Source organism: Cheilinus undulatus, linkage group 19 (assembly GCF_018320785.1).
Source record: "Cheilinus undulatus linkage group 19, ASM1832078v1, whole genome shotgun sequence".
NCBI lineage: Eukaryota > Metazoa > Chordata > Actinopteri > Labriformes > Labridae > Cheilinus > Cheilinus undulatus.
Window position 1 is genome coordinate 4,478,947 of NC_054883.1, and position 144,179 is coordinate 4,623,125.

The window sequence follows — 144,179 nt, forward strand, 5'->3', positions numbered from 1 at the left end:
ATGTGGATGGAACAAATTTACCTCAGAAGCTGTGATGTTAGTTAAAACTGATGTTGGTTAGTAAGTTATGTAAAGCAGCTCTACTCTACTTATTTCCAACTCCTGGAACTTTTTTTAGTTCCATGAGTGCTTTTGTGTTTTTAATGCTTCTTATGGATGAGCTTTGTAAAAGTTATTGAAGGTTTGGATTTTTTCACTAATATTGCACAGAAATGAAACATGGTAAATCTGAATTCTATAGCTGAGGTAATTGTGATATAATGTTTCCCTGAACCTGCTGCCTGTTAAAGGTGTTAGCCTCTGAGATATTTACCTGCCCTTGTGTTCTCCCCCACACATGCACCTGTGATCACATATCATGCTGATGAGCCGGTTGCTTTAGGGCTGACACTGCTGATCTTTTCTCTCCCCTTAATGACCTTCCAACCACCAGGACCAAATCCCTTCAAAGAGAAGTTTGTTCTGAGGAAACGGCACCTATATGCTGAAATGATTGCAGATGTTTACTAGAAGGTCATTGAGTACTGAATGCACAATTAGTACAGTTGGAATTGTCCTGTTAAAGCAACAAAGTAAAGCAATCCTGGTTAAAGCTCCTTTTATTCTTATCTAATTCACACATCAAAATAGTTTCTCTCCTTTCCCATTATCGGAGCACCATACTCCTAAAGCCAACTGGGAATCACTCTGCGAATTTCCGCTCTTTATTTCCGAGACCCAACTGCTTCCCGTGGTTCCTAAAAGGATACCAATTTAGCTGAATTCAGGCCGAGTTGAAAGGCGCTCTGTTACCTGTCCGCTGGGGTAGAACCTCTGCAGTGGCTGCCCTTTCCCATGCTTCCACCACGGGACCCCGACCACAGGCAGACAGAGGGGACACCTGTTCCCTCTGAGAGGTTGGCCAGCATCTGAAATCTTAGCGTCGGGTCTGCTGCCTATTGAAAGCGGGCAGCACAGTAAAGCTCCCGCGCTGTGACGGGGGAGGAGGAAACCTGAGGAGGGAGCAGGAAAGGGGATGCCTGCAGCCTGATGAATCTGATGCAATTTGCCAAAACACAGAGCCTCCCTCCACAAGACGATTACACACACTTACAATAGAAAAGCCATTGTCTGCTACCAGTCTCCACTTATCTGTGTATTCTTTATCGTAATGCAGGCACACAATGGGCTGCCTGTGCTGCAGCTAAGCACAGAGTAAGGGGGGAAATTAAATATTTCTGTAGCCATTGGTGTAAATCACCACAATTATAGCCTGGTAGGAAAAACATTGGCCTCTCCAGGAAATTCCTTTGACTCAAAATCATAAATTAGTGGCACAAAAACCCATCAAACTTTAAACTTTTTGCTCTATTTGTTTGTTTTTGGCCCCGCTATGCTACTATTCACCCCCTAAAGAAATAAAAGGGTTGATTTGAGGCCCAAGAAGGACTTCACGCCCCATTGGACATGATAACTTTTTAAATATGTGGTTACACAGCACGTGATTTTTGTCTGTTTTTTCCCCCTCATGCTTACAGTACAAACCGAAGCCTTGGCCAGAGCTACACTGTTGCTTTGGGGCATCTTTTGTGGGGAAAAATATTTCTCTTTTTTGACTGAGCTCAGGTCACGAAGTCACACACGGTACAGGGAGAGTTTGTCCAAGGAGTTTCCGCATAAACCCCTCCATGAGCCTCTAACCGTCTCCCTCCTCGTGCCATATATCAACCTTCCCTGCTGAGGGTGAGTCACCCTCTTCATACCATCTTTGATGTCCCAAAAACCTGAAGCACAATTTGTGATCATAGTTAGACCAAGCTAGGTCTCAGTGATCTGGAAGGCTGTCTTTCTCCTTCCATATTTTCCTCACTCCCGTTATTGTAACATCTCAGAGTTACACCCTTGCTGGGTTGGTTGAGTTGCATAAGTTAGGGCGTAAAAATGTCAAGCCCCTCTGTGCTCAACAATGCTGAAGATGGTCATCACAAGGCGGTATGGCCACCTAGGGGCCATTACTGAGGCCCAGGTCAATGTCTTAGTGCTGCATTCAGGAGTCATGGGAAAATAACCAAGCAGCTTTGGAGCAGGGAGCGAACGGAGCAGATGCACACTCCTGAAATCTTCAAAGATTACTTTCTTTGACTTTCACTATCGAACATATGTGCAGTAAGAATGCTTTATATGATGGTAAAGGAGGACTACGCTGAGGCAGGGTGATTTACACAGCGGCAGGGTTGACTGTAAAACAGCAGGATGCCTTTTTCTTGGAATAGCCATGACCAAGTGAGATATCTAAAGGAGGATGATTTCGATTACTTTAATTTTAATTACAGCATTATTTTAATAGCACTTCCAAGTATGCAGAAAAGTCAGCTTAACAATAAAAGGACTGGCTCTATAACAAAACAGAAAATTGAAATGAATTAAGGCTGTCTGCATCAATGATTTAGGGGGCTTTCACACTTAGGTCATTTGGTCCAGACTTTCGGACTTTTCTGTTTGGTCAAAAACATAATGATAAGTGTGAAACCTCCCCTGGAACGTGGTCCGGACCAAACAGCTGGACCTTGGTCCGTCCAAAAGAGGTGGCCTCGGTCCCGACCACGGTCTGGTTCATGCCCAGTGTGAAAGCACTATTTTGAAGGTTCCAACTTTCGTATCAATGAGAGGAAGTTACGACGTGACTACTGGCAAAGTAAATCCATCACCAAAACAAAATGAGCCACAGAAGAGCCCACAACAATCTCATGCTACTGAAATTAACCAGCAGCCTGGACAGGGTGGGCTAACGGTAGCTGCTTTACGTTACAGGAGGAGTAGAAGTGTCCGTTATTATGTTAAATGGAGATTGTCCAAGCACAGAAAATTTCATAAAATTGTAGATAAAGTTATACCTCACTGTTGACAGCTCATCTTTTCAAGAGTTTTACAGCACATACCTTCTCTCCCGAGTCGGTGTTGCAGTGGCTCGCTGCATACTTTCTTCTCCTTTCCTGTCGACGACGATAAAGTTGTTGTCAAATGATTAAACTCATAAGACGAAGTGGAACCAGCCTTATTTACAGCTCTTCAAGTTGTCACTTTTGGTAGAAGAAAATCAACAATGATGGTAGGAATGACCATTTCATTCATTGTTTACAACATTCAAGACTCGCGTTATTCAACGTGTTGATGTCAGACGCCCGCCAGCCAAATGACCAATCAATGTAAACTACAGAGACACGCAACCCACGTAGTTGATGACGATATCACATAGGTTCGTCATGTAAAGTCTGTTAGTCCGGTTGCAATTATGACCGTGTGAAACCCAAACAGACCGAACCAAATGTATACAATGTCACTAAAACATGGACCTTGGTCCAGACTTTCAGGTGTGAAAACACCCTAATAAAGGTCCAAAATTGATCCCCTTTAATTTCACGCTTTATTGCAGCTTTTAGCACACTTTGGTTTGACCACTCTTGCATCTTCCTGCAGCCACGGTGATGTAAGGAAAGTCCACAACTGTTCCCTTCTGTCTCATTTCTCTTAATAAGAACATATGCAAAAACTTCATGCCATTATCTTCCATCTACCTGAAGTTTATCTACTTCCAAAAGGAAAAGAAAGTCTGTATCCAAATAGGAAGTCAACTGTTAGTTTAGACAGCACAAAAATCCAAAATGAAACAAAAACTGTTATAAATGCAATGGTGTCAAAATGGGACAAAGAGGGGACAACAATTAATCATGCAAAAAAATATAATTGTCTGACAGCCCTAGAATAAATACTGTAAAAGGTTATACCTTAAATCTTTAAATAATCCACTTCATTGCACATGTCTCACATATCTGGGTAACTGCTCACGTCTCTCCCCATTCTCTTCCCTGTTTCTGAGTCTATCCACTGTGTTCCTCTGTCTAATAAAGGCACGAAAAGGCCCAAAAATAAAAAATAAAAAATCAGAGCACCAAAACTTAGCCACTATCAATGCTAACTATGGGTAGTTGGTGAAACAAATGCATGCCAAAGCTGTTCGGGAAAAGAATAAAAACATCTTTCATTGCAATTCTTTGCTCGTTTTCTGATAAAGAAATATTCTCCAGTTCTGATAAAACTGCTCGCAGTAGCTAAACCTGAGCTAATCGCTCCACTAGTCGCTATTGTACACTGGCTTTGAGTACAGCTAAACCCTACCCATAACCACAAACTCCTGCTGTAAGCGGAGCAAAAACATCTTTTTCTGCCTAGAAAATCTTTCAGTACAGATCTTGTCTCTTCTTGTAATGACCTTCACCACGCTATTAAAAAATAATCATGGAACATTACAAGACGGAGATGTTTTAAAGTTAAATGCAAAGCCAGAACTACACTCCAGACATGGCTGCTGCACTGTGTCACTCCGCCCAGTGGTTTACTCAAGAAATAGTTCAGAGTATTTGCTTCATGCATCGTAATGTTACATAATCATATATTATTATTTCATAGCGTGGTGAATGTGCAGGTCACAACTTGTCCACGAGAGCGTTTTTTGGATTAAGAGTTGTTGGATTGTGTATTTGATGAGTTTGATGAGGGAAAGCAAAAATTACCATCTGCTAACATGGTGTTAGCTGTGCAGCTGGTATATCGGTCCCCTCAGATTTAGAAACAGCTTGCACAGACAACTAATGGAAACGAACCTATTACTAAGACTATAGGGATTATGGCAATGGGCGAATTTGCCAAAATGTTCAAGTATCCCTTTAATTAATGCCACATCTTCAATATACCAGTCTTTATTTTCCATACAAATAAATCAAAACCATCTCAAGTTTCAAAAGTCACATAAAGGGAAATTTATCACAATTGACTGTTTTTTGTTTTTTAATCAAACCTTTATTTAACCAGATGAAGACACGTTGAGATCAAGATCTCTTCACAGGACTGACCTGGCCAAGAGGTCTGCAGCACACGTCATAATGAATAATACATATACAAGAGACAGAAAACAAACAATATGTTAAAACTATAGACTTCCTGAGATTTTTCATGACTGAAAATTTCATCATTTGATGGCTGTAGTTGTGAATGTTTCTTTAAACTGCACTAGTTGCTCAGTTGTGTGTCTAAAAAAAGCACAATCACGTGTGAAAAGCTGGTCTCTGTTGTTCAAAGTCCACAGTGACAGCTTAATGTGGCATCCTAATTTATCCCTGCTATCCATCCACCGACTCAGAGCCAAAGGAAAAAGCCTTTAAGAAAGCAATAGAAGAGGGCATGTTATTGGGAACAGTCCGTTAAGCTGTCCTCACCTTTCCACCTGACCTGTGCTTGCTTGAGATGTTTTCTAGCCGAGGCATCCTTCCTGTCGAGGAGCAGAGCAGTGATTTATGGCCCTGCATGTGTGTGGAGGGATATGTAAGGGCACCCGCCGAGATTATCGATCGTGGGAATCATCGGTTTGTAAGAAGAGGTGGAGAGGGATGGGAAAGAGAGAAGGTTAGAGAGAGACGGAGACGGCCAGACAGGAAACTCATACGGAGAGGAATAGGAGGGATGTACTTGGAGCTGCACTGGGATAGTAATTCTGACCAGGAATCAAACTCTAGCTAAACCCACACAGTCCCAGTAAAACAGTTTGTTGTTGGTTTTGTTATAATATTCCTGGGACAGAAATTATTCAGAAAGTAACATTCTATAGCAAGCTTCCTCTGACACCTCGCCAGTGGTCACAAAGTTTAGGCTTAAAAAAACAAAAAGATACAGTCAGTTTTAACGCTACAGGTCTTGTTTGCTTTTGTAGCTCATGCAGATGCATCACTATTCATTTTCAGTCTGTTAAAAAACTGGCTTAACAGTCTTTACAGGAGCTTAAATGCACTGTATATAACTTCCACCACTAGGGGGCTCTCAATCAAAACAACAACCAAAGAGGACACGTGGAGACATACTGCTCAGCTCTGCCCACCATCACTGTTTACTTGTTACTATGAACTGAGGACTCTGCACCTCATAAGTGTATTTGCATCACAGTAAACCACTGTTGTTGCTTTATGGATAAATGCCACATAATGATGTAGAAAAGCTGTTAAAAGTGGCCTTCCTGGTTGCACTGGGACATACAATGTCTAATGGGATTGTTCATCGCATAATAAAACAATGTTTATTGGCATTCCTCATTCATTAAGTTTAGATTCATGCATGAAACAAAAACAATTGTTCACTGTTTAGTAGGGGTATAATGGTTCACAGAGGTCACGGTGTCTAGGTTTTCACCGTATATTTATTTAAAGTGACAGTCATTCAGCTCACAGTTTGCTCAGTCTAGTGTTATTTAGAATTACCTGATGATAGTTTGTACAGTCTGAGGTGTACTAAAAATGAGACAAAGACAGGAAAACAACAAATAATACAAAAATAAAACGTATCACAGAAATTAATAGCCTATTATCCCTTGAAGTGATAAAATAAATACAACATAAGCAAAATAAAATGCATGCATTTTATAGCATTTTATTGTATTCAGCTGTTGGTTTAAAAAGCTGTGGTATGGGAGACCGGGGGTTCAAATCCCAGTCAGAGCACAATGGTCATGTGTGGGCCCTTGGGCAAGGTTCTTAACGCAAGGAGCACCTGTCCCAAATGTAAGTCGCTTTTGATGAAGGCGTCATTGTATTCATGATTCATGAAGTTTGCTGTGACATCACATAATTGTTAGGAAATAGCTGATGCAGTGGTTACTCATGCCAGTGAGGGACAACAAACAAGTTTATGTAAACATATGGGAAGTTGTAATGGAGCCTGAGCAGAGCACTTGAACACACACTTAAAGCTGGTGTCCTCTACTTCTACATATCCCTGTATATCCTTTTAAATGTATGACCATCAGTAATATCTTTCACATTCAGCTTTTGCATTTAGAGGCTTTTTGAAAACAGCACAGAGAAGTTGAGGAGAGGCTCCTAACTGCTCTGCTGCTGTTTTGTCCTCATCTTTGTTAGTTTGTTTAACAGCAGTTAGAAAACCATTAGGAGCATTCCTGGTGGGTCAATATATGTGATAACTTTTCTCCAGGGATGTTCTGATTTTTCATTCCCAATACGATAACGATACCAAGGTGCTGGGTTTCGGCTGGTACCGAGTGAACTTTCTGGACTGACTGTGGAGACTGTCAAATTATTCTAGACCTATATTTGACTCAGAACAAATGGAATCATAATGTACAGCATCTCTGTGACCAGGGCTTGACATTAACTTTTTTGCTCACTGGCCAACATGGCTACTTGTTTATGAAAAGTTACAAGCCACTGAGCATTTCCACTGGCCACAATTGTTTTGATTGGAAACTATGTGTGACATTGCAAATTGGGTATGTCTGGTATGAGATGAAACACATGCTCCATTTCCTTCTTTAATGGATACTAAGTTTAGACTAATATTAAAACACTGACTTTGAATCAACGTTATCAAAAAAAAAATCAGAAATGCAGCTGGTTTCATCTAAATCTCACTCGGACAAATATCCATCAGAGAATGCTGAGGCTTTGACACTGATAAATTCCACTGGCCAATGTGGCTAGTTGAAGTCAATCTGGTACCTGCCACAGCTGAAATCCACCTGCATTTGGCTAGTTGGCTGGTGTAAATGTCAAGCTCTGTCTGTGACCCTTAAGTTGTTTTCCTGCTGATTATTGAGTTTTCCTGCTTAATATTAAAATAACAATAACACAGGGGGCCGCATTACAGACCCTCACAAAGGGTAAACAATATGGTGGTTAGCATTTGAGCTAACAGTGATCGTAATTTGGTTAAAATGAATAAAAAATGCATTCAGTATCTGCTTTACTGGTGTGGATTTTATCATTAAAGTCCCCAGAAGTCCCAGGCTTGTTGAAAATGCTGCTGCAGGGGATATAAGGGCATCAATAGCATCAATGGGACGGCACAATGGCTAGCTTCAGGAGGAAAACAAGTAACGACACTTCTTGTCCTCTACAACAGCGCCGGTCTGGAAGGCATCTTAACGATCACATTCAGAGAAAAACTGTCACAGCCCTCATTCTCTGCTGCTGCAGTGGGTCCTTTGGCTCTTCTTCGCTGCTCTAAAAACAGGAGCTCGTGCATGCAGTGCTTTCCAGCAGCAAAGAAGAATTGGTTTCCGGTTATAGCGCTAACAGTTAGCATGGCTAAACGAAGCAAAATATAAAGCTAAACCAAACGGTATCGGATCAGTGCATAAACTCGCATACTCGCCGATAGCAATACCTGCATTTTAAGCTAACTAACTAAGTGGCCAGTGCAGATCAGCATGTCTCTACTGGGCTTGAAAATGTTTAGTGGGGCCACAATACTAAAGGGTAAGGGGGGGATGTTATTTAGAGATAGAGACAGTCAGCAGCAAAAAACATGAAGGGGATACAGCAACAGAACAGAGGCTGTTTCTGTTTCCTTATGTTTTAGTCCCTGGAAGTTACATCCGCTGCAATGATAAAAAAAAGTTTGTCTGAAACTGCGGCTGCATCATTGCATCCTCAAAGACTAGGCGTAGACTGATACGCAACTGAAACATATAACTAGGAATAATTACTTTTCTACTGAATGTAGCCACACAATCAAATGATATTGCATACAGAATAATTGTATAACGAAAGCACATCTCAAGCTTATTATGTAAGATTTTCCAGATCCTTTTAAATCTAATTTCATGCCACTAGCATTGTAAGCATTTGTAGTGCAGTTAACAGATTTTTTCCTTGCTGTTGTTATGCATGAAGTAGAATCAAATAGGAGGAAAAATCATGTAACTACAGGAACCGGCCTCCATGACATCAGGAGAAGAAATCATTCTAAACTCTGGTCTAAACAGCTGATCAGTCCAGCAGTCACTCTCCCGGTGGTCCTGATGGACAGTCCGGCTCTGGCTGTACTCCGTGCCCCAGAGGCCATTAGCCTCTCCCCCCATACAGGAGGGAGCAGACAATGATGGGTGCTCTCCAGCAGAAAGAGGAGGAAGGGAGCAGAGGAGGGGCTCTAATAGGATAACTCCCCCATTAACTCAAGGGAACTGCCTTTCAGAGATGCTATCAGTCTGAGCACACGCCTCCATCATGCCTTGTCCCCATAACAACTGCAGCACACAAACTCCAGGAAAGGAAGCATCTGTCTATCATCCGATCAAACAATCTTAGTCCAATCTTTATTGTTAAACCTAAGCACGAGAGGTGGTAATAGGCTGCAGACTTCATGCGTTTACATCATTCTAATATTCACTGTGTGTTTACATTGCAAACATCTGCACACAGCTGCTGCTGAGCACTTAAGGAGCTGTGCTTCTAAAAGGCAAAATGCACACTTGTTTCCTTCAAATAAACGTCATCTCCATGGCGAGTGTATTTAAAAGGTAACTGACAGTACCCATAAGACGTCATGTGATGCCATCTTAGACTCCTTGATTGAAAATATGATGTAATCAGTGTCTAATTTAGAGTGTTTACTCTACAGTACGACTTCTTTTTCTGCCATACAGTCAACTGTGAAAAAGGCTATGCAAAAAAAAAGTTACATCCAACTTTCTTGACATATAAAACTTCACACAATCAAAGGAAACACCAGAATATATGCAAAATAAGACTTAAAGATACTCATTTGACTTTTCCCTACCTTGATTTAATAATCCTGCTCTCTATTGTTTATTGGAAATGTATTAAGAACGAGTGTCTCAGGACACCTTGAGTGGATAACCATCTGCTGTCACAGTAGACCAGACGTGCCTCATATTGAGAGCTCTGTTGACCTGGGAATTGTGTAGGAGGAGGTGGAGAGCGGGGGTGGTGGGGCACGGGGGACTTGTGAGAGTTTTCAAGAGGTACAAATCAAGGATTTAACTACTCCAGGCCTCGCTCCTTTACTCTAAACGTACCAGTCAGTGTTTACATTCACAGTACAGGAGAACAAAACAGACAAGGAGTTCTGGGCTGATCATGGACAGAAAGATCCCTTTTTTGAGGTCAGTGTGAGAAAAAGAATGAGAAGTCAGACAGAAAGACAGATACTGCACCAGTGCTATTGGTCTTTATTGGGTCACACATTAAATCAAAGGCAGATGTTCCCTTTCGCTTCAACCAAACCACATCAGCTGTCGCTCCCCTTCCCTCCCCCTCAGCCTCCCCAATAATTCCTCAAAAGAACCAAAAACCAACTATCAGTAAACATGCAGGCCTCTCAAACTCTATTAACATCAGGCTTTGCAGACAACATGCTAGCCAACTCCTGTTTATACAACTGGGAAACCCCTTTGTGGTTCTGACACAGAGCTACAGCTAGCAAGGACCAGGGTTAGCTTTAGCAGTTCTTTATTATAAGACAAACCCAGTGAACTCAACACAGTCTGGCTGCAGAGAGAAGATCTCAGGCGCCCCCCCTTGCAGATCACTAAGGTGAGATGCTTCCTCTGTCAGAACAGAAATACACACAAAACTTCCAAAATAAATCAGATTTAACTTTTGGTCAGGGTTAGGTTAGGGTAAGAGCACGGCGAAGGGCTGTAAGTATAAAAATACTAAAATCTCTCCTCAAAAATCAAGATGGTTGCCCCATTAAAATTTGGTTACAGTTTGGTTAAAAATAGGGATTACCGGTCCACTGAACAGGAGAGGCAACGGGAGCTTTAATTTATTATCAAAATACTCCAGTCACCCAGGGTCACTGAAATAAATAGATAATGTTTAATAGATACAGTTTAATAAATCAAGATCTTCTCAATAGTGCATTGAATCGATGTGTAAAGCTAGAAATATATACAAAAATGATACCGATATTAATTAAAGAAAAGGTAAGTGCTAAAATAGTTGGAATAAATAAATGCTTGGAAATAAAAGGTGCTGAAAACAGTTATAAAAAATGTACAGGTCCAACTTAACAAACTCCTAAGTGTTTAATGATAAAAAATTAGAAAAATAAAAACAAGAGTTGAAATTAGGAACAGGAACATTTTTATTATATAAGCTAAAGCAAGGTAACCGGTTCAATAAAGGTTAGGGGTCGCAGGGATGCAGGAGCATGGTGGGAGGAGGTCGGAGTACCCTGAGAGAACCCACGCATGCACGGGGAGAACATGCAAACTCCACACAGAGAGGCCCTGACCAGAAAGTGAACCAGGGACCTTCTTGCTATGGGCAACAGCGCTAACCCCTGCGACATGGTGCAGCCCAAAGGTAAGACCTTCAACAAGTTAAATAAATAAGAAACAATCTATTTAGTAAGTGTTGTGAATCATCATAAAGCTCCCCTGTTAGGGTAAGGGTCGAGGTAGGGGTTGGGATACCCAAAGTTAAAAGTTAAAAACCAGACTGGAAAATTCTGATAACAAAACATTTAATAAGGCCGAGTAAGCAGTCTTTTTAAAAGACTCTGACACTGCCAAAGTAGCCAAGACTCAGGCCCTGTCCACGCAAGGATGAATTCAGGAGTATATGCACAAGTTTTTTGTCCTATCAGTGTTTCATCCACATGGAAACGACGTTCCAGGAGGCCGTAAACACTACTGTCCCAGAGTGAACAAATCCATAAAGTCCACCGTTTCGCCTACGTGTGGACAGCCAACCGCATCTTTCTTGAAACGATTACATCATAGCCCACTTAAGCCGCATGCGTGGGTCCAGTCAAAACAGCAATGGCGGGTTACAGGGTTGTGTTCGTGCTGCAGAAGCTATTGAGCTTATTATGGTTTTTACAGCCAAGTCTGATGCTCCTTTACCACCACCGCAAACAGTAAACGGTCATGGAGACCAGCATATATCAGAATTTCTAAGATCCACTCGTTCTTGTGTCTATGTACGGCGGATAAGCTTTATACTCATGCTCCATAACCGTCTTCTCTCTTTTCCATTGCAGCGTTACAGCGCCACTTACAGCTTGGCATATATACTACAGCGTTTCCAGTCTTTTCAAGTGGTTCTGTTTTAATGCGGACATTTCCTGAAATGATCCTGTGTTAATGGAAAAATATCATTTTCGTCTCCATGTGGACAAGGCTTTAAGCTTTGAAAGCTACATTAGCTATGTAAGCGAAGTAGATTACATGGCTAACAAAGCTACATCTAAAACTAAAGAAGCTATGTTAGCTACATAAGCTATGTAGGTGATGTAGCTACATACCTAACACAGCTGAAGCTAGAGCAAACAAGGCTGCGTTAGATAACACTACTTTTGATTAAGCTAGGCTTTTTGTGTAAGGTGTTATGTGAACAGTGTCTCACTTTCGCTTTGTTAGCTTTAGCTAAAGCTAACGTAAGTACATTGGCTTACATAGTAGTATTAACTATGTAGCTAACAAAGCTAAAATGAGCCATCATTCGCGTAACTACTCCTGAAACAGGTCTACACAAAATTCAATCCTTGGTTAGAAGCATATACTGTAGAAAGACTTGGACAAACCCTGTGTGACGTCGGCCGTCTGCTTACAATAGACAGACTCAAACAGTTGTTGAAGCCAATCCACGGCAGCTTCCATATTGAAATCCCAGTCTCTTGGATCAGCCCGTCGGCCCGCCCACTAAGCTGGACTTCCTTTCAGCTAGCTAGCTAGCATTCTTGTTGACAGAAACGTCGCCTCTGCCTGGCGAGCCAGCTGTCAATCAAATGAGCCAATCAGTGCGCAGCGAGGTTTTTCCTCAATATCAAAACCATTGTGGTACAAAAAATTCTCCCCCTGTACAGTTAGAGCACACGAAGACACAAGCTAATGAGACATGTTTGGTTTTTTGAACCAGGCTGTAAACCCGTTTATTTCTAGTGTAAAAACATTTGTTTAACAGGTGTTCAGGCTGGACTTCCTGTGTACCTGCAGCCAGTCTCAAGTGGACACTCGCTGTATTGCAATTTTTGCACTTCCACATCGGATTCATTTTTCAGGAACGGAAGTTGCCGCTTGGTTAGAAGTCAGACCTTTTTTCTTTTTTATTCATAAAATAATTGCTTAATCTGTAATGTTTGCAATGTGGTTGTTTTACAAATGTAACTGCCAGACTTTGTTTATATAAAAAGGTGAATTTAAAAAAATAGTTATAAAATGTTGTGGTAAATTATATTCCTTCTGTTCAGACAGATGTGGCATCCCACGATAGTGGTCTACTAGAGGAGGCCTTTGAGATCTGTGGTCTGGAGCCAGAATGTCAAACAATGACTGCTCTCTTAAGGAAACGCATTATTGTCGTCATTTAAGGGTCCTTACTGCAGTAAAGAGACAGTTTTGGATGTCACGATATAAGCAGAGAAAATGTGCATGCTAATTTGTGAAACAAAGCAAAGGGAGAGTTAGCGGCAGTTATAAATATGTCCTGACAGCGACAAAACTAGCTGTTAAGGAGCATTATCTGAAGAAAGGATGCAATTTCACGAGTGGACTGGTACATTTCAGTTTGCTTGTTAGCTTGATGCTAACACCAGGGATGATAGTCTACTTAAACTGCTGTGTTCACCCTCACCAGTCAGCAGTAGAATTTCTCCTCTTACCTTTATTTTGCCCTAAATGCCAGCTGCTACACGAGTCTGGCTGTATGTAGCTCCGGCTAATGGCCCGTCTGTCCTGATGTTAACAAGCACACTGAACCAGCATCATGTTGGAGGAGCATGTCTGGCTGTATTTTAGTCTAGAAAATTGAGATAAAAATTTCTAAGGACTGTGTTAGTCTAAAGTGGCATATGAATTTGAGCAACCGCATTCAGCACTGGTAAGGCAGTAACCTGCAAGGCTAACACTGCTAGCATTCGTCATGCTTAGCAAGCCAAGTAACATCAGTTACCTCAAATAAACTGTGCTCAGTGTAAGGTTGTAGTTACTATCAGAATAGAAGCTGCAGAAAAGGCATCCTTGAATAAAACATGGTTAAGTGTGACCCCAACATGTTAAGCTAACACAGTTAGCAGCAAACTTTAGCTGTCTGCCTAAAAATCATAGTGAAAAACCTTCACAAATCCATCACTACTTACATTTTCATGGGAGATAGAACCTGTTCCCTTCCATTACTTTGACTGGCTGTGTAAAAATGTAGCATTTTGAGTATGCTGCACATTTAGCTCTTACTCAGCCTTAATGGTGCCCAATCAGTTCCACCAGGTCCGTTCCAATGGGGTATAGGCGGCCTCTACCCTGATTACACTGAATTGTGGGTATTTCCTGCCTCTAAGCCTCGCATATGGATTGAGTAAGGCAGCGGTGGAGGGGACTACCGTTTCTCTCCACTACATCTTCATTTCTTTTTGCCTCTTTTTTTTTTTTTTTAAAGGAAAGGCAAAACAGTTTTGTTTTTTCTGGCTCTGCTGTCAGAATACTGAGCTGGGCTTTGGCTCAGTCTCTGCCTGCATGTAGCCAAAGAGTAAAGTCCCCTGAGACAAGTGTGGCTAAATGCAGTTTAATCCACATGATCACGATCCGTCTGCGGACTCAACCACACCTACAGCTGACCTATTGCTACGAGGCAAACACATTTTTACTCAATGTGTGTTTCCCCACTTCAGGATATAGATGTTTTCAATACATTCAAGCCCCAGTGAATGTATATTATTGAGTCAGCTCCACCATATGGACTGTGGCCTGCTTTTATGGCAGAGGTTACTTTGTCTTTATTAAAAACCAGCAGGGTGGATGCTTTACAAATCCAATAAGTCTTTACCCCTAAAAAGAAAATTATTACATCATCATGAAACTCTACCTCGAGGTAGACAGTACCATGATAAGACCTACGAGTGACAATGTGCACATAAGTGCTTTTAAGGCACAGACATAGTCTGCCAGCACTGTTTTTACACATATAATAATTTCATAAGAAGTACCATCTACCAGTTATTGTTTTATCACATAAACCACTGATGTGTAAGGAAACCTGGCAGAAAATGGCATCAGTGTGAAGGAGAGGAGTGAGATTTAAGAGGTTAGCTGCAGATGGCACATCAGTCAAATTACATTATACGCAAGAAGAGCCAATGAGGTTACCTCGCTTTGGCGTATCCTGTGATATTTTTAACTTTCACACATTCATTCTCGAAAAATAGAGTGTGCATTACAAGCCAAAAATTTTTTATGTCATTATTTAAAAATGTAACATATATTCTTAAAGTTGTGAGAGAAAAAAACAATAAGGATAAAAAATACTGGCAACTTTGACAAAGTTTAGATGTCTTTTTGAATAAGAAATGGCACCCCATTAACCATCCTGACTCCGTAAAAGGCAAAACAGAGGTCATACATTCACCGCCAGTTTTCTTCATGTCATTTTAAAGAAAGATCCACACATACTGAGTAATTGTACTGAGCAGTTTTTTGGAGTTCTTCTCTCAGCTACAGATTTCCCATACTTTATGTTATCCCACTGGACCGGGCCTTCGTTGGCTCTTTTGTGGGAGATTTTGGCTTTTGGTCCTCGTGCTTGTATGTTTGTATTAAACATTTTTTTGAGAGGACGGCTCATTATTTCGCGCTCCAGTCTCAAACATTGGCTGTACTTCCTCTCCAACATAACCGCTGATAGAGGACAGATTTGACCGCATTTTTCAGGGCTTTGCATACCTGCAAGGCTATTTGATTTGGCAATGAACAGCCTTCTCCTTGAGGGCGTTTACCACCAGAGTAATGAATCACAGTATTTCATTATATTTGTGTAGCTGGGCAGAGTGTCCAAACATAATGGCAATTAAAACATTAAGAAATATATTAAGAAGTTGTATCTTGAATTGTTTATATTTTGTAGTTTAATACAGTGTGAGTGGTCTTCCTCACTGTATGATACTGTGTATTCTGTATGTTTAAACATTGATTCTTTTATGTCATGGCTTACAAAAAATATTTTTTGGGTTACTTAATTTTCTAAAAACCTGGTCCTGCTGAAGAGATGGGAATACATGTCCCCTTAGCCAAAACAACGATCCAGGCATTTGGGGATGATGCCATTGAATATGGAGAGCAGTTCACCTCGGCAGTGTTATCCACTGAATTGTTGACTGTATGATTGAGATCAGCTGCAGACTTGGACTTGTGCATTCGGCGATGGGTTCACTGAGTAAGAGTCTGGCATTCCTAGTATCTGAGCATGCATCTAGAGTCTTTTGGTCCTTGGTCCTCCTGGTCTTACTATGAGGCCTGGGCGTTGACTGATGGCCAGAGGCAAAATCTCTTCAGCACATTTTTGGATATTGTTGGCAAAACTAAACTAAGGAAAACTAAGGAAACTTGTGTTTGGTAGATTATTTCTCTGTTTAACAGTGTTTCTTGGCAATAAATCTTATTCCATTGGAAAGTCTGTTTATTTCACTTTTAAATGGTGCCACATTTGTAAGGATCATGCATTTGTGGGATGAGCAGCAGAGCTGAGTATGTGGGTTGCGCCCATAAGAATTTGCCAGATCTTCTCTGCCAATGCTAAACAGCTTATTTTGTTGTTGCTATTGACTCTTGTTTTGTGTTTCTGGTACCCCCGGGTGCTGGCAGCACCTGTGAGCATGGGCCCTGCTACAGTGGTCAGTAGATGTCTGCTTCAAGAATTGGCATGCCACGTTTGACTGATCTGGATAAGGCCCGTGTGACAGGGCAACTTCAAGCCGGGGTTCAGCAAAACCAAGTTGCGGCATTGTTTGGAGTGAGTCCTAGTACCATCTCCAAACTGAAGGCCAAGTTCAATATAATGTCAGAGACAGGCCGTGAAGTGGGAGTCCCAAGAAGACACCCCAAGAATACCGTTTCCTCACCCTGTCAGCATGTAGGTACCATAGGCTGTCTTCTACAGATTTGCAGTCAAGGTTTGCAGGACGATATGGCCGACGCAGCCAATCTCCGGTCTCCTAGGGCTGCCAGGAGGCCTGCCATGACTGCCCTTCACCGTCAGGCCTGTTTGCGTTGGTGTTGGCAACACATGCACTGGAATCTGAACATGTGGAGGAACGTTATGTTCAGCGATGAATCCAGCCTGCCTACAGCAGTTGGATCGTAGGGTCAAAGTGTGGAGAAGACTTGCGACAAATGCTGGTTGAAGAATAGGATGCCATCCCACAGCAGTGTGTGACCAGACTGGTGACCAGCATGAGGAGGAGGAGCCAGGCTGTTGTGGCTGTGTATGGTTCTTCCACACGTTACTGAGGCTCCTGTTTGTTAAATGAATAAATTGTTAAATTGTCAATATGTCTTGTTTCTTCAGACTTCAATCATCCAAACCACCAAACACCAAACAAGAGTCAATGGCAGAATCAGCTGTTTAGCATTGGCAGAGAAGATTTGACACATTTTCATGGGCGCAACCCACATACTCAGCTCTGCTGCTCATCCCACAAATGCATGATCCTTACAAATGTGGCATCATTTAAAAGGGTAATAAACAGACTTTCCAATGGAATAAGATTTCTTTTTTTACCAAGAAGCAAAGAAATAATGTACCAAACACAAATTTCCTTACGCTTTTTTTTAAGTTTATAATGAAAGTATCAAATATTTCTCTGTAGTCTCAAGAGAAATCAATGCATCAAAATAATGTGTTTTTTAAAATTAATTGTATGTGTTAACAGTAGAGACTGCTTTTTTGGGAGGGCCCTGATATTGTTTTCTGTGTCCTCAGCTGCTCAAAAAGCATTTTGTTGTCTTGCTCATTCCCTGCCCTAACTCTGCCGTCCCTGTGGCTAACAAAAGAGATAGGATGACACCTACTAAATTACTGGAGTACAGAATGTGATTGATTGACTTGTTTTTGGCCTGCCATGACCACTGGAATGCAGCTTGTGTGAAAGGTGCCTATGACAAACAAACTGTGCATACCTTCTCAGGTTACACAGGTATTAGAAATCTCATTGTGTGATGAAAAGGAGGCAAAGAAAAAACTATTTTAAAAGCATTACCTCCTTTTTAGAACAAATGTGCATTTTTCTCCAGGTGTGGGTTATTTCGCTTTGCTTGTAATGTGATCGGAGGCTAATACAAAACACCTGACCTCAATGTGAAATGCAGCATATAATGTAATAAAGTGCATTGTCTGATTGGTTATGGTAATTCTTCATTTAGCCACAATAACCTACAGCTCAGCCGCTTCAAATCCAGTGAAATCACCTAAAACAGATGTTGCTCGTAGGCTCCAGATAGACCAGTGGAAAAAAGAGTCTCCCTGCAGAGATACCAACAAAAACCTGCTCTGTAAGAATGCACAAGTATCTTCATGCATAAAGCATCGGTGCATTGTTCTATTTTACTGTGTGGCATGAATCAAAAATTATAGAGGTGCTGAGAATATAAAGCATCTGACATTTTTAGCGTGACAGTTCCGCCGTTCCCGTGTTTAAGTGGCGTTGGGAGCTTTGTGGCGCTAGGCCGAGATCTCCTCCTGTTAAGCACACATCCTGTAGGCTTTGTCCCTTGGCAGTGACCTGATCCAGCAGGAGGAAGCAACCAATCAGGAAAATATTAGATCAGCTCTGGGAAAAATTAATAAAAAAATTCTCTCAAGTCTGCCTCACCTGCTGTAGTGAACCATGAGATTCATACACGAGAGTAAAGGCGTGTACTTTATACACTTTCATCAGAGCTACTCCATTAAACGCCCCCCCTCCCTCCTCCTCTGCAGGTTCAAATGATCTATGGACATCATGATACGCTTGTGGAAGGTGTTGTGTTCCTTACTGCCCATGTCCAGACAAGGGTGGTCTGTGCAACCGGATCCTTTGACATCAGAGAGAACATGAAAACATGAAACATAGTTATTGATCACAGCGTCCGCACTAATCAAATAGCACTCTGGTTTGTTTGAAGTTAAAAATGGTTACAGTGGGTGTTTACCATTGCACTCCAGGACCCTCCAGCCGCTCCCATCTCAAACATACACAGACAGAAGTGTTATTTGTATTGTTAAATTTACATTAAGTCCATTTTAATTGCATCAAGCCACTAAACAGATCTTACAATAATGGGCCTGACAGAGAAAATTGCAATCATCTGTGAAGAGCCTGCGGCAGTGTAATGGACAAACCTGATTAATTTAATCTTGTTGCACTCCATTATGGCTGCACTTTATCATTTCAACAGATGGAGCACCAAGAAATTAAAAAATGCTCTCAAGGATACGTGGCGCTTTGCATCCACTTGAACCCTCTTTATCTGAAGGTGTGTGGGCTGCTGTGTGGAAATGAAGGCCTCAACTGGAACCTTTGGATGAGTGCATTTTCCAACCCAAATGAGATTACAGGAAGAGTCAATTGATGCAACAAATCATCAGAATTGTCCTGTGATGTATTGCTGAAGGCTGTTAAGGGCTGTCTGTCCAATCATCCGGTGCAATGAGCTGATATTATCAAAGGAGTAGAATGACCATTTATTTTACTATACGGGTGCCATTCACACAGCTATGGATGTTAAATTCATTCAGCTGAAGTTTTGCATGTAATTTTTTTTTTTTACACTGATGGAACAATGAGTGCATGCACCAAAGTATGTTTGTGTACTGTTATTGTTTTAGAATAAAGAACTATTCTTATTTTTATATTCTAGGCCACAAGTGTTAAAAATGTTGGGCCAGCATAAATGAAAGGAAATAATAAAGTATTGGCCTACGCTAGACTATTTATTCATCAATTTCCTCTGCATAATTATACCTCTAAATGCACAAGTTATGAGTTAATGTTTTTGAAATTGTCTCCTTTACAGCTGCAGCGATTAGTCACCAAAACCGTTTGTGTCGACTATAAAAATTAGTCGACACAGAAATTCAAGCATCGACGCATCGTATTATTGTTTTTGATTTTGGTCAAATCAAATACCGGCTGATAAAAACTCACCTGTACTTGCAGTTCACTACTCAAAGAAGAGGGCCAGCCTCACACCAGAACATGGTGACATGTTGTTCCTGCACTGCAATTTAAAGAAATTATAATCTATTGTTCAGTCACTTGGGCTGGAAGTTTGATTGGTTTACATTAAGCTGTATTTGTACTTTTGGACTTTGGATGGGCTTTTTGCTTTATTTATTTTTATGGACATACCAGTCACTTAAAAGAAAGCCATCCTACTACTGTTTAAATTGTAACTATTTACGTAAAATGGGGATCCAAAATAGTATGCCAAATAACCGTGATTAATCGACTAATCGGGAAATTTATTGATAGATTAGTCAACATAAAAAATAATCATTGGTTGCAGCCTTAGTCTCCTTAATGGGAATAAACACAGTTCATATAAAAAGCTTGAAATCGTAAAATTTCCCCAAACACTGGAATTGTTTCTCCACTCACATTGCCAGATCTTTCTTTGGAAATTTTGAAACATAAGATAAGCTAAAATAAAGAATTAGGCATCAATATTTTAAGAGATTAATACCTAGAATATTTTCAAGAGCCCAAAATTCAAGCTGAAAATCTGAAAAAAGAAAGTAATTAGGAGAATAAATAGTTAAGTAGAATAACAAAGAAAATAGATCGCAATTATGATAATGATTATAATAAATAAATGAATACTATACATTATTATAATAATAGGCTACATATTATTTAGCCTATAATTAATTTAATCGTACGTCACATCTTTGACAGCCTGTCATGCAGAACAACAAACCCTACCATGGCAGGATGTTAACTTTCCCTCATACATTCGATACCGGTTGGCAGCGCGCGCACACGTGCATGCGCATCTATCTTGTCAATCCTCTGTAACCTTCCGACTCCGCAGCGCCCGAAACTCCTTGCTTACATGTCGAACATTAAAACGCCTGTCAGGTCCGTGTTTCTGCTAACATTTGTTTTTGTTCCAGGCACAGTTTTTCCTTCAGGCGTGGACGGACGAAGGAGCAGTAGATGACGGGGCGAAAGGTGTAGAATTCATGGACAGAGAGACTTGTTGCTTGTGGTGACCGCGGTGGAACAGCGAGGTAGGAACTAGTGACACTACTTTTTGCCGTTCGTCTACTTTTGTGACTAGATAGTTTGGGGACGTTGTGCATTTTACAGTTTGTTAATGTGAGTGCTGGTGTGAGTGGTGACACCGGGGTGTGGAGTCGTTTCCAAAATGGGCGGAGACAGCAGTTACTTTCACAGGGACTATATGAATCATAGCTGTAGCTGTCTCAGAGGAATCAATTATATAGAAATGTATCCATCCGCGGTAGTGCGTTGTAACGGTTGAAATTTAGGCATACCTTAAATAACGATAAAATTCAACTCAGTTAACATAACAAAGTATAGTATGTTTTTGTTTGCCAATTTTTATATGGAGGAATTTACCTGAGTTTATTTTATTTTAAGTTTATTGTCTAAAAACGAAGCGTTAATGACATGAGTCAAAACCCTAAACTGGGCTAGAGTTTCTGTAGCTAATCTTGTAGGAAGCTAGCTAGCTTGTTGACAGCAGTTTCAAATAATAAACATGAATCATTATTGTGAAATATTACACCTTATATTACACGTGTTATCTCAATTTTTCCCTCAGTAGCTGAATACAAAGAAAAATATGATTTCATCCCCAAAAATAGGTCTATGCAGGTAGTAGGAGTATAGCATACAGTACAGAACATTTATCAAAATATCATTGCCCTAAGTTAACATCAGTTGTACATGGTTTTTACTCTCATTCATTCTGCCTCAGGCTGCAGTCATTTTTCTGTCTAATTACTTCCTCTTTCACTGTGCACCACACTTGACAGTGATGGATAACAGGTTAAAAATGGACATTTTCTCCTCAGTCGGTGTATGTTGGATTGACTTAAGCACACATGGTGTTCTTCCCTCAGACCAAAGGACCTTGGAAAGATTGTGTTCCCCCTCTGCTTTTCCCATTCCAATATGATACAGTTTGTCTTCATTTTCTCCTGACTTGGACTCATTTTCATGATGTATAGCTGAAGCACATCATCAAGACAGAAGTGTAGGCTATGTCAAAGTTATGCCATCAGGATTACTGTGTAGTTTGCAGAAGTAGGCCATGCAGCATTAAGAAACAGGGAAGTATGAAAGCTGCATGTCTTCTGACTGGAATGTTTTTCTAACACAGAAGAAGTCTTTAAGTGTAGTGTAGTCTTTGAGCTGCAACATTTATGTTCCTGGTTTATCATTAGCAAGGTCACTGCTGAGTATTGGCAAAGAGGTGGGAGTGTGTGGGTCCATGGTTGCTCAACCCATCAGTGGCTGTAATCAAAACACTGGACCACTTACGCTTATATTTTCTTTGTCTGACCCTTCCAGTCTCAATATTTTTGATCCATTTTTCAGCTTGACCTGCCCTTGATGTTGAGAATCAGACTGATGCATAAGCCGAATAGTGCAGTCTGATATTTCAGTGGTAAGCCCGCAGAAAAGCATCATGCATGAGCAGCAGAAATATCTTCGGTTACTTCTAGGGCTGGGCAATTAATCGCAAATTAGATTAAATCACAGTATGACCTCATGCAGTTTTCAAATTGCAGAAGGTGCAGTATTTCTTTATCCTGAAGTTTTTGCCAAAGTACCGGTTTACACCTTTTTTTTTTTGCAGCAGAGATGTTTTTCATTACACATCATGCAACCATTCAAGTAAGTTTTTAATAGTCTAAAAAAATCCTATTTTCTTCCTTTTTGGTACATTTTTCTAACTGAATATGAGAAAATGATATAAAAACGACCACTCCCTTCAATGCAAGAATTCATGTCTGATTTACAATGTGTGTATTTTTTTCAAAATTGTTTAATCTTATTTTATGTTTATTATAGTATAGAATGATTTATTGCTTGTGTTTGTTGGAAGTTACATAAGATAATGAACTTCAGAAATAATTCGTATCAAATCGCAAGGGCAATATTAGGGGACAAAAACGCAATTAGATTATTTTCCCAAATCATTCAGCCCTAGTTACTTCAAAACAAAGATTAAATCTACAGGAAGTTCCCTAGATAGCATTAGCACGGTGCTTATTATAAATGACCAACATGTTTTGTTCTTTGTCACACAAGTCAATGAAAGCAGCAAGTTGTGTTGTGTTAGTCGATATCATTCGAGTTCTATCCAAGCCCATGTCTGTTCCATTTTCTGTTGGTTAAAAATGTCTTGAAACATTAAATTGTTCACCTTTACCAATTCAAAATAAATAAGCAATAACTCTGAGTGAATGTAAGCTGCATATACATTACAAGATTGCAGGTTTGAACATGAAGCTTGTGCTTGACTGTACTGTACTTCATAGATTTAGCACAAGACGGTGCAACCATGCTAATTTTGTGAACAAACATCTCAGCAGGAAGATTTCGTTGATGTTTTTTTGTGACTAAACTGAGCCAGTACCATACATGGTAAAATGTTGGCAATCAAAATCTTGTTTTCTAACTCCCAGATGAGTTTTGGCAGCAAATAGCAGTACCACTAATATCCCAGGGGCTGAGCCAATGGGAGCTAAGGCCAAACAAGGCCCCCTGAAATCTCCCAAAACCTGGAAGTGATTGTCTAGCATCAAGCATTTAGCGTTAGTTCAGGCAGGCCACAGAGTCCAGCTCTGCCCCAGTCAGCTGATCTAACACGCACCCTCATCAGCTGATGGCCAGCTGATTTGCTCTAAGCACGTTATTGGCCAGTAATTCTCATGCTGCCTTATTTGCTCCAGCCTGGCCACACACTGCTGCTCTCTCTGCAAGCTGCTCTTGCAACCCTCCTCCACCCCAGCTCCTCCTTTATTCTGCTTCTCACTTAGTCAATCTCATATAAACATTGTGGATTTTAAAGTAGCCCAAACATCCTCTGTATGTGGCCCACAGTGTAAAAAGTTTGGACACCCCTGCCCTATCTAATCAGTCATGTTAAGAATACGCCGCTCATTATCACCTAAGAGTTGAGCGCAAATCCTGTTTGATCCAAATTCATTGTACTAACTAGGCAGTATATTTTACAGTCTCTGAGCTATAAGGGATGTGAGTAACTTTTTGAAATGTTTGCAATATTGGTTTAGAACAGTGGTTCTCAACGTTGGGGTCGGGACCCCCTTGGGGGTCGCGAGACACTGGCAGGGGGTCTCCAGATGCCTTAAAAAAATAAGAATATTTTAAAATGACACTATTGCCACTTCATACCAATTTAGCTAAATTTTAACCCGTTTTCATACATTATTCCAATCAATTTTGTCAATTTCAACACATTTTTGCCACTTAAAACCCATCGTTGTCCATTTTAAACCCTTTCCACAACTTTTTTTCTGCCTGTTTTTGCCACTTCTAAACCAGTTCTTGCCGCTTTCTGCCCATTGTTGCATTTGTTGATCAGCATTGCCACTATTAACCACTTTTTACACCAATTTGTGCCCATTTTAACCTTATTTCATCATGATATGCCCATTTTTGCCAGTTGAACTAATTTATGCCAAACTCTGCAAATTTTTTTTACATTAGCTACCCCTTTTTGCCATTTCATATCAATTTTTCATCCCATTTCACAAAATTTCAAACAATTTTTTTATCACTTTAAAGCAATTGCAGCCACTTTTTAACCCCATTTCAACACTATTTATGTCAATGTTGCCACTCTTAACAATTTTTTGCCACTTCTAAACCATTCCTTCTACTTCTAGAATATAATTTCACCACCTTTTTCCACCAATTTTTGCCATTATTATTAACCTATTTTGGCAATTTTTAACCAATTTTAATTCTGTTTCTAACATTTTTAAGAAGGCGATTTACTACACAAATGAAAAAAAAAATATTTGTTTATTTAATTAGAGTGGCTATTATTCAGGTGAAATATTAAAAATAGATATCACAGCTTAACTTTGCAATGGGCAGTGATTTTGCTGACCTCCATGGTCCCCCAGTTTGACCTGGCCCCAGAATTCTTTCCCATTTATCCTCCCTTTATGGGCAGCCTTGTTTGCTCATGACTTTTCTTGATGGCTGTGTTCAACCACCTTCAGGTACAGGTGGGGTCCCCGGTCTCTGGCACCTTTATTTGGGGGTCACAGGCTGAAAAGGTTGAGGACCCCTAGTTTAGAATATTTCAACTAAAACTGATCAACTAAACCTTTGAGAGACTACTAGTATCCCAGTACTTCTCTCATTCTCTAATAAAAATTTTATCCAAGCTGCACTTTCCTTTCCTGCCCTCTGATTGGCCTGCAGAAATACCATACATTTTATGAAAGAGAGGGGGGCATAGTCCAGATCCATAGCCTTATAAATGACACATCTAATGTGACTTATAGCTGTTGCATTTTAAAGCTTTTTATTTTTCTCGGGCTGATGTCACATCCTCTGAGTGATATATTTTATAGATGTCTTTATTGGCATTTGGGAATGTCTTGTTTTGTTTAGATCTGCTTTTTCTTTATGCTGGATTTCATATTTTCAGTCACTGACCTGAGCTGCAACAGCTGTGACATAAAGATTCAAAGTCTGAATTCAGTCAGCTTTTTTAAAAGAGTGGTAGCACAGCAGGCATACTGCAGTGTATCATGTCTGCAGCAATGAACAGAGCAATTTTCATTCACACATGTACCAGATTCCCTACTGTACTGTACATGTGCTTCACGTTTTCTTTAAGACTTGACTTCAGAGGAAAGTTCTCCAGTCTGTTCTCCTCACTTTTGAAGTTACATGCTCCTCCAATTACTGGGGCCATGCAGTCTCCCCTATGGTGTCCTTGGACAGCTCTTTGAGTGCCTGAAAATGTTGCGGACCATTAATTCTGGATTGTCTTCATCTGTTTGCATAATTCTCCCTCTGTTACTGTTTTCATCTCCCATTTTCACAGTCTCTGCTCTAAGGTTTATTTTTTCTCTTTCATAAATGCCTGGGTCTTCAGCAGATTTCAGTTTTTACATATTTTTCTGTACCACTGACAGTAGTTAAACTTTAACATCAGTCTGTTTTATGGTGCATAGCCCATCAGCTGTGTATGGTACACACACCCTGTGTGTTTTACAGCCTTTCTCCTGATGTTGTCTATTGGAACTCTGCCTGCCAGCAGATACGTTGACACATGTATGCAGTTATATTTTTTATTCTCTTTATGCAATATCCAAAAAAAAAATATAAACCCAGCAGAGCAGGTAATAAACAGAAATTATTTTTCTGCTAAGAAATAAAACTGTGTTGTTTCCTTTCCCTTATGCATTTTAGGTTTTTCAGTTAGACTAATTTTCTGTCAGGCAGGAGGTTGTTTTTGCAACTCAGGCAGACTCCAGAAATTAATTTATCCAAATAACCAAGTCCTCCTGGGCCACAGAGGTTGGGACACTGAATGGCCCTGGTAGGCAAAGCCGCCTTTTGAAGTCTGGAATGTTTTGGCTGACTTAGAGCAGGCGACTGGAGTGGAGGGATCATTTTCACTGACCCATGGGATTTTTAACCATTTTCATATACTGAGAACAAAACAGAGTGAGGAGAAATGCCTGAGCTGATTTGCATTGACTTTGCTATCAAAAACAATGTGGGGGAAATGAAGGGGAACTGATTCTGGGGATCTTAAGAACATCAAATGTTACCTGTGTTTCTTGCATGCTGAAAATTATTCTTCAGAGCAGTGTTGCTCAACCCATCTCAACCAGTGAGCCAATTGTTGAAAATAACATTTGCAAGAGCCACAATCTAAGCGGTGAAAAGTGACAAAAATGGGTCGAAGTTGCATTCAAAATAGGTTCAAGGTGGCAAAAGTGGTAAAAATGGGTGAAAAGGGACAAAAATGAGTTACAGGTGGCAAAAACGGTCAAAGAGCAGCAAAAATGTGGCAAAAAATAAGGAAAAATAATGGGGAAAAATAATATGTTATGGGCAAAACTCAGTAAAAAGGTGGGAAAATGAGCAGAGAGTGACAAAAAAGGCATTTAATGGCAAAAGGCAGCTTAAATGGGTGGAAAAGGGGCACAAAAGGGGGCAAAAATTGCAAAAGCAGGTTAAAAGTGGGAAAAATTAGTTGAGTGGCAAAAAAAGTGACCCAAAAGAAGTGGCAAAATGGGCTAAAAGCAGTATAAATTGATTAAAAATGGGCAAAAAGTTGAAAAAAGGGGCAAAAAATTACAATTAATGGCAATTGAAATATACAGAAAAATACAGGTTGAAAATCAAGTTTGACAAAAACAGCCTACTAAATAAGTTTGGGAAACAAACTAATTAAAGAAGTGACTTGCAATGAGTAATTTTTTAAATGTCAAAGTTTCCCTTTTTTAAGGTTTTCTGGGGGAATAATATTTCAAATTAAGACACAAAAGAGCCACGTGTTGAGTATCCCTGCTTCAGAGTTACTAAAGTGTTGCACTGAGCTTAAACATGTTAAAATGCAACCATGTAACAGATGTATGACTGTAGTCTGTGTGCTAATTGGCTGGTCATTTGGATTGCCGACAAAGTCAATACAGGCCCATCTTAATAATACAAACACTTTAATTGTACACTTCCATTGTATATAACCTCTCATTAGTATCTAACACTGTTAGGGGATGATTTGTTCTATCCATTAAAAAATCACCACTGCAGTAACATTAATGAAATCAATTCCTATTTATATATTTTATCCTCTCAAGGACTTTAATTACAACACAAATGCTTTTATTAAACAAGCCCGAGGAAAGGGAAGTGCAGGAAACCAGCCGCTCTTGAGTAACGGCCCACTTGAGTTTCCAGCGTAATAAATAATTCACAGCTCTGTGTGATGAGCTGCTGAGGACAGAAATCCCTAATGACAGCTTTTTATAACCTATGACTCAGCTGGCCATTATGCTTCTGACATCCCAACACAGAGAGCACATTCCCTCTGCATGCTCAGTGCTCACTCTGCTCGCTCTGCCCTCACTGCTTCACATCGACTAAAGGGAGTTATGTTACACAGAGCTATATACAGTCACTGAATGAAGAAAACTGAATGGAAAACATTTTAAATTGGATTATTGCTCGTTAAATGTGGTCTTGTGATACATTAACACTGATGTGAAAGTGTTGAAGTTGTTTCTTTACGAAATCTCCAAACTGACATGTACAGTATGCTTTATTTTATGTACGTTCAGTGCATGTTTACCTGCGGTGTGTTTGAAGTTCCTGTGTCAATGCACAGTGGAGCTTCTTATGTTTGAGGAGTTTTAAGTGCATTTTTAGAAATAAAATAATATTAAACATGATCCAGTTAAAAGTCTGAAGTGAAGATTCTGTTCATTGTTTTACATGTATGGAGGTGTAATGTTTTCTTTTAAGCAGCAGAAAATTAAATGCTGTTGTGTGCTTACACTGATTAAAGTGTTTACAAAGCATTTATTTTAAAAGTCTTAATTTATTGCAATAAGCAACAAAGATAGCAAATAATTTTTCCTACTAAGCAAGTGTGTGTTGTACCTACTGGATACAGGCCTGATTTTAATGACCATGCTTTCTCAAACATTTAATAGAGTCAGATGAAGTTTGAGCTGTCTGCTATCCTGAGATTCATTGGTGCCAGAGTAACAGTAAAAACTGCTTTAGTTTTTATTTTAGGTTCAGGAGCAACATGTAAAATGAGGTATGGTGTAAAAAAAAGAAAAGAAGTTAGATATGAAAACCACAAGTTATGGCTATATTGACTTTTAAATTGTCTTAATTTTACCTAATATAATTAATAGCAACATTTTGCTTTTATCAATTAACAAATTAAAAACTCAAAATCAAACTGATCACAGTTGCACAGGAACAGGGGATTGCTCTTGTGTGCTGGGCATCTTTTTTTGCATAGTGTGTTGAAGAACTATGACGTGCACTCTGACTATTTCAGGAACTCTCACCTTTTATCCAACAAAAAAACCCCCTAAACTCTTGTTATATATATCTGCTAATTGTTAAGATTTAGGTTACACACAGTTTCTACCCATTTCAGGTCTTTTTAACAAATATAGGGATGCATGATATTGGATTTTTGCCGATATCCAATATGACGATATTTACAGATTTATTTTAGCCCACACGGTAATGATACTGATATTTAAATATGTTTTACATAACTAAAAATTCAATCCTTTGAAAACATTTTAAGGTTTGAGGATGAAAAAAAAGCAGGAGCAAAAGAAGCAAACTTTTTTCTTCAAACATACTTTAAAGTTTACAGAATGAGGATAAATAAGGAAAAAGATCTCAGTATATATGCTGATATTCATGGCCAAAATATTAGATGTAAATATCAGTAGAATTTTTTTTTTCTTCTTTTTTTAAGATTTTTTTTTTTGGTCTTTTCGTGCCTTTAATTGAGAGAGGAAGGACAGTGGATAGACTTGGAAACAGGGAAGAGAGTGGGGAGAGACATGTGATAAAGGGCCTCAGGCCGGAGGCCGCCAACGTACATGGGTAGCGCCATAAACCACTTGACCATCTGCGCACCCATCAGCAGAAATTGTGATATCTGCCCATATGATATTTGCCTTTTTAGCTAATATCTGCCAATACCGATATCAGGCCGATAAATTCCTGCTTCCTTCTGACTGTTTAGGCACTTTAAATAAGGTTATGACTGAATAAAACTCTGTATTTACCTGAGGATTGTTGCAGGTATTTACTGTTTTATGCACTTTGCAGTGGATGCCTCCTATCTCTTAAGTTATGGGGCATCTGCATTTTCTATTTTTGTCTATTTGCACTTTGTACATGTCCGTCTTTAATGTGAGGACTACAGATTTAAATTAGCTTTATGCTAAATCTGATGCAGCCATATTTTTATTTTTGTAAATAATTAATGACACTGCACACTGTCCTGTTAGATAAATTAAACCTAGATTAAACCAAAGCCCTACTTATCAATCAATCCCTCTTTGATTTATCTGAAAAATAAAGCAATTTCACTGCAATGAAAACACTGTTTATGCTGAATGGATACGATGATTTCTTTCCCAGAATGACTTTAATAATGCCACTGCCATACTAACTGTGGTTATTAATTTCTTTCTCTTTCTTCTTCTTCATTAGTTACATGCAGGAGAAACCGGGCTCACCTTAATACCTGCTGCTTCTTCTGCTGTGTACATGTGAGGTAAGAGTCTGAATAATTGACTTCCTCTGCTCTGCTATAGGCCTGTGTCTGATCAAATGTTTGTGTTTGATTGGCATAATGGCACCGTACCCCCCACAGGTAAGGTCAGTCCGAGTAACATCTGGGTATTTTACACATTATGCAGCTCCCAGAATGAAAGGTACAGCCTCATATGGTATTGGTTGATATTATTATTATTTCCAAATTTTGACTCTCACTAAGAAGAGTTGGTTAATTTTAGATGCAAAATACGATCCAATTACTCAGGCCTCTGCTTGAGGTTGTCCCCAGAGTTGGTACAAGGGAATAAATCTAGTGGCCTTGATTAAGTACCTGACAATAGAGTTAGCACAGCTCTTGTGGTTTATAGTAATACAGTGGACATGCACAGTTAGGCCCACCAAGTAATTTACAGTACTGCTTGCAGGTGGTGACCCTGTAAGGGCTTGGGACCACCTCAGTTACAAATTAAATCATGTAAGCAAGAGTTCTGTAGGACTTCCAAATAAAGCAGAGCAATCAAAGATTATAAAAAGCCTGATGTATATTTCACATTTGTTATATTTGGTTTTTGTGAAAGGAGTAACACATGGCACCAGGTTTTTCATATGTTATTTTCTGGAGAATGAATAATCACTTTTATATATTGTTGATCTTTTTACGTCAGCGTGGACCATTCTCCCCTCACTGCTACCTATTAATTATAAAATACTGTAGGTCCTGGCCGTTTCTTTTTACTACCTCTTCCTGCTGAACTTGGTGTGAAAGGCTGCTGTTCTTAAAAAGGAGTGTAAAAGTAAGAGTGGGGAAAGTTCCCCACCAGCAGACCCCACTCTCTAAAGCATTATGTCATCCGAGTCAAAAAGGCACGGCAGAAGAAAAATAGCTTGTTTCACACATGATAGACACCTTAACACATGGAGCAAATGGAGCGCGGTATGTGGCTACTTCTCTTTCCTATAACGGGACAGACTTGACTGGCCTCTGTGTACAGGAATTGAAAGACTCATTCAGTAGTTGAATCCATTATTTTACAACTTAATACTTCAATTATAGAAAGATCCTTGTTATCTTTACATAAACGTTGCATTTTTCTGACAATTAGATGATCAGAGATCACATTTTTAATGTTTAAGATACATCAACCACTTTTTTGCAATAAAGGGTGCTGATGTGTTATTTCCTGGTTATTTTTAAACCCATTTTAAGGATTAAGGCCATAATTTTCCCTTATTGATCATTTTAAGTACACAAGAAGAAGAAAAAAAGAACAATAAATAGATGTAAAAATGAACACAGTCCAAAGTAATCAAATGTTGTTATTTAAAATGCCTTTGGCTGAAGGACAAACACATTTTCAAAGCTTTCAGCCCTGTGTCTTGTTTTTATTATGTAATACTTCAATCATTGTACTGTACAGTGTGTAACAGAAGAAAAACAGTGCCCTCTCCTGCCCACCTCCCTCTCTGTCTCTGTCTCGCCCGTAGATTGAAACATTACTTCAAGTTTTGTTTTAGTTTACAGGATTTGAACCTCCGCTCTGCCTGTGGCTTATCAGTCACTTGTGCGGGTCAGGCTCAGGGCTGAGCGGCAGAACCCCTGGAATAACTCTGACCACCCTGATCCCCACTGTCAGCACACTGGCTTTAGTGTGAGCGGATTTCAACGAGGACGCCACAGTACGGTGGTCTCCCTGATGGTCTACTGCTTGGCTGGCTACCTCTGTGAGCTTATGCTCGTGTTGGTGTGGTTTCTTTCTGTGGAGCTGCTGAGGTGTGATTGAATCAGCAGACACAAAAACTCAAGATATTTAAATTGAAAGTTGTAAACTTTACTCTCTATTAACATGATTATCTTTTATCAGTCACATCTTTTGACTGAATATAAATCAGTGGTTCTCAGTGTTGGGGTTGGGACCCCATTGGGGGTCTCAAGATGACTTAAAAATACTTTTCAAATGACACTGTTGTGTCTTTACACCACTTGTGCCAAATTTTAACCTGTTTTTGTCAAATTTTCCTGCCAATTTTAGCACATTTTAGCCACCCAAAATGCAAAAGCCACTTTCCACATGTTGTTGGCTCTGTTGACCCATTATTACCGCTATTCCCCACTCTTTACTCTTTTTATGCCCATTTTAACCACATTTCCTTTTTTGATATGCCCGTTTTGCTAGTTGAACCCATCAGTCAATTTCTGCCTCAGTTAACCCTTTTTTTGCCAGTTTATGTCAGTTTTTCATCTTTTTTCACCAGATTTCCACCTATTTTTTGCCACTTCAAAGCCATTTCAGACACTTTATTATCCCCTTTTACCACTTTATATGTCTGTTATTGCCACTTTAACCCATTTTTTCCATTTCTTGGTGAGATTTTTGCCACTTTTGTAATTTTTTTTTTTACACTTCTAACCCATTTCTGCTACTTTTAAAATACAATTTCACCACCTTATCCACCTTTTTTTTTGCTATAACTAACACATTATATCTGTTATTAAGAAAAGGTTTTTATATTTTTTAGAGGACTCCTTACTACACAAATGAATAAAAAGATATTTGTTTCTTTGATAAGAGTGATTATTATTCAGGTTAAACATACCATATGAATGCCACAGAGTAACTTTACAATAGACCAAGATTTTGTTAGCCCCCATTTAGGCTGGGCCCCACAGAGCTCTTCCATTTTCCCCCCTTGTAGGCAGCCTTGTCTGCACATGACTATTTTTGAATGTGCATTGCTGTGTTCAACCATCTTCAGGTATGGTGGGGGTCCCCGCTCTCTGGCACCTTTGCTTTTGGGGTCGCGGGCTGAAAAGGTTGAGAACCTCTGATATAAATTGTTAGCACCTTTATGGCCAGTCTGAACAAGCCCTCAGCTTCACGGCCTTCTCATTTCATATGCATCAGTGATTCATGACGAATGCCTTCAAATAGGGAGAAAAGCTAATTGGCATACACTCTAATGATGTAAGCAGCACCTCACCGCTAACAGCTGTGTGTGGCCTGCATATGCTTGCACAGCTATTTTAAAGCTCCTCCAATCCAAGAGAAATATACTGTACTGCTACACCTGCAATGCAAGACAGCGTTAGCAGCAGCACATTTAGTGTTTTCCCCTGACAGAGAGAGGATTAGTTCTGTTGAGCTCAGCTATTATATTTGTGACCTTCTGTCAAAACTAATACACCAGCCATTATTAATACATGAAGCCTGTCTTTCCTGAGATGATTGCCTTTTCTATTTTTGGTAGATATTGTATGAGAGTATTGGTTAGAACAATTATTGCATGAGCCATTCATGTTTTTTTAATCTGTAGAGAAGAAAGAGAAAGCTCAGAATTATGAACGCCATTTCCACTCCCCCAGTAAGGAAGTGTTTCTTGGGTTATTATCACAGATACAGGACTACTGGAACAATATTTAGCATTTCTGCTACTGATTTTTAATCTCTCATTAGCCTTAAGGTGACATGAAACAGCATCAACCCTTAATCTTGCGTTTGCCCATCAGAGACGGGTTGAGTGACAGGCACAGAGCAGCACATCCCTTATGTAAACCCTTCCTCTGCCGCCACGAAATTAGAGTGGCTGTTGCTACACGCCGCCGCCTCCTGCTTCTACACAAATGAGAAAGTAAGCACTCCGGTTCAGAAGTTCACATTTTGGATGCGTGCCGGAACTACTTAAGGCCCAGTGACGTTTTTCAGAGCAACAGGTGGTCAGAGTGACATAATTCTGGCTCAGTGCTTAGATCCTTAGAAATTAGGCCCTGCTGCACTGCCAAAAGGGTCATTACTCTGTCAATATGCATGAAGGCAAGTTTATCTGACTTACCACTAATGTAAACTGATAAAAGACAAAATTAAGATAGTGACAGGAGCGCTTCTTTACACCGGCTTATCTATACGGTTTGGTTTTCTACAAACAGACAAATAAATAACACAGATATGCATCCATCTTTGACAGGTCTCAAGGCTTGGCTGAGAAAGCTATTTATTCTCATACACTGTTAACTCCTGGCACGTATGCGTTAGAGAGGAATGCCATTCAGAATGCAGAAAATATATTTAGTTCTCGCCAACAGACAGCAAAAGGCACCAGAGGGTCTAGCCCCTGTGTGAGAACAGCTATTTCTGTCGCAGTATGGACTTTCAATTACTGTAATCCGCTGCTTCACTCCTTCAAGAACATCAGGAGCGATTAAATTTTTACATGCATCAAATCTGACAGCTACAGCATGTATCATAAATGGAACGAGCTTTATTATTATTAATAGCATGCAAAGGATTTATTTTCTGCAAAAAAGCACATATCTAAATTGCTAACAGTGGGTATTTGTTTGAGAAATTATTACAGGTAAAGATTTCCCTGTGACTTCTTATATCTGTAGCTGAGTGTTTAACTACTTGTACTGTTTGTGCAAGCAAGCAAATGCTCAGAAAGACATTCTCATGTCTTTGTCCAAAAAGATGCTGTATCTAAGTGTTAATAAATGTGCAGTAACAGTTTGACAAGTTTCTTTAAGCCCATTAATAGTTAGGTGCTTATAGACAGTGGAAATACCCCACAGCTGCAGTCTGCCTGTTGCTCCATATGTGATCCCCTGTCAGACCTCACTACTACGCAGAACAAGTCTCAATTGCAGCCATACAGACATGTGTCCAACAAACAATTACGGTGCACAATGAAGGTACAGATGTTCTGCTTTTACTCTCAGTGAAATCAACGTTGAAGATTGGTGGCTCCATTTGTGCATTTCATTTAAATGCATGGTTTAAATGTCCTTAAACTCCTCCTTATTATTGACATTTAAGGTCTTCAGACTTTCTGCAGGGTTTTATTTTGGAAACCCTGTGAGGTCTGTGCTTATATTTGGTGGAGGTTTTAACCTAAAGCTGGGCAAATCTCATAGCAAAGCCCAGTGATTCAAACAGGGATGAGCAGAGAACAATGCCCAGATAAGTGAATTACCTACCTGGTAGGAACACACAGAGCCTGTGTCCTGAAGCTAGGCAACTGGCAGGGCTGTGTTTGTGTTAGGAAACAGTCGAGCTGCTCCTGCAAACACAACTTATCCTGTTTAATTGGTGCGTAATTCCTGAAAAGTTGTCATACATGTCTGTTTTTCTTGACCTGAATAAACAATAGAGGGCAGAGAGAATGGCCTTTTAGTTGAGGATATCTAGTGGAGCAAACTCAGGGTCAGGCTGATAGATTTCTTTGTGGTTTATCTTGTATAAAATGACTTATACAACTCCACTTCAAAATTATTCCTCTTCTATACCATACCTTACTAATTTGATGGTAAATTTGACCATTGAACAGCAGTGAATCTGCTGTTAAACACTTACCTAAACAAGTAAAATCATCTGGTTAGTTGTTATTTGATGAGATATTGCTTAAAGTTTACTATAATCAAGATAAATGTGTAAAATAAATGCATTTGTGGGATCAATTAACTCAGCTTGACTTGTTAAAACATTTAGGAAATACTGAGTTAACTTTATCATCATAAGTAACTGCTGCAGCCTGGTATTGCAGCTGCTTAAGCTGCTCCAAGTGGGGGTAGGGTTGTTCCGATTCTGATTCCGATACCGATACCAGTATCAGAAATATGTCCGATACTGCTTAAAATGCAGGTATTGGTATCGGCGAGTACATGAGTTTATACAACAATCCGATACGTTTGGGTTAGCTTTATATTTTGCTTCGTTTAGCCATGCTAAATGTTAGCACTATCAACCGGAAATCAGTTCTTCTTCACAGCATGCACAGGCTAACATTTTCAGAGCAGCGAAGAAGAACCAAAGGACCCACTGCTGCAGCAAAGAATGGTGGCTGTGTGACAGTTTTTTAAAAAATGTGATCGTTAAAATGCCTTCCAGACCGGCGCTGTCGTACGAGACGAGGTGAACTGAACGTGACTTTAACGTTTTTTTTAAATTCTGTTTTTATTGAATTACAATCATTTATTACCACTAGCTCGAATGCTAACTGGAATTCTAAACCCCATATTGTTTTCCCTTTGTGAGGGCCTGTCAGCCAATGGCTGTTCTGTAATCCATGATGCTGCCTGATTAGAGCATAATGGAGAGAGATAGAGCCTGAGATGCAGCCCCCCTGTATTATTGTTATTTTAATATTTAGCAGTAAAGCTCAATAATCAGCAGAAAAACAACTTTAGAGTCACAGAGATGCTGTACATTATGATTCTGTTTGTTGAGCCACGTTCTGAGTCAAATATAGGTCTAAAATAATTTGCTAGTCTGCACAGTCAGCCCAGAAAGTTCACACCAGTGTCGGATCAGTCCTCTGTATCGGCCGATACCCAACACCCTGGTATCAGAATCATATCGGGAAGGAAAAAATGATACTGGAACATCCCTAGGAAAGAGAAAAAAAACAATATGGTGGGCAGTCGACATTGAGATTAAGTAGAGAGAAGGAACGCACAGCAAGTTACAACAAAGCAGAGATGCAGAACATTAAGATGTTATTTTTTTGATTGTTTCACAGTGGTAAGACCCAGTTTACCAGTTAGGGGTATCCTAAAGGCTCAGTTATGCTTTCTGCGCGGACCTCTGCACGGACAAAAACTGATGTGGACTCATGATGCGGAAACGTCTGGTGCATTTTTACCTAGCACCGGCTCTTCGCTGCAAACTGATATTCTCCCAAAAGCCAGGTGGCGGTGTCTTCAAGCATTATGTCTGTAGCATTTTTAATGCCATTTTGACGTCTGCCGCATCCGCGTCTGTAAAAATTTCAGGCATGTGCACGGCCAGACGAAAATGATTTGCATAGGGCCCCCACGAAGGGGTGTGTCTTAATATTTGACGTCATGTTGGACGCGCAGATGCTTGTGACCTCACAGATGCATCAGGCATAAAACAGGCTTAAGAGGTCAGTTTTGTTGCAGCGTTATGGAATCTGGTCACTACTGTTTGATGTTTTTCACTAGTGTCTTATTGAATTTCAAAGTCCTGGTATTGTGACAACTCTCCTATTAAATGACCTACAGACAGTAAGCTGGTGCATGAGGAGGTAGATTTATGAGCTCATTGAAAAAGTTATAAGTGCATATGCTTATCTAAAAGAAATTGGATGCTGACTTTATTGATCCCCAGAGGAGACATTCTGGACAGAGGGCATTTTTTTCTTTTTATTCACTACAACTGCTTTTTTAAAATAAAATCCAAATTAGAGTGATCCAGACATCATGTATTCTTTCCAACACTGTTCAGATAGTAAGATTTTGTTATTAGCTCACAGCTACTGTCATGTGTTATAAGGGACATGCTGCTGGCTTTGACTAACCATAGCCCCTCTGCAAACAGTGCACTGTTTTTGATTTTTACCATACCATAATAAATAACCTGAAAACGTATTTGACTGTCACTGCAAACAGTATTTGCTTGTAGCAGTAATGTGATGCCATCTGTGTTAAAGCAGATGAAACAAGTTTAATCAAGGAGAGGCTAACTGGTGCATTCATTCCATTACAATACTTGATCCAGGATTTACATCAGTACAACTGTGCATGGGTTAAAACAGCATAGTTTTACACACAGCATTGTTCCCCCCTGTAGCAGTGGTCCATGCCCTCAGCTGAGGAACAAAATCTACCTGGTTAAGTTATGAAAACTAGATCTGTTAGTCATATCTCTGTTATGTTATCTTGAATGAGTAATACCTGTACCTTCCATCAGTGCTAGAACTTTTTAAATGTCCTGGAGGAGTTCCTGTTTGAGTCCCAAACCTACAGAGATCTCTAATGAAGGCTTTACCTTCCAGGCAAGCATATTTCTCCAAATGACAGTAATTTACATATGATGTATTTAGAGAAGAGGAGGGCAGGCTAATTCTATTAGAGATTTTCCTTTGTTTTAGGAGTCATTAGCAGCTAGCTCAAATCTAATTTTTACAATTTCATCAGGCCATCTTGGAAAGCCTCTGTGAGCTCATCAGAGAGGAGCATTTATTGCTAAGTGTTCTCTATTGCATTAGCACACAATAAAGCGGCCAGGGACTGCTACAGACGTTTATGTGGAATCCAGTTAACACTCCGCCAATTCGTTTTTTATTGGGACGCAATCAATTTTTATTCATTTTAAAGCCAGAATGCTTTCTTTCATTGTGTGCCTCCTCCAGCTTATTATGCCCTAAACTAATTACTCAGTTGTTTTCACCAAATGCTAATGTTTATGTTAAAGATTTCCTCTTTGAAAGGCAGGCCTGTGATGCATATACATGATGTGAAATTCTCTGTCACATATGTTTTTTATTATCACACACTTCCCATTGAGTTGTTTAAGCCTAATAATTGCATTCATTTAATTTGAAGAATGGCAATAGCAATAAAGTCTGAGTAATAACAAATGCTATGGGGCACTGATTTAGACGTACTGACACATAATAAATAAACAACTAAATTTGTGCCTCACAGAATTGCAACATGAATTTGCCATTTTAAAAATCCTGTTAGGAGAACAAATAAATGCCAATCTAAGGCCTTCAGGCCTAATTTAAAACTGCCACTAAGCTGGAACAGTTCAAGCATGAATACACAGTATGAGTGATATCTGACCCAAACAGACACACATGCCTTACATAAATGTTTATATAAAAAAGAAAGTTAAAAAAGGCCTCATGCATATCCATGTCTGTCTCATGACAGTTGAAGGCCTCTCAGTGTGAGCTGCATCCTCACTGATGTGTGGTAATTTGTGATGAAATGCTTTGTCAACATATTTGACAAAATTAGTTGCCAACCAATTTAATTGTTAATTTGCATTTTACCTGCTGTGTGTGGAGATATTTTGTTTCAGGAGAGGAGATTTTTGCGTATGGAATTCAGCGACCATGACAACAAATGGAAAAACTGCATGATGCTGAAGTCCTGTCCTAAAAACTTCTGAACTCTGGGAGCATTATCCTCAACACTGACCATAGTCAGAGAGCTGTGTTTGTCTAATACAGTTGTTGGGCTAACCTGTCACTTCAACTCACTAGCAGGCAGACCCATAGCCCAGCTTGAGTCTCTGGGAGAAGGCACACTTACTGTTGCAGTCACAGCTTCATCAGAACAGAAGTTCTGACATTACAAGTACTAGTCACTTTTCTCCATGTTTCAGCCATGAAAACATTACACATACACTCTTAGGCCAACGATCTGTCTCCTCACTCTCTCTGTCACCTACAATGCAGTACTTAACTGTTCATAATAAGAACTTCGCTGCTCATATAGTAAAAGGATTGCTTGTGTGATTTTTAGAGTGGACCTTATTTATTATGGGAGCATGCTAGTAATGTGGGACAATTTAAAGAGAAGGCATTTTTAATAGGAATGCACAATAATTATCGGTACTGCTAAATTATTGGCGGATATTGCTTATATTTTACATAAATAATAAAAAATAATAAAATATTAACTGATAAAATCCACCAATAATGAAGGCGTTTGTTCTCTTTCTCACAAGACTACACATTCCAAAACAGAAGGTGGTGCTGTGGTAGGTGACCCACTGTTAAGCACCAGAGAAGAAGAGGAAGCAGCCTATGTGCTAAGAGGCTAATAACAAGGAGGTACTGGTGGAGTTATTCAGTATTTACAGGGAGGATAGCACAACAGCCTTTGTAAAACTTGCCCCACAAAGATCCCAAAGAGTGGAAAAAGGTCTTTGAGTTTTAGCTAGGCCTGGGCGATTATGGCAAAAATCAAAATTATGATTAATTGAACTTCTTACCTTGAATATGATAATTGGACGATTATTCCACCCCCAACCTGCTACTCTTTGTTCTGAAAATACTTGTATAATTTAAAACAAATAACGGAAGGAATATTTACAGATTAATAATTTATGGTTATTTATTGAAACCAATCAAAACTCACATCAGCTGAAATTAAAATCTTTTTGTCAAAAGTCAAATTTTCCAAGAAAAGAAGAAAATTAACAACTTACACTTCTTGCTTACAAAACAAATTATTTTTATACTGTTGTATAAAAAGTAGAAAATAACTTTGCTGCTCAAGTTGCAGTCAGCTCCGTGTTTGAGTTTTAGTGGACTGGATGGGATGGTGTCACATGACTAGTATGTCTTCTTCTCCTGGGTTTAAAAACTGAAATAATTGACATAGCAGGTTTGTGTTGGTTAGAGGCTTTAAATGTCGGTTTCAATTAATTTTTTTATTAATTTCCCAGCCCTATTTTTAACACAATGGGTCTTATAAGTCACTTAAAAGTCATCATCATAACGACATTGAAACAAAGCGGCAGTAGCCACTAGCCTTAGCCGGGGGCATTAGGACCAAGCCAAAGGCTAATACCAGGCAGAGTGCTGATTCAGCAGGCTTTGGAAACTGCAGAAAGTTTGCCAGAGCCAAAAGGCAAAGCTAATAATAACAAAATCAGTCTGACAGTCTCCTGATCCAACGCTACTTTCATAGCGATGTTGTTTCATTCAGTCTGATTCACATTAGGAACAGAAGTTTAGCCACAGACCAAGGTGTAGTTAAAGGGATACTTCAACATTTTGGCGAATTCGTCCATTGCCATAATCCCTATAGTCTTAGTAATAGGTTCGTTACCTTCAGTGGTCAGTGCAAGCTGTTTTTAGATCGGCCGCTGCCGAGTTCGGACCTGCTGTGCCAACTCAATGTAAGCAGATGGTATTCCAGCTTTCCGTCATCAAACTCATCAAATACACAATCCAACAACTCCAAAACGCTCTTGTGGACAAGTTGTGACCTGTACATTCATCACACTATGAAATAATAACGTATGATTATGTAACATTACGATGCATGAAGCAAATACTCTGAAATATTTCTTGAGTAAACCACTGGGCAGAGTGACACAGTGCAGCAGCCATGCCTGGAGTGTAGTTCCGGCTTTGCATTTAACTTTAAAACATCTCCGTCTCGTAATGTTCTATGATTATTTCATAGCGTGGTGAATGTACAGGTCATGACTTCTCCATGAGAGCGTTTTGGAGTTGTTGGATTGTGTATTTGATGAGTTTGATGAGGGAAAGCCGGAATACCGTCTGCTTACATTGAGTTGGCACACCAGGTCCAAACTCGGCAGCGCCGATCTAAAAACAGCTTGCACCGACCACTGAAGGTAACGAACCTATTACTAAGACTATAGGAATTATGGCAATGGACGAATTTGCCAAAATGTTGAAGTATCCCTTTAACATTTTTAACCTATTTCTGATATGACTTATGTCAGTGCATATTTTTCATCTTTAAAACGTCAGCTCTCTTTTTTTCTGACTTCTGCAGCAAAAAACAAACAAAAAAACCCAGACCCCCAACATCTCCATTTGTTAAGCATGACAGCCTGTTATCATTTGGTTTATGCCTGATTAAATCAGCTGAATTCTTGTTCAGTTGATTAAAATGTCATATTTGACCACTTGTCAAGATACTTAAATTCATTATAAGGGAAAATGTATGTCAGCTGAATGCTGTACTTTGTTTGGTACACAAATATTTAACTAAAAAAAATAGCAGAGTAGTTTTTTTGTTTTTTTGATGTAAACAAGAGTGTTAGAATGAGTTATAAATATCTTTGCTCACTACATATTAACCCCTTCTTATCATGCATCATTAAGTTTTGACATCTTTATTATTTAAATAATTTCTGATGTGACAGTTCAAAGTTACAGCCCAGCTTTCTTTTTTCATTTTCTCTTTTTTCTCTCATTTCACCTAAAAAAATTTGACATTTTTCATCCCTTTAAATCTTTTTTCTACCTCCAATCCTGCTGATAAACAGTGTACCAAGCTTTTCTTATATTAATGAAGTTATCAGGCTGCAGATAAAGAACATCATCAAACCTGTATCAACCTTTGTAATGTTAAAATTCAATACAAAATATTGATCAAGAATTTTCAAGTCATGCTAGTTAAATAAGATTCATCAAGTCATCGCAGAAAACATTTTTGATTAGTCGATAAATTGTTCCATTAATCTAGACTAATCGATGCTTAAATAGTTGTTAGTTGCAGCCTGAGTGAGTGCTTAAGTGCTCCTTAAGACAAGACAAACCCAGATACTCTCGTCCTCTTCAGCCCCTCCTCTCATTCACCAGGACGGTCTTTAATGGCTCCCATTCGGCTCTGATATCATTTATTGTTAAGTATCAGATGAACACCTTGTGCCCTCCACCATTTTCACATCTGACCTGAACTGTAATGTAGGCAACAGATGTCAAGTCCTGCTCTTTTATCTCCAGTGCTTTCCCATCAGTAAAATGCTCAAGCATCCTCGGTTGGATATTATATTTCAGTATTCACGAAGAATATTCATAGCTATATCCTCAGATGATGGTGACAGTGCTCTTTGGTACTGGTGATATTTTTCTCTCCCAGTTTTGGGATTTATCCTGCTGTGTGCTCTGGATTGCTTTCAACACATTGACAAGATGACAAGTTATCATTGATCCGCCCTTACTTAGCAGGATCCATTAAATAATGTATGGGCTCCTGTGCATTACCGATGCACTCTCCTGTCCTCGACCCATTAGAGGAGCAGGGCATGGGGCCCCTAGCGGCTCCAGGCCCTCAGAGGTCCCTGGGCTTTCATTTAATTAAATTATCCCATAATGAAAACTCCAGTAATGAGATTAATTTTAATTATTCATTAGTGGCCGATTTGAGGGAGAGGCTGCATTAATAATGCATGAACGAGCTAAACATTTTTCAATTCATCACCTTTTCCTTTTGTTAAAGGTGCAATTTATTAAGTGCTCTGCAGCTGTTAGAGGTGATGGTGGTGGAGATATGGGCGGCCAGACCCAGAGGTCAGTGAGAGGGGCTTGACTGTCATCAGATAAACAGCACTGTGTCACAAAATCATTCAGTTTATTTAGAGATGGAATGCACACAACTTTCATTCTGTTTTACTTTACTTGTAAAACTCATTTCACAGTTTCAGCAATCCTCAGGTGTATGTTTCTTAAAGCTTTGTGGATTTTATATTAATACCTAAAGGCAGAGAAGTAATCTAAGTTATGTCTGTAATTCTCTGCTGTTGTTTTTATACTTCCATCGGGTTAGCATGTTGATTCCCCCTGTGTGAGCAATTTAGAAGAGTTTGGTGTCCAGCCAACAGAAATGGGGGAGATTGTCGACTGTCACACAGTGTGAAACTGTAATTAGCTGGCATCAAAGTCTGTTTATTTGAGTTCTCGGGCTAGAGAGAGATAGCAGCATCTCTGCAAGCTCTGTAAGCTGATACTTTGTTGAAAACAATTACCTTTTGTGATTTAAATGAGCACATTTCACATCTTCATAACTTTATAAGCAAGCAGAGGAGTCGAAGTGGCCCAGGGCAGGAGACACGAATGTCATTGGGATGGTGAGCCGAGTGCATTTATCAGGCCCTCATCAATAGTTGATTAATAATTCAGGCTGAGTCTGGGGCTTCTTTAGGGCAGGGTTTCAGCTAGCTTGTAATTTTGTAAATTGCATAGTCATCATGCAATGGACGAGCCGGGGTTCTCAAAGAGCCAGAGCTGTGAATTCAGATTATTCAGTTGCAGATACAGGAAGAGTTTTAACCAGATGTGGCAGAATTGTAGTCCTATTTGTGGCGGTGTCATCTAAAAGGTAAATTAAAATGAGTTTGAATGTATGATAATGAATGTATGACAGGTTTTCTGTGTACAGTTAAAATGAAATATTCCCTATTCGTATGGTATGTGGGTTCTTGCTGTCATTATTATTTATTGATATGTGGTTAAAATTATAAAAAATAAGATGAGATAATATAAGGAGGATGTGTCATGGGGGGAAGAGGCGGAGAAGCAGAGGACCAGGAAAAGGACAATAGAGCAGGCAGACCTAGGAAACTGGGGCCTGAAAGTAGAGTAGAAGTAACAAGCTGTACACAGGCTGTTGACTAAGCAAAAAAGACGTAAAATGAAATAAGTAAGCAGCAGTTATGACTGAAGATATTAAGCAGTATCCCGGCTGGGCTTCTGTACGTGGACGCTGTGTGTGTCGGGGAGCAGGAAAAGGAGCTTTTCTTATTGATTTACTTTCTCTTGGATCTGGGTGAGATCGCCTCTTTTTTGTACATTTCCTGGTATACCAGTAGTTAAGCGATCTATGCCCTGTAGATTATAGACTGTATTGCGTTTGCGTGCATCAAAGACTTAAAATGAATTAAAAGCTGCTTAAAAGGGCTTGGATGTGGACAGTTTTGCATGTTTCGTTAGACTGGGACTTGCAGGTTATTTTGAATTTATAAAGATGAAATCATTGTTTTTGTTGTCATCTACTTTTCATCTAACTTTATGCACCATGTGCGCTTGTGTTCTCGGGGAGGGATTGATTTAATGTGAAACGCATTGAATTGATGTCGTTCTCTGAAGATCTTTGTTGATTGTATTCATTCAAAGTTGTTGTTTATTTCCTTGTTAAATATTCTTTACATTTAAAGGTTTTCTATTTTTCCTTAAAAGACACCCTTGTGTTTGTTTGATGCCAACTTAAAAAAGGTTAAGTGTTACACTATTTTTACAGATTGTTACAAGGAAACAGAAATTCACAAAGAGGTCTACAGGGAAGGGTTGTCACAGTATCAGATTTTTTAAAATGCAAAGATATTGATACCCCCCAAACACACCTCCCAAATGACCTCAAACAGACACACACACATTCACCCCCCCCCACCACCATAAATAACACAAACAAGTGTAAAATATATGCCAATGTGTTGGAAACAAGTTTACTAAAAAGAAGGAAAAAAAAAAGGTAACCATTTCATACCTCACGCTTTCTAAGCAGTCAAACAAGACTGGGTCAATTTGACCTGGGAGGGTTAAAGATGTATAGTAAAGGGGACGACAATATGAGGGTTAGTCACCCAAATATGCAGGCAATGTCCACATACGTTTGTGCAGTTTAGACACTTAGCCTTGCACTTACTGAAGCTTTTGGTTTAAGATTGGCTCAAGATATGTAGCTTTTTCTAATGCTTTGGTACTTTCCAAGTCCATCAGTCAAGAGAAAGTGTCATTTTTAATCTCATGGTATCAAAAAGGATCTAAATGATTCAACAACTTCACAAAATAATAGAGCGACATCTGCAGTCTAAAGAGAGAAAGAGGAATGAGCATAAGATGAACTTTTTTGCAAAAGCAGTAAAGGCAACCGAGCTCAGAACTCTGGACACAACCATAGTCAGAACAGATCTTTTGCTTGGCTAAAAAATGAACAATATTACCCGAGTCAAACTGTCAATCAACATTCAGATAGTGGCTTTTTGTCCACATTTCCACCAGATACTTCCCCTGGCTTTCAGGAAACAAACAGGCATTTCTTTCCATTGTGAGTTGTTCAGGGTGCTTTGGTCCAGGTGCAGCATTCACCACACAGTCCGAGTTCAGTGAATGAGCAAACCCCTCAATTATTCCCGGCCAGCTCTCTGATAACTCCCATTCAACAAAAACGGGCCCTCTAATTGCCTTGACCAGTATTACCTGTTTCGCTTCCAAAAGTGCGCTATTCTTCCACATTGTTTCCAAGGCAACTGGAAGTTTTGGTGACCTATAAAAAGTTGCTAGTCCTGTAACTGATCCCATGCTTGGTGGTTGTTTGTTTCCATGGCTGGCTGCTGAGCTATATATAGGTCTTTTTAGCTGGTACAAGCCAGCACAGAAAGCATTGCAAACAATTTAATTCATTCATCTGGGAGAGAGACATTCTCCTGTGTTTAAGCGGCTCTGCAAACAACCCAGAGAACTGACTGAATGTTTTGAGAACCAAAAAAAACACCTGGGGCTTCAGAAATTGAGTCACAAAGTCAAGAGGAAGAGGGTTTCACACTTTTCTCTTCAACTGTCTGCTTTTTCTCCCCTCAAGTAGCGGATCCTTGTAACAAAACGTAATGTTTATTTTGGAGTCAGAGGCAATGCTCCGGATGGCCGGAATTTCTTTGTTGTGGTTTGGTGTGTGTTTTCAGCTAAGACGTGCAGAGCTGCTGGTATTGGTTATTCATCCGTTCATCATCAGAGGTCTGAGGCAGTTCATCACGTCTGTGTTCACCTTGAGAAAAAAAGTTAATCAGGGAACCCTCCATATTAAAGTGATAATTTATCTGTGATTCACAGGGTTGAAAAGGTAGATTCATTATCAAAGGTGTCAGGTACAAAGTTCAGGAAGGGATCTCCCTCAAGGCATTTGGCAGCTGCTGCAAACTTCACTCAGATTTCAAATCTGTCTCAAACTTTTATGCTGTATTTTATCTACAGTTGTCTTCTAAACATGTTCCTGGAATTGTTTCATTTTGTTTCTTCAACATTTTCAGTTGTCAGTTAAAATGTTTTAAATGAAATCAATATTGCTTCTTGAAAACCAAACGTAGATACAGGAAGAACCTTTCAAGTCCACAGATAATATTTAAAGAGCTTTCACAATAGATGGAATAGATGAGATGGACTTCTAAAAGAGGTGAGATATCAATAGGAATCCGTTTAGTTTATGGACGAGATACATTAACTTAACTAACAATCAATCATTCCCATCTTTAAAGCTTTTTAATGCACGCAGATCTGACGTGTCAATACATTCAAAGCTTTGCTCACTCTTCAGTCCATCGCTGTGGTTATTCTCCCACCATAGTGTGTTTGTTTCTTTCCTTCTGCACTGCACCTCTTACTGCACCGTGCAGTGATTTCCTGTAACAGTGCTCTGCAACAAATACAATTCTGCAGAGGAGGAGGATGAAAGTTGACAGGAATAACTTCTGGTAGTGGATTAATTTACAGGAAAATAAAACTTAAGCAGGAAGTAACACCATTTTTTGCACTCAAGCTGTTCGTAATGGATTTAAAATGACTTTTAAAAGTGTTTTACCCAAAACTTATAAGGTGAGCTGCATGTGTGAAAGCAAACAGCCACATTTTTCACCCCTGTTTTTACCTGAACTCGTCTGCCAGTCCTCAGATGTTTTTAGACAGACACGGTTCTGGCTCTGGCTCTGGTTCCATTCTGGAGTCTCAGAACCCTGGTGCTTTCTGGCGAAACAGCCCACGTTCACACCAGTTTAAGCAGAACCAAAGCGGGAGGACATGATGGATGTGTATCACCACGTCCAGCTCCACTTTTGCAAAGTCTTTCTTGCTCTCCCGGTCCTTCTTCAGTCTCTTGAGTTTATTAGTTATTTGGTCTGGAGTTCAGGTGAACCCAGCCTTTACTATCTTTTCCACAAGTTCGGCATATAACTTGCCCATCCTTGTATTACTCCCCCAGCAAACCACGTTTTCTCCATTTTCTGCTCTTCTTCACAACCTAGAAAGTGACACGCCCACTGATGATGTCACATTTCCCAAGAAACACCCAACTATTTTTGGTTCCAGCTGAGAACTAACTTTTCAGGTTTAGAACCCATTTTTTCTCGGTTTGAACACACTGGCTGGTTCAGAGTTAGGCCCAGGAACCAGAACCAGCACAGAGCCATGTCAGTCTGAAGGGCCTAACAGTAAAATATTACCTCATGGGGTGGGGATGAGTTTATGTGTGAACATAACTCTGCAGAGCTGATTGGCTGGTCAGATTCCATCTATGTCATCAGGCAGATCCTTCAAAGCTCCGATTGGAAACTTTTGTTTCTAATCTGAAAAATTACTGGATCAGTAAATGTTGTATGAGAAGAATTAGGCAGCAGCTACAGGCATGGATTAGTTCTACTGCAAGCCATTAAACAGTTGCTGCCACTGGTGTTACGTTTAGCTCAGATAAGTTTAACCAGAACTGGGCAGCATTTCTGCTCTAAAGAAGAGCAAAGACCTACACGGTTTTAGCTCTTTCCTGACTGGGTTTGGTTTAAATCACAGATATATCAACAATACAGCGAACCTGCCAAACTCAAACTAATGCAGTTTACTTACAGAGCTGTAAATGCACATTACTTCATATGTTTCGTTGTTCTAATGGAATCAAGAATGTGACAGACTGTTTATCTAATCAACCTCAAAGCAGTGTTAATTTGGCAGCTATTTTTAATTTTAGTCTTATTTTTAGTCTTTAAATGAAATGCATTGTATTTTCAGTCCAATTTTAGTCATTTCTATCCCTTTTAGTTTTAGTTGACGAAAACTCCAAACATTTTAGTCTAGTTTTAGTCCATAAAAAGTCCTCACATTTTAGTCTTTACTTTTAGTCCAAGCATTTATTCTCTTGCCTAAATCTGGTACCAAATTGTGGGAGTGTGTTCTCTGCACTTTGCCAAACCTGGGGTCCCTGCTTTCTACAGCTGAGAGGTGGAATAGCTACAGCTGCATTGTTTTTTGATGGATTTAACCACAGAAATACCACAGATTTTGAATGCCAGATGAAAACTACATTACCATTTAGTCTAGTTTTAGTCATCTTGATGAAAACTAAAAGCAGTTTTTGTCAGTTGTAGTCATCACAGATCTATTTTTGTTAGTCAAGGTCTAGTTTTTATCATGGAGTAAAAGGCTGTTGTCGAACATTTTTAGTCATAGCTTTAGTCAACAAAATTAACACTGCCTCAGAGAATTGTTTGAAAGGTCCTGCCCTTGTGAAACACTTTATATGAGCGGATGGATGTGAAATAAATCCGTTGCAATGGATATATGACACAGTCTACCTAGCTTGTTGGGTTAGTGTGAACACAGCAGGAATGCACAGACATTCAGGAATATTCACTGTAGGTTAGTGACAGAGGTAATGATGTTGATATCACACAACCAGTGGAAGAAACCCTGGGAGATTTTGGGCGCAGCATCTTCTAAAATTTGTGCATGTGTGAAAACAGAGCTTAAGTGTTCTGATTTGGATAGGCAAGTTTAATGTTTTTTTTCCCTTAAAATTTAGATTTTGTGTGGAGAATCTGTTTTTTACAGCAGCAAAAAACACCAGGCATTAGCCTGTGACTTAAAAGTATTCTTCTCATCTCTGGCAGAAGTTGAAACTTGAAATCTTAAACAGCCATCCTACGCCAAGTCCACATGTAGGCGGGTATTTTTGAATATGGAGGTTTTTCTCATCCGTCTTCAAAAATAATCACATCCACACATGCAGTGTTCTACAAAACATCTTTGACCACATGAAAATGCAAAAAGGCACTGCTGTAAAGAGCATGCTATTTCAACAGTAGTCTGTCTTTCACTAAGTTGGTACAGCAGCTCACTCACAGACAGCAACAGTGCCATTAACGTGCGAGAATCCCCTCGCTGTTCTTCTGTACTGACCATTTCATTTCCAAAGCTGTCATCAACCTGATCCAGGCTTGTCCAAGCTGTTGACGTTGGTAGTGGGCTTTGTGTCTTTGGAGTGTTGCATGAAGCAGCAGTGAGCTCCGTAGTCCATTCAGGTGTTTATTTACATCAGCATAGAGGGAAAGCAACTTTGTGTATGTGCAAGCACACTGAAATTCCAGTCAGCACAAGTTTAGAAATGTTGCTGTTTCTGTAAATGAGAGTGAAAACCTCCCCCACCACTGATGTCAAACAAAGAAGAAACAAGCAGATGGTGAGATGTTCCAAGCCAAATCTCAATTTTCTTTATCTCCATGTAAAAGAGGAGTTTCTAAAAATCTTCATGCTAAAGGGAATTTTGAAAAAGGGTTGTTTTTCAGTGGCTAGAAACGCTGTTTTCCTGTGTACAGAGTGTCAAAATGCACTGAAATACCTTCATTTTCTAAATTTACCCGCCTACATGTGGACGAAGCCTTAGAATACAACATTTTAAGCCTGCATTTCCTCAAATCACTTGTAAGAAGCTCTGGCCAGATGAGTTGCTACATCTTTTCACACAAGTACAAAGAGAGTGTGTGCTCTGAGCAATGCATTGCAAATTCCATTTCCTCATGGAGGAAGTCACCTTTTATCAGTCCCACTGCTGCTCCAAACACATCAAGAGGAAACAAACATGGAAAGTTGGCATATCATTAAGTCAAGTCGGTTCTATTGATGTGTTTCACAAAGATTTGTTTGTCCAGATAAACTGCAAAGCCAAAGATCTTACAATATGCAATACAACTATAGTCATTTGGATAGAAAGGAGTGTTTTTTTCTTGCTTTTGCTAATCTTTTGTGGATGAGGCTTTCTTTGTTTTTCACCCATAAAGTCACTTAGACAGCTCTTCCTGTTCCTTGGATATCGATAGTGCAGCAGTAGTACTCTAGTAAAAACAATAAATGAAAGGCTGTTTCCATTACTCCCGATGACGGCAAGGACAAGAACCAGACACATACACAGAAGTCACCAAGACATAGTTCAGTTCAAGGTATTAGCATAAGTGTCAGCGCCCTGCTTTCAGAGTTAAACTGTGGTTACTGCATTGGTTATTTCCGAACTTCTTGTCATGCTTCAAGTCTGACTGTGGTATGATTGGAGGGTGCATGTAGTTCAGCAACCCGCTAATAGTTCACACTGTGTGAGAAATTGTGCAGCTCAGCATGTTTCCTGCTGTTCTATAAAACGAGTGACATTTGGTGCCTGGATAATCTGAGCTTCGTCTTTTTTAAGTGCCCGATAAGCCCAGCTGTTAAGTCCTTCAAGGAGTTAAAAATGACTGAAAACTGGTGTCTAATAGGAATGCCCATTAGTCACTGCTGTGTTCGCTTGCATTTGCTTCCTTAAAAACATATGTGTATGAGGGTTAAATATAAACTATTTTCCGGTCTGGCTTTATTCCGTTATATTTATGCAGGATACTAAGCTGATTGGTAACACCCCAGGCTTAAATAGCCTTGTCAGAGCTCCTGTGTTGGCCCCTTGGCACACACTGGACCAGAACTTGAATGTGGTAGCATATTCTGTCAGTGGGACAAACCGCTGGCCCCTGCTGCTCTGCCTCTTTTGTAACTGTATTTAGTTGCTAAGCAGAATGGCACAGACCCAATCTAAGTGGCTTTCATCTGGCCAATTCAAACAGACGTTTGACCCCAGACATTTGCCTAATGTGTTTTTGTTATGTGGACTCCTGGCTTCACAAATGTCACAGTGGCTGCACTAGTGGGGGTTTGGTGAGTGACTCGGGGGGGTTCGGCAGGAACAGTGAGGCAGCCTGAGGGGGTGGGGTTGCAAAGCAGAAGTATAACCTCTGCATTTTGTACTCTAACCCATTGGGAGTTGGTGGTGTGCTGAACATAAGTTCCCAGTGATATGAGCCGCCCCTCCTTCCTCTCGGGCCATGCTCCACTAAAGCCTGGCTGATGAGCAGCCTGGCCCCCAGCACTCTGCTGACCTGGGCCCAACTGCGCAGGCAGCTGTGGAGGAGACGGGGAGTGCCACATTTCTGGCCGCCTGGGTCGCACAAGGCAGAAGCCGTCCCAGACAGTTGGGGCGGCCCTGACAAATGCTGCCATTAGAGGGGTGCTGAAAATTTATTACCAAACATATTGGTATTTTAGGGTGCAGCTGACTTAGATTTAGTGGCACTGCTGATGAGGCTGAGTCTTTAAACTGTACACCAGATTACTAACAAAGTTTCACTTCTCACAGCACCCAATTAATTAAATATAACTGACTGTTTAACCTCAAAAGATCTTAAAGTGGGACATGGATGCAGAAAATGGCATGTTTTGCTTCAGAACATATAGTGCAAACTTATTTGTGCTTCTTAGATGGTGTCCATGAGTTTGTCTTCAATATTTGATGACTAAAAAGAAGCAAAGACCCAATTTTGGATGCCTGTTACTTTCTTTTGGTATTGAAACAAGTAGAGATGCATGAATTTTGAAAATTAGGGCTGATTCTGATACTGACATAACAATTTAGCTGATGTTGATGCCGATACCAACGTTTTCTTGACGAATTATTTTGGTGTAAAACTCCCAGTATGCCAACATTTTTTTGCACAATTGACAATGAATCAGATCAGAGTTCATCCAACAGGTTTTTTCTGCCCTGTAAAAATCTCTTATTTGAGCTGGATATACCAGATGCCGGCAAAGAATTAATTGGAGGCAACAGATAAACACTGGTGACTGATATTTGGTCATACTGAATAATTTGGCAGTGGCAGATATTTGTAAACAGGGCCAGTATCAGCTGCTACTGATGTTGGACAGATGCATCTGTGTTTCCCTACAGCAGGTGTTGATATCTCATAAAAATATAATGGTCATATCAAAGTTTTAAAAGCTGATCAACCCTAAGTGATCAAAGTGATCTTAAAATGGTAATTATCCCACTTTTACTTTCATTGTATTCAAAAAATGCAGTTTAATGTAGGGCTGGATGATTTGCAAAAAAATCTAATTGCGACCCCCCCCCCCCAATATTGCCATATAGCCACACAGCATGCTTTGTCTTTCCAGGGAATGAATGGCTAGAAACCCCCATATGGACAGACACATTTATGACAATGTGCATTTAAAAGGATTAAATTATTTTAGAAGCAATTAATCCATAGTAGCATGAATCTGCATATGGGGGTGCAACAAGCTTTAAGCTATAAAGGAGGCGGCTGGGGTGGAGGAGGTGCATCAGCATTGATGCAAGCAGGGATTAGTGAGAAATGGACTGCTGTGTTGACACTTTAATGTTTTCATAATGTGCATAAATCTGCTGCTGCAAAAAATGAATATATTAAACTGGTATTTTGACGCGTTTCAAGTTAAAGAAATATTGTATCTTCTGCGATACGTGAATTACAGCAGGCCATGTTGCAATTTAATCTAATTTACGATTAATTGCCCAGCCCTACTCTAAAGTCATAGATGTTAATGTGCCACTTAAGTCATAAAAAACTTATTTGTTTAACTCCGAACTGTACTAGTGAATTGAAGCTTTATCCTACATAGGAAAAAAGAGACCATCTGTCCTCTTCATATGAACCAACAGATAAGGCACACAGTATGACAGCTTGTTTTTGTGAATTAGGATTAAGGCAGTAAGATATCCTACAATACCCTGAGTAGACTCTTTGGATTCCAGAAATAATGAAAGAAATTCAAACATAACTTTTCCACTGTGTCCAGATAAAGAAAAGTATCAATGAGCATCACAGGAAACAGTCATTTTAAGATAATGTAGTTGTCTCCACCTAAGGGAAATGTAAATGGCTTTCCTAAATCACACAATGATGATCTGTTTTAAAAGACCTTATTTCAGTGACATATTAAACAAAATTTACTCTTATTGTTCTCCTTATCTTTTAACAGACTATATATCCTGAGTTTATCGCCCTCTGTGATACTTCCAGCGCCGGTGATGTCTCACTCTGAGTAATAGGTCTCTAATGTGTGCTTGTTTGGCTTTTTTGGGGCCATCGGAGAGCCGTAAAGTTTCTGTCTGAGGATTTTTCAGGGTCCTTGTAGACTTTCCCCAGGTGTGCCTGTCTGGTCATAAAGTATAGCTTGTCTCTCATGGTGTATGTGTGGATAAATGTGGCTGCTGATCCTTCTTTAGCAGAAAATTAGTTATAAGGCTTTAGGATTTTTAAAGCAATAAATACGGTCCTATGAAGAATATCTGACTTCATTTAGAGCATGTGTTTTATTTGGATTAGGATGGCTACGACAATAATGTCCCGCTGTTCACTGAAGTCCATGACGTCTGCTGAGGTTCACCATTTCCTTTGTTCGTCTTTTTGTGGAGGAAAGCTCCGATGTATTTTCATGTTGAGGTATGCTGTGTTTACTTTCATCACTGCTCCTCAGCGAGGCGGGTCGTCCCGATGTTTGTTTATAAGAGATCCAGGCTTCACTTGTAACTTTCATTCACCACTTGAAAGCACTTGACTTGCTACTAATTAACCTTGAGGGACTTCAAAATTACCTGTCTGCAGTTTTTAAATCTCTTTTGTGGTGAAAACTTGTCATCATCAAAGTTTTTCTTTAGTTTGATGAAAGCCTGGCAGATAGAGGGGTTGATTCTGTTGAGCTGTATGCACAAAGTCAAGGCAACATGTTGGTTTGTCATGATAACACATTTTTACTTTGACATCAATATTCACTTTGATACCAGGGCAGTATTTGGGAATATTTCAGTAATGAAACTTTGTCAGTGTCTTAGTTCAGTTTAGACTGTGTGAAGGAGTTAACCTGCAAGGTCAGGGTTAGGCACATGATTTATTAAAGATATTCAGTTTTTAAAGATTTCAGTCCTTTTTGATACTGTCGGTGTGGCAAGATCTCTGGATATTTAGAGGTGACAATATTTGTCATCAAGGTAAAAACTTTCTTACAGCTTCAGTACATAGACATCAGGACAGATTCTGTTATGACAGTCAGATGTTCAACTGGAAATTAACCTGCAGGATGCCTGATACTAGTGAATAGTTTGTGTGGCAGCTATCAGAGAAACAGATTAGCCTGAGGGACACCCATTCAATCTCTTCCCAAACAACAAATTGAATTTGATCTATTTTCATTGACTATTAATGTTGTCACTGTGTACAACCCCACAAGTATACAAAAGAAGAATGCATATAGTCTTATTACCTCTGAAAAGGAGGTTATGTGAGCGACGGGGTTAGTTTGTTAGTTTGTTAGTTTTTTTGTTGGTTGGTTTGTTTGTTAGCAACATAACTCAAAAAGTTCTGGACGGATTTTGATGAAATTTTCAGGAAATGTTAGAAATGGCCTAAGGAAGAACTGATTAGATTTTGGGGCTGATCTGGATCACGGTCTGGATCCAGGAATTTTTTAATGGATTCTTTACTATTTGGAGATAGGGCTAATGGTGGAGGTATGCGCTCTCCGAGTGTTTTTCTAGTTGTTTTATGTTATTAATCATATTTTTTTCATTTTAAATTATGCATCAAATGATTGTGGATTTATTCAATATGTAAATTTATATTATGTATAGATATTTAATGCTTATATTTTGTAGACTTCTTTGGCAGTAACTGATCTGTTCATGCCAGTAAAGCAAATTGAAATTGAAATTGATTACCTTCCAAGGATCGGGCCGCATGAGGTCCGCGGATCAACAAATATTTGGAATGATGGGGTAAAACACATGTACTGCCACTGGATCCATGTACAGTCTCAGTGAAGAGAACACATCATTTAATTAGAAAAACTATTATACAAACCAAAGACAATTTAGACTTTTGAAATATACTGTAAAACAAGTATACAAGGCCCATTCTGATTTTTGTTATCTCCACAGGGAAAAAGGTTTAAACTGTCCTACTGGGTGATGATTTCCATTTTGCCCAGTAAAATCTACTAAATGCATTATCAGTGCAGCAGTGTGGCTCTTTCTTTGGTCATCTATTAGCCACAGTACAGTTACTACTGTGATTATTGTGAGCCAGATTTAAAGCCCAACAGTTGCTCTGCCCTCCTATGACTGTCACTTGTCCATACTGAGGAGTGTTTCCGGTCAAACCAGCACTCAACAGTAGCGTAGGTAACACCAATGGTATACTTCCTGTTTTCTTTAAATGCATCACTATCACCTAACAAGGAGGAAAAGTGGTTCACTGACAGACTGCCAGTCTGTGTTGTTACGGATTCTAGTACATTCTGAATAGTGGAGCAGCTGTTCACAGCGCACATTAAATGGGAGGAATTTATAATTGTGTTAAGTCTCATGCTTGTGACAGTGGCACACACTTGGAGTAATGGTGCTGCATGTCTCACAGTTTATACTGGTACAACTCACCTCACGACATAAGTGGCAGCAAAATTTCTAGATGAAAAATAGACATTAAAGTTTCAGCCTGTACACCACATTTCATGGTTATTTTTATCATTTCAAGAATATGTTGTACTTTCACACAGAGGCAGCTTGTGAAGTGATGATATCTTAGTGTGCATGGTTGCTTTGATTTCGTGTGTCTGCGTTTATTACACTAGTATCAGCTGGTGGCTGCGTACAACAGCAGTCAGATACGTAAGGTCAGTAACGTAACTGTAGCACTAAAAAATCCATTGCAGAATGCTGTTTTCGCCCCAACCCCTGAAGGGACAGTTTTCCACAAACCCAGCTGTCTTTTTTTTAGACAAGGATGAGAGAGCGGGGAGTGACATGCGATGAAGGAGCCACAGGCCAGACCTGACCCCAGGCCACCTGCATACGTTGGGTGCAATCTCTGCAGGCCATCTGCAGCCCCCCAGTTGTCTTTTCTGAGTCATGCACTGCATGTGTAGCCAGTGCAGACACATACATCCACTAAATGAATTGGATGTTACATGTTCAAAATGTCAAAGTTAAGTAAAGATCACAAAAAAGATTTCTTAGATCACAGGAAAATTTTTATCTACAGAAAGATTTCTGTTTTATGTTCATACAGTTGTTGTTCTTGATGGAGAGCAACAAATACTGCTATTGAAATGATGTTATTTTATTAAATACAGCATTCAGTGCTGAACTCAGATTTTTAAACAACTTTCTATGCATGAAAAAGAGACTTCAGGTTTATCTAAGTGACCACATTATTGTTAATGCTGCAGTACAGTTGTACTAATGAGTCAGGTTAGGAAAAGTAAAGATGTGATACACTATCAAACATGTAGATGCATTTTCATTTGTTGTGTTGTTAAAATGCAGACTTTGTAATGGTTAGCTTAGGATCAGAAAAATAACATACTTTAATTCATGTATTTAACCCCACCCCCAACCACCCAAAAAGTAAAAAAGAAAAAAAAACAATCAATCAATCATCAAAATGAGAGATTTTATCAATGTATCTCAAATTTTATTTTTTCTTGATTTAACCTTATTTAACCAGGTTAGTCCCACTGAGATGACAACCTTACCCTAATGTGATTCCCTAAAAGAAATCAACCATTAAAACAAAAGGTCTGATTTGTTACCATTGCAACAAAATTTAAAGTCCAAGGCACTCCACATCGGACAATTTCATGTTACCTAAAATGCAGGCACACTGCTGCAAACCCTCTTACCTGTACAAATATGTTGGCAATCTTTAGAGACTAAACGTATACTTGCCAGTATACTTGTGAAATTTTTGAGAATGGCCTCTTATGTTTGCTATGTTTGCTGGCTGATTTAGTTTGAAATTATGACTCAACACCTAGCTGATCATAATTGGTTTTATTTATTTATTTATTTATTAAGTTTTGGTTCTTTTCAATCCCATGGATAATTACAATAATGCAACTTGTATAGTTTTTAAACCCATGGTATTAAAAAGTACCAAAAATGTTAACAACCTTACAGGATATGTTACTGGCCTTCTGAAACAGGAAACTCTGCACGTTGAATATCTCAGGAATATCCAGTATAAGGCCCTCACAGAGCTCTTTGACAAATTGCCATCCAGCAAACTTTAATGTGCCACTTGTGTCAGGGGCAAGGCTGAGAGGCGAGAGGTTTGTGTAGCTAAGGGTCTTTTTTTGTATTTTCCCCTTAGTCAGTAGGTGAACACTTCACCTGGTAATGCCTGTGTAAATATATAAAAACTGTTATTTTATCCAGAGTTATCCCAAGTTCAAATTTCCCTTCTTGGGGGGAAGGTTGAGGGTGTAACGCTCTGTAGAGACTTCTGTCAAAAAAAGGAACTTGATCCCTTCGATGTGTGACATTGTATAAACACTGTAGTGGTTCTAAGCAAACAAATTTGCAGCATATGCATATGAAAATATTGCAACTGTGTCACTGGGGTGTTAGCATTTTGTTTCATCTGCACCATTTGATCCCTTGTCACAGAGTCACTGCTCCTTTCACGCTGTTTATGTTTTCTTTGTCAGGATAAGTCGGCTCACTCGTGGAACAACAGAAGAAAAATAAAAGACACGAAGGATTTAAATCTTTCCGAGCACTTGGATTGCAGTTAGATGTACATTACTTATCTCCAGAACGGAATCAGCTATTTGGAAGTGAGTCTATTTTCATGTGTGTGAGAAGCTGAGTGGATAACCTGTTGGCAGTGGAGGACAGTGCAGATCTCTCCTCACTCTAAATTGCAAGCAGGCATCTCTGAAACCCCACATGAAGACCATTGAGTCCCATCAAGATAATCCTTAATAAAGAACGGCTTCACATTTAATCTTAGCTCACTTCTCAAATTTCTTACTTGATATAGTTTTTGGCAAGTGGCGTTTTAGTGCTGATGTCAGTCGAACGGTATCAGTGCATCTTTTGTTAAGCCTCCATTTGGCACATGAAGAAGGTTCTGTTAGGTACACAGTTTGTATAGCTGCAGAAGAGATGATTAAGCTGCTTTAATTCATGCATCTAATGAGGTTCATTGTGTACAAAATGTCTACTTGAGTATGTTTTTATCAGACACTCAACATCCTACTCTTCTATTTTTCCATGATATAATTAGCATTTTATGACTTCCATTTAAAAACAGTGACAAAACATCCTCAAGATACTACTAGCTGATTGCAGTCTTGATTCAAAACATTCCATGTAGCTCAGGAGAGCACTGCAGGAAAATCTGAGTTTGGACACAAACATGTCAGTATAATTATACTGTGCAATTTGAAAATAACTCAGTTGCAAAATTACATCTCGGGCTGATTTTATGCAGCTGCTTATTGAAAAAAGAGAGCGACAGAGTGAGTGCACTAACTCGACATGCATGTGTACCCCTCCTCCGCTATTAGAAGTAGTCACCTGAGAGTCCCCAAGCTTCTATTAGTCAATCCAGTTCAAAACTGGTTGAATGTGCAATATGTTTCATGCACAGATATTGAAACGTGAGCATATATGGATTTATTTTGCAGCATGCATGTCCGCATCATTCCTGCAGTGTATTTAAATCAGGGGCGCTGCAGCTCGGATCTATTTCTGTCAGCTCCTTGTTGACTGAAGCTGGTTGGTGGTGACCTGCTTTCAGTACGGGTTGTGAACTCTAGAGCTGATCAAGAATAAAATGGCTGATTTTTTTTAGTATTTTTTACCCCATAATGAGCTCTTTTGTTAACACACACTATTTTTTATTTTTATTATCACCTGGTGACTATAAAGTAACAGAAGAGACAAGCAGTGCATACATAAAACAACCGCTAACACAGTCAACTATTCTTCTAGCTGTGGGTGTTCTTCTTCTCTCAGCACCTCTTTACCATAGTAAATGTATGATTTCCTCTTTCTAGGTAATCATTTTTTCAGTATTACAGTTGTTATTTCACCCGCAGTTTTTATTATGTGGAAATCAAACAAATTTTAAATGCTCCATTGACCTCTCAGCCATCCATTACAAAGATTGATATTCTTAGGAGGAAAAAAAATGGCATGACATATTAAAGCAAAAAGCTGCACAAGCCTCATCACCAGCTTGAATAAATCACCAGTTCGAGCTCATCAGTAGCAGCGTGGCCTTGCGCAGCAGCTTCGCACAGTTGAAATAATAACCTGGAGCGGACAGAAGGCAGTCATTACCTCGCATACAGACGCACCGTGTATGTGTTGACGGAGGACTTCCACTAGTCTGCTGCAGAGACGGACACCGCCGCTAAACCTCCCGGCTCCCCGCCACCTAAGCTAATGACCTGAGCTGTTGTTTACCCGCTCTGACAAAGAGAAATCCAGCCGTGACTTAAGACTCACAAGAACAAAAACCGGAGTATAACAAAAACAAAAAAGAAAAGGAGGGGGAGAAGAAAAAGGTGGGCCCTTGGGGTGTGTGGAGAGATCTGCCGTTTCATTGTCTTAAGTCTCCACTGATACAATCTGGAGAGGGCTCTATTGCTTAAAGCTGTGAGTGAATGACATATGGGGAGCTGGTGTGAGGCTCAACTCCCCTGTGCCTCCTCCAGACCCAAAGTCTTCCTGTGAGAGAGCGCTGAGCAACTTTTCTGCTTTTTCAAAACGGCGGCAGCCTCCCTCTCCCTCCCTCTCTCGTTCACTCCCACCCTCCCTCTCTCTCACTCTCTCTCTCTTTTTTTCCCTCTCCCTCAGACACTCACTAGTCACTGCCTGAAGCAGTAATCGGACAACTCTCTTTCTCACTAGGACCGGGTCTCCTGAGATAGCGCGTGGGGGCTCCATGGGTTCCAACACCTAAAATGAAAAAGAAAAAAGTTGTCTTGTAGTTTATGTTTCTTGTGCGACAGATTCAACACCTGAAGAACTGTTTTAAGAAGGGCTGCTGTCCAATCTGCTGGACTGATGATCTTTTTGTAGATGATTTTTTTTTAAAAGAAGATCTAAGAAGGGATAAACACACAGGGATTCAACCATAATTGTAGTGAGTATGGCTTTAATTCCTATGTTATGCATGTTGTGTTGGTTTAATGTCTGTCTGCATCTGAGTCAAAATTCAGTTAAGCTTTAAATTCTTTAATAAATGATTATAATTAAGAAAGCAATAGTGACGATAATGTAATTTCAGCCCTTATTTTGTAGGTTAAAGTCACAGCTGCAACAGAACCCGATTATATCTGTATTATTAAAAAAGAAAAAATACGGAAGAGGTAAGAAAAATTGGAATTAGTGTGAAAAGAAAAGGCCAAGTGGTGCTTTAATCATTACTTTTAAGCTGTAATAAATACACAGGTGATGAGAGACACAACGGAAACTCTTTAAGAAGTTAGTTTTTATTTAAATAAAAATGAATTTAAAAAAGTAGCCAATTTGAAAACGATAAATGATGTTATTTAAATAACAGTGAGGCAAAAACGTGTTCAATAATAATAAAGAAATCTAACAATTTATTCTGTTTTGATAATACCTTTTATAACAAAATAAAGAAATGCTGCAGTCAGTTTTCTCAGTAATTATAAATGACATTTGTTTAAAATTTCCTTTCATATTACCAACTCATAAATGTTATTCTTATTGTTTTCAAAGCTTTAATTCAAAACACCTTGAAAAAAACTAAAAACCATTAAATAAATAAAAGCTAATGGCAGAAATATCAGATTCCCCCTTTAAAACCTTCGTTCTGCTTCTCCTCGGCCCATTTATATTTTTAACAAACACACTGGTCCCTGCAGGAGTCTCTTTATTTTTTGACTGGCAGAACAAACAAAAACCATCACAGTTGAAGCAGTTGACATGCGATGCCATCTGCTGAGGCCAGGAATGCTGCAGGGAGAGACCTGAGCCCGTCTCAGCGTCTCACTGAGACAACAGGCCTGGACTCCCGGCCGAGCAGCGTCTCCACTCACCAGGATCCCGGCGTGCAGCAGAGATGACTCAGCCGCTGTGATCAGACATCTCTCTAATTGAAGGATGTCCTGCTTTAATGTTGTGTGATGCTTACATCACACGTTAGAGAATTATTATGTGTGCTGAGCACTTTTCATCTTCATATTGCACTTTTTTGTCTTTTCTTTTTATCTGCTAATTCCTGTAATTTAAAAAACTGCTGCTGTTTTTAGCTGTTTAAAAAGGTTTGTGTTTGTAGATGAAAGAGAGGAAATAAAAAGGTTAGGAGAGCCAGACTGCTGCAGAGTGGCCTCTGCTCAGTGCAGACAAACATGACAGTGTGTTTGAGCGCCTGCAGCAGCTATTCACTCACACAATAACCTTATTTATCCAATTAACAGATAATGAGGCGGCTGATTTGGGGATGTTTACTCTGGGTATTTGCTTTGCGCAGAGAGAGAGAGAGATCAGGGTCTCTCCCTGCATGTGTGTAAACAGGAGTGGATGCTCGATGGTGGCGATGGCATTGTTTGCCCAAAGGCCTGATGTCCTCCGTACACATGTGTCTACCCAGGGCCGAGCCCTCGTCCTCTTCTCTCAGAGAGGAGATTGAAAACGGTGAAAGACACAGAAGGCTAATTGATCCGGTGAGGTGGAGAGAAAGAGAGCGCGAGAGAAAGAAGAAGGAAATAGGGGACCTCTCATTAAGTAGCTCAAACGGGGTGATTAGCAGGCAGGAGTTGTTTACTAAATACTACGGGCTCCTATTTTGTTAACACGCCACTGTTTGGATGTGGAATATGTGACTGAAAGAGCAGGAAGTAGGCTTTAAAGATTTCTGTTGATTGTCATTACAGACCCTCAATCACTAATACCGACTGCTGTGTTTGTTTTTGTTTACTTCTGCGGGATAATCAGGAAATCACTGAGTTAGAAGTCTGAAATGGATTTTATCACAACTGATTGTTCTGCAAATGTCCAACAGATCATGCATTCTTTTGTAATTTTGAGATTTCTGCATGCTTCAAGATCCTCTGTTTCCTATCAGAGGTAGATAATAATTTAAAAACAAACCAGATCTTTTTCTCTGACTTTGGAGAATTAAATTAACAGTCCCCGAGCATTGAAGCGATAAAATCGTCACAATTTGTCACCGGACTTTCTTTCATCTTTGTGTGTAAAGCCCCTCTCGGTCTGCGGTGGTCATGGTGGTAGGCAGGTTGTGATAAAATGTGCACCTTAAATCTTGTTTGATGGCCCCTCAAAGGCAAAGCGCCCTTCTGGAAATAATTTTGAGGGTTGAGGAGCACAGTATTAACAGATTTAATGTAGCTATTGAGAGAATTGCCTGAGCAGCATGTCAGATTGAACCAAATGAGAGACAAATTGCACATCAACAAACAGAACATGTGTGAATAATTGTGCTTTTAATTACAGACAAATAAAACATTTGTAATTGTGTGTGAAGCACCATGTGCTTCCATAATTTGTCGCCACAAGTCTTACTTGATGGACTAGTGCAGAGCATTTGTATGATTAAACGTGTAAATAATCCAGTTAACTAGTGATAAATTTAGTTATTTTAATAGAAAAAAATGTGTTCATTTATTTTATTATTGTTTCATTGCTTTTAGATATAAACATTCAAACCAACAGTTTGATTCTTTATAAATGTCTCTATTGTGATTTTTAGAAGAAAAGGTAATCCTATTTAATTTTAGAAACCCACTTTTTCATTACCCAGAAAGCGCCCATGTTAAGAAAAAGACAGTACGATGCACTTTAGTGCTGCATTTGTTGGAAGCCGTTATTTTTTCAGCCACGTATGGAGACACAAGTGAAGTGTAGCATTTTGTAAACTGTGCCTAAATCCACTCACATCTGTGTCCAATTGTTGTCTCCATCTACATTCTTTGAGAGTGGATTTATTTTTCCTGGGCCACCATGTGGATTCAGCTGACCAGCTTAAGTGGGGATTAGTTGTTTTAAAGTTAGATTTTGATTAAAGCATTGTTTTGCAAAAGTTGTAACTCACAACACATGGCTTACATAGACTGTAAAATTCAAAGGAGAACAAACTGTGATGCTATAAAATGATGATCTATGAAGGAGGACACAGGGAGCGTGAAGCAAACAATGCAGATCCACTCATCTGTGTAGTTTTCTTATTTTGTTTTAATTTACCGTTTAAAGCTAGATAGTAAAGAAAAATACACCTCAGAGGTGGAGAGGAGATTTGTGTCGGGTCAGGCAGCCTGCATGCTGAGCTGATCTCTGCTAAAAGCTCTGCTGCGTCTCTGTTTACTTTTGGAAACGCAGGTCTTGAAATAAGTAAAGCGAAACAAGGAGCCAGCAAACAACCATGAGAGAAACGTGTTGTGGCATTTCTTTCTGTCTCCCCCCTTCTTGATGACACTTGCAGCGCCTCATCTCTCGTAGCTTTGTTCTTCTTCGCTTCAAAGGCGTGTTCAGGTTGAACTGAGATGCACATCAAAGATTGTGAACGCAGCCCCCTTTTCCCCTTTAAACAATAAATATTTAGCGGCACAGAAGAAAGGCTCGTTTTTGCTTTTAAATCCCTTCCCCCTGTTCTCTCTCTCTTCACCTGGCTGGTTTCACCTGCTGGCAGTGGCTCACACACCAGCATGGTAATGGATGCTAACAGAGACAACCACACACACTACACCACATCTCTCCACCACAACACGCTCTCTGTGATCGCTGTTAATGTGCTGTGGTGTTTCTCTTTCATCTTTATGGCTTTTACGTCTCCTGACTTTCATTTCTGCTGATTTTTTGTCTCTTTTTTGCACGTTTAGCATCAGGAGGAGATGCTGCTGTTTTCTGCAGCTTAGAGAGAAAATGAAACATAATTTTGGGTTGTTGTTTTTCTTGCAAGGAAAGCTTAAATATAAGCAGTTTGAGAGCTGGACTGCATTCATGAAGGCTTTCCCTTGGTGTGAAGAGCAAAGCCTGTTGAAAAAAAGAAGAGAAGAAAAAAACGTAAGACCATGCAGCTCAGGTTACCCTGGCTCATGTAAACAGTCAGCCATTAAAAATCATGCCAGGAAAAAAAACTTTATTTATATATATTTTTCCTTTTCCCTGACCAGTTGAATACCTCTGACCTTTTTTTGGACCCTGTATCCCCTCGGTGGGCCTGAGTCAGGTCTAATATAGTGTTATAGCTCCATGCACGTATACGGCTCTGCTTGGAGTTTGCAGATAGACGAGCGACGGGAGTGGATGGCGAAATGTAACTGTCAGCTAGAGGAGAGTAATAGAGGCATTCGCGGCGTCATAGGAAACATATGTGGCTCCATATGCTCTCCGTGTTCTTGTTTCCAGTCTCGTTCATTGTCTGAGATGCACCACTGATCTGGGGGCCTCTAAAGTGCCCCTGCGTGTGTGACTTTGTGTATGTGCGTATTTGCACCACTGATCTTGGGGCCTCTGAAGTGCCCTGTGCACACAGACATACAGACATGAGTTATGTGTTTAAGAAAAGAGAATAAAAAAGAAAGAAGAAGCCACAGAGAAAGAAAGATTTATATAATGTCTGTGTGTACATTGTTCTCATTCTGTGTCCAATGTGCAGTAGGGAAGCTGTATGTTTCTGTGCCATAGCCCCAGGCTGGGGCAGGCCCGCGGGAAGCAGCCCTGACGGTCATTAGGAGCTGTCAGTATACAGGGAGGGGGGGAGTGCTGATAAATTTCAGATAGTGTCAATTGCAGATGAAAGATCTGCTGAAGATGCTGGGGGTGTCACGCTTGACTTACCTCCACTCAACAAGTCCCATCTTCCCCTTCCAGCAGCAGGCTACCTCAAGCAGCATAAGCGGGCAGACACCCCCCCCCTCAACCCCTCACCCCTTCTCTGCCTACCTTCACCCCCGCACCCCTTTCCCTCCCCACCTCACCCACCCCTTCCTGCTTACCTTGGCTAAGCCTCTTTGCATGTTGATTGGGGGAGGGCTAATCCAGTTTGCAGCTGTCGTAGACCAATGATGAATCACCTTTCCGTCATTTGGCTGCGCTCCCCTCGCTCAGGGAGGAGGAGGACCAGGAGGAGGAAACAACAGCGGAGTAGTGGCCGCGGCTCACAGAGTGGAGACAATGTGCGCCTCTGTTTCCCCCCCTGCAAGCCTTCTCTTCCCATTCTGCTCCAGAATAACAATAATGTTTTCTCAGACAAGCCTTTTTGTGTCATAGATGGCTCTTGGACTGTGACATCGAGCTGCAATAACAAGGAGTGACTTTGTTTCTGCTGGGGCAGGTGGAGGCAGAGTACAGAGAGGAGGAGTGTGGTTTTGTGAGGACTCAAAGCCGTCTAGGTGCAGGTAAGAGCAGTGTTGAGTCCGTGCCAGCTGCATGAGAGACTTGTAGCACTCTGCAGGGCATCAGAGATTTCACTTAGACACTGCTGAACAACAAAGTTTTTAAGGCAGGGAAATGTTTCAGCCATTGGCAAAAGAGGACGAAACAGGATTTAACAGTGGGTGTGAATATAGAAGGAGGATTAGTTGATTCTGCATGTTTCTTAATTGCAACTCTGTGCTGCCGTGGGTGTGTTATTTTTAGTGTGGAAGTAAATTAATATACTTGTGGGACAAGAACATTGCAGCTTCCATTATGAGAGTATGTGTGACTAAGGCTGACATAACTTTTTGTAATTATTTCTCAAGTTATTGCAGATTTATTCTGTTTTATAATTTGTATCTGAGGTTTTTTTGGATGGAATATAGTGTTTGAAAAAATATTTTCTTTCTGTTAATAATCAAATGTGAGTAAAACCACAAGAAAGAGCTGTATCTGCTAAGTTATACTGCAGAGTATCATAATATCATAACAGTGAACTAGCATCTTAAATAGAGTAAATGCATATCATAATTGAATCTTTTTATCTCATAATTCTGGTTTATTCGTGCCATCTGATAGCACTCAGACTGCTCAGACTTTCTTCAACATTTGTCTTTGTGGCCTTGTGTAAAAAGCTGATGTGTATCGATAGCAGAGATACCCAGAACTCTGGAATATAATTGGAAATGACAGCATAATGTACAAAACATTTTGTCCTAATCTCATTAACTCCCTATTGCAAAGTGGCAGAGACAAATAGGAGTTTGTGGCTGTAGTTTTCAAATCACTTGTGCCTCCTCTGTACTCCACTGTCTTTACCCGATCAAACCCTCTGAGCACACACACGAGAATAATGTTTTTAGTGGCGTGGTCTTTTTGTATAAACACTGAAACAGTTAAGGAGTTTGCCAGAGCAAACACACGCCTCATGAAGCTCCTCATGTGCCCATCACTGAGGCATGGGCTCGTACAATCAGGGTGCTCTTTTAACAGGCATATTAAGCATTGCCTCTAACCAGCAAACATCTGTTAACAGTCTGTGATACCACACAAAATCATACATATACACTCAGGGCAATTTACACTTTTAGATCCAGCGGGGGAAAGCGACAGTAAACACTTTATGTGATTTTTGTAATGAGAGAAATCAAAATTTCATGCCAGTGTTTTTTTTCCCCTTTCTAAGCCTGCAGTTTTACCATTCTGTAGAAATGTGCTGGTCTAAGGGCCACATTTTTACTTGTTTATTTATTCTATTGTCAGGCTGATTATCTTAGAAAATTGTAGTGAATTGTAGATAATTTAACTGGCCATTTCCTACCAAGAAACTAGTTATAACCCCCATTTAGATTTTATTATCTTCTCTATTTTATTTATCTAAATCTGGTCTGCTGCTCTGTGCGCTGCATAGTGAATCAGTGCTGCGTGTCTTCCGTGAAACCAGAGTGATATGTGTAATTTGATTTGCTGTGTGCATGTGTGGTGTGTTCGTGTGTCTCGACAGGTCTATGGAAATGCAGGATCTAGCCAGTCCTCACAGCCGAGTAAGTGGAAGCAGTGAATCTCCTAATGGTCCAAACCTCGACAACTCCCACATCAATAACAATTCCATGACACCCAATGGCACTGAAGGTTTGTGTCATGTTTGCTGTTCTACGTATCAGATAAAAGGGACTGAGATTAGCAATAGAAACAGTAAAATAGCCCCAAGTGTTGTGGCATTAATATTTTAGTTAGCACTTTTTAGTACCTTTCTGAAGCACAAATGTCATTTTTTTTAATCTAGTTTCCAATGCAGATTATCATCAACCAGACTTATAGACTTAGCATTTGTACCTAACACAGTTCAGTGCTTCCAGAACTTGTTTTCCACTCTCTGTTAGCTGTTTATTTAAGCAACCATATAATTATTCAAAGCCCACAGCATGGAAATGATAGCGTTTTGCATAAGGTCTCTACTGTACATAGTTATTTACTCAGGTGATTGGCCTCTGCTTAAATCTGAGCCTTTGTTTAGTGAAGCATTCGTGTCCATGTCACAAACCAACACAGGAGCTAATAAAAACATTGCCCCGTCACGTAATCTTCAGGATAGTCTGGGTTTATTTTTTTATGTGTGTCCCTCTCTGCCACTCTTTCTGTCCCTTAGGTGATAGCATCACAATGCTTACCACTGCAGACTGGTTGTTAGGTTCTAACTCACAGTCCGCTGCAGGTTTGTCCACTTTTAGTGACACAATGAAAGGACAATACTTGGTGATTTTCACGTTTACCAGTAGATTTTAAAGTTGAACTTCAGTTCCAATTTTGAACCTAAAAATGACTCGTCTCTAAAATGCAAAATCCTGAAGTTGCTTCAACTATTGTGCCTTTCATTCATAAACTCTTTGGTATTTGCTGTAATTGTTGTGGTATTCTGTTTGGAGCATGGTTTTACACATACTTGATTTTAGTTCTGTGAGTTTGTTCTCTTATTTTCATTTTAAGTTCCCTGCTGTTTTTTTGAACACAGCGGTTATTTTGTGCTCTGTGGCCTGAGTGTGTGCTAGTTTATGCATGCACCTTTGTGCTATTTTTTTCTTGGGTTGTTGAAAAAAAATGCCCCTTTGTCAACATGTGTCTCTGCACTGAACAAGCATACTTGAAACATGTAAAACATGACAGCAAACGGCTCCTTCAGCCATGAACGATTCCACTGAGCATGACTCCTCTGCCCACATTGTCGATTTGTTTTGCCAAAAAGAGAGGAAAAAAAATCTTGCAGCTCGCCTGAAGAGAAATGGATTGATTTCAAAGATTCCTGAGCTGTCAGAAAGCTGTGAAATTGTCTTTATAGATGTATCAGGATGGAGCCAAGGTCAAACGGCGTTCGCTACACTCTTAAAAAGATTTTATACACCATACGTTTCCTTGACATTTCAATTGGGCTTTCACCTCCCTGTGGAGATCGTTTTTTATTTGTGATTCATGCTACATTTAAATGCAGAAAAGACAATAATTTATCCTGACAGGTGAATTATTTCAGAGTATTTTTAGATAAAGAGAAAGAAATATTAAATAAGATATTGATTTTTACTCCTGCTTAATAGAAAAAGTTATTTGAATGAGTTTCCTAGATCAGGATGAAGGTAAAGCACATTGAAAATAAGTAAATATATTCTTAAGCAATTCATTCATTTGTATGCGATATAAAATACAATGCATTATTTAAAATAGTGTCTGAATGTTGTTTGACTTCTCCCTCCTCCCTGTTTGTTTTTTTTTTAACCGGGTAACTTTTTGCTCTATTATTAAAAACACAGTGTGTTGAATGTGAAAATGGTACAGCCGCTGACAGTGAGACTTTAATCGGCTTTATTTTTCTTTTTTTCCAGACTTGATTTGGTGCTTTTGGTGACAATGTGGCTTCTTTGTTTGCAGTTAAAACTGAGCCAATGAGCAGCAGCGAAATCGCCACCTCGGTAGCAGACACCTCTCTAGACAGCTTCTCAGGATCAGGTGAGGCTGGAGGAGGGAGGGTTGGTGTGTCAACTCATGTCTAGCTGCCTCTCTCTCAAACACACACGCACACACAGCTGCAGAACTGATCAGTGAGAGATGAGCACACAGACGGGTGTCTGATAAGCCGAGGCCCCAGGAAGTGTCCCAGCAGCTAAAACACAAATGTGTATGTGTGTCTCTTACCATCTCTAGTCAGCATATTTATTTGCTGCGCTTGCTTTACATCTCTCTGTGCATATGTGTGATCCCTGCTGGTTCCCATGCCACTGAGGGCTGAATTATGACCTGTAATGCTCTGAGCCTGTCTGTCCAGTGGAGTGACACGGCGTCCCAGTGGCCCTCACTCTCCACGGGCTGTTACCCTATCGCCTTGTCAAAGGCAGGATTTTCACACCCTGCTCCCAGCACGAGAACATAATCACACAAAACACCAGCACCTCAGAGTATAATGAGCATTGTTAGAGAAATAGTCTCTAATCTGATCATTTTTAGCTTATTGCTTTTTCAGCCCTCACTGGTGTCAGTGTCGCTCTGCAGGACTTTCTTACTTTTTCTGTAAACATGTTTTAATAGCCACAAATCGATCCGTGCATGGCATTATCTTGCTGCTAATTTTCCATACTTCCTCAACTGTTTAACTAAGTATTTGATACTTTACGCCAAAAGTGAATAAATCACAGCTACAACTTTTGTCTCTCACAATATTAATGAAATTTAGTAATCTTACACCCCACATCCTCCTTGGGGAAACCCAAAGCAGCGTTCAGAAGAGCAGGTTTTGTCCAGCAGCAGGTGCTGCCGATGTGGGAAAAGTGTTCAATATTAATAACGTGTGTGAGGGGTTACAGCGTACAGTTACATGCAGTTAGCACTCCCCCGCAACCATATCCCTTATTTTACATGTCACGACCAATTAGACAGATGTTTGAAGACTATGCCACGTTGCTGCAGTTACATGCAAGGGATTTTAGATTAAGATGTTTAATTTCTCGTGTAAATTTGCTGATGTATGAAATGTATTATAGTTTCAATTCACTGATTTAAAGGGCAGATCCATTTTACTTTACTCTGTATTTGAATGTCTTTTTTTAGATTATTATTCTGACCTTATAAATAATTTAATTATTAATACAAAACACATTTTTTTAATCTAAGCACTTAAAGCTCATTAAAGTGGTCTCTTTATGACTTCCATTAATAAGCAGTTGTCTAACAGAGAAAACGGATTATTTATTATAATTTTTAGCTTTTGTAACTACCATAGGCTAGGAGTCAAATGACTGAGTGTTCAAAACTTTTTAAAGTTTTTATAGCAGTAATTATGGATGGGTGAAATATCTGAATGTAAAGAGAAAGCAGGTTTTTGTTCTTGAGAGCCTTAAAAATGTTGAAGTTTTAATGTTGTGTTTTTAAGTTTGAAAAGTGCTTGGATTTGGGATAAAGTGCTTGAAAATGTTTGAAAATTTAGTTGAAATATCTATCTGACTGAATAATTCTCTTCTTGGTTAGAGAAACAAAACAAGACGGAAGGTCTTTTACATAAAGTAATAATTTAATAATAGATGAAATTTTTTTTTTTTTTAAGTTTCTCTTGTCATTTTAATGACTCATCAAATTTACATTTTTGTAAAGAATTTATTGAAAATGATGATTTGTTTGGGCAGATATTTTATTTGGACTTAGCTGTGTTTCCCCTTTCTTGCATCCATTTTATACTGCTATTACAAAACATAACTTTAGTTGTTTATAAAATATCTATTTGTTATATGGCAAGGGAATAAAATAATACGTTTTTATGTATTTGTATTAGGGCTGTTAATTGAATTTTTGAATTTTGATTAATCTCAGAATTTTGTTGTAAATTGTGTTCAATCTCCCCTTTTGTTTTGCATTTTGATATAGAAATATTTTGCTATTTTTATTTAATTTTGAACTGTCTTAAACTAAGGTTCATTGACTTCCTGTTTGGAGGCAGACCTGCTTTTATTTTGAAAGAAAATAAGGACCTTTGGGAAGATTGTGACATGAACTTAGCCATGGAAAAAGGAACTTGTAATGGACTGTAAAGGGAGTAAGAAGATAGGAAGAAATGAAATGTTTGATTTCATTGACTAGTCAGCTGAGCTGTCTGCGAGTTTTTAAAGTAAGAAGAGACATTATGGAGCAATGGTGGCGTTATTCTACATCACTGTGGCTGCATGGAGATGACACAGTGGCTTAACCAAAAAAAGCACTAATTTTGGACCTCAATTAATCAAAGTTAATGCATTAATGCTGACAGCCCTAATTTATTTAAATACGGAACTTACCACAGCTGTAAGGTGCTGGAAAAATGTGAAAATGTGCCTTTTAAGTGTTTGAATTTAACCTTAAAAATTTGTATGAAGGACCAAATACGCAAAGACTATTTCCACAGCCAAAATGAAAAACTGAAAGTTCCTAATTCTTATTTAAATCCACAATTTCTTATGTGGGAGTGAGAGTTTATGCACTTAAATGTATAGTCCTTACATCAGATTCAGCTTAGACCTACTTGTCTGAGTTATTCGTGGCTGAACTTTCACAAGTGAACAGCACCGTGGAACCACAAAGTGGTACACTTAATGAAGGACTGATTATGCAGTAGCACTCATTACCTGCAATCAGTGATGTCACTTCCAATGTGGCTGTGCCTTTAAAAGCCTGAGGCAAGCACAGCTACAGGCCAAGGCTGATTCAGACCATCCTGTGTATGTTTACACCAGCGGTCGTCATAGCAGCACAGACATATCTCAGAGATACCCAGGTCAGCAGAAAAACCTGATGTTCTTACCTGATTATTTTACTTCATTATTGCTCCCCACTTTTCAACCTTAAATAAGGTTAGCGAAATAAATAGAGTAATGCAATGTAATTACTATTTCCTTGGAATCCAGAAGTTCTATTGGCGAAAGATAATATTTACCTTATTTCTTGATGTTTAAATATGTGCTTGCCTCTTTTCTTTTTGACTCTCCTCAGCTATTGGAACGAGTGGCTTCAGCCCAAGACAAACTCACCAGTTCTCTCCGCAGATTTACCCTTCCAAGTAAGGCTTCTTTTATTTTTCTTTAAAAAAATAAGCAGCATCCAACTTCATTTGGATCTTTAATTAGATCCTTCTGCTCGGTCGGGGGTTTTCGGCCGGCTTTGTTTGCCAGGATGTCTGCAGCTTGCGCACTCTTAAATCTGTTGTAATTATTATCTTGTGAAAATTTCCTTTGCCATTTATTGTTCTTTCACTGTTTGTATGAGCTGTGCGATGCTATCTGCCTTTCAGCATGGCTCAAAATGAAGTAGCACAATCACAAGGAATTTGTCAGTTAGCAGAAGTTTGTGTTATGGTTGTCAGGGTACAGCGTGGTCCCCTTTCTTCCTGCCTTCCCCTGTTCTCACTTTTTGTCTTTTGTTTCTTTTCTCAAATAGCAGATCATATCCGCATATTCTTCCTACCCCTTCATCCCAAAATATGGCTGCATATGGGCAGACGCAGTACACCACAGGAATGCAGCAGGCCGCAGCTTACGCTAGCTACCCCCAGCCTGGCCAGCCCTATGGCATCCCGGCCTATGGTAAGATTTCTACATTCTCTTGTCGCACTAAAACATGCATGCTCTTTTACATTGTATGCATGCAAAGGGGAGAAGTTGACTGAATTTAACTTCAACAAATTCACTCAGGACCAAAACCTTGCATATAAAAAACAATGTTTCTAAAATTCCTCCAGTGAAGCAGGAGCAACAGACATGCTGAGTTTCTCTGTAGAGCTTGCACAATCTCCTTCATCGCTATCAAACAGAATTTGCCTGTCAAGCTGTTCAGAAAAGATCCAAAAGATTAGGGATAAAAATCTGAAAACAAAACCTGCTTTCCTCTGGCATCGCAAGAGAAAGCACCGAGTACATGGCTCACTAAGGGCTTTATTTGTCCAAAGTCTTTGGAGTGTTTTGACCCCAAAAGACTCTCCAATATGTGGAGGAATTTACTCTGTTTATTTGAATGGAGTCCTGCAACCTACCGCTGCATAGAAGCTGCATCGTGACTGATTTAATGTAAGCAGAGGCCACTTTAGCTCACAAACACACGCAGAATGTTTTATTACTTGTGCATCTTTTAAAAAATGACCCACCAATAATAATAATGATAACATAATATCAAACAATCATGCATCTAACAAGGAGACAACTCCTCTGCAGTGAGATAAAATTACTAGTAAAGTGCTTTGATCAGATAATCAGAGCTGCTGCATTGTGATTAGCGTCTTATGCTAACAGACAGAAGCGGTGTGTCCCCTTGCTGTGTGCAGTGTAATTTAAACCTGTGTTGACTGTTGTCTGTGCATCAAACCGATCTGGTGTCACTAACTGATTTAGGTCCATTGTGGGCAGGCATAAAGACAGAGGGGGGTCTGAGCCAGTCTCAATCCCCGGGACAGACGGGCTTCCTCAGCTACAGCTCGGGCTTCACTACGCCACAGACGGGACAGGCCCCCTACAGTTACCAGATGCAGGGTGAGGACTTCTGTATTCTTTTTTTTTTTAATGCAGAGTGAGATGCCATCACTCTCTCTTTAAGGTGGAAGCATGTCCAGTTTTGCAGCTACAAAAGCAGAGCAGCTGAAATGTTTGACATTGGGTTAGGTTTGCAAAGCCACAAAGCAAATTTTGAGTCACCAACATCTAAAAATATGGTGGGAATCTGTATGTCGGTATGCTTCTTCCTGTTTTTTTTACTTTGTGTTGCTATTTCTGTCAATGTCTTCATTTTTTGTCTTCTAATTTACATAATTTTGCAACGTTCTTCTTACTTTGTCTTATTGAATTTTGTCTTTCATGTGTTCCCTCTTCTAAGCCCACCTAAAGAACCTTTTTTGGTCTACTTTAAAAAACAATTACATAAAAGGCTTTCTGTCCCTGATTTAATAGCACACAGAGTCAGACTGATTCACAGCATGGCCCTCTCCCTCACCCCTAAAGATGGCTGAATCCCAGCCCTTCCTCTCCTCTCCTCTCCTCTCCTCTACTCTCCTCTACTCTCCTCTGCTCTCCTCTCCTCTCCTCTCCTCTCCTCTTTAAAGAATCAGCACAGATGGAAAAATGGCAGGCACTTAGGAGGCACTGGCCGTGTCGCTCCCCTTTGTTTTTTCTCTCCCTGTGATCATATTTGAATTTGTTTAAGAGCTGAGACCATGGAGATTTATGGCCTTGAAAACGATAAAAATGAGTTGTTGCATTCCCCTTCGTTCTGCTCTGCCTCTCTTGCTGTTTCAGTGCCTTATAATGTTTCCATTCCTCTGTATTTGTGCGAGTTTAAGAAGCCACTCTTTCACCTGCACTGGTGACGGACAGTTATCTAATTGCTAGCAGTATCTGTTCAATGTATGACAGTAGGAACATCTCCACATGTTGCTGTTAAGCTTCCAGAGCATCTCACAATAAATAACGCCAGCTCAGCAGCAGATGTGGCGTGGGGAAGCCTCTTTTTCCACGCCTCTTAGGCAAATACAGTCAGCCACAGTCGGGAGTTTTGCAGCGTGTAGTCGAGGCGCTCCAAATAGGAGAAGCAAAGAGAGAGAGAAAGAGGGGAAGAAAAGAGAGGGAGCATGGGCGGCAGAATGCAGAAGCTGCTATCCCCCTCTTAGTGGTTTAACTCACGATGACAGTATTATGTGCCCATTCATCTTCTGAGTATTATGCTCTTACTCTTGTCTTTCTATTCCCTCTGTCTCTTTCTATCTCTCCCTCTCTTTCTCCTGCTTTCTCTGTTTATAGCTCGCCCCTCATAGCTTTGAGTAATTGACAGCTACATTAGAAGACAGATTGACCGCTATTCTTGCTCTGAGTTTTTCTAACTGTGGCTCTCTCTGGCCCTCTGCCACGCTATCATCATTACTCTCTCCGGCCTATTGATCTGCCTGTGAGGTGCCTCAGGCCTGGGTGTCCCTACCAAAGACTCCACATCTGATACTCCCCATCTCTGTCCATGTCGCTGCCACCAGGCTGTGGCCAGCTGTCAAGGCGGAGGACGATTAGATTAATGTTTTAGCTCCTTTCATGTCTGATGCCATGGAGCTCTGTGTGGGTGCTGAAGTTGTGCCACAAAATCATAAAGCAGTTTTTGTGCCTCAGTTTGTAGATCACCACAAAGAAAGCAAAAAACATGAGAGGTATGTGATACCAAGGAGACAATTTCTAATCATCAGACTGGACAGATGCTAATTAGCTGAATAATTGGATTCCAGCATTCTGCGAGCTGAAGAGGCCGAAGCCTTAGTTGCCTTTTTTTAAAAGGAAAGCCCATCTGGACTTGATAGCCGATTCCCAAGTGGGGCATACAAACTTCTGCTACAAATATTGTGCACTGATGATAGACATAGCCGATGGCAAGGCGACTGATCAAGCAAAGCAAATGGACTTCCAATTGTGGAGCCAGAAGGCAGGAGGGGAGGAGGAGAAGAGGGGAGGGATGGTGTCTGCTCTTGAGTGAGTGAACTAACTGGAGCAGGACAGGGGGAGGGAGAGAAAACATGCCCCCTGGGGAACCACAAGACCCCTTTTTTCCTCCCCATATAACCAGCACCACCACTCCCAACAGCATGGGCTCATTCTCACCAGGCTAGCAGGGGTCCTCTCGGCTTTTATGTGGCTCCTTGTTCAACCTTCAAACCCTGCCAGTGGGAGCTTTTATGACTTTTTGAACTGTGCATTAGGCTAATTTGTTGTCCTTTGCAGCCGTACTCCTCCTGGTCTCTGTCTCATTGTTCTGCAAGACTTTCACTTCATGTTGAACTTTCTGCGGAGAACAGAAAAGTTTTAGTATTTCCCCCCGAAGGCCTTGAAATATCAAATGAAACAACAAAGAGAGGGAGAGACCAGTTCTGATGAAAATAACCAGCAGAGGCATGGCTAAAGAACAAGGTGAAAATCTGCAGAGAGGGAGAAACTGCACAAATAATTGGTGGATCCTGGTTATAGTGAAGACTTTGAGGATGTTTGTTTCTACTTTTTAGCCACAGTTCTGGGTTTTAAGCTGGCTGACATATCTAAACACCACACCATATCTTTTCTTTTTCTGTGTTTTGCTCCATTTGGTACCCCTCATGCCCCCCCTTTCACCAGACTCCCCTGATCCTTCCTCCCTGTTCTGAAAGCTGCTTCACGTTTGTCACGGTGTGGGAGGTTCCTCCTGATGGGGCCAATGACCAAAGGATGAAAGGAACCCCCTCTGTTTGTCTATAGGAACAAAGGTGTAATTACGCCCCCATTTAGAAACAGTAAATTTATCTCCCCCTCCGTTTTCATTCAGGACATGGGATGGTTTTGGGCTTTAGGAGGAACACTGGCGTGATGAGTGATAAAGCTTTCTTACAGAATGTAATTATGGTGCTAATGAAAGTCCACTGCTGATGTATGGATAAATGATTCCTTATTTAGGAGCAAAATGAGGGAATAAAGCTCAGAGGTCATACGTGTTATCAAAGAACTATTGTGGCTATTTGGGAAATTTAGTCATATATTTTTAAAAATTACATCTCTTTTTTGCTTTTATATCTTTATCTTTATTAGTTCCCTGCCAGTAGGAGTACTGCTGCCTTTTCCTTCGACTGCTGTGGCTATGATTTTCACCAAACACCAACACAAAGAAAGTCAACAACAACAACAAACATCCCGTCTTTGCTAGAATATCTGTCATATGAATATTTTGTGCAGAAATATGTGTAGCCTAACATGCAGAGAAAATAGCATACCCCAGGCTGCAAAGATCATGATGTTACAACTGCAACGTCTTTTTTGCCCCCAAAAATGTCCTTCTAATATTTTTGCTATTAGCATCAACTCTGATTCATTTAAACATCAATAGCCTCTGCTAACAGGTAACCTCACCCTGAGCTTTATGAACGCTGTAATTAACCTTTTTTTCATACATGGTGTAGCTGCTAATTTCCTTCCATAATGACAACCTGCTTAACTGGCTGAGGGCTCAGTGGCTCAGTCAGTAGAGTCAGTCGTCCTGCAGTCGGCAGGTAGTGGGTTCAATCCCCAGCTCCGGAAGTCAGTGTGCCCTTGGGCTAGACACTTAAACCCCAATCTGCTCCCAGTACTTTGTCGGTGTCGTGTAAATGCATATGGATGTGTATGAAAAGGATTAGCTAATACTAATGGCATAGCAACCTCTGCCATCAATGTGTGAATGTGGAGTGAAATGGTTGACATAAACTGCTATTTAAAAGTACTTTTAGTAGTCAGACAACTAGAAAAGCATTAAACAAGCTCAAGTCCATTTACCGTTTAAAAAACTGCTTTCATTTTGTCGCATGTTGTGCTGGTGTTCTGAGTAGGGATGTAACGATTTGTCACTGTTGTCCACAATAATCGATAATGACTTCCATCGCCGACACATTTTATTGTTGATGATCCGTTTGTTGAGTCCGCGCACCTTTTTCATGTTGTTTGTTGCTGTGTTTGCAAAATGTTGTTTTTTCAAACTGAGACGCTTAGGAATGAGCCATCTCTCATTTATACTATCTCTGTTGACAGTTGCACATGCTCAACAGTGATCGACAGGAAATGGAAAACAGAGAGAAATGGTGGCACCTGATGCAACATCTGCACATCTTGAAACTTCAAAAGTCTGGAATATTCCATTCTTGACGATTCAAAAAGAAAGATTGCTTGTAAAATATGTAAAGCAGACCTTACATATTACAGGAGCACGCTGGCAATTTGAAGAGACAACACAGGACTCATAGTGATGCAGCCATCTTATGTTTTTACTTTCTATACTAGCGAACGTTGGTCATCTACTGGCGATGTTATCCTAGCTTTTAACATTAATGTAACACTACAGTGCTGCAGACAGAACCAGACACCTTTCCCTTTTACTTCTAACTCAATAGTAGAACGCTACGGTGGCTTTTATTCCTATCCTCATCCCATTTTCTACCTCTGACAGTACATAGAAAGTGATGCATGTCCTCTCTTTCACTAGTTGTCAACACTTAAACAGTGGAGTGACCTCCAACCAACTTTCAATAATTAGTTTAATATCTAATTAATAATTAATTATTAATAAGTTAATTTATTTTTTATATCAGCACTTTTGCTTGACAAAAACTTTACTTTTTTGTACACATCTTTTGTATGTAGCTGCCATAAAGTGTTATTACATATATTTTTGAATGAAGAACTCTGACTAATTGTCAGTATTTTTAGTTCATACATGTTCGTAAGTACATCAAGGTTTGTTTGTTTTTTAAAGCTGTTAATAAAAAATAAAATAAAAAATTGAGCCGTCAAAGCCATCAAGGAATCCCACAGCGCAGCACCTGACTAGTCAACTATAGGAATAGTCATTAGTTGCATTTGTAGTTGTGAGTCTGATAATGTTTCGATTTTTTGACAGTAACATTTACCATATTTTTTTACTTGTTTTCTCCTTCAATCAGGAAGTCATCTCTTTTTTTTTTTCGAAAAGATTTAACAAATTCCTTAGAATACTTCCCATGTCTTAAGAAAAGTTTGTACTGGTTTGATTAAAGTTTCTGTTGGGAAGTTTAGATTTTTGTAAATTTTGGCAACTCGTGAACAAAACAAACCTCTCAATCAGCCTGTGCACTCAAGTGGAGTCAGTCTGTACATTTTAAAATATATTTTAAGGAATTAAGTTCTTCGTTGGTCATTAAAATTTAAAATGTGTTTTATGGACTTAAATTATAGGTTCGAACTAAAGTCATATATCAGTATGGATATCAATGCAAGTTAAAATGAATTTGAAAATATCAACATATCAGATAGTAGCAAAAATCCGGTACTGTGCATTCCTATCAACAAGGGCTGTCATTGCTGTGTTCAGAACTCTTTTTGTCTGACACCTACCTCATGAAGGCATGATAAATAACCATACAGAATTAGCAGTCTTGCCACTGATAGTCCTTTTTGCTTTTTCAGCTCACGAAGAGTCATCAGTGTTCATTTCAGTCTGTTTTATAACTACATACACACTCCTTACAGGAGCTTAACACTGACTACATAAATGTGCAAAAACATTGTTTGATCTTAAAAATTATTCATTGATGTCTATAATTATGAATAACCCCTAATATCAGGATAATTTGTCGCTTTTCCACTTCTTACTGCAGTATCTTTGCCAGTCAGTGATCCTTAAAGCCGCTCCTCCTGCCTTACACAGCAGTATTTGTGGATTTGCTGCTGAAAAAGGAAGGGGTGCCCTCAGGGAGCAGCTGCTGCTATAGCTCATGTCATGTATATTATTAAGCCATTAGATGGTATCAACCAGTTTGGATGATTTAATTATACTCTTTGAGCTCGTTTAAATGGCCTCATACATATTCATTAGTGAGCAGTGCACTCCCCCAACCATTGTCCCTCACTTCGATCTCCTTCTCTGGCCCACTATACAAGCACACCCCCATTTCTACCCTCCCTGGTAGCTTCCACACAACAGTCTCTTGTCCACACATTGTGCAGGCTCACAGGTAGGTTCAGTCCACCCCTGGCCCTCCTCTGCCACCCCCCGTCCCCTGTCATTCATCAGCTCTGATCCAATCACTGATAAGAAAGGAAGAGAAGAAAGATAAGGTTGGGAGCGCTCCCTCAGGCCTCCCTCTGTTCACCACCTCAGTAGCTGTTTCACAAAAGACTTACTTTTTTCACCCAGGGACAAAGTTCCATTTCACTTCTGTCAAAGCATTTCTTAAGGAAGAACCAGTTTAATGATGTGTTTTATATGTAAAATGAGTCATGCATAACTGAAAATGTCTGTTTTTTATTCCCCACAGGTGGTACTTTCACGACAACGTCAGGATTGTACGCAGGAAACAACTCCCTGACAAACTCAACTGGCTTCAACAGCACACAACAGGTATCTGTTCTGCTCGCTGCTATCAGTATGAAGCTATCAGTTTATATAAGTCTGAATTACAGGCCTGGATATCTTTATGCACCACACATACTCAATAGGTTACTTTTCATCCGTGACATATTCAGACATAGATCAGTCAGGATGTCAAAAGCTTTGTGCACAGGATTAACTACTGTGCCTCCTCAGACACAAAAGTCTTATGCCACAGAGGAAAAGAAGACGAAGAAAAAAACGAGACAGATCGTTGTCCAGATGTAGGACAGAGCAGACATGTGTTTGCATTTATGTTTTGGAATCTGCACTGTAAAGTAGCAACACTGGTGCAGGGCATATCTCACATTACTCTGCCAAACCTCCAACTGCTTTTTCTCAACCCTGCTACCTTATCTCTTTCTCACTTTTAATCCACATTTTAATCTAAATCTCCTTTCTTCCTCCACATTGTTTATCTCTTTATCTTGTTTTTCTCACATTGCTTTATCGAAATCCTTTTTTTCATCTTCCTCAACAGGACTACCCCAGTTACCCAGCCTTTGGCCAGGGGCAGTATGCTCAGTATTACAACAGCTCACCCTACACTTCACCCTACATGACAAGTAATAACACAAGCCCAAGCACGCCCTCCACCACCACCACCTACACCCTGCAGGAGCCACCCACTGGCATCACCAGCCAGGCGCTCACAGAGAACCCTGCAGGTAAGAATCAAACACCAGGCTGCAGGAATGCCTTGTTAGAAAGAGAATGTGAGGGGTTTGATCCTTCTGAGTGCTGTGCTGCTATTTTTTTATAATCAACAAGCGTGACATTGCTTTAACTCCATGGTGCTCCCCATGAGAAAGCATGAGATGAGTGCCGATTAACTTTTTTTTACATACATACATAGATGCACGATGCTGTCATTTGGCAGTGACAGAAGACATGAAGATATGACTGGAATCAGATCTACAACCCAGTTTCAGAAAGGTTGGGATGTTCTAGGGAAGAAAATGCGATTATTTAAACACAGATCAAGATGTTTGACAGAACAAGGTCGCAAAGTACCTCACAACGGTTAAAATAAAATAACCACAAATCAACAACAGAGCATCAAAAATATGAAACAAGTCAGAGAAACTGCAAATGTCCAAATCAGTGTTTTAGATGTTCAAACTCTGATCTTAAAAGATGTGTCTTCAGCTCATTTTGAAAGCATCTGCATAGGCTGCTGATCATTACTAAACTGGAAGAGAGCTCCTAAAAGTTGGTTCCACAAATTCAAAAATCACCTGAGGGATCACCTGGGGATGTGTGGATAGAGCCGGCCCAAGATGTGTTCAGGCACCTGCCCATGCAGGGACAAAAACAAGGAACTTAAAATCAATTTAGAAGCTGATAGGAGGCCAATGTAAGGAATATAAAATGGGAGTTGTCCTGCTCTTGCACTCTTGCATCAGCATTTTGAAGTAATTGTAAAATACTAAGGGAGGATTTATCCAAGCAGGGAATTACAGTAATCAAGCTGGAAAGATATAAATCATGAATGAGCATTTTTAACTCAGCTTGAGACACAACAGGTTTCAGTTTGGAGATGTTTCTTAAATGAAAGAAATAGAAACTGGTCTGTGAATTAGCATGTTGATTTAAAAGTATTGAACAATCACAAATTACCCTGAGATTTTAAAAATGTTCTTTAAGAAAAGAAGATATGGATCTAAAACGTTTAGCGACAAGGAAGAAGATGTCCATTTTAGCAGTTTTTAACTGTAGAGACCTATCACTCGTCTTATTCTTAATGGTGGTCCAGCAGTCATGAAACATAATTTTATCTGTGTCATCAAAAGACGTAAAGAGTTAAATATCATCAGCGTAAAAGTAGTACCATACTCCATGGAACTTACCAGTGACGCTGCTCTTTTAAAGGGAGAATAAAATAGGCCCCAAGACAAACCTAAGACATGATAAGACTAAGGGCCGATACCAATACTTATTTTAAAAATAACATTTTTTACTGCTCATGCCGATAAAGTTTCTTCTCTTATGCTGTAAGGCTCCCTAAAAGCTGACGTTTTCTCTCATGTTTGACCACAAGAAAAACAAAAGCTTAGAGTGTGTCCAACAGGTCCTTTCCTCTGCCTGATGGAAAACCTCTTCTTTAAATTTGCTGACGTCTGTCTTTCAGAGCAAACGCAGCTGATACTACCAATTAAAAAGGAAATCTCAAGATTCTTTTCATGTCTACATTGAGGAATGAACCCCAGCTTTACATCTGTTTAGCCCCTTACAGATTGCTGTTCTACAACAGCATTATACAGAAATCCTGACATCAGTACAACTTAGTTCTTACACATTGCATACATGGCTGTAACAGCATACTGTTGGTGGCTCAGTGTGTGCATTAACATTAGAATGGTTCCCAACATGGGTTCCGGGCATCCCTAGGGGGGCACCAAAGATCTCAGGGAGGGCGTGGTACCCTGTCTGCTCTGACGTCAAAATTAGATGTATGTATGTTTTTTTGTTTGTTTGTTTTTGTTTGTTTAATCCTTATTAGAAACATCATGTAATTTACAAGAACAACTAAGTTTGGATAATCTTAAATTTTGATAATAGAAATTAAAAAATGTCGAGATTTTAAAATCCTGCATTTACAACAGTGTTAAGCCAAAACTTTTCAACAAGCCATACTGAAAATAGTGGTTAGATTTTCAACTTTTTGACTGTATGACCTTAAAAAATTCTAAAAAAGTTTTTTGTTCACATACAGATTTTAAACTCAAAAGTGTCCTTTTTTCTCCTAGATTATCAACTTTTTAAACCTGACAATTCGAGTTTTTTCATGAAAATGAACAAATCCTCTTTATTATTCTATTTTTCAAGAGTGGCGCTTGTTAAAATGGATAGTTTATACATAGATCTTTTGTCAAAAACAAATGTATGTTGGCCTGTTACGTTGGGAATTTGTCAATGAAAACAAAATTGATGAGTACTTTTTCCAAGTTGGTCCTGGGGAAGCTTGGTTTTATTTAGATACATGTAGAGGGGGCCCTAAGGAATAAAGGGAACCACTGGATTAATGCATTGTGAAAGGCATGGCACTTGAGCACAAAGTTAAGTGCTTTTTAAGCTTTTCACAGCTTTTTCAGTCTTTGTGAGCCCTGTCCAACTGTTTTTGATGGCATCAAATTCAGATCCATTTTCTGAGATCAGTGAAATGTCACAGCTTAAACATGTGATTATGCTGTCTTTGTACTATTTTTTATTACATATAGAGCATCAGTGTTATGCAAATTATCACTAACCATTTTTATTTGCATTTTACACACCGTCCCAGGTCTGGGGTTGTACATTTGACCATAAATCAATGAAACAGTAATGCGTCATCTGACAGTTCAGAACTGAATGTATCTTTACAAATCAGTTAAGATTTTATGACTATTTGGAACTGTCCTCAAACACAGCCAATGAAATGTCATTTTATTCACTGTCATCAGACTGAGATAAAGATTTTTGCTTTATAGCTGGCAGGCGCTCTGTAGCCTCTTGTTTATTAAGTCAAAATGGCCAACATGAGCTTTTAGTTTGTTTGACAGCTGATTTATGGTGTGTTTGTTACCTGTAAATATCACTAAAATATCCCAGAAAGCTTGTTGTCCTGCATCAACACAAACGGTCACTCCAACTTCTTTTCTAAGAGCAAAGAGCAGATCATCTTTGATTCTTTTTATCTTCATACCTCCCTTCCTTCCTTCTCTCCTTCCTCTCAGCAGAGTACAGTACCATCCACAGTCCATCAACTCCCATTAAAGATTCAGATTCGGATCGATTGCGCCGGGCCTCGGATGGAAAGTCACGTGGCCGGGGGAGAAGGAACAACAACCCATCACCGCCGCCTGACTCCGACCTTGAGGTAGGGTGAGCCCGCTACCTTGGCGACAGACAGCCTCGCCCTGTCTGAGGCCCGTGGACACTAATCCACTTACTATATGGCTGCCACATTGACTTTAACACTTGATGGGCATTAATTCTTAAATATTTGATTCCTTAACTATAAATGCATTATTAATGCTTTGCGGAATATATGACTTCACTAAACTTATATAAAGATCTCACGTATACCTCGTGAATTAACAATAAGCGTGAGATTAAGTGAGTCATCACTCAAGTGAATAATAAATATATTCTAGTCATCAAATCCTGGACACTAGCTGTGGATAACAATGGTAGCATGGCACCAAGAGGCCATAAAACTCTTTGGTAGTGACCATATGTCAGGATAATCTCTGGATAATTCAGAGGGCTCTTCATTAATATGATATGAATTTGAACAAGGTTAATAGCACCCATTAAAGCGCTGACATCACACCATGTTAACATATCTAGTTAATTAGTTTGTCACTATTGATTACTCTAATGTAAAGGGCAGGAGATGGAAAGCGTGCGGTGGATTGATGGAAGGAGTGTTGCGGTGACCAGCCCAAGCAAATGGATCCCAGTCCCTGTGGCACACAAATACACGCTCCTGGCCTATTGACCAGGAGGATCACCTTGCAGCCCTACAGAGTGCACAATTGATTTTGCCTCTTTTTCTCTCTGTTTTTCTTTGTTTCTCTGCCCCCCCTTCATCCACCAGCGAGTTTTCATCTGGGACCTGGATGAAACAATCATCGTTTTCCATTCCTTGCTCACGGGGTCTTATGCCAACAGATTTGGACGGGTAAGTGACATCAGACTGTGGCAGTAGCGGTGTACGTTATCAGCAAAACACATAAATATTAAAAGGAATAAAAAGGGGGAGGGGGGATATCGAGCAGAGGATAGATATCACTCTGAGAGCAGAACTCAATGTACAGATAATTGTTTCTTTTTTTTAATAGCTCCAATGAGGCTTGGTGAGTATTTGACTGCTCTGTGCAGCTGTTGGAGCTATGCAGGCCTCGGCTGTAGAGGGGCTCACAACAGTTGCACTCTGGATGTCTATTGACACATCTTAAGTGTTCCTTTCTCCTCCAGAAATGCCACATTGTTAGTTTAATTAAGTGCTTCTCAATCCATCCTATTCAGGCTGGGATATCCCCTGGGACCCTGGCAAGAGTCTGAACCCATCACGAACTAAAACACAAAGATTCCTGTAAACCTGCTTTAATTAGCAACCAAATTAAAATCTATTACATATGTATGTATAAATACATACACAAACATATATTATTACCATGCTAGCAGGTCGTTTTCCATCTCATGTCACTGTGTGTGCTTATAGGAAGATGAGTTTACTTTTCCAGGCTTTGCTATTTGTTGTTCCATGTAAATTGCTTTGCTAAATTTAAACTTTCAAAGCAAACAATTTGGGAAAAATCTTATTCTCATGGTTTTGTGGAGGTCATAGGTTTCTATATAGCCTTCAAAGTGCTGCTTCCGCTCTTATTTTCCCATTTAGATCGAGTACACATGACTAAAAACAAACAATCACAAATACACCACTTTTAAAGACATGCATCGTGTGTAAGAGCAGCATTCCTAATCACTGGTTGTTTTGGCTATAGAGGTGTCTGGGTTTGAAGTCAAAAATGACATATTGCTCCTCATATGTCAGAGAGCTCAGCGTCTGCGGCCCGCGCTCTTTGCCTTTGTTCTGCTATGAGGGGGTGTTTGATGGGGGCAGTGTTTTGTTTTTGGGGTGAAAGAGGGCTGCCCCGCGACCCTCCACTGTTTATTTACTTTATTCTCAGCCCTGCATGCTGGGTAAAGAGAGAGCCGAGGCTTAGGGAGCTGTGGCCCAGTGATGAGGGACTCTGCAACCACACATGCACATACAGGGTCTCCAGTGTGCTCCTCTGAAACAGGAAACACTCCTGACTCCATAAGGGCCCATTCCATCAGAGCTCATATAGGACGTGACAGCCGCTAGAGTCCCTCTCACTCTCTCCTTTCTCCTTTGTTCCCTCTTTTTCTTCTACTCTGCAGAAAAGAACTTTTTTTTCCAGCAAAGTTCTTTTCTGCACATGCTGACAATATCACACAAAAGGGAGGGATGCTTACAGCAGCCACAAAGCAGAGCTGTAAACTACCTTAGAAAAGAAAGTTAAACCAACATCCCACATGACCACAAATGCACCACAGCCACCCTTTCTCTCTGCACCGTCTTTCATGATCTCATCCATATCTGTGACATCAACAGAAAAACACAACAGATTTCCCTCATAGAGGCTACTGTAAATAGCTGGGAATCTAAATGTGTTGCAACCACACTTTCTGTCTTTAATTACACTTTGTTTTAATGAATGATGATACTAAGAACTGATTATTTTTAAATTTAAAATTCTGTTATCTTTAGCTCAAACCTGCCACTTGAAAAAGCAAGGCAGCATGGTCTTAAATGCAAAATGCATGCACAGTCTGCAGGAGTTTGCCTGCAATGTTTGATGATAAAAATTTAAAGATTGCCCCAAATTAGGTTCCTATGACTTGTATTTTTGTCGCTGTGGTGCTAAGCTAGGTGTCAGTATCATCTGATTTTGACTAAACTTGTGAAATGTTACCACACCACACACAAACACACTGCTACTCTTATCGACTCTTTTAATTGGCATCAAGGCAGCTCACCCCCGTAAAGCTGATGGCTGGGGCCAGCTGTGCAGCCATTGGGCTGGCCAGAGCTCGAGCTTAAAGTGGGTGGGGATAGGGGGAGGTTGTTATTGGTAAGCAGGGGGGGACTTGGCGCCCCTGTGGATGGTACTGACATCTTGGGACAGGTGGTGCTGCAGCAATGACAGCAGCAGCACTTTGGCCTTCTGGCCTGCTTGTATTCTTAACTCCCTCACTGACTGATTGTTTAGATTTAATTGGAAAGGATTCACTTGCACCGGAGAAGAGTGCCCTTTCCCACCAAACCAGACCATAATACTAAATCACTAAGCAGCGCCAGAGGTTAGAGAGAGAGAGAGGGCTGGTGTGGGAGGCTAATTATTTTTGATGAATTCTGACTGAAAGATTGATTCAAACTGGGAGGTTAAGAGGAAGGAGAAAGCCTCTAGAAGTGGGGATTGAGCTCTACTTGTGTGGTTTGTCCTCAGTCATTTTAGAGAAAACATTAGCATTGTGGGGTGTGACAGCTAATCAGCAGAGCGCTCAGGTGTGTTCTTAGGTGGTTTAACTCAGTAATCCCTGCTTCTGGTGCTGCATGGAGCGTCTTTAATGCAGTCTCTACCAGCTGGATGTTTTACAGATTAAAGCTCTGGTGAGGAGTTTTAGTTGCTAATGAAACAGGCTCAGAGTAATACTGACATCTCTATATGACCAAATCAGAGAGATGGATGGGCATTAGCGTTGTAGTACTCGAGAACGGTCATGGTCTTGAGACTGGTCTTCCATGAGAGCATTTTTACTCAGCCTTGTCTCAGTCTCGGACTGGCTGGACTTGGGATTTTCCAGACCAGCCCTAATCTGCTATTCTTCGACTTCATTGATGTGATCATAAGGAGATGCATTTGCTTAAACAAAAAATAGCTTCACCTGCAAAAACTCAAGACATCAGTCCATCTTATTTCTAGTCAGAAATACCTCTGAACACTTACTTTCAACTTCATTCACCTGACAAATCTAGATAAACATCTCATTTTCAGATATTTGAAATAATTCCAGACTTGTCAGTGGCTTTTAAATATATACAAGGATTTATTTTTTTACGAGATATTAGTTTTGAGATTTTTGCATGCTGTGTTTTGAAAGAGTTGCAGACACCTTGTTTTTATCTGTCAAATATGTTTAAAAGAAAACCAAAATTAAAGAGAGAATGCTCTTTAACTGTTCAACCTTGTCATGGTCTTGGTGTTGACTCGATCTTCGGCCCCCAAAAGTCTTGGTCTTGTCTTGGTCTCTGTGCACTCTGGTCTCGGGCAAGTCTTGGTCTTGGACAGTGTGGTCTTGAGTACAACACTAATGTGTATGTCTATGTAGTTACTTTATGTGCCCTGCTGTATTGATGCCAATTGCAAAGACAGCCTTTTTAAAATTTCACATGTTGATAATGTATTATCAGGGTTTTTGTAGATCCCTAAAAAGTCTTAAATTTGACTTTTTTAAACGTAAGGCCATAAAAAGTTATAACCAGCAGGTTTTCTTACATTTTAGAAGGCACTCTGACTTAGACATGTCCTTATCAAGTCTTTTTTTGTTTTCTGCCTTCATTTATTCCATTTTATCATTCTTTTATGAGTATATTCTTGTTGCTTATGTCATAATAAATATCAATATACTATACATTCCTAGAGAAGAGGCATCAGATGTGCCATAAACCATTAAATTTGGGTGTCCATAACCAAAATGTTTTTGTCCTACATCAGGGATGTCCAAACTATGGCCTGGGGGCCAAATGTGGCCCGCGATCCACTTTTGATTGGCCCGCAGCAAATTTTAAAAAAAAATATTGAAATGTGGCCCACATTAGTACATGAAGCATTGTTGACTGTATTGTACTTCTTTGTTTCAGCACGAGGCAATGCTGCCATGCTAAGTCTGTAAACAAACATTTTGACAAGAATATTTTTGATGTGTTTTTTAAATTTGTGACTAAACTAAGATGACACTGCAGATGGTAAAAACTAAGTGGCAACCAAATCTCAATTTTAATTGATCATTGCAGAAAATGGCAGCACCAATAGCATTCCAGGTGCATTGTCAGTGGTAGCTAGGGCCAACCAGGGCCTCCTGAAATCTGACTGGCCTCCCCAAAGTCCTTGAATTAATTGGCTCTTTGCCTTGTCAACCACTAACTAGCCAACTGAGGACTCCCAATCACTAAGAATGTCTTAATTATTGTCTTATTAGAGTGGTTTTACTAACTTTAATACCCTCAAGGTTTGGTATACGAAACTGGCCCCACCATTCCTATGTATTCCAGTATGTGGTCCTCAGCGGAAAAAGTGTGGACACCCCATTACTACATCAACTGATGTTGCAGTAACAGTGTCTTTTTTTTTTTTTTTTTTTTTTTTTGACAGTTTGCAACACAAAAAATTGTATGAGTTTTTCTCAGCTCAGGTCTTCAAAAGGTCTTGAAAAGTTTAAATTTGGTTGTAAGAGTGTGAAGGCACCCTGATTTTCTATATATGAAATAAAAGAATAAAGATTATGTTTGCTTTGTTCACAGGGGTGCCAAAATTATATCCTTACAGGAGATTTAAAGTTAAAAAAATGTAACTCAGCAACAACAAGAGTAATTTAATTAATGTTAAATTTGTTAAATTATGTTGAAGTAAATAAGTAATAATAAATAAGAACACAATCCTCATAGGTCTGATAATGGGTTTTTAAAAAATGCTCTTTCATTTTCTTTCTAGAAGTAAAATGGCACACATTGTCATTGGCTCATTAACTATTTACAGTGCAGTTCACTCCTCACTGGGTGTTATCTTACTGACAGTGCAACCTAATCACCATTACAGCACGTGTCACATTACTGACAGACAGCAAGATTTAAGAAAAATTTCAGCAATGCCATTTAAGCAAATTCTAAGCAACTATAAAACATTCGAATTAAACACTTCAGCACTTTTCCTTCAGGGGAAATTGTGTTTTTACCCTCCTTAGAGCAATCACATGATGCAGCTGCACAAGTATGCAGAGAATGGACTATTTACGATGAGACTGTGACCCCGACTCTTCCAAACCGACCACCCCTCCTGAGAAGAGACATGCTTTTACTGCATTCGTTCAAGTCTGTGGCATTTCTGATGACTATTCTGGTCTCTTTTCGGAGGGTCATAAACAGCGGACCGAAACTTTCAAGTCTGCCTAACGTCCTCTTTTATGAGAACGGCCTGCTCAGGAATTTAAAGGGATTCGGCGTTAATTGAGTGACTAAGAGGGAACAACATTATTTATTGTTTCACATTAACTCTTCAGAGCAAAAGTATGGCAGTATTTAGTTGTTTTTCTGTGTGCTTTTCAGGATCCACCAACATCTGTATCATTAGGACTGAGGATGGAGGAGATGATCTTCAACTTGGCAGACACACACTTATTCTTCAACGACTTAGAGGTCAGTTTCTCTTTTCTTTATGCTTCCTTTTCCTTGCCCTGTGTTCACCTTGTGACGATTTCAGTAGTCTGGAGTTTATGAAATCCAACAGGAGTTGAAGAAGAGTCCATTAGCAACAACCGTTTCATAGCGTGACGCCTGTTTCTCAGTTATCAGTCCCATAGTGGTGAAGTATTACCTCTAAGCACCAGGGGATACCATGAATTTTACATGTGCTGTCAGTCTCCATCATTCCTGGGTCACCAGCTCTGCCCCCACCCCTCATAGAAGCCAGCTCAATTTGTCAGGCTCTGGTGTTTCTGTGCCGCTCTGTCTGTCTGGGTGTGTTTCTGTCTGTGTGTCATGCTGTGTGCTTGGTGTCGCTGTCCACCCACACCACAGAGCCCTGTGTCACAGCATGAAATCCCACCACCGTATCCCCCTCCCACGCCTCTTTGCCTGATTCGTGTACGGCTGGTGTAAAATCTGCCCCTGGGGCACAGGAATAGAGGGATCAAGGATGGAGAAATGTGTGTATGGGGTGTCTGAGTGTCTACATCCCTCTGGGGAGATCACAGACGGTGTAAAAAAGAATGTGCCACTTTTTTCATATATATTAGGGTTTTTTTTAACCATAGCTAATGTATTCAGCTCTCTTATTTATCTTTCCTCAATTTTTCTAGATAAATGATGTGATTTTTGTCCCTTCCTCCTCCACACTGCCAGTTCCTCTCCAGTGAATGTGATCCCACTCACAGAGCGCCTTCCCTCACTGTCCTGCATTCTGCTGACCTCACAGTAGAGGAAATGTTTTGTTTGATACTAAAGTGTGAAGAGATCTGCGGCCCGTCTGCCAAGTCTCATTACTCACCACCATGTTGGGCTGAGTTACATGAAACAAACCAAAGAAGGAGGGGACAGGCAGAGACAGAGAAAAATGCTCATTCTCTCCCAGACGGACGAGTGACTGAGATTCCAAAAGCAGTGATCAAAGTTAATTGGCTGCAATTGGCTGCTTAAATATTTCCTTATGCCCTTTGCTGTGTAGAATCCGTTGGAGCTGCACTTTATTTTACAGATCTGCCCCAATCATTTGAAAAGATGGCAGCTTGTGACAATGCTTAAATGTGGTTTAGCTCCACATCTGTCCCGTGTTTTGATTTCTTTTCATGTGTGATGGAAGCGTTCACAGATGAATTGGCAGATCGGCCTGCTTATAGAATTATTTAAAAATGAAACACGTACATTTGTTCTCCTGTATCTTGGTGACAAAATTATTAGATTTAGATTTGACACTCTAAAGCTCTCGTTTTTTTTCTCCTAGTAAAACTGTGGTCTGTTGAAGCTTTTTCAGAATGTGTAATGTAAAGCTTTCTCTGCAGCGATTGTCATTAACAATCATACCAGAGGAGGAGTGACATTCTCTCCAAGGCGTATTGATCTCTCCTCTTAAAATGAGCTCGGCCGCTCCGAGTGTTAAGTGCCAGTTCTCAGCAATGCCTAACCAGTTGTGTTTCCTCTCTGCTGATTTACAGTCCTCCATCTCTGATAGAGCTAAATAGAGTCCGACTGTAAATACCGCAGCCAGCAGCAGTTATGTATTTAAGCATGTGCAGAAATGCATATGGTCCATCTAATTTAGTCTAAGCCATAAAGGGAGACCCCAGAGGCTGTGCAGAAACACAGGTGCAGAGTTAGTGGCCTCAGTGGTGTATAAGTACTCCATCTAGGTCTTAACACTGTTGTTGTGCCAGCCTCTGTACAAGAGCATTGAATACAGACTCACAACTGCATTATTTTTGCAGCCATGATTTATTTTACTTGCTCAAAATTCTATTTTTATCACTTTTATACAATGCAAAATGCTTATTTACATTATCACAATTCAGCTTAATGTCATCTCCAGTCTGCAGTAGCCAGAGCAGACTGTCTTCTTGTGTGTGAGAGAGAGAGAGTTAAAGAGAGAGTGTGAGGGTGGAGGCTGGGCCGTGTTGATAGAGCTGCTGAGTGACGATTCAGAAGAAAGTCATAAAAAGAAAGAGGGCATGCCGAAGAGGTCAACAGGGATCAGTTTCACCCCTATGTCTCTCTCTCTCTCTCTCTCTCTGTCTGTCTTTCTTGCCTTTTCTCCCCAACCCTTTTCTGGATCATCGCCTCCTTTTTCATCCACTGTTAGGCTGAAGATGCATCCTAGAAACAGTGCTCTTTCACTGTCAACAACCGCAAATTTCTCTGTGTATCAATACAGTGAAACCTTTTTTTTGGTCCATGAAAACGTTTTCACTGAGGAATTTTATTGAAGGCAAAATGATCCCTATTGATACACTTTTTCTCTGTAATAACTTTGATTTCAGTAGTTTATTTTAGTGGCTACTGAGATAAAAACCAAATCAATTTATATCTTAAATTCAAATGCTTTCCTTTTATCAAATAGAAAGTACAATATGATTCATATGATTAAGTCTTAAAAAGAAAACTCCTCTCTTTTTTCACAAAGGTCAGGTAGTTTATCCTCTGTAAATGGTCATGTCATGTTTTATTTATCCTCCTGGGGATTTCCAGGTCAAGTAGAAAAAATATCCTGGCAATAGATTAACAGTCTGGCATAATGGAGACAGTTCATCAGAGGATAAAAGTACTGGAATTTTTGCCAGCAAAAAATGTTTGTTTTTTTAGAATGACTTTATTTAAAAATAAATCAGTCATTTAGATTATTTTTAAAGCCCTCTTGTGTAGAAGAAAATATGTCGAAGATTAGTTGTTCTTGTGTCTTATTTTTGAAATATAGTGCACTAGCTTCCCTGGATGCTAGCTCTGTGTCATGAGGTGGAACGTGGAGTTAATTGATGGTCTGAACTGATGTGTATAATGAAGCCCACTGAGGCTGAGCTCACTGAGAAGACTGACAGCTCTGCTGTGACTCAGGGTGTGAGTTTACTGTAGGTAAAGCTAACGCTGAGCAGCATGTGGGAACCAGGGGCCTCTCTCTCACTGGCCGAACCCCCTGTGCTCCCCTCTCAGTGGGGTACGTGGGCTAACGTCTCCCCCTCTTCCCTGGGTGAGAAAACAACCCTCCCTGTCTGGAGGATAAAGGGCATGGGGGCAATCCACTCACTGGGAGAGAGAGGGGGAGAGGTCTCAAAAGGTGGGAACATTTTAAATTAGTCCAATGATGCCTCCACGCTGTGCACACACTCTCTACTGCAGCATAAGTTTAAACACATGCAATGCAAACAGTTTAAAACACACACTCCAACTCTTATTCTCTCACACACTAACTAACCCTGTGACACTGTGAGCTGAGGGCCTTTTATGGCTCCCAGCCTGCAGTCGCAGGGTTGAAACCTCCTCTGTCACTCTCACCCAGCGTCCGCCTGTTAATGAGAGACGCTGTGAAACGCATGGTTACCGTTTTCTCCGCAGCTGAAACGGCCCTCCAGAGCCTCTTAGTGTGGAGCGGTTGTGTTGGTTTTATTTCCCACTGTAGAGGGGTCAATCCTGTAGTCACCATTCAGCATGATTGGTGGCTTTATGGTGTTTTCCTTGATGGTGTATTTTTGTGGTTTTACTCCCAGTAAGGTGGAATGTACCTGTAATGATTCTGTTCATTTACTGAGGAAATACATTTGATAGGTTGTTATTTAACACTAACTTTTTAGCTCTTTTATACATTCCAAGAACTCCATCCCAATGTAGATCACCAACTAAAAGCTATGAATCCTTAATATGTACTCTTCAATTCTTCAAAACCCTGCTGAGAGCATACTGCAGCATTGAACTAAAAAAAAGTCCCTTTTCACACACAGTTTATTTGGTCAGATGGGCTTCTTCAGGCCCCCACACACTGATGTGGGTATTTCATCATATGCCTGGCCTCTGATGCAGCACTTCTGTCATGCTCCTCGACATAACTCCATCACGTCTCGAGGCGGGACTACTGATGTGTTTTGGAAAGACTACAGAGGGGAAAGTGGAGGTTTCAAAGCCACCCTGTCAATCTCAGCTCCACCTCACCCCCACCCCTGCTTCACACAATCCTAACATAGCGGATTCATGCACCAGTAGAGGTTGAGGGTGCACGGAAAATATAACATTACTGTCTGGTTACAAATGATGATATATGTCATGTTCTGAGTTAAATTAGGAGACACAGCACCTGTCTGTGGAGAATAGAGCAGAAACTCGTCTAAACAACAGTCCACTTGGCAGGAATAAACTGTTTCTCTGTGTTGAGGAGGGAAAATGCTGAAATGACTGAGATTTGATACAGCATTTAATGTCGCCGTCTTCGAGGTGTGGTTTGGACTTGCAGCCTCATAAATAGAAAAGCTTAAAAGCAGCTCATCCATCACACAGAACTAATCCGTATTTTTCATTGCCTACCTGTGGGGCGCTTCTTTCTCATCCAACTTTTCTAAAAGCTCCTTACAGACTTCTTAGTTAAAATTCAGTTTCTGAGCAGAGAATACTCCCTCTGCCTCTGGATCCCTCCTCCCAATCGTGTGAATTTTCTGTAAAACCAGCATGCACGTCTCCGTACCTGTGCTTTGTTTGGCGCCGCTGTTTGAATTCCGTGGCTGTTCAAGCACAGATTGTGGATTGAAACGAAGTGGGCTCGAAGAACTCGCCCTTTGTTACCCACATCCTGTGTTTGACCCTCAGGTAATCACAGTCCTCCCCTCCCTTCTGCACCCCCTCCCCAGCCCAGACAGGGGTGCCTGTGGTGGGAACAGAGAAGGAAGTTGCTGGGGGTCACGGACCGCGGGGGGGATGACAGCCACTGCCGGTGGAGTGGCGGTATTGAGAACCTGCGAACCATGGATGAGTCTTTTTCACATGGCATTAGCCTGTAGGTTCACAAGGAATGCTGTGATGACGGCTGTTATCGCTCACAGCGCAGTTCTGACCACCCACCCCCACCCTGACGGCTCACCTGAGAGAGAGGTTGAGGGGGAGTGGAGCAGCAAGAAGTGGACACTGACCTCAACCTTCATGGGAAAAATGGGCTCCAGAGTTTAAATAGCTCTGTCCTTTCTGTGTTTTGGCAACACCTACTTCTGACTCGCCTGTCTTTCTTCTCCTGGCCTCTGACTGCTGCAGTCACCACTCTGAGCTCTCTCCAGGGCTACAGGAAAACTCAGGCCGTCATCACTGATTGCTTAATGACAGACGCCAGGGGAACAAAGAGGGCTCTTATAACTTCCTCCACAGTGAGGAGTTTTCAGCCGACTGGTGGACAGATAGAGAGACAGGGAGAGGAAGAGAGAGTGAATGATGTAGAGATGGGAGCATCCTGAATCTCCCAGACTTCAGCTGATGCACATTTTTTGGTCTTATTGTCTTTCCTGCAGAGATACAGACGGTCTGGTGGCTGAAAGGACGTAGATAAAAGAAAAAAAATATACCTCTGATGAATTTAACAGAGAGGCGTCATGTTTGCGTAAGGAATAATTGCGATGGCTTCTGGTGGAGGGTCTTCACTCCTGAGTACAGTAGGAACATCTGGTGCGAGTTAGCAGTGATTGTAGGTTTTAGAGAGACCACTGTTTGCTTGGTGAGGGGAGAACGGGGGGATTGGATGGAAAAGAGATGTTCAAAAGATTTTAAGAATTCTCAGGCTGCCCCTCAACGTGCCGGCGTTTTGAAGGCCTGTCATTCTACTGTTAGTTTTATACAAACTCAATAAAAGCAGGATGTTGTTTCCTCTTTTAGGCTTTCTGTTGAGTTAGGGACGGCAGATTCAACCACTCTTTAATCAGATACACTGTAAGAAGGTTACTTTTAATATGAGATGATTGTTTTTCCTTCGTGTTTTTAATAGACCATGAAAACATGACAGCTCCAAGAAAACTGAAGCCCAAATAGCTGGAGTTTCCCTGAATGACTGTCAGCAGGTCTTTAGCTAAACCTCCTCCATGTTTTCAGATGGGACAGTAGTCACTTTAGTTTAAAAAGAGTCGAGTGCAATCAGTGCAATCTACATTATTTTGCAGCTTTAAAAGGAAGGATAAGAGTTTTTAATTGTTGTCAAGGCAAATTGCACATGAAATTTTACCATCGTTATTGCACAGGATATTTCTAAGTATGATTAACAGTATTGAACCTGTAAGTTTGACAACATTTATTCATGCTGGTTAACATATTGCACCATAGGATATTGGGGGTAACAGAGTTTTGCTTATTCAAAGATGAATGCACCATTTATGTTATATTTAAATGCCCAAAAGCACAGAGTAAGCAAAGCAGAGAAAGAACCACTCTCCATAAATATGAATTTCAGCTTGATACTGAAACAAGACCTGTTCCGTCACGGATCGTACCACCCAAAAGGATCTTTGGCATTTTATGGTTAGTTAACTGGTGTTTTTGGTTAGCTGAAGTGGTGGGATGTCAATACTATGGCCAGGGGTTTTACTACGAATTATGGACCCCACGAAAAAGCCTCACATTAGGTCCAATGACCACAGTCCAACACAGCTACATTTTTAAACGTATGATTTAAAAAAAAATATATAGAAAATTCTGACTACTCAATGTAGGGAAATGCTGCCAATGTGTTTATACACTTTAGACAGTGTGTAGGAGTTTGTGCACAATTTCTGATAAATAATAACCATTGATTCCCCAATATTGGGTGTGAAGGAACAAGTTTCTATCCATCCATTTTCTTCCTCTTATCTGGGGCGGGGTTGCGGTGGCAGCAGGCTAACCAAGTCCACCCAGACATCCCTCTCCCCAGCAACATGTTCCAGCTCTTTCTGGGGAATTCCAAGGCATACCCGGGCTAGATGAGATATATAACCTGTCCAGCAATTCTACCCTGGGGTCTCCATCCAGTTGGTAGAGGACCTCCAGGCGGCGTCCTGATCAGATGCCTGAATCACCTCAACAGGCTCCTTTCAAGCAGCGGCTCCTGTTCCAGATCCTTCCAAATGTCCGATCTCTAAAGCTGAGCCCAGCCACCCTCCTGAGGAATCTCATTTTGATCGCTTGAACCTGCGATCTTAGTCTTTCAGTCATTGCCCAAAGCTCATGACCATAGGTGAAGATTGGAATGGAGATCAACTGCTAAATTATGAGTTTTGCCTTCTTGCTCAGCTCCCTCTTCACCATGACAGTACAGGGCTCTATATGGTTTGAATTGTTTCAAGGTTCAGAATTCTGGTGTTTGGACAATCATTTGTTATTTCTTTATAGAAAAAATTTCAGTAAATAATACTGTCAGCCATTTGCCCTTAGAATTGTCTGAACTTTTCTCCTCCATATGGCCATGGCTCTATAAGTGAATCTCTACTGAAGTTACCTTCTGAATATAAGGGTATATTTGCTTCATTTTTGGACAAGGCAAGGAGATAGAGATGTATTGTCCATTTTTATGGTATACGGGAAATCATCTCTCAATGATATCTTTCCATATACTCAGTGTGCATGTTTCAGATATATTCTGTTTATCTTTATTTGTGCAATTCCATCATTCATCTATCCTACAATAATAGAAGCCAGTTCAGTCAGTAAAATTCCTGCGCCGCACTGATTTTCTTTCTTTCCTATCCACCTCCAATATACGACTGTACTTAACTGACTTTAACCTGCAGCATCCATGGCTCTGTGGTGTTTACGAGGCCTTCAGAAGTGGTGCCTAATGAGAATGTGTAAGGGTTACTGTATGACATTACCCACAGCCACCTCCTCCTTTAGCTCCCCTAGTCCTCCCAGGAAGCAGTTGCAGAGGTTTATACCAGCCCCAGCTGGGAAATGTGATTGTCAAAGGCATTCTTTAAGCAGCCTTCCTCAGTTTTTCTATAATCAGCACACACACTTCTGTGTGTGTGGAGGTCTCTTGGCTGGTTCAGTTGTTAGTTAAGCATCATAATACCTGACACAACTGATGTGCTGGTGTTCAAACTGTGAAACCCAAACCGCCGTGTTTTTCTTGGCTGTTTAATATTCAAACACTGGTGAACTTTGAGGGTTTGGAAACGTCATGAAAATTCTTTCATTATCAGGCAGCAGTTTTAATGACTGCAGTCTAATTACTGACACAAATTTATGAGTTTAGGTCGCGTTTGAGTCTTGGCTCCCACACCTAAAGTAGTCCCATAATTAACACTTTGAGGGATATGGCTCTCAGATCTCGGTTTTGTTCCATATTAGCTGTCAGACTTTGAAAGAAAACACATGACGGGGAGAATTAAGACAAGAAACTATTGTTATCAGGGAGGCAGCATATAATTAGGCAGCGATGTAGATAACAAGTAGAACTGAATGGTTGCATTAAAGTGAAGCATTGCCTGATTGTCTGTGATTCATCAGGTGGTAATCACTGTATAATAGAAGCATTCCAGTCACTTGCACCAGAATGGGAGGTCTTTAAAAGACGGCTTTATGAGGTGCTTAACCCAGGGTGCTGTTTTTGTTGTCCTAAACAAACAGACATGCCTCCACTGTTTAAGGAATTAAGCAAACCAACACTTCTGGCTTGTACTCTGGGGTAATGTGCGAGACATGAGTTTTCCACAAGTTTGTTGGCGGCAAATCTTCAAGCTGGGACAAATTGCTGCTTTCTTCAACTATTAAAGATCTACTGGTGAGCGTGTGGAAACAGATTAAGCCAACAGAGCTAAAAGCCTGTCTCCAACTGGCAGTCCATCTCACTCCATGTGAGGTCACTTTGGACTCTCTCCCCCAGCCTTTACCCGCTTCACTCCTCCGTCTCCACCTCACCCCCCCCCCCCCCTTATCAGGGGTGCTGGAGCCCCGGAGAGGAGGGGAGAGGGGTCACTGGGTCAAAGTCTTTTCCTCTTTGGATCTCGGGGCTCGCTGGGAGAGGCTCGGCTAGAGAATGGCTGCATTAGAGTAGGGGTTGGGGGGTCAAGATTTTAATTCTGTTAAAGAACAGCTGGTTTGAGTTTCTCCACACGTCGCTCTCGCCCTCCCCTCTACCCCACAAATCCAGGGAGATGAAAAATTTGTTCAGAGGGGAACCAGTAAAATATAAAAGGTTTACAGTCCAAAGCCCTTACCCTTACCCTGCTCCAGCATTAGAGAGGAATGCAATAACGTCAGCATTTGGCATCGGTTAGATTGACTTGAAACAAGGAAGTCCTTTCTGTGTTTTGGTGTCTTAACAACCGGATAAAACTTAATTAAAAAGCCTAAAAAATCGGCTGGGATTTTTCATTCTTGAGGCTAGAGGAATTCTCTCCTGCAAGTTTCAATTTCCACAAGAAATTATTATTTCTCTCTTAACTTTAAACACCTTTTCTGCAGCAGCAACCTGTTAACTCCTAAGAGAAATTCTTACAGATATTAACAGCCTCTCTGTTTTCTTTCTAGATTAGCAGTGAAAAACATCAGACTTTGATGTCCTTTCACTGATAAATTTAAGCAAAAATAAGCTCAGCTAGTCTCCCTTCACTCTGCCCCATGTGCTTAGTGTTGATCCGAATGCCAGTGCAGGACTCCTGCACATTTCAAGCTGGCTGCGAGGGCAGAGGGAAGAGGGGGAAGGGGTGGGGGGCTCTAGCTAGTGCTCTCCTATAAATGGAAAACTAATAACAGATTTTCAGTCTGCTTTCTCCTGAGCTCTCTCCCTCTCTCTCTCTCCTGGCTGCCTGGCCTCAGGGCTGTGTTGGTGTGTGGCGCAGCAGCAATCAGAGGTCATAATTTCATTGGCGGTTAGCATCAGGTTCAATTTTTCTAGTAGGTTACATTTACCAGAAAGTCTGGATTGTGTTACTGTGTACCGGTAGAATCTCTATGCAGAGCTGCAGAATCCCTTTACCTTTCCAAGAGGAGCCCGGCACCCCCACGAGGGGGGAGACATATGTTTAGAGATGCACACGCTCACATGCACAGACCATTAGAGCCAAGGCTCTTTATACATCCAGCTAGCCCACATACATCCCTCTACTGTATGTATATATATCAGTGCTCGCAGAAATAACCACTCCAGTGCAAACCTGGGCAGTGTTTAGAGTTGAGATTGAAACTTAATTGGTTATGTCTGTGGGTGTGCATATCTATGGACCCCTCTAGTGGTCACACTCCTTTTCCACTGATGATGAGGTTGGTTGGACAGAGCTGGTGAGGGAGAGAAAATAGGGGGTGATTCTGAAGTATATGAAGAGAAAGTCAAGGAGAAGGAGGATTAAGAGCGTGCTGTCCAGCCAAAGTACAAATTCCTGAACCAATATGCTGATTTAGAGAAAAATGTCCAGAGGCCTCTTGTAGAGTTTATGAATCCTTTGTTACTCAAAAGCTCCTTCATATTTAAACTTGTACACACTCCAGGACACTTGTTGAATTTTTCAAGGTGAGCTGCACGTGTAAAGGCAAAGAGCCTCACTTTTTACTTTGACTTTATCTTGAATTGTTCCTGCCAGCTTCCTCCTAATTTTTCCCCTTGAAGACTTGTTGAACTCATGTGAGAACACAGCAGAAATGTTAAGGGAAAATTCACGTTAGAAGGTGTGTTGTGACCAGCGCACGACTACAGATTTTGGAGCAGACAACCAAGATGATCTCCCTGTATTTAATTAAACTAGTCCATTATGTTTTCTGTCCACCAGTATGCTCTTCTCCATTCTTGTTGATACTGTGAATATGTAGAACCCATTAGCATTGCTATAAAGGCAAATTTTCTTAATATAGCGTTTATAGGTGCTGGAAAAAAAACAATCCAGGATCAGGAAGCCTGACAAGACTCTTAGCTAAGTGTGCTAAACAAAAAGAACAGTTCAAATCATGCAACACAATAACCTAGAGCTGTGGTTCTCAACTGGTTGAGTCATGGGACCCACCATCAACTACTCAAGAAGAATTGCGACCAAAATTTTGGAGGTCTTTTTGGTCACTGAGATGTGTTTCATAAACAATAGTAGAGCTTGGTTCTAAGACAGTACAAGATATAACGAAAACAATGAAACAGGACAAAATAATGCATGTAATATAGAGTCTCATTGACAGTTTTGCGCCATTTTTTTCCCAGGCACACTTCCATGACCCACTTTTGGATCCCAACCCACCAGTTGAGAACCACTGACCTAAAGTAAACATAAGTAGAACACTAGCCAACATCTACTGACTGGCACTGACACTAAAAATAACAATATCAAACATATCATCAACATCATGTCAAAGACAAGTGTTAGGGTGCTACCAGGCCTTGGGAGTAGAGCAGGCGCCCATGAGGCTGTAGTCCTGGCGAACTGGTCACAGGGTCGATTCCCCATTTTCCTAACCTGACACCCCAGATGGATTTGTTTCACACATCCATCTAGGAAACCCTCCATAGATTGTGTTTGGGAAAAGGCAGAGCCTTAAAAAAAAAAAAAACTAGGAGGGTGACTGGATGAACGTTCTGTGTGTCACATCATAACGGGCCAATCAGAGCAACAAATCATGTGACATCGTAGGCGCTACCAAGGAGTAAACTCCATAGAGAGCTGCATAACATGAACCATGGCAACTGTAGACATGTCAATACACGACTTTTGTCGTTTCTGAAAAGAAAACAACACAATGCTGTTCTTTGTTTGAAGAAATGTTGTCAAGTTCTGATAAAACTGGCGCTTTAGCAGCATCCACGCGAATCTCTTCCGCCATAATTGCACCGGCCTCTTGTTGGTGCTTGCTTACGTCACGACTCCGCCACGCCCAAAAGTGCTGCCCCTCGACACTGATTGGTCCTGTCACTTTCTAACCGGACCCAAACGGTTCAGATGGGAGCTTTGCAAGATGGATTCGCCAACGAGAAACATGGAAACAGACGCATTCATCTGCTTTGAGAGGTTACCGTTTTCCCCCAGGTTCCAAAAATAATCTTCAAAAAAGGAAGACCACATTTCACAAAACTTACCCTGTTGTTTTAGTTTTTATGAGGCCCACGAAACTCAACTGGAAAAGGCTCATGCAGTGAGATGCATTTGAGATCAAGCATTGGAGAAGATGGTCCTAGAAATGTCAGAATTGGTCTTATGTTTTAGGCTAAACTGTGTTTTTTGTGTATTGTAGGAATGTGACCAGGTACATATTGACGATGTATCCTCTGATGACAACGGCCAGGATTTGAGGTAACACTGGTACACTTATTTTTCAATCAACAGTCTAAACAAGTTGTATAAATAGTATTGACATGTGTCCAGCCTGTATTAATAGTTTCATTCTTTGTTTTACCGTAGCACATATAACTTTGGTGCTGACGGCTTCCACGCAGCGGCGACCAGTGCCAATCTATGTCTGGCCACAGGCGTGCGGGGCGGCGTGGACTGGATGAGAAAACTGGCCTTCCGCTACAGACGAGTAAAAGAAATCTACACCACCTACAAAAATAACGTTGGAGGTAATCCCCAAACGATCTGTCCAGTAGAAGCGAGTTGTGCCATCATTATGTGGGGTGCTTGTGTGAGAGTCTGCGTGTGTGAGCTCTAAAAGCACACACCGCTCGGTCAGGGTAAATTTTGAAAATTTCAGTGGTATTTCAGAGTACAGGTCCAACCCAAACAATGTTCCCCCTACGTTTCAGGTCTGCTGGGCCCGGCCAAAAGGGAAGCCTGGTTGCAATTGCGAGCAGAAATTGAAGCCTTGACGGACTCCTGGTTAACACTGGCACTGAAAGCACTAACATTAATCCACTCAAGGTAGGACTCCAGTGAGGAAAATTGTACCCAGTCCTATACCGCAGTTTTTTAAAAACACATGTGGTGTAAATAAGTCAACTCTGCACTCTCAAGCTATTAGGGAAAACACCCACGCAGCAATTTATCTTCTAGATACTTGTCTGACTTTCACATTGTGCATGCTTTATACTACTGATACATTAAATAGTTTTCCTTTGTCCTCCCTAGTTTTGATTTAGACGTATCCCTTTGCTCTCTTAAAGGTCAAACTGTGTAAATATCCTGGTGACCACCACACAGCTCATCCCTGCCCTGGCTAAGGTTCTGCTATACGGCCTGGGAATAGTCTTTCCTATCGAGAATATTTATAGTGCAACCAAAATAGGTAAGAAGTGCGTATACAATGTGTAAAAGCTCTTTACATTTGTTGCTTTCTAAGAGTACAAAGTGAACATGCTACCTAAGAGACAGGACAGAGGCGTTGATTGGGTTTGAGATTCAGTCACCAGAGAGGGTTGATGTTCCTCGAAGAAAGAATAAGCCTAATCAGCCTGGGATTATTTTCCTGGAGCTGGGCCTCTCCTGTTCAGTCTGCATATGAAACCACTTCTGCACATTTATGTCATTCCACAGCAACAGGACCCCCCTCCTCTCCCGCTCCTATCTCCCCCCTTTTCCTCCCGTCCTTCCCCTTCTACACTGTTTCTAATGCAAAATAAACATACAGCTTCACTCCTGCACCACTTTCAGGCCCTGTCGGTGCAGAGTTAATGTAGCTCGAGGTTCTTCTGAGCACGCTGGCCCTCCTAAGCAACCCCTGCAGCATGCAAGAGTGGTTTAACTGATTTAAGTGCATTTGTCCCGTGTTTGGAGGAGCAGGAGGGCAGAGTTAATGCTTTTCAGATTGGCTTTATCTAAGAGCTGATCTTATCACATCTCCGCTGAGCTCAAAGTGTTTACACTCTGCCCTATTTTGTGCGTGCATGGTGTTTTTAGAGAGGCTCTTGTCACCCTGTGCCTTTGAATCAGCTTTGATGGTGTTTAAGGGAGATTCTGTGTGCCCGTGTGTGTGTTTGCATCTCTGCAACGCTCCGCTAACATTGTGGTGTCGACTCCTCCACAGGGAAGGAGAGCTGCTTCGAAAGAGTCATTCAAAGGTTTGGGAGGAAAGTTGTTTACATTGTCGTCGGGGATGGAGTAGAAGAAGAGCAAGGCTCGAAAAAGGTAAGATGAGTTACCACAAACTGCAAACTGAGTGAGAAAACAGTGTATGTGAAGAGCAACAATATAATAAAAATAGAACACACCCTAACAGATTCCATAGTCCTGACTCTGGAAATCTAATAAAATCTCCTGTGAAAGTCAAACATGGCTGTAGAGGAAACAAACATGGTGGCAATGGCCACAGTTTTCCCTGAAAAGTTACGAAAAAAAGGAAAACTGGATGAAGTGAGGTAGACAGAGCATATTCATGTGATTTCTTTCTTATTGGCTTTGATTGCAGGGTTCCTGCAGATCCTTGAAAGTCTTAAATAGTCTTTAATCTGGCATTTAAAATTGAAGGCCATTAAATGTCTTCAAAAGTCTGATTTTTACCAGTGAGACCTCTTAGTTTAAGAAGCCACCAATTTTTGTTTTCTAGTCAACCTTGAATGATTTTAATCATCTTCCTCCACAAATTGTTGCCTAAATATTCCCCAGAATTAAGAGATTTTGTGTTAGATGTGCTAAATTTCCAGGGTGAGGTTCTCAGACCTCTCTCTGATTTTATCTGGTGTTTAACTTCTTTCTGTCCTGTTGTCAGGGCTAACACTGGAAAATCCATGCAGCCCTCCCTTATATGAGCAGGTTTTCCCAGATAAAAAGGATTTTCTGCTTTTTTAATTTTTAAATGGCTTAGAATCTGCTTAGTATACCTGCTAAAATATGTATTGATAAAGATCAGTTAATGGCATGTTGATAAAAAAGAAGCATTGGATGTACCAGAAATCATTCATTTGGGTGTTTGTGACTAAAAAACAACAACAAATTTCTTTGCCCTGTGCCATTTTTTTATAGACAGGTTATTAAATCTGAAAATTCAGCCCTGGTCTGGTGTACCGAGAAACCTCAAATGCCTTTTATTTTTTAACGTTTTCCACACAAAAAGTGGTGTTTATTTTTCTCAGTTCAAGTCTTAGAAAGGTCTTAAAAACTCTTTAACTTTATTTTTAAAAGCGTGGTTTTATTCACGTGCTGATCCACAGAGTGCAGACTCAGCTGTCTTCAGATCAGATCTGAAATAGTCAGCATGTGTAACGTTTTGTAGATATAAATTATTGGGCCCATTTCATCTTTTGGAGAAGCAGATCACATCTTAAACTAGAGGAACATTTGGTGAGATTATCTTTAAAACCGTCAATAAAATAAGGACGCCACTCATTTTTATCAAAAGAGGAGAATCAATCCAAAAATGTCCTAATTATCTTGTAGTGTGTGCCTTGCTTTTATATGCTCTTTAGTCAGGAGGTCATGATAATGCTTACAGAACACAAAACATACCTACAATATCTGTCCAAAAGAGAAATCAAAGCTGCGCCTCTCTCTTCCTCTGCTCTCATTCGTTTATCCGCTTATAGCGGTACAAGAGAGAAAGTCTGTAGTGTGTAATCAGCGCTCTTCCTCTGCCGTCTCAGGTTTACAGAGCAGGGGAGGGGAGAGATGGCATAATTATATATTTCTGCTCGGTGCCCTGAGCAGTGTGAATGCTGTGTGTAATGCTAGGCAGGCTCTTTCAGGCATGATGAAGGTAAACAGAGAAGCATTAAGAGACTTAAATCATTGTTGATGGAGCTGAATATTTACTGCAGTCACAAGCCTGTTAGCACAAGAAGGATCAAGGACATGTCCCGCTGTATCTGCGCTCAGAACTCTTCTTGTACCTGTTGGCTCTTGCCCCTCAATTTGTAAATTCAGCGTTTCTGCCAAGTTTGAATGTAAACCAAATACAGCGTGCAAACCGCACACAGCAAACATATTCATTAGCAAATTAATCAGCGGCTCCAGAGCATATTTCAGTGTCAGCGTTGCTGAGCCGCAGTGTCAGAGAGAAGACGAGGAGTTTCTCTTTGAAAAGCCTCCAGCTCCTTTTTCACCTGTTTCTCAGTAAACAATGAGTCGAGGCGTGAGGACAGATGAAGAGTGCTTAGACGGCGATTAGGGAAGAAGTAGCAGCCTTTCCTCTGGTTAAGACTGTAAAAGAATAGCTATGTATTATGAAAATAAAACACTCCCGGGGAATACAGTCCTGAGGGATGATCGTGGAAAAAGATGCAAATATTTTTACGCAGTCTTGAGTTGTCAGAGTGTGACATTGATGGGAGGATAAGGCTTTTTTTTCCCTCGTCTGAGTGGTGTGAGTCCCACGACATGCCATGCGGTAAAAGGTTTCTGTGTCAACATCAGAGAGGATGTGAAATAACACAACAATTTCACCCGTCAGGAGGCACATATCAGACGTGACACTGTGAGGAACTACAAAAGCAGAAAGTCTAAAAGTCCTCTCAGCCCTCATTCCTTCATCTTAAAAAAAACTGAAACAATCCTGCCTTCAGTTATTACCGTCGCCTGGGAGAGAAGGCAGATACCATCTCCAGCTTTTAAACTTAAAAGCAAAGACAATTTACAAAACAAAAAGCAAAGAGCTTTTTAAGGGTCACTGCAGGCTCTCCTAAGCGGAACATATGCCTGGGAGAAGCCGTACCTTTGATAAGAGGCAGAGGGGGTAATGGGCTCCACACACCGAGGGGCTGAGGACTCTACCTGACAGGCTCCTTTCATTCTCTCTGCTTCTCAGGTTTCTGCTCCCGTCCTCTGCTCGAGAACAACAGCTCATTCGCACTGTCCTAAACATACACGGGCAGGCAGGTTCATTCAACAGACACTGTGGGGAGTTAATCCAACGTTAAAGACAGCAGCTGGATTAGGATGCTGGAATAAAAACGCTTATTGAAACAGGAGGGAAATGAGAGAAAATGAGAATTACTTGATAAATACACAAGGGAGCGAGAGAAGCAGACAGTGTGTGTTTTTTATATAATTACTTCCCCTGGTGGATGGACGAGATCGCCTTCATTTATTGTGTTCATGAGCAGCTGTGTGAGAAATCAGAGCATTTTTTTGAACATTTTGCAAACGCTCTGATGAGATGAGAGTCCTTTATTTTGTTGGTCTTTTCATAAAGGCAGTGTTTAATTGACTGAAGTCCAAAGGCACATTCACTTTATTTTACTAAAGCAGCAGATAAAGATAAAAAATCTACATATTTGTGAAGATTTGTTACATTTGTAAGCATTTCGCTTTAAAATTACAAATGTAACTGTTTCTGATTTTTTAAATATAATTTTCAGGCTTTTAAATAACAGGAAATAGTGAAAAATTCCCCAAACAGAATTTTTTTATGCACATGCAAGTACTAAAATGACTTTATGAAAATAAAGTCCTTGTATAATTTTTATACATATTGTGCATCTGTCAATATCTGCAGACAGAGGAAGTGAAAAAGTCCAGTTTAAGTGTTTTTTTCATCTGAATGTCAGCATAGACATTAAACATGTTAAAAGCATCAAAACTACAAATCCACATTCTAGTAAACATGAAACATGACATATTAAGAATTTAGAATAATAACACATAAATCTTTTCTGATAACAATTTAACCTTTAAGATGACAGGAAATGACACAAATAGAGATTTTATTGCATTTTTAAAAAATCACCAGTCTTGAATTTGACATATTCAGATTAAAATGGTGAGGAAATGAAGATAAGATAAATCTATCCACATTGATCAACATGAAGCCAAAATCTGACTTTTTTTTTTTTTTTTGGCAAAAAAAAACCCCTTTCCAACCATGTGTGAATATTCAGGCATACTCATTCAACAGTGTTTATAAATGAAAATAATCTACACACGTGTAACCCGGAAACCTGATGTTCTCAAACAAAGTACTTTTTCAGGTCTTTTTTTTTTTGTTAATAATTCAGCCCATCAAATTACAGAAAATAGTGAAAAAAATACCCAAGAATGGTAATAAATTTTAGTTTTTTGTGCCAGATAGTCTTCAATTCATCATATTCAATTTAAAATGTCAGGGGAAACAGAAGAAACAAACGTACACAAATCTATAGCTGAAAGCAGTGTTCATTTTGACAGCTATTTTTAGTTTTAGTCTCAGTCTTTAGATGAAATGTCTTTCAGTTTTAGTCACATTTTAGTCGTTTCTACCCTTTTTAGTCTAGTTTTAGTCGACGAAAACTCCAAAACATTTTAATCTTTACCTTTAGTCCAAGCATTTATTCTCTTGCCTAAATCTTTTTCCTAGTTATGGTAGTGTGTTCTCTGCAGCCTGGGGTTCCTGCTTTCTACAGCTGAGAGGAAGAATAGATACAGATTCTTTGTTTTTGACAGATTTACCCACAGTGGAGAAAGATCCTGGATTTTTACTGTCAAAAACTAGACTTATTGTTGGTCAGTTTTAGTCATCACAGATTTATCTTTGGCTGGTCTTAGTCTAGTTTTTGTCATGGAAAAAAAGGCTGTTGACGAATACAACATTGGTTGAAAGTTGAATTTTTGGCAGTTTTCTTTTAAATACATCATATTGCTGGTGTCCGCCCAAAACCTCATTACTCCATTTTTCATTATTATGATTATTTTTCTGTTTGTTTTTCATGAATCAGTGCCGTTGGTCAGCCTTTAATCTGTCAGTTATAAGATATTGAATAATACAGCGTTTGCCCTGACAAGAGGTGATTCTGAGGTCGGTTTTGCCCAACAGCAGCCATATGTAGGTATTTCTCTGGTCTTTTTCCAATAAGAGATAAGACTTTAAAATGACAAAAAAAACCTCTAAATTAAAGTAAAACTGTCCCTATGAAAGGGTAAAGTTGACAGTTTTTACAGCCGTCCACAAATGAAACATACAGTATTTAGTTTGCACCTAACATCAAATAAATCTACAATTTAAAAGAAAAATAAATCAAACACAGGAGCTCTTAGGTCTCAAGGAAAAGTTCATGATACCAAACAAAGAGGGAGAGGTCAGACTTGTATTTTGTTGATGATAAAAAGAGTTATAACCAGAAGGAATTAACACTGTTTTGCAAAAACTTAAAATGCCTTAAAAGTGCCTTTGTCAGTCTAAAACCAGGAACATTCAATTTACAGTATGAAAAACTTAAGCAAGCAAATAAAGTTAACATATATGTGAAGTTGAGGTCTAAAGTATTTAGACATCTAAAAATATGTGTGGATGTGTTGATAAAGCATAATTTTCTGTAACTTAATCTGTCATTATCTACATCCTGAACTGTATAGCATTGATAATTGTTCAGTTTTTTCTACATTTTTTAACTAGTTTTGATGTTGTGGTTTGTTCCGTAGCACAACATGCCCTTCTGGAGGATCTCCAGTCATTCAGACCTCATGGCCCTCCATCACGCCCTGGACCTGGAGTACTTGTAGCACTGCGCCACCACCGTCCACACGGCTCTGCCTCAGCTCACCCTGCAACGTTTCACCTTCGCCCTCTGGCTCTGTCCCAACGCTTACTGCAGAAGAAGCCTCCTCTGCCCCTCCTGACTGCTGCCTGGCGTCCGTCTCTCCCTCCACACGAGGAGAAGAAGAGGAGGATGGGGGTTTAAAGAAAGAGGCTGAGCACACGGTTAATGTGCTGACATACGGTCACACTTTGTCTTAACCTGAACCCTGTTTTTTTTTTTTTCTTTTTTTTTTTTTTTTTAATCTGGAGGCGAAGTAGAGGGCTGAATTTACGGCGCTGCAGCTGCTTGCCCTGGTTACTGTGAATTGGCCGCTTTCTGAAGCTGTCAAAGTGTTTTATGGCTCCCTGTTTGTGCCGGGACTCTGTCAGGGTTCACACCTGTGAGGGGAGCAGAGCTACTGACGGCCTCGCCCGCCCGCCCGCCCGCCTCGCCACAGCCGACTACTGGTGGTGACATTTCTCCGTCCCTCTGGATCCCTTCTTCTGTACCTGCTCCTTACCTGTCTGCCCACTCGTGACTCTCCTCTGCCGTGCGACAGACACTCAAAGCGTCAGAGTCCTGTGCTTCTTATTTATGAACGGAGACTTTGCTGGTGGGACCGTCCCACCAAGAAGGTACCTCGATGACTAAAAGACTCGTGCCTTTAACAAAGTACTATTCGTTTCCACCACAGTGAGAAGATGACATTTATGGAAGAAAGGGGTTTTCTAATAATTTAAGAAAAAAACAAAACTTTATTTACAATGCTGAGACAATCGTGTATAGAGGAAATCATTTTTTTGTGTGTGTAAGTTTGTAATCACTGGACTATTCCTTCCTATATTCATTTAGGTACATGCTCTTGAAAGGTGGCTTTTTTCATCAAAGTAAAAAAGAAAAGGCATCCCATCGCACACACGCTTGTGCGACGCCTTAAAGTGTTGATGTGTTCAAGTTTTGTTCAGTAAACAAATATGTAGAAACAGGATTTTGTGATAAATTGTTTTGTTAAGACCAAAAGCATGGATGTCAAGTGTCAATGAGCTCTCATCTGATTCTGTGTCCTCTCACATGTCTCTTTTACTCTTAATTCAGAGTTATTGAACAGGTCTGGTATAGATAATTAGCTATACCTGAGGATTTTCAAACTAGACCATTCTGAGTTCCTCAGATCTCCTCAATAATTTCTCTGTTGGATCCCCAAACTGAAGAACACCAGAGGGACACTTCATCCTTTCTCTAACCCTTCTCTGCACCAATGCGGCACTCCACACATCTGCTTTTTTTTACCTTTTATTTTAAAAGGAAAGAGGTTTTTTAGTTGTTCAGAATGGTAACTCACAACTTGTGTCCTAACATTTCACCAGCTTGCAGCCCCGACTACATAAATCTGAAAGCAAACTTAACTTCAAATTGTTTTACACATGGCGTGGAAGGGAAAACTTGAAATTTCCAGCCTCCTGGGAGCCAGTTCAACAACAAATTTGACTAAATCTGAGATTTAAGAAAGCAGGCTTGAATAGGTTTTATTAACTTTTATACAAGCACTATAACAACTCTTGTACAGCAAGCGTAATTTTGTATGATGTAGTGTTTTTATTTGATTCTGTGTCCCTCTTTGAAATAGTTCAAACACATGAAGCTCTTTTTATAACGCTCCATCTGTGGAAACTGTAACGATCGCTGAGAGAAAAGCCACTATATCTTCGAGGGGTTTGTGAACATACAGGACATGTGCTATCGACTGTGAATTTCTTAAACAGAAACCAACCCGTCGTGTTTCTAATTTTTCCCTCCTTTGCACATGATCACTGTCGGCTTTTACATTTCAATTCGGACTCCCCACCTACCCCCCCACCCCCTGCGTCCTGTCATACAACTTCTTCCCCCTGCACTCGGGGGTATCTACATATTGCTGCTAGATCAAGGTAATGGTAGGTAAATAGGGGAAATGTTTTATAGATTCATACAGCTCGCTTTTTTATTATGTTGCAATCATAAATGCAAACTGGAAATACTTTACACTACACAGGCCTCATTGTGAAACGCAAAAGATTGTTGTGTCTGCAAAATATGTGTACAGATGTTTTTGACATTATTATTTGATTGTGTTTAAATTAATAAAACTGATTTGTGAACTGTTACATGCTCCTCAGATTCTTTTTTTATTCATAACATTCATTTAAGAACAATGTAAAGCTGCTAAAATGAGATTAACTACAGATATTCACATTTGGGGAAATTTAATCTGCAATCAACAAAATATAAAAGAAAACAGATATTACATACAAGAGGACAAAAGTAAGAAAATCATAATGTAGATCTACTTCTACAAGGATTTTTTTTTTTAATTTTGCAACATCTTTTTGTCACTTTGTCCTTAGTTTTTCCACTTTTGTCCCACTTTTGCCCTTTTCCACCATTTAAATCACTTTTCACCCATTTTTTTGCCACTTCTTGACCGTTTTTTGCCACTTTTAACCATTTTTTTGTCACTTCTCACCCATTTTTGCTACTGTGAGACCATTTTTCCAATTTTTCTCCCCATTTTCACCCCTTTTTGCTGCATTTTGACCATATTTGCCAGCTTCGACTTATTTTTATTGCTACTTCAAGCTGTTTTTGCCATTTTTCACCACTTTGGCTCTTGTAAAGGTATTTTTCAACAGTTTGGCTCTTTGGTTGAGCAGGGTTAAGTAACACTGGTTTAAAGGCTGCAGGGTAACATAGCTTAGGATGGCTACACACTAGATCAGTGCTATCCATAGAACAGGTCTATTTAATTAGCGGCCCAGGGGCCACATGTGGCCCAGAACCAACCCCCAAGTGGCCCAGCCTGTCATCGTGCCAGAGATGCACAGAGCAACCTGTTTTGGAAGTTTTCATAAATTCCCACAGTATTTCAGACCATGAATGCAACAGTCTGTGCAGCCTAGCAACATTCTACCCACAATGCACCGTGTTGTTTTGAAGTGTGGCTAGCGATGCTGACAGAAGTAGCCCCAGGATGCAGAGATTTAAACCTGTCCTTTTCAACTGTAGCTACATGTGCAAATTTAGTTTTTAAGCACTGACCAAAACTATTATTTGCAGAATTTCCTTTTATTTTTTCATTCTATTTATTTCATTTTGATTCAAGTGAAAAAAACATTTCTGCTACCTCAGGCTCTGTTGTTGTGTTTTTATGCACTTTTTTTATGTGTTTTTGTCATGTTGCCAAATTTAAAAGGGAGACTGAATAAATGTGCATATTTTCATCAAATTGATCTGTACTGGTTTGAAATGTGACATTACCAGCTGCTTACTGGGCACCAAATATGTCTGACCCAGCTACATTTCCTGATTTTAAAATATGGCCCTGTTGAATTTGAATTGCCCTGCCCTAGAGGTTCTTAAGGTTTGCTGCAAAAGTTCATTTCCTTTTATCAAAAAATCAAAGACATTGTAAAAAGAAAAAGGCAATCCCATTTTAAATGATCATAAAATACATGATTAGATTGTTAATTTAAGTCTCAGAGGTAACAAAAGACAGCAAGAGGTTTGAACTAATGTAAGCTTATTATTCATCATCTGATCTATGCATGGAACCAGTGTCATGGTTTGTCTGGTGTTGGATTAAATGGTGACGCTCCATTAATACTAGAACTTTAACAGTCAGCAGGTAAATTGTACCCATTATGTGTGAGTGCATGAATTTTCATCTTAGGATGAACGCTCAGGCCTGAAACATCCCCACCATCAGACTCTTCTTCACTCCAACTATTGAGCAAATCTTTCACGATTTTGACTCCCTGTTTTTTACTTGTGATGTCCTGATATCCATGCTGAAGGTTGTTTTCTTATAGGGTACATTTCACCCACCCAGCAGTTCTAGGTATAATTGACCATTTATAAAATTTGGATTTATACAAACAATTTTTAACAGCCTTGTTTAGCCTTGTCTTCAGAGACATTTATGCTACATGGGAAGTGTTTTCTGAGCCACAAAGCTCATTTACCGAGATGATCAGAATAAAATAAATGTCTGCGTCTTTTTAATTATACTTGTGACTCCACAAACAATTTCTAAGTAATGCTAATGTATCTGAAAACAAAGCATTTGCACTGAAATTCACTGTTAGGAAACAAAAAAAGCTAAAGAATAAGAAAATACTTAAGTCTTATGGTTGTACAAGGCTTTTGGTGGGCTCCAGAAGATTTTCAGGTCTTAAACTGGGCCGCAGCATACTGGAGTTTGGGAGAGGCTGCATTAGATGTTTTGAAGCCCAAATTAAGCCTGACTGCCCCCCTGATATTTACGGTTCCAGGTCAGACTGTCTCTGTAGGGATATCCTCAACAGCCACAGTGATCACGCCTGACAGTCACCAACTGACGATGCATGCAGTGACGGACTGGGGTCCAAACAAAAACACCCTCCATTTCCAAAAGACCGGCACCTTTTATCTTAATGTGTTGTTCTTTGAGTCTGGTGGGTGTATGGCAGTATTACTAAACTCATCATTTTCCTTCTTTCCTCTTGTTGTGCAAACCCAAATTGATCTGCACAAAATTCAGTCTAGGGGCGTCACTGCGTTGAATGACTGTGGCCTGACCTCTCACATCCAAGAAAGCGCCAACATGCTCGGCACTGTAGCTGCTGGCTATGACGCACATTTACGCTTACATAAATGAGAGGGCCGCACATTTGACCGGTAGAATGCAGAAAAATCTTGAAGTAACATTAGGAAATTATTTTTTGATGAATAAAAAAGGAGCCATGGGTGGTTCACCCCCACTAAGTAGGATTGCAATCCAGGCCGGTGATTGGTCCAAACAGACCATAGTAGGGTGGCCTTTCTGGCATTTGGCCAGATTCTGGATGGCCAGTCCATCACTGGAGGCTTGCTCTCAGATCTCATGAACATAAATGTCTGTTACGTCTTCTCAGCCAGGGTTTCAGCCTCGTTCTTTCCCGTTTTTCGTTCTTTGCTACAAAACAGAGCCCACACCAGGGCGACCAGCTAATGACTGACTGTCCACTGTGTTATTTTTCTTCTGAAGTTTCTGTGAGATCTTGTGTCTCCATTTTTAAAGAAAGATTGACGAGCTTTGTCCACAGGGGGCACAAAAAATCATTCGTTATCAAAAGTTACTCAAAGGAGCTTTAACCCTTACCAAAAAAGAACATTGAAATGACTGTAAAGTAGATTTTAATTCTTGAAAAATTCATTGATTAAAGTTTCAGTGGAAAATAAAAATCAGATTGTGGTGAGTTTGGCGCCCCCCTGAGGATGATGTATCCTTTATAATTCCATTCTGTCCTGTGCATGTGTCGTTTTCATATAAGTTTTCATGTAAGTTTTCATTTGAAAAAAATCTCCTTTTGCTTCATTCTAAGTCATTCAAAGTTAGCATGTGATTTACAAAAATAAAAGTCTCTTTGAAAAAACTGCTCCTCTGACACCTACCCTATAACAGCAGAGGTGTAAAGTAACTGATTACTTTATCCAGATTACTGTAACTGAGTAATCTTTGTGGGTATTTGAAATCAGCGCTTTTACTTCTACTTAGGTAACCATAGTAACTGTACTTTTACTTGAGTACCATACTCCTGTACTTTTCCCACCTCTGTCTACTACACTGTATTTCAAATGTTGAGGATGTGACAGCAGAGTTTCCCATCATGCCCTTGGGCAGAGTGCTAAGAAGTGTTGTATGATTTTCCTTGTGTTAAGATGCTGCCTGCTGCTGCTGCTGCAGTTCTTTTGGTCTTCTCTGTTGTTAGACACAGCTGCACCATGAGTGAAGCTGTCCTCTGAGTTAGTTCAGGTGCATAGTGCATATTCTGCAGTAGATTTAACTCTAGATGTGTAAAACACTGTCGGGTTTTCAGTGAATTTGACTTTATCATAGAGGTGTGACTTTACCTACCTGAACTACCAATCTGAAGATCTTTCCTCCTGTGTTTCTTGCCAATAAGGAAAGCTTAGATTTTACCGTACAAGATCTTGGTATCTACACAGTATGAAAGCCCATTTCCTCTACTTAAACAAGAAAAGTGTGAAAGTTAAGGAAGAAAAAAAAATCCTAAGTCCTAATTATTAGATAATAAGTCCAAAATATGAGATAAAAAGTCAAACTTATGAGATAAATAGTTGAAATTATGTGATAAAAGTAGAAAATTGTGGATAGAAAGTAGAAATTATGAGACAAAAAGTCTCAATTATTTGATAAATTATCGAAATGATGGGATAGAAAGTCAAAATTCTGAGATAAAAATAGGAAATTATAAGATAAAAAGTCAAAAATACAAGATAAAAGGTGAAATTATGAGTTAAAAATTCAAAATTATGAGTTTAAAAGTTAAAATTCTGTGATAAAATAGGAAATTATGAGATAAAAGTCAAAATTATGAGATATAAAGTCAAAAATATGAGATAAAAGGTTAGGTTATGAGTTAAAAATTCTAAATTATGAGTTTAAAAGTTAAAATTCTGTGATAAAATAGGAAATTATGAGATAAAAGGTCAAAATTATGAGATAAAAAGTCAAAAATATGAGATAAAAGGTTTGGTTATGAGTTAAAAATTCTAAATTATGAGTTTAAAAGTTAAAATTCTGTGATAGAAATAGGAAATTATGAGATAAAAGGTCAAAGGACTTTTGATGTCATAATTTAATCTCATAATTTCAACTTTTTATCTCAAATCTGTGACTCTTTTTTCAAGAACTGCCTTACTTTCACTTTTTTTTTTTTTTTTTTTACTTGGCAGAAATGGGCTTCCATAGCTTCCATAGTACCCAGTAAATAAAGTAAACTTTAAATGAACTGGTTTTTACTTTTACTTGAGTAGATTTATGCTCAAGTACTTTTACTTAAGTAACTTTTGACCAGAGTAACTTTTACTTGAGTACAGTCGTCGTGTTCCTGTTTGACAGTCATAAAAACTACGGTACAAATAGTCGGTTTTGTTGATGCTCTGGTTTGTCATAAAGAGGCACCCGTACTGATTTCTGTCAGAACCAGGTCTCAGCACAGCTTTAAAGGTCGTGAAAATTTCAACCAAACATTTCAACCCAACATGCCAACTGCATCCTTTAAAAGGAACACAACAGCTGCTTTAAAATACTTTCACTATGAAGCTACACAGGAACTACAGCCTTGCTTTTGTCTTGTGTTTCTTGTGTCTAACTTGTAAAAACAATGCAGCTCCTCTTCTATGAAAAATTTTCATTCACTTCCCCTGAAAAAATGTAAGATTTTCTTCGAAGCCAAAGCTCAAATATTTCTAATAGTTCGATCCAAATGTCTGTAGCAGCCTCCATGCATAATTATCATATATCAAATACTCCGGGCCATAGAGAGCTGAGTTAGTTTAAAAAACACATGAAAAATATTTATGAGGCTGATTTTATGAGGTGGTCACAGTTAAGACAGTTCAGCATGTAACATTAACCCGGACAGGGAAGAAAGTGTCCGGCCTCCAAAACCACGCTGGAGAATTAAGCATGCATGGAATTTTATTTCGAGCCGCACGGCCCCGTTTAATATCCAGATCAATTATGTTTTCAGATGGAGTGGGAGTGACGGCGCGGGTCGAGGCGTGTGCGTCTGCCAGGCTGCTACCAATGACCCTTAATGTGCTTTTCCCACTTCCGAACACAACTGAAAGACTAAGTAGTGTCTGAGGTATGGCTGTCTTCTGCTCCCTCTGCAGCACAGAATAGACGTCTGTTCTCTTTGATAAGTTTTCCCGATGCTCAGAGACCTGGCAGGCCGACTCAGACGACCAGACGAGACATTTTGTGAGAGAAAAAGTGGGTGTTTTGTGGCATGTCGGCCAGCCGCTCTGGCTTCTCTTACAAAACAGACGGGAATAAAAATAAGAGCTAGATTGAGCCTGTTTGGCCTGACTTAGATTTTCTATCAGAACTTTGATTTTCTGTGAGATTTATCATCCTATCAGAGCGGGCGTATAGGTGTTCCTGTGCTTTAATCAAGCTTTACAGTAACCATGTAATCCTCCGGAGGCCTGATCCTCACTGAACTCCCATCAACCCCCTCGTGGAAATAAAGGAAGCCATTACCTCGCAGGTCCTCTGTTGGGCATTCCTCTCCGGGACGTCCCAACAAAGCGCCAGGCCTCCATAAAACTGTACTGCAATAATAAACAACACCGCTGGTGATTTACGACTTTGCCCAGACAGTGATTTCATGCAGATTTCCATAGAGGGGGCCTCTGACGGTGCATCACAATTGAACTAATATTGTATTACATGCATATCAAACTCCCCCCAAAAAACCTGATCTGCCACATCTCTTTTTATGAGCAGGAAGCCTATTAATAGGCCTGTGTTCTCCTCTCAGTGGCTAGAGTGTCTCGAGTTAGGGGAATTTGTCTCTGCAGCGAGCAGATGTCCACAGATTGAGACAACAAGAGAAAAAAGGAGGGGGACACTAAAGGCCTCATGCTTAGCAGAGCTGCACAAGATTCTGCTCAGTGTAATAACTAAAAACACACACTGTTAGCTTGTTTCAGTCTGCCTGTCTCTATTTTCTGGTTTGTCTTGAGGCAGGATAAGCTAACCCGCTGTCACTGATTGCAGCCCCTCCTTTGGCGGTTTTCATATGAAGAAAAGCCTCTTCCTCCTCTCCAGAGTGCACGGCTCAGTTAGCCTTGGCAGACGAGTGAGAGTGGCAAACCTGTTGTCATGCTGTGGTGGGTGCTGGTGCTAAACTAGGTCCTTTGTTTACTGTTTGTTTATTTCTCAGTTACTGGGATTTGACAGGCGGAGTGGGGCAGGGACAGCTGGTAATCAGGATGCCAGGGATCCCGACCAGGAGTGCCAACGCCAAAGGGGCCTGATGTCCACAACTATGTCAGTCCAGAGGGATTCCTCTGGAGTGTGACAAGGAAATGCATATGTGGGTGGAGAGTTTGAGTCTATAAAGAGCGGCACATGGTTACAGATGGACCTGCAGACAGGGCTGTGACTGCTGAAGGGTCTACCACACATCCAGGTGTCCCTGACAAAATAAAGAAGGGCTGTCCAGCCTGGTCTCTCTATCAGGTAGCCCAGTAGGTGATATCAGGCAAACGAAGGCTATGTTTCCTGTGGTTCATTCAATCTGTTCAAGTAAAAGTCAAAAGTAGGGGAGGGCCAGGCCAGGCATTTGATCCTGTTACATCTGATCCTGCTACATTTGATCCTGTTAAACTGTAGTCCTAAGGTTGCTCTGTGGTACACAGGAGGGACATCACAACAAATTCTTGTCATTCAAATTCCAGCATGGTTTGACCTCTTTAACCAGAGAACAATGGAAAATCACACTTCGTTATCCATTAGTTTTCTACATAGGGGTCGCGACATTTCAAACAGATTGAGGTAGATCATGGAGGTAGGCCATGGAGGTAGATCATGGAGGTAGGCCATGGAGGTAGATCATGGAGGTAGGCCATGGAGGTAGATCATGGAGGTGGATCATGGAGGTAGATCATGGAGGTAGATCATGGAGGTAGACCATGAAGGTAGACCATGGAGGTAGACCATGGAGGTAGATCATGGAGGTAGGCCATGGAGGTAGATCATGGAGGTAGGCCATGGAGGTAGATCATGGAGGTAGGCCACGGAGGTAGATCATGGAGGTAGACCATGGAGGTAGGCCATGGAGGTAGATCATGGAGGTAGATCATGGAGGTAGATCGTGGAGGTAGACCATGGAGGTAGATCATGGAGGTGGATCATGGAGGTAGATCATGGAGGTAGATCATGGAGGTAGATCATGGAGGTAGACCATGAAGGTAGACCATGGAGGTAGACCATGGAGGTAGATCATGGAGGTAGGCCATGGAGGTAGATCATGGAGGTAGGCCATGGAGGTAGATCATGGAGGTAGGCCATGGAGGTAGATCATGGAGGTAGGCCATGGAGGTAGATCATGGAGGTAGACCATGGAGGTAGGCCATGGAGGTAGATCATGGAGGTAGATCATGAAGGTAGGCCATTGAGGTAGACCATGGAGGTAGACCATGGAGGTAGATCATGAAGGTAGGCCATGGAGGTAGGCCATGTAGGTAGATCATGGAGGTAGATCATGGAGGTAGACCATGAAGGAAGACCATGGAGGTAGGCCATGGAGGTAGATCATGGAGGTAGATCATGGAGGTAGGCCATGGAGGTAGATCATGGAGGTAGGCCATGGAGGTAGGCCATGGAGGTGGATCATGGAGGTAGGCCATGGAGGTAGGCCATGGAGGTAGATCATGGAGGTAGATCATGGAGGTAGACCATGAAGGTAGACCATGAAGGAAGACCATGGAGTTAGGCCATGGAGGTAGATCATGGAGGTAGATCATGGAGGTAGATCATGGAGGTAGATCATGGAGGTAGGCCATGGAGGTAGGCCATGGAGGTGGATCATGGAGGTAGGCCATGGAGGTAGGCCATGGAGGTAGATCATGGAGGTAGACCATGAAGGTAGACCATGGAGGTAGATCATGGAGGTAGACCATAGAGGTAGATCATGGAGGTAGATCATGGAGGTAGATCATGGAGGTAGGCCATGGAGGTAGATCATTGAGGTAGATCATGGAGGTAGATCATGGAGGTAGATCATGGAGGTGGATCATGGAGGTAGGCCATTGAGGTAGATCATGGAGGTAGATCATGGAGGTAGGCCATGGAGGTAGATCATGGAGGTAGGCCATGGAGGTAGGCCATGGAGGTGGATCATGGAGGTAGGCCATGGAGGTAGGCCATGGAGGTAGATCATGGAGGTAGACCATGAAGGTAGACCATGGAGGTAGATCATGGAGGTAGACCATAGAGGTAGATCATGGAGGTAGATCATGGAGGTAGATCATGGAGGTAGGCCATGGAGGTAGATCATTGAGGTAGATCATGGAGGTAGATCATGGAGGTAGATCATGGAGGTGGATCATGGAGGTAGGCCATTGAGGTAGATCATGGAGGTAGATCATGGAGGTAGACCATGGAGGTAGATCATGGAGGTAGGCCATGGAGGTAGGCCATGGAGGTGGATCATGGAGGTAGGCCATGGAGGTAGGCCATGGAGGTAGATCATGGAGGTAGATCATGGAGGTAGACCATGAAGGTAGACCATGAAGGAAGACCATGGAGTTAGGCCATGGAGGTAGATCATGGAGGTAGATCATGGAGGTAGATCATGGAGGTAGGCCATGGAGGTGGGCCATGGAGGTGGATCATGGAGGTAGGCCATGGAAGTAGGCCATGGAGGTAGATCATGGAGGTAGACCATGAAGGTAGACCATGGAGGTAGATCATGGAGGTAGACCATAGAGGTAGATCATGGAGGTAGATCATGGAGGTAGATCATGGAGGTAGGCCATGGAGGTAGATCATTGAGGTAGATCATGGAGGTAGATCATGGAGGTAGATCATGGAGGTGGATCATGGAGGTAGGCCATGGAGGTAGATCATGGAGGTAGATCATGGAGGTAGGCCATGGAGGTAGATCATGGAGGTAGGCCATGGAGGTAGATCATGGAGGTAGATCATGAAGGTAGGCCATTGAGGTAGACCATGGAGGTAGGCCATGGAGGTAGATCATGGAGGTAGACCATGGAGGTAGGCCATGTAGGTAGATCATGGAGGTAGATCATGGAGGTAGATCATGGAGGTAGATCATGGAGGTAGATCATGGAGGTAGATCGTGGTGGTAGACCATGGAGGTAGATCATGGAGGTAGGCCATGGAGGTAGATCATGGAGGTAGGCCATGGAGGTAGGCCATGGAGGTGGATCATGGAGGTAGGCCATGGAGGTAGGCCATGGAGGTAGATCATGGAGGTAGATCATGGAGGTAGACCATGAAGGTAGACCATGAAGGAAGACCATGGAGTTAGGCCATGGAGGTAGATCATGGAGGTAGATCATGGAGGTAGATCATGGAGGTAGATCATGGAGGTAGGCCATGGAGGTAGGCCATGGAGGTGGATCATGGAGGTAGGCCATGGAGGTAGGCCATGGAGGTAGATCATGGAGGTAGACCATGAAGGTAGATCATGGAGGTAGATCATGGAGGTAGACCATAGAGGTAGATCATGGAGGTAGATCATGGAGGTAGATCATGGAGGTAGGCCATGGAGGTGGATCATTGAGGTAGATCATGGAGCTAGATCATGGAGGTAGATCATGGAGGTGGATCATGGAGGTAGGCCATTGAGGTAGATCATGGAGGTAGATCATGGAGGTAGGCCATGGAGGTAGATCATGGAGGTAGGCCATGGAGGTAGGCCATGGAGGTAGATCATGGAGGTAGGCCATGGAGGTAGGCCATGGAGGTAGATCATGGAGGTAGATCATGGAGGTAGACCATGAAGGTAGACCATGAAGGAAGACCATGGAGTTAGGCCATGGAGGTAGATCATAGAGGTAGATCATGGAGGTAGATCATGGAGGTAGGCCATGGAGGTAGGCCATGGAGGTGGATCATGGAGGTAGGCCATGGAGGTAGGCCATGGAGGTAGATCATGGAGGTAGACCATGAAGGTAGACCATGGAGGTAGATCATGGAGGTAGACCATAGAGGTAGATCATGGAGGTAGATCATGGAGGTAGATCATGGAGGTAGGCCATGGAGGTAGATCATTGAGGTAGATCATGGAGGTAGATCATGGAGGTAGATCATGGAGGTGGATCATGGAGGTAGGCCATTGAGGTAGATCATGGAGGTAGATCATGGAGGTAGGCCATGGAGGTAGATCATGGAGGTAGGCCATGGAGGTAAATCATGGAGGTAGATCATGAAGGTAGGCCATTGAGGTAGACCATGGAGGTAGGCCATCGAGGTAGATCATGGAGGTAGACCATGGAGGTAGGCCATGTAGGTAGACCATGGAGGTAGACCATGGAGGTAGATCATGGAGGTAGATCATGGAGGTAGATCGTGGTGGTAGACCATGGAGGTAGATCATGGAGGTAGATCATGGAGGTAGATCATGGAGGTAGACCATGGAGGTAGATCATGGAGGTAGATCATGGAGGTAGATCATGGAGGTAGGCCATGGAGGTAGATCATGGAGGTAGATCATGGAGGTAGATCGTGGAGGTAGACCACGGAGGTAGACCATGGTGGTAGACCATGGAGGTAGATCATGGAGCTAGGCCATAGAGGTAGATCATGGAGGTAGGCCATGGAGGTAGATCATGGAGCTAGGCCATAGAGGTAGATCATGGAGGTAGGCCATGGAGGTAGATCATGGAGCTAGGTCATGGAGGTAGATCATGGAGGTAGGCCATGGAGGTAGATCATGGAGCTAGGTCATGGAGGTAGATCATGGAGGTAGGCCATGGAGGTAGATCATGGAGCTAGGCCATGGAGGTAGATCATGGAGGTAGATCATGGAGGTAGATCATGGAGGTAGGCCATGGAGGTAGATCATGAAGGTAGATCATGAAGGTAGGCCATTAAGGTAGACCATGTGTGGAGATCATGGAGGTAGATCATGAAGGTAGGCCATGGAGGTAGGCCATGGAGGTGGATCATGGAGGTAGGCCATGGAGGTAGGCCATGGAGGTAGATCATGGAGGTAGATCATGGAGGTAGATCATGGAGGTAGGCCATGGAGGTAGATCATGGAGGTAGATCATGGAGGTAGGCCATGGAGGTAGGCCATGGAGGTAGATCATGGAGGTAGGCCATGGAGGTAGGCCATGGAGGTAGATCATGGAGGTAGGCCATGGAGGTAGATCATGGAGGTAGGCCATGGAGGTAGGCCATGGAGGTAGGCCATGGAGGTAGGCCATGGAGGTAGATCATGGAGGTAGGCCATGGAGGTAGACCAATCATATGCCTTAAAATCCCAGAAAAACAACTTTAGGGTCACAAAGATGCTGTACATTATGATTCCCTTCGTTGAACCATGTTCTGAGTCATATAACAGTCTAATATAAATTGCTCGTCTGCACAGTCAGTCCAGAAAGTTCACACTGGTATCGGATCAGTACTCGGTATCGGCCAATACCCAACACCTTGGTATCAGGATTGTATTTGTATTTTGTATTTTATTTTCATTTGAAATATCAGGGTCAGTGCATATTATTAAACACTTGCATGTTAATATGTAGGATTGTAGCCAGTAGCTAATTTCCGTTTTTGCCTGGGCAGGTTGATGTTAACAATGTACAATCAATAGTACAGAGGTACAATAACGATAAAAGGTAGAGAAGAAAAGATGGCAAATAAGAATGAAACGTACAATAAACAGCTTTGACAGACAATAAACTCATGACAGATCAGAAAAAAAGAGAAAACTTTGGGAATTTGGCTTGTTAAGTTAAAATGCTTTATGTGCTAAAGTGCTTGAGTGCTAGTTGTATATTGCATGTTGCCCTATTGCAAAAAATAAAAAATATTATCGGAACATCCCTACTTTTAATGAACTTCAGTAGACTGACTGACCAGTACTTCTTCTACTGAGGTAAATTTGAACCAGAGTATCTGTTCTTTTACTTGAGAACAAAAGTCTTTAACTTTCCACCTCTCCATCGTTGTAGCTGGTATCCATTCATGATTAAAAACCATCAAATTTTAAATTCCTGAATGAAAAAAAATATATATTTGATGGGACAATGCAACATAACATATTTCCAATACAAAAGTGAAACTGGTGTGTTGCATAGAGTTCATGTCTTTAGTTAACTTCTGTCATAAGATGATGACTGACAGCTAACCTATGATTCTGATCAGATACATTTATTCATTTGTACTGTTTTGTTTAACTTTCAGACAGTTTTCTTTGGACTTGTAGGCAGGAATTAAACACTGCATACCTACTGCAAAAAGTAATTGCTTGCCGAAGCCTGAAGTTAATTTTTGAAACATATTCAGCAACAAAAGCAGTGTTGCATTTAGCCTCTAACCACAGCTCATCAACCACCATGTAGTTGTGTTTGTGTGTTTTAATACGAGGGTAAATGCGCTGCCAGGGCTCGACCTGAAATGATGCTCTCCCCGTGCCCAACCACACCACATCTGCACCTGCACCTGCGGTCCAACACACATTCCCTAATAGTTACTGGGACCACCGCACTGATCCATTTGGAGGTGAGTGGCAGGGATTTATACGGTGAGCTAAGGCCACCCTACAACCGAGTATGTGTTAGTATGCATGTGCATGACTTCTTAGCTAACCCAGAGCTACCAGCTCCCTGAGGGTTTATTTGCCTGCTGCTGCCCCCTCAGACCTCCCTGTACGCTGCGTGTGCTAACATGGGCTGCTCGTATTTGTGCATGTGTGTTTGTAAGGACCTCACTCTCGGGTGTTAATTGGGCTGGCTCTCCCAAGTCGGGTCTCGGAGTCGGGCCAAGCTCCCTCTGGTCTGGCAGCAGAAAGAGCCTCTCAGCCAGTTTAATAAACTCAATGTCATCCGGTTAATAAAACAACCCAGAGTCCCAGCTTGGCTTGTTTATGCTCGATAAGTCATGGGTGAGGTTTTTTTTTTTATTCTATAAGGAGAAATAAAGGAAAGGTGAACCTTGTTTGGTAGGCTGGCTCCACATTTGGATTCTGCTTTCCTCCTTGTCCTGAAACTCTGTCCCGCTTCTGCTTTATGTCCTGAATCATTACAGCCAGGACATTAATTATTTACAGTTGCAAAAGCAGATGGAAAATGGGCTGAAACTGCAAAACATACTAGAGAACTACTGTAGCTGCACTCTGGGGACAAACATGACATTTGAGAAGAGAAGCAGGTTTACATACTGTGTCGATTTTTCTCATTAAAGTGTTCTGAAACATGAACTTTGCCCTTAATGGGTTAAGGCGATTTGTTTAGCTGCGAGAGACTGTTGGGAGGTGTCAGAGGTGATATGAGGTGGATGTAGCCACAGTGAAGTCACCCATTGGTTTGTAGACTGTGGTTTTAAAGCCTTGAGCCCCACACTCTGGCTCTCTCCATCTTAGCCTTTTTTGGAGAAGAGGGGGGAGCTGGTGAAAAGTGAGTGGTTGGAAAAGCTAAGTTTTTAAATCCACAAAGTGTATTAAAGAATGATTCATCAGACAGTTTGTTAACCCATGTGTCTCTCAAATTGGCCACACCCTGAGTTATAAATAGCTCCAAGCCAGTATGATTTAATGGGTGAGGTACAGTTTCCATCAATATGTAAATCAGCCATAGAAGGCAAATCTTGTGTTGGACAAGGCTTTGAACATGTTCTAAGATGAGCATTTAAACATCTGGGTCTATTGAGATTGAGTTGCTGCTTGGTGTAAGTACTTAAAGTGAAATGAACCCGTGTTTAAAGTTTGAACTGACATTCTAGGAGCCAAAGAGATTCTCTGCAAGTATGCACTGCAGCTAGCATTAGACAGCAAGACTGTCTTACTTTGCTTCCCAGCAACCCCACGTGTCAATATGAAAGAGCGAGGGATGTGTGCATTTAGCAGGCTAAATAGCTAAATGCCCTGTATCTGGGTAGTTGGCACCAGAATTACTAATTGGTTAACCCAGTTGTGTAGATTCTCAATCATTTCAGGCCGGCATTTCATCCCGGTCCAGTGCTCTGCCTAAACTATAACGCAGATGTCTGCCAGTAAAAGCCACCAGAGCTCCGGTTAATGGCTACTGCTATTCTGTCATACTGTCCTAACGCTCTGGGACAAAGTTGAAAAAAGACTGTATGTTTACATATAAGCCTAAAGTGATGACTTTCAGCACAAGAATGAGGACTTTATGGCCTGTGTCAACTTGATGTTTTTGTGCTGGCATTGCCAACAACCTCCATTTCAGAGCGCTTTCGACCCATAATTTCCACATACACTGCGCTGCACTTCACAGTGCTGCGATTTTGCTCTGACCAGATGTGAGCAACCTCTCACACTGGAGGCGTGTCTATAGCGCTGCACAACGGAACATGCAGTGGATTATTTTGCTTATTTAGGGGTCGATTGCATTCATTTCAACATGATTCCATGATTTTATTGCTTCTGCCACTGGTGAGTACATTAAGAAGTTAGAAGGTTAACGTTTGCTGAGAAGAATATGTGGTTTTATGTAAGACTCTGTTGCTTTTTACTTCAAAAGTTAAATTTTCCTCATCATTGGCGCTGTTATATCTCTGTGACCCACTGACCTCCTGATGACCCTTTGCTTATGCTGCAGGATGAGAAGAAACTGATACAGTGTTGATTTACAAGGGGGCGTCTATGTGTAGTGTTGTATTTTGAATAAAACTGGATACTTTGTTATATTTCTGGTTGTTGGATGGTGGACTGACGTGGTTTAGCAGCAGCCAGCGTTAAAAATAGACCAGTAGAGTATCTCCACAAAGAGTGGTGCTTCAGGGAGCGCAGGTGGCAGGTGTAGACACTGAGAATAAACATTTGGAAAGAGAAATAACATCTGCATTTCCTCTGCTATTGCTGGTCATAAGACTGGTATCCGAGGCCCCCCGCCTCCCCTCCCTTCTTGATTTTGATTGGTCGGCCAGGGAAAAGTGACAGACATGGACAGTACTGTTCTAAAAGGTAACCTATTTTTAACTGTGAACACTATGACATCAAACAGCTGACACTATAGCCCTCAGGATGCTGGGCGCCAAAAAGGCTGGTTGGTTTTGTGTGAAAATGGGCCGTCGGTGCAAAAACTGATGGCTGAGGACTAAAGCCTTAACCTGCATAGAGCACTGAAGGCCAGGGGTGCTAGCACCTGTAACGTGAGCTACACTCTGAGAAACAGCTTTATTGCTTAAGATTCCTGCCTCTTAAGGAAAGGCTTTTGTTACCATGGTGACAGGACTACGTATAACTAGTGCTGTACTCATGGTGTTTTATGCTGGTCCTTGTTATAATAGGCTACATCAGAGAGAATGGTCTAGACCCGCCCTCTTTGTAAAGAGTCTTTAGAGAACCTTGGTTATGAATTAGTGCTATAAACAAAGATTGATTGATTGATTGATTGATTGATTGATGCTTGATTTATTAATTGGTTGGTTGGTTGATTGATTGATTGATTGATTGCTGTTTGATTGTTTGATAAGTTGATTGATGCATGGTTGAGTGATTGATTGATTAATTGATCAATTGATTGATTATTTGGTTGGTTGGTTGGTTGGTTGACTGATTGATCAGTTTGTCGATTGATTGATTGTTTGATTGATTGATTGATTGCTTAGTTGGTTGGCTATTTGGATGATTGACTGATTGATTGATTGATTGATTGATTGATTGGTTAGTTGGTTAGCTATTTCGATGATTGATTGATTGATTGATTGATTGATTGATTGATGCTTGATTGATTGATGCTTGATTGATTGGTTGGTTGATGCATGGTTGAGTGATTGATTTATTGATTGATTGATTGATTAATTGATAAATTAATTGATTGTACATTTGGTTGGTTAATTGGTTGGTTGGTTGATTGATTGATTGGTTGGTTGGCTGTTTGGTTGGTTAATTGATTGATTGATTGGTTGGTTGGCTGTTTGGTTGGTTGATTGATTGATCACTTTGTTGATTGATTGTTTGTTTGTTTGGTTGACTGATTGATTGATTGATTAATTGATTGATGGATCTGTTGGATGGTTGGATGATTGATTGATTGACCGATTGAACAATTGATTGATCACTGCTGCTTTGATCCTGTCTCAGAGCTAATTTTTGGCTATTTCCTGAGTGAGTTCTTAGTTCTAGACCAGTTGACAGAATGCAGTTACAGTCTAACTGGTTTGAAATTGTTTGCCTATGAAAAACACTAGCAGAACTTTAATTTCAGCTAAAGTTAATGTGAGGCTTTTTTGTGGTACTTTCCCAGACTGGACTTCTGTAAGAGGTTATATAAGAGGTCACAAAGGCTACATTCACACTGCAGTTAAAGTGACCTGAATCTGATTTTTTTTGCTCACATGTGACTCGTATCTGACTTTTTTTCTGACAGTGTGAACAGCGCAAGTCACATTGAATCTGACCTTTTCGAATCAGATTCAGGCCACTTTCGTATGTGGCTCTAAATCAGACACATAGCTGACTGCAGTGTGAACTGGCAAACAACTGACTCAAAAGAATTGAGCATCAAGGCCTGCAGAGTGAATATAGCCTTTGGTTAACGTTAAGCTAGCTGTCTGTGGGCAGGTACTCTCTGCAATCCTTAGAATTTACTAGAGAAAGTAAAAGTAATCAGATAAAGCTGCTTGTTGGGCGTACCACTGTTCTCACTGTTCAAGGGAAATTCTGCTTTTATCTCCAAAACAACAAACCTCAGGGGAATGTGGTTTGTTAGCTGCTAAAAAAAAGAGAGAGAAACAGTGATTTTATAAAAATCCACAGCTCTCTTTTTAGAAGATCTGCAAACTCAGCAGAACACGCTTTCAACAAGTTGCATAAGAACTTTGTTTTTGGTAGAAAGTTCTTCCAATAGTTCTGTGAGTTGTCCAAAGTAACCCTGACATGTTGTTGAAATTTTAAAAGGCATTATAAAATCTATAATTGAATTTCCACTGACCTCCATTTAACCGTGTTGACAGATTTCTGAAAAAGGAATCTTAAACCTACAGAGTTAAACCTGATGATTGCACTGAATTAAAGAGAGAAAATCTTTATCTTTTTGTTGTGTGGGTAAACGACAAACTTTTACCAAATGCATGCATAGAGGTTAACTCTAACATCCTGTAGCTAGGAGAGATCTGTAGGGGGGTTGTTTAATGCCACATTTCTCTCTTTGACTTCTTTTTGGTTCTTCTCTTTCTCCGTCCCCAGTAGGAATGTTAATGCCCCGTTCCAGCCGGCTGAAATGGTTCTCTGCTTTGCCTCTGTCTGAGCACGGGGACACCGAGGAGATAGAGGGGTGAGGACTCACTGGGACAGGAGAAAATATTCCACATCCTGGGTGACTCCGCTCTTCAGGGGGATTACAAAGGCTTTAACTGGGCGGATGAAGGAGAGCAAAGTGGTAAGTGACATTTCTGGTCTGGGAATATGGCAATCAGCAGCATGGAGCCCAGCCAAGTCTCCCGGCCTGGGCAGAAAATGCTAAAAAGGCTAGGGGGAGAGTAAACAAACGGCAGTGCGGGAGGGGAAAGGCAGGGAAGGGAGGGGAGTGTCCAGGGGGACAGATCTGTTAACCATCAGTGGCTGCGTTTCATCCTGCCGCCCCTCTCCAAACCCTTCAAGGGAGGCTTTGTGTACCTGCTCAGCAGACAGAAGCTGGGAATTTAGGGAACAGGAAACCGAGGCTTCTACCCCCCTTCCCCTTCTTCCCTACACCTCACCAATTCCTCTTCCCCTGAGCACCCAACTGCCCCCCAACACACGCCCCACATTCACCCCCTGCTACGCTCTCTTCTGCACCAACTGGCTCAGTCTGCCCTCAGAGCTCTGCCTTGAATCGGCATATTGTTGGCGAAAGCAACTTGTCTCGCTTCTCCTTTCCCTTTATCAAAAGATGGTGAAATATGGCGTTAACTAAAGCATTTCCAAAACAAACAAAAATAATAGTCAAGCTCTGCTCTGACTTGTGCGAAGTTAAAGTTGTGTGAGCAGTTGTGTTGTTGAAACCTTCGTCAGTAATTCAATTCTTAGGCTCATGACAGTTGCACTCCAAAAGAAAACGAGGAAAATATGAGAATATGATGGATTTTTTTTTTTTTTTAGTGTACAAAACCAAAAATTTAAAAGCCATGAAGGGAGGAGACAAAACAAAATAGATCAGATTATCTTCATTGATCCATTTTTTGGGGAAAATAACCTGTAAAAAGCACAAAAGCACTGGGAGACAAATGGTAAAAAAGGATTAGAAAGTAAATACAAACACTAATAGTGAGATAATTACAGCAACAATACAATACAATACAATACAAAAACTTTATTGCAGTAGCAGGCTTACTAAAAATTTACAAAGAACTAGATCAAAATTACAATTTCAGCTGAAATTGTCTGGGGATGCCGAGAGCTGCTGAAAATAGCCAAAAGCACAAAAATAGCTAAAAACAGCATAAAAATAGAATAAATCATCATAAAATGGCATAAAAGTAGCTGAAAATGACCATTCAATAGCTCAGAAAAGGATAAAAATAGCTGAAAGTAGCCTAAAAATAGCATAAAATAACATTAGGCATAAAAGTGGCTGAAACTGGCATTCAATAGCTCAGAAAAGGATAAAAACAGCTGAAAGTAGCCTAAAAATAGCTGAAAATTGCATAAAAATAGCTGATTTTGGCCTAAAAGTAGCTGAAATTGCATTTAATGGCTGCATAGAAATAGCTGAAAATTAAAATAGCCATATTTTAAAAATGATAAAAGTTACAAATAAGAAAAGTCACAGCAGTTGAATGACGAAGAAACTGAATTTTTTAAAAGTTTAAACGGTGTTGATTCGACAAAGTATACAGGAGGAGATAGCCGGCGTGGAAGAAGAATAATAAACAAAATGGCCGACATGAATATCAACAGTGTGGATGCTTAGCATCCCCTCTAAATATTAACTAATACTCAGTAAAATTGCAATAGATCACAAGTTTTACAGATTGTTGTCACAGATTAGATTGGAGATTTTTGTATTCTATAAAAAAAAAGGGAATCCATGATACACTTTTTCTACGCTTTAGCTAGCAATCATGCTAACCCTGCATTTAAACAGCAATACTTCCGGGCGCGGCAGAGTCATGACGTAAACAAACAGCAAGAAGAGGCCTGTGCAATTATGGTGGAAGAGATTAACGTGGATGCTGCTATAGCGTCAGTTTTATCAGAGCTTGACAACATTTCTTTGTTAAAAGAAGAACAAAGAACAGCAGTGGGTTGTTTTCTTTTCAAAAACGATGAAAGTCGTGTATTGACATGTCTACAGTCGCTAAGGTTCACAGTGTGCAGTTCTCTATAGGTTTACTCCTCGGTAGCGGCGCTCACCTGCGACCTCACGTGTTTTGTTGCTCTGATTGGCCTGTAAAGATGTGACAGACAGAACATTCATCCAATCACCCTCCAAATTTTTTTTCAAAGGCTCTGCCCTTTCCCGAACACCATCTGTGGGAGGTTTTCCAGATGGATGTGTGAAACAAATCAATCTGGCGTGTCAGGTTACTATCCATCTGTTCTGCTCTGCATATTTGGGCGTCAGGTGGCAGCAAGCTAAGCAAGTTGGTCCAGACATCCCTCTCCTATCTTACTTCTCTCTGGGGATTCTGAGGCGTTCCCAGGCCAGGTGGGATACATAATCCCTCTAACAGGTTCTTGGTTTACCCTGAGGTCCACATTTAGTTGGTTGTGCCTGGAAGACCTCCATGGGGAGGTGGCCAGGTGCTGTGCATTCTTCTTTGTAAACTCTGCATAAATTAAGGCCTCAACTTTAAATGTTACAATGTGGCATTAGTTCTTAAAGGTCGCCTCTTTAGAACAAGTTTATATCGGTCTCAGAGGTCACTAAAACATGCCTGTGAAGTCTGTTGCTGATAAAAGATCCCAGTGTTGGATGATTGCACGTCTAAAAATCCCTCTGTTTCAGCCCTGCTCAGAGTGAGCTGTTTCTGTGTCTGTAGCTTTAAATATTAATAAGCTGTCTGACTCCGCCCCTGACTCCGCCCCTCTCAGGAAATGGATGTAGCCTAATGGCTGTTGCTCTCTCAGCTGCCAGCTGAGAGGAGGATCAGGAGAGGAGGGTGGAACTTTTTTCCAAGGGGGGAGGGCCAACCGAACCTGGGGGCGGGATCAACCCCCACATGACGTCATGAGGGGAAAATCTGAAACAGCTTGTTTCAGCACACATTTTCTAAGGCTGGAGGAAGAGAGAGGGGATGGGGATTTTTCTGATTCCTGGGGGGATTGTGGACAGGCCAGGGCCACATGTTTTTGTTAGAAAAGCCTGAAAAATTGTTTGTTGCATTATATGTGACCTTTAAATGTTTGCAGTGGCAGCTCATGCTTCCTTGTCACATCCTGCATGTCACAATTTCTACAGCAACAATCAGCATTTCATGCTTGTCACAACTTCTCTGCCACAGCTGTCACCAATACAGTAGGCTATAATGGAAAAAAAAGAATTTCCCCTGCTTTATAAACTCAACAGTATATATATATATTTGATTATAAGAGACATTTGAGTGAAATCATTCTAAATATTGTTGCTTTTAATCCAAATGTGTTATTGCTTCAAGACTAGTCTCTTTGCCAAGGCTACTGTGTTGTCCTAATTCTTTAATACCCAGAACAACAAAGCTAAATACTCATCCCTGGCACTGGAGCTGGCCCAGATGATAAAGGCCTCATTGTGACTGCTGACTTGTCTCCCAGTATGCTAAATTAAAAAATGAATGTAACCTAACACGGGATGGTAGCTGTGATAAGATCTGGAGTCGGCCCGTGTCCCTGCAGGCCCTTCTCCTCCTCGCTGCACCACAAGGGAAGGAACCACAGTGACAAGAGGTGTTCAGGAAGCAGTGAACACCCTTCAGATCAACAGATAATATTTTTTGGCAAATAAATTCATTCCTGAACCTTAAATTACATTTTCACCTCCCCAAAACATGTCTGCTATCCTCAGCCTGAGGCGGTGTCTGTCTCCCTGACACACAGGGAGGGGCGAGGAGGAAGTGTGAGGTGTTAGCTGAAGTTCCAGGCTTCATAAATGTGTTTATGCTGTATGCATGAAAGTGCTGTGTATGTGTGCAGAGAGCAAGTCAGTGTGCAGCACCATGACAACAGTGGGGCTGTCTGATCCTCTCTCTCTAATTGTCTGTGACCTCGTAACCAGAGACGCACTCTACAGGCAGGAGGAGGGCCTTTCACACGGCAATCACTTTTGGATTTGTCCTCTATGCAACTCCTGAATACCACTGCCAAGAAGAGGTGTGTGTGTCTTTGTGCATGTGATTGTGTCTATGTATATGCAGGTGTGAGTGCTGCTTTAGATACAAAGCCCCTTCTGACTGGCTGTGAGGAACAATATATAAGAGGAGGATGGATAAGTGCGGATGATTGGTGAGTTTTTGATGTATTGAAGGAACCTGTATTGTCATTATTCCACATTTAGCCTGAGCAAATGCACAAAAAACTCCAGAAAAGGGACCAAATTTTGGGAAATTGAAAAAAAAAAAATAGATCAAATGAATGACTTTCAACAAGAAGGAGGATAAGATGTGGAAAATTTATACTCGTTACATCTAAAGAGCAAGACTACACCGTGTTCCAAAATATCATGTAAATTTTATTTTAGTGTCATAAACATCTCCAGAGGCTTGCAGTCGTGTATAAACCTACTATTCAGCCCCCCAACCAATGCTCACAAGCAGAAACGGTTGCAGTGGGCCCAGAAATACATGAAGACTCATTTTCAAACAGTCTTGTTTACTGATGAGTGCCGGGCAACCCTGGATGGTCAAGATGGAAGAGTAGTGGTTGGTTGGTGGATGGCCACCATGTCCCAACAAGGCTGTGATGTCAGCAAGGAGGGGGCGGAGTCATGGGGAGAGAGCTGGTAGGCCCCTTTAGGGTCCCTGAAGGTGTGAAAATGACCTCGGCAAGGTATATAGAGTTTCTGACTGACCACTGTCTTCCATAGTACAAAAAGAAGAACTGTGCCCATAGGAAAATTCATGCATGACAATGCACCATCTAATACTGCAAAGAATCCCTCTGTGTCATTGGCTGCTATGGGCATAAAAGGAGAGAAACTCATGGTGTGGCCCCCATCCTCCCCTGACCTCAACCCTACTGAGAACCTTTGGAGCATCCTCAAGCTAAAGATCTATGAGGGTGGGAGGCAGTTCACATCAAAACTGCAGCTCTGGGAGGATATTCTGACATCCTGCAAAGAAATTCAAGCAGAAACTCTCCAAAAACTCACAAGTTCAATGGATGCAAGAATAGTGAAGGTGATATCAAAGAAGGGCTCCTATGTTAACATGGAACTTGGCCTGTTAAGATGTTTTTGATTGAAATAGCTTTGATTTCAGTAAATATGACCTCCTAATGTTGCAAATTCAACAAATGACCATTTTCAGTCAATTAAAACCTAAAAACTCTGTTGTGCATAATAATTTGGAACAGTGCATTTTGAGTTTTTTATTTTGGAATAAATAGTTATTACTGGGAGATTTTTTCAATAAAATATGAATCATGCTCTAATATTTGATTACTTGAAAATTATACTGTCTGTCATTTGCATCGACTATTTAGGAAAATCAGAGAAAATTACCATTTGCTTAATTACTTGGAATGCAGTGTAGTCTAATTTGCATATATAAGCCAATACATGCAGACACTAGGGGTGGTAAATGGCACTATGATCTTTACATACAGGTCAGTTTCTGAGAGAAACATGTCTGCATGCATTACAACGAACACCTGTTTTTGTTAGTACTAAATGTGAATGAAAAACTTTAAGAGTGAAATTTCTTGCAGCGTATTAAACCAAGTTCCAACCAAACATCTGTGAATCTACAAGACCTTTTCAGTACGTCCCAGGGAACAGTTGTTGCAGTTGTGTGAGCTGAGCTGCTGCAGCTTGAATCAGTCTGGCTGATACTGTTGCTTTAAGGCCAAGGATAAACTCAGTTTCCAATAAAAGCTCTAAAGCCTTAAAAAATGTGCTTTAAAATTGTTTTAATCAGGAGAGACCTCATACGAGTTTAATAATTTATTTTACACATTGTCATGAAAGAGAAGTGTGCAGTGTCTTTGGAGATTATACTCCATCGTGATGATATCATGTTCTTGAAGGGGGAGTGAGGTAAACTGCAGGAATAGGAGTCCTCCTATAGACACTGGTGGTGGTGTTGATGAGGGATGCAGGATCAGATGAGGAGTAGACTTCTGAGAAGCTATGCAGGTATGCAGGATGAAGATGAGCAGGAGATCTGTGAGGATCTGGACTCGCTGCTGATGAACTGAACAGAGGTGGCTGGGGTGGAGGAGGGCTGCTGCGTAAAAGAGAGGATGACAGATTTAAAATATGACAGGTGTTTGATGAAAGCAGTTGTGGAAGAATTGGCTTAGTCCTTAAGAAAGTGAACAGCCATAATCAGCTGATCACCTGCTGGTAGAGAGAAGGAAGGAAGAAGGGATGAACGAGTGGTGACTAATGAATGAGTAGAAACTATCTCTCTACTTCAACTTCTGCAGCAGAGATTTATTTTAAAGATTTATTTTGGAGCTTTCTGCCTTTATTAGAGTGATAGGGAGGAGATGGAGTCAGAAAGAAGGATGACAGAGTGGGGAATGCAGTGAAGGAGATGCAGGCCAGGCCTAAACATAAAAAAAATCCCTCCATATTCCCTAAAATTTCCACAAGATTACCCAAAACCTCTGTGAAAATTCTTAAACAAATCTCTCCAAGAAATATCCCAAAATGTCCTCAAATATTCCCAAAACATTTCAGTAAAAGCTTCTGAAAAAGTTTAAAGATTTAAGAAAAATTTTCACATAAAGTTTCATGAAAATTCCTGAAATTTTCAAGCAAATTTTACCCAAAGTAAAATAATAATTTCCCTGAAATTCCATGGGGAATTCTCTAAACAAATTCCCCTAAACGTCCAAATACGTTTCCTAAAATTTCCATAAAAAATTTAGAAAAATTCAGAAGGACATTCCCCATCCAAATGTCCAATTAATTTCCCCGCAATTTACAAGTTTATTCCCTATTTTCCCCTTTTTTCCATTTATCTGCTGTTGGGTAATGATAGCATTTATTTTTTGAGAGAAACTGTGACTGAAATGGTTGACTATCTCTTACTTTACAATGAGAGAACACAAAAATCTGTTGTCTAAATATGTGAACAGTGCCATCCTGTCCTGATATCACTTTGTAAATCTTGCTTGAGTCTAAATGCTGATGATGCATATTTATGAAGACGGCTTCGGTCTTTGACTAGTTATGTACAACTAAATCCAGTTAACACAGAATCTGGTGCAAAGAGTAACAAATACAAAAATTTTTCTTCTTCTTTTTTGATGTGACAGCTGATCAGCCACCATGAAGGTAACTTTCTGGCTTTGCATGCATAGTTATTGTGAAATTTCATTTTTGCATGACCTCCAGAGGATCCACTCTCTTCTATTTCTACCTCATCCGTCCATCTCTCCCTCCATCTGTCTGTCTGCAGCGCTGCGCCTGCTCTGATGTCTCTGTTGCGCTCCACCGTAAAGGGGCCTCAGTAATGGCCCCTGTCACACACAAAGGTATTAAGGCCTAAAGCCTCTCTCTTTCGCCGACGCCACTGGCAGCTGGGCCAGGGGGAATAATTCGATTTGGTATTTTATGCAGGAAAAGAGCCTTTCTTCCCGAGCCACATTTGCGCCGGGCTTCTCCGCGGCCCCCTGAAAGACTTTACATGACATTAACACATTTCAGAGAGCATTACGGCTTGAAAAGAGATTTGTCTAGACAAAGACGTGGTTTATTTGTAGTTAGAGCTTCATTTCCTGCCCGTTCCTTCTCCCTGCACTCTCTCCCCGCACCTTTACCCCCTCCTCTTCCCAGAGTGACTCCTGCCAGGGCGCACAATGGTTGGCGCCCTGACAGGTAAGAGGATTTCAATTAGTTTAGCTCAGAATGGGCCCAGAAAAACGTGATTAATGAAAGCAATTAGTCTCTGTCATGTCTTCAGCGCACTCTGGCTAAATCACCGGGGCTGCTCCTCACTGACGCTAAGAGCAAATTACATCACCCAGATCCTCTCTGTGCCGGCCTCTTTATGAGCTCCCGTGTCTCCATGAAAGAGCAACAGAGGGAGAAAAAGAAAGCCAGCTGACAGCCATGTGTGTGCCTTTTACCTTCCCTTTAACATGTACCCCATAAACATCCAGTTTCTAAAGAACTGCAATAAAAAAGATTAATATGAGACTTATTTACCGGAGCTATTCAGGGAAATTTAAGAAACTGCAGTTTGAAAACCAACTACAGTTGAAAAACATTAATAAATCACAAATAAATGTTAACTTTTTAGCAGTGTTCCTGTCTTTAAAGTCCAACAGGAAATGAAGTGACGTCCTGGGTTCTTCACACTTTTGTTTACAGAGAATTAAACCAATGAATCCGTTTCCATAATTTTGCTTTAATCTCAGTTCTGTATAAAGGAAATAATCATAAAGTAAGAAATAATGAAATTGTGAGCTCAGCATTGTGATGCATGGTGGATTATGAAGTTGTGTGGATCTCTAATCATAACTCCCACTACTTCGTGCTGTTTCACATCAAACATGCACAATCTTATGTCGGATTCGTGAAGACGTTTAAACTCTCACTGTGTATATGTGCATGCAAATCTTGTGATGCATTTTGGGCTTTTGCCATGGCCCCAAAAAACCACTCAACCTGAGGAAAAAAAAAGAAATCAAATAAGAGGGACTTTACTGAGCCATAGATAATGTTTTGCTAGCTGCAGGCTGGGTGGACCTCAGCCAACTGTAATCACTGCCCACTGGGAGGGAAACGGCCCCACCTGCTTCACAACCAGCTAATGTAATCTTCCCTTTTTCACAGTTTTTGCTTATTTTTCCCACAATCACACCCCTTCTTCCACTAAAGGTGCAAACACTATACGAGTACAGGGCTCTTAACAGTAAAAAGGCAGCCGGTTCCGATGTGTATTTGGCAGATTTGTACTAAAGCAGTTGCAAATGTATTTGACCTCTTTCAAAATTTATTATATTTTTGCATATGTTCCTACTAATGCCAGCGCTACACCAGAGGACTTTGGTAAAACTCTTAAAAGACTCTAAAAATACCGACATCTGATAGCCTCTCACATCTTAAGACAATTTGCAAGTCGTTGAGTTTTTAGTCTCAGACTGAGTTTTGCAAAGACTGTGGGTCACTAACTACAAGACTGATTCATTCAGTTCATTCATTCATTCTCTGATTACTCTCTCCCCGGTGGGACGGAAACACAGTGAGGCAAAGCACTGGCTTCGCTACGGGTTCCTACAGATGCACCAATGGTCTTACTGAGCGACTGGAAGTCATGGCAGAGGCTGAATATTCCTCTATTCCTCCCAGCTTTGTGAGTATTCTCGCTACAATTCGCTGTCTTTCTCTCTGTTACGCTCTGACTCGTCCCCTCAACTGGGCGTGCGTCCTTCAAACTCTATAAACTCCAAAACTTTCAAAAGAAACACACCAGAAACATACTGCTGGGATTGAAGTTACTCACGTCCGCCATCTCCTGGTGTAAAGTGGTAACAGCGCAGACCTCCGCCATTAGCCCTTTGCATGTTCTCCCCGTGCATACGTGGGTTCTCTCCGAGTACTCCGGCTTCCTCCCGCCACCAAAGAAATGCTCATTAGGTTAACTGGTGACTCTAAACTGGCCGTAGGTGTGAATGTGAGTGTGCCTGGCTGTTTGTCTCTATATGTCAGCTCTGTGATTAACTTGCGACCAGTCCAGGGTGTACCCCACCTCTCACCCAATGACAGCTGGGATTGGACCCCTAACGGGATAAGCAGTATAGAAAATGGATGGACGGATGGAAATTATGATTTCTTGATTAGATCCAAAAGACATCCAAAGATATGAAAAAGTCATTGCCCCTTTATCCTAATAACTGGTTGTTCCATCCTTGGCAGCAGCATCTGCCGGCAAGCGTTTGCAATAGCTGGCTCTGAGTCTTTCACATCGCTGCAGAGGAATTTTGACCCACTCCTCTTTGCTACTTTGGTTTAATTCAACCACACTGGAGGGTCTTTGACCATGTTCAAGGTCATGGAGGAGGAGCTAAAATGTAAAATTTGTTCTTTAAGACTGCAGTATGGCAGCTCCAGGACATTTAACACTAAAAAGATCTTGCACTGTCAGCTACCTTATGGTGTCAACCTTCGGTCTTTATCCTCATACTTAAAAAATCCTCTGAGTTAGCTCTACTTACTACAAAAAGAAACAGTACTAGCATTTTCCTAAATTGTTACATCTTTATCTTAAAATGTGTACAAAACATGCAAAACCCTGTCCCTAATGAAAAGGGTGAAAAGTTGAAGACACGATAGGGTCTTAGAAAGCATGAAGAGGGTCTCTAAAAAGGTCTTCAGAAGTATTAAATTTAATGTCAGATTTTCTGCATGTACCCTGATGGATGCCATTTGTGCCCAGTGTCTTACTTATTGTTGAGTCATGAACTCTGACCTTAACTGAGGCCAGGGAGTAATAACTGGTCCGGGTTCTTTTCATTTTTGTTGGCCGCCCACCAGGGTTTAGTGGAGTTTCAAAGCCTTGGAAATGGCCCTGTAACCATTATCATACAGATAGATGTCAATTACTTTGTCATCTATTCTTGAATTTCTTTAGACTTGTTGCTTTTTCACATCTTTTCGCCCACTTCTCTTTGGCAGAAAGCTTCTTTTTAAGAGATTTCTTGCTTCAACAGGTCTGGCAGTAATCAGGTCTGGGCGTGGCCAGTGAAATTGAACTTGGCTTTCAAAAAAACAAATTCATGATTTATCTAAGGGGACAATTATTTTTTCACATAGGACCAGGTTGTTTAGGTGACTTTTTCCTTTGTAAATGAAATAATCAACCATTTACTTTGTTTATCTTTGTCTAATTTTGAAATTTACTTGATGAATTGAAACACTTATAGGCCAAAAAAAAAAAAAAAAATGAAATCAGGAAGGGGATAAATACTGTTTCACAGCAATGAACCTGTGCATGTTGTTAGACAGTTTGTGAAATTTCATCTCTCCACAGCCAACTTAAAGTTATACTGTTAGAAAATGGAAGCATTTAGGAACAGCAGAAACTCAGCCACAAAGCAGAAGACCACAGAGCAGGGTCAATGACTAACAAGGTGCATGATGCATAAAAGTAGCCAACGTTCTGCTGATTCCATAGCAGAAGAGTTCTGAACGTCCACTAGCATTTATGTAAACACAAAAACTGTGTCGGGAGCTTCATGGAATGAGTTTCCATGGCCGAGCAGCTGCACACAAGCCTCACATCACCAAATCTGTGGAGGAGGGATAATGGTATGAGGCTGTTTGTCTGGGTTTGGGCTAGACCCCTTATTTCCAGTGAGAGGCAACCTTAATGCTTCCGCATACCAAGACATTTTGGACAATGCTATGCATCCAACTTTGTGGCAACAGTTTGACCCTTTTCAATTCCAACATGACTGTGGCCAAGTACACAAAGCAAGGACTGCATTAACGTGGTCTGATGACTGTGGTGTGGAAGAACCATGCAGGGCCCTGACCTCAACCCCGTCCAGCACCACTGGAATGAACTGAAATGGAGACTGAGTGCCAGGCCTTCTGGTCCAGCATCAGGCTCTGACCTCATCAATGCTCTACAGAAACACTCCGGTCAGATGGCCAAACTCTTCTGTTCATATAAGAAAATCTGTTCAGAGCACTCCATTGAAATATCAACATTTGGCACCAGCAACTGAACAATTGTATCACAGAATGGTATTCTGTGATATGCGTGCCCATAGTTGTCAATGATTTGATCCTTTTAAACAGTGATTAGTGTGTGCCTCTTTAGTTTGTTGTTCTTAAACCCTTTTATGGAGGTTTTGTATAGGTTAGCCAAATTCAGAGAGCAGCTACTCAGACGTTTGGTTTATTTAATTCAGTCATCAGTGCTTTTTTCATCCTTAAAACACATTTCCTAATGAACTGCACTGAATTGTTTCATCTGGCTAAAACTTAATCCTCCAAATCCCATGTTGGCTTGTCTGAGGCCTTTGGAAAGGTGTGCAGGGGGATGATAGGGCTTGCATATTTTGATGTGATCCTATTTCTTCATTTCCTGCTTTGGCTGGGAACCGGGGAGCAGCACAGGCTGCAGCTTGACCAGAGGCTCTCCTGTTCTTGCTCTCTTCCTCTCCCATTCTTGTCTTTCTTGCTCGCCCGGGTCTGTGAGGCCGATGATCCCAGTCTGACAGGTTTGAATTGGAAATGTTGGCACCGACCCACGGCCTGTCGTTTTTTGCTGTTCAATGCACTGATTCATGCTTCCAACACCGTTTTCACATTCCTGATGTGCGCGTCTGTCTGAAGCAGTTCACTCATGCAGGGGCTTGACAGCGGCCTGCTCCTTACTGTAAATGGAGGCCGCCTTGTCAAGCTGTCATGCTTCAGGACAGTAATATCTGAGGTTCCTCCTCCCTGCTCCTCGCCCCATCAGGCAGAGAACGGGACAGCCAAAATCACAGCACGCATGTCAGTTTTTCTCTCGCGTGTGTCTAAAGTTTTCCTGTCGCTGAGCCAAAATCTAATTGTTCAAAGCTCTGTCAGCCTCCAACACTTTGATATTTTTCCCAGGCTTCAAAAGAGCACGACAACAATAGGTTTTGTGACTGCAGGGCACGCCAAGGTAGCCAAGGCTCTATTAGTTATCTGGTCTCTATGTCTTTATGTTTGCTGTCATGGCTCGCAGACCTTCTCTGTTGGGAGGGGGTGTGTTTTTTTACGGAAGGAAGCAGACTTGTTAGCGGTTTCTCAGGCAGCTTGTTTGATGCCCTAGGATATTTTCTGGTTTGAGACTGACTTTGCAGGCCCAGGTTGAGGTAAATATCAGGGCGTGTACGGTGTCAAAGCTCTAGATGTTGGTGTGTCTGTTCTATGGTAATAGCAGTGTTGAGGTTTCTGTAATTGACACTCTTAATGTGTGTAACTCTTACACCTTGTTACTCAGCTAACCACAAAACAGAGTCTGTATTTTAAGGTCTGGATGATTGAGGCTAGAAAAGACAAACAGGATCAGATCATTTTTTACAGATTTTGCCTTGGCAACACTTCAGTGAAAGTGCTAGCTCGCCCCTTTCCGTTTAATGTGCATTTGTACGTAGTTTATACAAGTACATTTACGCATCCATTAGTATACGTGGATACTATATGTACGTATGCATACGTATGTATTCATACATTTGTTTATATGTATATTTTTGTTTACATGTCGTTACAATGTCAAATTATAGTTATTTACTTGCATTCCTGAAGAGGAAAATGAGTTTTAGTGGTTGAATGTTATGCTTGATTCATTTCTGACGTCTCAGAGAAGCCCAGTGAGCCGGCTCAAATTTGGGTGAATTCAGTTTGAAATTCCTCATTCCTGTTCAAAATGGTAAAACGTGGAGAGCTGACTGAAAATGAAAGAGTCCGCATTAAAGCACTTCATGATGCTGGATGGTCTCTGAGACAAATATGACAGGTGGTCTAATACATTTGTTAAGCACTGTATGTCTACTTTTATTACTTCTTTGTTCACAGTAACTTTTTGTCGTCATATACGTTATTACTGATGTACTTAAACGTGTAAAAACCCAATAAAATCATATGGAAAAAAAGTGCTAGCTAGGAGGCTAATGCTAATTTATGTTGACAACCCGTCACCTGTAGAAGACTGTGGAAGTTTGGGAGATAAAAATTTTAGTAATTATATTCTTCCTAGAAAAATAAGTCAAATACTCTGTGTGCTTTTGTAGCATAACTGACTGGGATGCCTAATAGCGAAAGGTGGCTAACTTTAGCAAGAGTTAGCAGATTTTGTGTAATTTTGCCTGTAGGGGTCTGCTTCCACAGCCGGCGCTTTCAGGGCTGGTAGTGTCCAACTTCAATACAAAGCCAGTGTTGTCCAGCATTTTTAGCCTGCATCAAGTTTATTGTTATTGTGCTCTCAGCATTCTCAGCTGAAAACACTTGCCAATACCTTTTCTCCCTCACCGGCCAACAGTTTAAACAACAACAGTTTGTAGTCATAGTTTTCTGTTGATTTTACCAAACAACACTCCACAGTTTGTTATCTTCCCCATAACCAGTCCATACAGATCCTATAAAGTGTAGGGACTAAGAAGCAACCCTACTTCATCAAAAAAATCAACTGGCTTCAGCTTCAGGGAGGAAAAATTTAATCTTGCTCTTTAAATTTTGTTTTAGGTTGATTTCTGTGGCATTATGTTTAAGGGTGCTTGATTGTACTATGACCTGTAGATAAAGGTGGCTGAGTTAAATGAAGGTGGTCCACTTTGATGTCTAGAGCTTTGACTTTAAGGCTCTTATACCCGTCTATCACTTTTAGCCAGCATTTAGCAGGTCACTTTGTAAAATGCTAAAATAAATATAAGCATATTACTGCAGAACATTCTAGCTAATGTTAACCCTAACCCCTTTTGACTTGACTAACAGTTTTTGTTATCAGCAAAAGAGAAAATAAATGAAATAAATGCCCTGGTTTTAAGGTTTATCGTCACTTTATTGTTGAATGTTTTAGAAGACTACATACATACATACATATACATATATATATATATATATATATATATATATAAATATATGTGTGTGTGGGTGTGTGTGTGTGTGTTTTTGGGCTTGTTGAATTTTCATAGCTGACTGAAATTGAGCTTTCCTGTACGGTTAAGGAAGTCTCCCACATGCATGAAAATATGAAACACTCAAAATTTTCTTCTTTGGCAATTTAAAACAAAAAAAGAACGTGGTCCAAACATAAAATCTGATATTTCAGTATTTCTGGATGAGGACTGTATCAGCTCAGAAACAAACCTATCACAGGGTAAAATCTAAAGACGTCCCTGTTGTTATTCAGTTACTTGTAATGTAATTCTGTCGAGGGAAGCAGCACTTGACAACAATAAGCATTAGATTGTGTTACACTTTCCTGTGTTTTACTCCACATAACATTAGTTCACTTTTCACACAACAGTGATCCGATTTCTGTGTTTCTCTCTAACAAGTATTGTTTAGTGTGGAGGTTGCCAGCAGCAGGTTAGCACCTACTCAGCCCGGCTAACATGATATGTATTCACCTCCATGGGGGATATGCGCCACTCGTTCTATTTATGGATGCTGAGTAAAGTGACACTTCACCCTCAAACCCGTCTGTCTGCAGGGGAGAAGACAGAGACGATTCTTAAATTTACATTCAAGACAGTTAAGGAGAAGCAACCGACAGGCGGAGGACATATTTGATGCAACGGCACAGGTGCTTACTTCCACTATGAAAGCTTACCACCTCTGAAATGAAGATTTGATTTAAAAAAACAGTATTCCTAACTTCTGTCAAATAATGTGGTATCTGGAACAGGGGCGTAGGGATTTAGGGCAACAAATACTGCATCATTTTTACAAATAAATATGCATTTTGATGTATTTTTGAATCATAATTTCCCCATTTAAGAGTAATTTTTTTTTTTTTTTTTTTTTTTTTTTTTTTGCTATGGCTAAATTAAATTTACTTGCATTATTCTGTAGTGCTGGACCACACTATTTGGACATTTTTAAGAGAGGGGCCCCCAGAATTGTATTTTACTAAATATTTGATACAAATTCCAGTCTGTTGACCAATTTGTTTGGTCACTTTTGATACAATAATGACATTAATTATTAAGAAAAATTAGATAAAAACACACTTTCATTGTAGGCATATGGAAGCCCTTAAAAAAGAAAAATGTGGGGAGTGCAGATGGTCGAGTGGTTTAAAGCGCTAC

The 144,179-nt window shown here is 40.6% G+C and overlaps 1 protein-coding gene across 17 annotated transcripts; it reads left to right on the forward strand.

Moving 5' to 3' along the window:
• Positions 1–20,639: 20,639 nt before the first annotated feature.
• On the forward strand, positions 20,640–108,889 carry eya1 (EYA transcriptional coactivator and phosphatase 1). 17 transcript variants are annotated; one of them, XM_041814772.1, is made up of 20 exons: positions 20,640–20,828; positions 29,824–29,887; positions 65,105–65,232; positions 66,756–66,883; positions 67,401–67,466; positions 68,672–68,749; positions 71,753–71,819; positions 72,197–72,342; positions 73,144–73,281; positions 79,569–79,651; positions 80,163–80,349; positions 83,398–83,540; positions 84,264–84,347; positions 89,580–89,669; positions 101,664–101,722; positions 101,831–101,991; positions 102,175–102,289; positions 102,532–102,653; positions 103,392–103,492; positions 108,692–108,889. In XM_041814772.1, exons 4-20 carry the CDS (start codon positions 66,760–66,762, stop codon positions 108,770–108,772), a joined length of 1,845 nt encoding a protein of 614 aa, XP_041670706.1. In that variant the 5' UTR covers positions 20,640–20,828; positions 29,824–29,887; positions 65,105–65,232; positions 66,756–66,759; the 3' UTR covers positions 108,773–108,889. The 17 variants fall into 17 exon arrangements, with proteins under 17 accessions (XP_041670706.1, XP_041670712.1, XP_041670714.1 ...); XM_041814778.1 differs by having other exon boundaries at positions 83,401–83,540; XM_041814780.1 differs by having other exon boundaries at positions 73,159–73,281.
• Positions 108,890–144,179: the final 35,290 nt, after the last annotated feature.

Excerpts from the sequence above, each read along its gene's own strand:
- eya1 (XM_041814772.1), top strand. The coding sequence starts at position 66,760 with ATGGAAATGCAGGATCTAGCCAGTCCTCACAGCCGAGTAAGTGGAAGC. Across the intron at positions 101,723-101,830 it reads GACAACGGCCAGGATTTGAG|CACATATAACTTTGGTGCTG; the intron begins GTAACACTGGTA and ends GTTTTACCGTAG. Across the intron at positions 102,654-103,391 it reads TTATAGTGCAACCAAAATAG|GGAAGGAGAGCTGCTTCGAA; the intron begins GTAAGAAGTGCG and ends ACTCCTCCACAG.